At 49.7% G+C, this 139,271-nt stretch overlaps 6 protein-coding genes, 2 long non-coding RNA genes and 1 other non-coding gene across 21 annotated transcripts in view; 4 read left to right on the top strand and 5 right to left on the bottom strand.

The window, feature by feature from the left end:
* Positions 1–17,653, bottom strand: part of Knstrn (kinetochore localized astrin (SPAG5) binding protein) — a 17,835-nt gene extending 182 nt beyond the window's left edge. Inside the window, exons 1-9 of the mRNA XM_052183246.1 lie at positions 17,445–17,653; positions 17,245–17,336; positions 13,760–13,886; positions 12,509–12,556; positions 9,318–9,423; positions 9,029–9,122; positions 5,272–5,327; positions 2,668–2,742; positions 1–491 (exon numbers count right to left, since the gene is read on the bottom strand). The exon at positions 1–491 is cut by the window's left edge and continues 182 nt beyond it. Of these exons, the coding sequence (XP_052039206.1) occupies positions 360–491; positions 2,668–2,742; positions 5,272–5,327; positions 9,029–9,122; positions 9,318–9,423; positions 12,509–12,556; positions 13,760–13,886; positions 17,245–17,336; positions 17,445–17,653 (939 nt within the window). The 3' untranslated portion in view covers positions 1–359. The remainder of the gene's footprint in view (positions 492–2,667; positions 2,743–5,271; positions 5,328–9,028; positions 9,123–9,317; positions 9,424–12,508; positions 12,557–13,759; positions 13,887–17,244; positions 17,337–17,444) is intronic.
* A 26,099-nt stretch (positions 17,654–43,752) lies between these two features.
* Disp2 (dispatched RND transporter family member 2) lies at positions 43,753–58,668 on the bottom strand. 3 transcript variants are annotated; one of them, XM_052183242.1, is made up of 8 exons: positions 58,477–58,668; positions 52,584–52,913; positions 52,184–52,213; positions 51,920–52,043; positions 51,533–51,648; positions 51,239–51,366; positions 50,801–50,898; positions 43,753–49,332 (listed from the first exon to the last, which is right to left on the bottom strand). In XM_052183242.1, exons 2-8 carry the CDS (start codon positions 52,895–52,897, stop codon positions 46,105–46,107), a joined length of 4,038 nt encoding a protein of 1,345 aa, XP_052039202.1. In that variant the 5' UTR covers positions 52,898–52,913; positions 58,477–58,668; the 3' UTR covers positions 43,753–46,104. The 3 variants fall into 3 exon arrangements, with proteins under 3 accessions (XP_052039202.1, XP_052039203.1, XP_052039204.1); XM_052183243.1 differs by having other exon boundaries at positions 58,492–58,668; XM_052183244.1 differs by lacking the exon at positions 58,477–58,668 and adding an exon at positions 58,400–58,451.
* Positions 58,669–60,205: 1,537 nt separating this feature from the next.
* On the bottom strand, positions 60,206–62,448 carry LOC127684552 (uncharacterized). Its single transcript, XR_007977751.1, has 2 exons — positions 62,368–62,448; positions 60,206–60,546 (listed from the first exon to the last, which is right to left on the bottom strand). It is a non-coding gene; the product is annotated as an uncharacterized LOC127684552 (long non-coding RNA).
* A 1,032-nt stretch (positions 62,449–63,480) lies between these two features.
* LOC127684551 (uncharacterized) lies at positions 63,481–74,014 on the bottom strand. The gene is made up of 4 exons (XR_007977750.1): positions 73,671–74,014; positions 65,914–66,022; positions 65,148–65,242; positions 63,481–63,530 (listed from the first exon to the last, which is right to left on the bottom strand). It is a non-coding gene; the product is annotated as an uncharacterized LOC127684551 (long non-coding RNA).
* A 1,352-nt stretch (positions 74,015–75,366) lies between these two features.
* Ccdc9b (coiled-coil domain containing 9B) lies at positions 75,367–86,820 on the top strand. Of its 6 annotated transcripts, none has more exons than XR_007977919.1 (12): positions 75,367–75,710; positions 76,432–76,545; positions 76,849–76,956; positions 77,556–77,711; positions 77,790–77,888; positions 78,546–78,733; positions 78,985–79,034; positions 79,604–79,657; positions 79,744–79,834; positions 80,374–80,413; positions 80,497–82,097; positions 85,625–86,820. XR_007977919.1 is itself a non-coding variant. In XM_052183239.1 (12 exons), exons 1-12 carry the CDS (start codon positions 75,699–75,701, stop codon positions 85,666–85,668), a joined length of 1,374 nt encoding a protein of 457 aa, XP_052039199.1. In that variant the 5' UTR covers positions 75,368–75,698; the 3' UTR covers positions 85,669–86,820. The 6 variants fall into 6 exon arrangements, 3 of the variants coding, with proteins under 3 accessions (XP_052039198.1, XP_052039199.1, XP_052039200.1); XR_007977921.1 differs by having other exon boundaries at positions 80,497–82,281; XR_007977920.1 differs by lacking the exon at positions 85,625–86,820 and adding an exon at positions 82,759–84,502 and having other exon boundaries at positions 80,497–82,615.
* Positions 86,821–89,244: 2,424 nt separating this feature from the next.
* Positions 89,245–92,305, bottom strand: Inafm2 (InaF motif containing 2). Its single transcript, XM_052183241.1, has one exon. It carries the CDS (start codon positions 91,916–91,918, stop codon positions 91,460–91,462), a length of 459 nt encoding a protein of 152 aa, XP_052039201.1. The 5' UTR covers positions 91,919–92,305; the 3' UTR covers positions 89,245–91,459.
* Positions 92,306–98,116: 5,811 nt separating this feature from the next.
* On the top strand, positions 98,117–98,261 carry LOC127686604 (small nucleolar RNA SNORA81). Its single transcript, XR_007978202.1, has one exon. It is a non-coding gene; the product is annotated as a small nucleolar RNA SNORA81 (small nucleolar RNA).
* A 10,976-nt stretch (positions 98,262–109,237) lies between these two features.
* On the top strand, positions 109,238–130,442 carry Plcb2 (phospholipase C beta 2). 6 transcript variants are annotated; one of them, XM_052183232.1, is made up of 32 exons: positions 109,244–109,630; positions 112,852–112,929; positions 113,481–113,549; positions 114,153–114,293; positions 114,425–114,504; positions 114,614–114,667; positions 114,770–114,845; positions 118,195–118,295; positions 118,448–118,614; positions 118,754–118,900; positions 119,062–119,219; positions 119,433–119,515; positions 119,806–119,877; positions 120,563–120,699; positions 120,768–120,883; positions 120,996–121,092; positions 122,412–122,496; positions 122,606–122,730; positions 123,491–123,645; positions 124,194–124,358; positions 124,838–124,937; positions 125,653–125,757; positions 125,896–125,990; positions 126,116–126,191; positions 126,406–126,450; positions 126,584–126,794; positions 126,879–127,041; positions 127,129–127,205; positions 127,305–127,400; positions 127,861–127,918; positions 128,489–128,575; positions 128,909–130,442. In XM_052183232.1, exons 1-32 carry the CDS (start codon positions 109,547–109,549, stop codon positions 129,110–129,112), a joined length of 3,507 nt encoding a protein of 1,168 aa, XP_052039192.1. In that variant the 5' UTR covers positions 109,244–109,546; the 3' UTR covers positions 129,113–130,442. The 6 variants fall into 6 exon arrangements, with proteins under 6 accessions (XP_052039196.1, XP_052039195.1, XP_052039194.1 ...); XM_052183231.1 differs by having other exon boundaries at positions 119,793–119,877; positions 120,537–120,699; XM_052183233.1 differs by lacking the exons at positions 109,244–109,630; positions 112,852–112,929 and adding an exon at positions 113,828–113,978 and having other exon boundaries at positions 119,793–119,877; positions 120,537–120,699.
* Positions 130,443–134,727: 4,285 nt separating this feature from the next.
* On the top strand, positions 134,728–135,900 carry Ankrd63 (ankyrin repeat domain 63). The gene has a single exon (XM_052181456.1). The coding sequence runs from the start codon at positions 134,728–134,730 to the stop codon at positions 135,898–135,900; it is 1,173 nt and encodes a 390-aa protein (XP_052037416.1).
* The last annotated feature ends 3,371 nt before the right edge of the window (positions 135,901–139,271 follow it).

Here is a 139,271-nt window from a genome sequence, read left to right as displayed (position 1 = left end):
CCAGTGACGTCTCCCACACAGTGCTCGAGCTGTCGTGGTGTGAGCTTTCTTTCCCACGTTTCCAAGTAAGCGTCTCTAGAGTCTTCAACGTGGCTGGTTTGGCATCCTAGCTCTAATTAGGGGCTGCTGCTTTCTCTGTTGCACAGGATGTGGAGTCAAACTCCCAGGTTCCTCCTTTGTGGGAGAGCAGAGCCATCTGAAGGTGGGGATCTGCTTAAGGGAGGAGCCCCAGCATCAACCACCTTAACCGATCAACTGCTGCAGAAGGGCTTTACCTAAGGGATAGTGAGTCCTTGAAGATATCCTAAGTGGCCTCTGCCGAGTTTATCCAGGAAGAAGCCCTGGCCGCCAGCCGTGCGTTACATTTCTAAGAGCTGCTCCATTTCCTCCAGGACTATTGTGAGGTCACTGGCTTTGTCCTCACATAAGGCTTGCTGTTCCAGGAACTGGATCCTTTCTTCTTCTTTCAACTTCAACTTCACCTTCAAGGCCTGAAAGGGAAATCATTCCAAAGGAAAACCTGTAACAAAACTCTTACAAGAAAGACATCCCCAGGACCTGTGCTACATAGAGGATGGCGAGCCCAATACTAGACAACATCTTATTTCCCGCCTTGCAATTTATCTGTGCTGGTTCAGCGAACTTTCCCACTCTGTATTTAAACTGGAACAATGAAATGTTCTCTCAACTCTGAGCACATCACGGTGTGGCCCTATAGGGGTGCGGAGACTTGGCTCCCCTGGGCCTTGTGACAGTTTTATCCCCAGGAACCTTTCTAGGTCCTCAGGGACACACACACACACACACACACACACACTAATTTGTGGAGGAAAAGCATCTAAAAAAAGAAACTGATTCAGTATAAAGTCTGGAATTTAGTTAATGATGACACGTCAGTGAGGAGTGTGAGGCATCACCCCTAGGGGGACCTGAATTTTCTATATTAGCTATGCAGCTTTTCTATAAATCTAAAATTATTTAAAATAGTTTATTAAAAACAAACAAGTGTACTGGGCCAGGTGCTATGGGCCGCCTTCTGGGGCACACTGGAACTTACCCTCCTAACCCCAAGCCCTACCAGGTGCTCTTGCTCCTGCCGGGAGCTCAGGCCCTGTCCCCACTGGACCTCAGCCCTAGGCAGGCCCTCGCCCTCGATCCTTTTCATCCACCTACGTGCCACGGTTCCATCGATCTGGATGTCGATCGTGGTGGACTATGGTGGGCTGCTTGCAGGGAGCCCAGACTGGGGTGTACTCTCTGTCTTGGACTCCTCCAGAAGGGAAGGAGGGAGCTGACTCTTGACCTAGGTCTGATCTAGGAGTGTGTTATTTATTACATCCCTAGAGAGTTGATCCTTGCTGCTCTCTGACTGCTGACCTGAGTCAGCCCTACCCACACAGGGAGCCCTGGTCATTTGATGTCCCCTCTCCCCATCTTTGCCCCCAACACAGGACTGTAGGGGCCATCCCTTTCCCCTCAGCCTCTTCCTCCCCAAGGAGCAAAGCCATAACAGGGTGAGGGCCACACTTCATGGTGGCTCTCCAGAAGCCCAGGCCTTAGAGGCAGAACTGACTTGGGGGTTTGTCTTCCCAGAGCTGCAACCACGATAGGGAGCGGGCTGGCTCTCAGCTCTGTGGTTCTTGGAGGTAGGGGAAGTCAAAACAACAAACATAACAAACAAAAGAACAAACAAACCAAATAGGAGCCAGGCAGGGGGGCAGGTGAAATTGTGCAAAGGGTAACACCTGCTGATAACCTGAGCCCCTTGCACTGGGGCACGTATGCACTGTGCGCCCACATACATTCACACTAAAGTGTAATGTAAAGGCAGGGGGACTGGAGCTGTCTTTGCAGTTGACTACTTCTTGTTCCTTCAGACAACTAAAGTTCAGCTCTTAGTACCCATGTCAGGCGCCTCACCAATGTCTCTAACTCTAGCTCCAGGGGATCTCAAGCCTTCTTATGTCTCCCATGAGGTACCTGCACATATGTGACACACATTGACACAGACACATAAGTAAACATAAATGTTCAAAGATAAGTAAATAAAAAGCCAGCCAAGCATGGTGACTCATGCCTATAATTCCTGTGAAGAGACTGAGGTAGGAGGATCATCCTGGGCTACATAGCAAGATCCTACTGGGGGACAGGGAAAAAGAAAAGAGGGAGGAAGGAAGGAAGGATAAACCAGAGAGATGGCTCAGCAGTTAAGTGGCTGTTTTATTTTTTAAGATTTATGTATATATGTATGTATGTATGTATGTATGTATGTATGTATGTATATATTTGAGTATACTGTCACTGTCTTCAGACACAGCAGAAGATTACATCGGATCCCATTACAGATGGTTGTGAGCCACCATGTGGTTTCTGGGATTTGAACTCAGGACCTTCGGAAGAGCAGTCAGTGCTCTTAACCCCTGAGCCGTCTCTCCAGCCCGTAAGTGGCTGTTCTTGCAAAGCTGACCCAGGTTGTTTGCGGTACCTAACATGGCAGCTCACAAATGCCTGTAGCTCAGTTCTAACCTCATGGGCACTGTCTCTCGCATTCTGTACGTATATACAGTTAGGCAAAATATACTCTAAAAAGGAAAAATAGAAGAACTATTCCCCCGGATCCATAAACCGTGGTGAAAGGCAGTGCTGCCTCGGGTGCGCCGCCCTTACCTGCAGCTCTTCCATCTGCTTCTTTGCAGTTTCATTGAAAACCTTCAGCTCGTCTTTCAAAGTTTCTAGCAGCAGCTAAGAGTAAAGAACACACATGGAGGTGAGCTGGTGTTGCGGCAAAAGCCTTAGTCCCAACACTTGGGAGGCAAAGCTAGATGGCGATCTCTGAGTTCAGAGCCAGCCTGGCCTACATAGTGTGCTCCAGGGTGGTGGAGACTAGGTAGTGAGACCCTATTTCAAAAGTAAGGGAGGGGGTGTGTATGCATGCATGCACGCACACATGTGCACGTACCAACATACACACACAGGGAGATACAGACAGATAGATACAGACACACACAGAAAGAAAGACAGAGACACATAGGTTAGATAGATAGAGACAGACAGACAGACACACATACACACATGAATTAGATGGTGGCTATTATCCTTTCTGTTCAATGACATATCCTGAGCACTGACTGAACCCAGGTCACTGGAGAGCCAGATTCTGAATGGGCACTGCTCTTAGGAACTGTTCTTCTTTGCCACAGACTCCTTTACCTAGAGCAGTAATATTCCCTGCATCTAATCCAATATCCCGGCAATCTCAACAGTCCACTCCCAAGAAGCTTGCTTTCTTACTACAGGCTCTTTCCTTGAGGTATTAACTTTATCAAATTTACCGTGTGCTCTGTACTGCACAGACCTCAGGAGCCAAGTCACAGCAAGTTCAGGAGGGAGCCACAGGTAGCCTCTTGGCTCGCACTGTGACAACTCATCTTCCTCAGGGAGAGATGAGACATTTGGAGCCATTATGCCCCAAATAATCTACCTTTCTTTAGGGAAGGAACCAAAAGGAAATTATGAATTCAAACAGGCTTGCCTTTACGGAGTTCTCAGCAATGGAATAGAGAAGAAATTTGGTGAAACGCAGAATAGGGAAATCAGACAGTCTCATTATACAAGTTCTGCCCATCAAAAGTTTTTGTGTGTTCGGTTGCACACGTGTATATGTGGTGTGTTTGAAGTGCTGGCATCAACCTTAGATGACAGCATGCTAGGTAAGCACTGTATTCCTGAGTCATGTCCCCAGATTTCTCTCACCCCCCCTCCTATGTGTTTATACCTGTGGCATATGCACATATACATGCAGTTACAAATTCTTGTGGAGTTCAGAGACTGACATCAGATACCTTCTTTGCTTTCTACCTTTAAAAAATTATTATTAATATTGCATATGTATGCATGGCATAGCATATATGTAGAGTCCATGGAACAATTCTGGAGTGGGTTCTTTTCATCCACCTTTCCCTTCCAGGGATCAAATTCAGATGGCAATGCTTGTATAGCAAGGACCTTAATCCACTGACCAGTCATCTTAAGCCATATAACCACCTTTCCCTTCCACCCTAAAACACTAAAAAAAACCCATTTCATATGCATGTGAACATATATATGTGTGCATGCATTATGAGATGTGTGTGGAGGCCAGAGGGCAACTTGAAGAAATGTTTTTTTTCCTTCCATCACCTGGGTTCTGGGATCAAACTTGGTTGTGGGGCTTGCAACAAGGACTTTTACCTATTGAGCCATCTCAACAGCTCTCTACTATTTAAAAAGAATTTATTTATTTACTTATAGGTAAGCGGGGAATTTATACCACCATGTGGAGGTCAGAGGACAGAGTGAAGGACCCAGTTCAGGGGCTGAACTCAGGTCATCAGGCTTGGCAGCAAGACCCTTTGCCTGCTCCCCGCCTCGCCTGTCTATCTCCACTTTAGTTTTGCGACAGGGTCCCTAAGTTAAGCAGCTGGCTAGGCTGGCTGGACAGCGAGCTCCAGAGATCCACCTGGTCCCTCTCCTCTACCGCCCAGCTTTCACCTGAGGGTCTGAACTGAGGTCTTTGTGCTGTGTGGCCTGCACTGTGCTGACTGAGGCCTCCCCTCAGCCCCATTCTGTGTTTGTGTGTGTCAGCTCACATTCTGTGTTTGTGTGTGTCAGCTCACATTCACTCATATCTACCTGTGAGGATAAAAACCACCTCCCAAGTAAAATGTGCTGAAAGTACACAGAGCATTTCTCTCTTCTATTATCATCATCCAAAGGAAGCATCTTAGCATCTCTGCAAAGCACAGAGCAGAGGTCTTGGCTCCTGTTTGGGTGATGGGCTAGCCTGATTCCATCTTAAGATTAAAAGCCATCTTGTTATACAAGGTCAAAATAAGTTCATTCTTGCTTTTTGTAAAACTTGGCTGTGACCAGGTCTTGACCCATTTTCTGGAATTTGACATGTTCCATACCCTATACCCTAACCTCCATCCCCCTCCCCCCTATTAGATGTTGGGTCAAATAATTTCTGAAATGATCAGCAAAGTTCCTATGTAACCAAAATTCTTATCCTTGAAAACCCACTAGTCTTACAGTTTTAGGGGGGCTATATAAATCCCACCATCTATGTTCAATGATATTTTCTTGAACCCTGCTGAAGGGAGACGGCCCTGTGAGAAAATAAAGCTTGCATAATTTGACCAAAGAATCTGAATGATGGTCATTACTCTTACTTAGTAGGTTTAACACTGAGCCCTGGCTGAGGGCTCTACCCATCTACACCCTCGCTCTCACCATGGAGTCCGAGTGATCTGTGGTGGGTTCCTGCTTTGATGCCAGGGTCTCTCGGCCTAAAATAGATGGACACAACAAAGTGAGCCTCATGTGAGAAGACACCTTAACCCAGAGGAGAAATGGCCCTCCATGGACAAGTACAGGTCTATTCCTGAGGAAAGCCTCTTCAGCGCCTGTTCCTGGAAGCTCTCCCTGAACATGTCTTTCATGGCAGCCTGAATAGCTGTGTTTTCTTCAGAGTTGTCTGTAGGGCCGTTTCTGATGCTAAGGTCCTGTTCCCTAGTTGGTTCTTGATCTGTTAGTAAAGAAAGCATGGGCCAATTGCTGGACGGAAGAAATAGGTGGGACTTATGGGTCCCTGGAAAGAAAAAAAGGAGACGCAAAGGGAGGGGAGGGTTCACCATGTTTTGGAGAGAGCAGAACCAAGCAGCCATGTGAGGTCTCAGGAAGAGTGGGGGCCTGAGGCCAGCCGCTCCTATAGGTAGGTGGGTGGGTGATCAGGGATATTTAGCAGTGACTACATGTATCTTGCCAATTAAAAGTTTAGAGCAGGTGGGAGGTGCAGAGATAAGAATATTGTTAAGGGCACACTTGCTTTTCCAGGTGGGAGATACTAGCATCCAGCAATTGTGTCAAAGGCAAGTTGAAAAGGAGCAACTGTGTACCTGTGCCTTTTATCCACGGATTCAAGAGGAGCTTGGGGGAGGGGGGCTGCCCTTCCTGGAGCTTAGGTGGGGTAACAAAAAAGCTACATGCAACACCTGTCTCTCCAGGTTTGAAAATGGCCAGAGTCTGTTGAGGGTTGGTCTTGTGCATTGCATGTTCAGATGCTGATTTTTGTGTTAAGCCCTGAATTTTCTCAGTACTATAAGTACTATATACTATATATAGCAAATGCTACAGCTAGCTTTCTTAAAAGTGATCGCTATCCCAACTTTTTAGAGGGCCCCCAGAAGGAAAACAATGCACCAAATCAGCAGGAAGCAGTGTTAAGAGTGATGCCCCCATTCCCAAGGGGTAGGGTGGATGGTTTCTGGTTGCTCAAGGATGATGGATGGGTGCCTGTCATCATTTGAGGGGTGGTTCCAAGTTGTTAAAGTCTTGATCATGGAGGAAACAAACTGAGGGAGGTTAGATTTGGGGATTCTTTTTTCTTTCCTCTATCCTTCTTTTTCTCCTATCTAGTGTTGGAGGAAAAGTGGGGGAGAAGGGATAAAAAGAAAAGGGGTAATAGGAATAGTAGGAATGAAGGCTAGATTGCTGAATCTACCCTTAGACCACAGAGCTGCTACTCGCCAAAAATCTTACATTGGCATAGATCTTTGTATACTGATACAAATTTAAGGTTATATTAGGTTATATTTGTTGAGGTTTGATCTGTTGCTGGGTACTGTAATACTAAATTCTGTATCCCAAGGTCTAGCTGCCTCAAGATGAGTGAATCCTCACATATGCCAGCTTCTGTGGTGCAAACCTTGCTCCTTAATTTAAAACTACTGGTTGAGTAAAGATGCCTGTAGTTGGGCAGAAGAGAGGTAGGCAGGGCTTTGGTTCCCAGGCCTGGGGTCTAAGGCTCCATGAAAGAGAGTAGAGAAGGAAGAAGGTGCCACGGGGTAGGTAGATCATGCGCTCATGGGGGTCAGCCGGTCAGCCAGTTAGAGCGGCCCAGGCAGAACATGCAAGTGATATTTTAGGCTTATTGACAGAGCACAGAGGGTTGATATCTAATGCTTTAAGGCTTATTATATGACCTGTCTTTCACTTGGGAACTAAATGATTAAAGGTGGGGTTGAAACCCTCAAACAACAACTGCTGCATCATACACTGGTATAGATCTTTGTATAATGGTACAGATCAGGATTATATTTGTTACAACATACTATGTGTATGTATTTCAACTCCTGTTTAAGGTATTGTACTTATGCAATGTTAAGAAAGAAATGTTGCAAAATATTTGATCTGTGGACCCCAAGATTGTGTTGTTTACCAGAAACACCTGTTTGTAGTTGTGGTGTGGCTTCAGAACACACTTTAATGTCCTTGTGGGACGCAGTGTTGTCATTGGAGTGGATTTTGAAGTTTCAAAAGCCCATGGCGAAGCACAGTCAGTCAGTCAGTCAGTCTGTCTGTCTCTCTTCTCTTTCCCCCTACCTCTCCCACTCCTTCTTCCCTCCCCACCTCCCTCCAGATCAGGATGTACCTCTCAGCTACTGTTCTGGTGCCTGCCTGTCACCATGCTTCTAACCATGATGCAGTCTTAGCGTCTGAAACTGTAAGTAAGCCCCCACAATTAAATCCTTCCTTTTATGAGATGCCTCAGTCACAGCAATACAACAGTGACTAAGATAATATCAGTGCACCTTACCGTGGGCTAGGAGTGGTATTCCCCCTGCCTTTCAACTCCAGCTCATAGGAGGCTGAAGCAGTAAGATCCAAAGTTCAAGGTCAGCCTGGGATACCTAATAAAAACTTGTCTCAAACCCTACCTTCCCCACAAAACAAAACAAAACAAAACTATATATATATAGGCAAAACATTCTCACAGAATAAAGTCTTTTAAAAAAAGAGAAACAAAAACCTCTCCCAACCACCAACCCTAAAATTGTATCTGTAGATGTAATAAACCTTAGCATGTGGCAGGCCCTGGGTTCCATTTCCAGTAGAGTCAGTATTCCTAATTCAAAGAGGTCAAAGCCCCATTCTTGGGCAGTCTCTGGCTCTCTTCAGTCCAGCTTGAGGTTGTGGACAAATTCTTTTCTTGGGGGTACAGTATTAGGGATAGGACCTAAGATCTCAAGACCATATCCTGAACATATGTTCTTCCATTGAGCTATACCTACCCAGGTATCCCATTGTAGGCACTGGGATAAAGCCAACTCAGGAACTGTTGAGACAGAACTGTCCCTCTTGTCACCTGAGCAAGTCGCCTTGTAAGCTACCTTCTACTTTCCTAGAAAGAAACACAATGTCTGGCCTCTTTGCAAGCTCATAGCTGCTGGCACTGAATAAATAGACAGTGTTTAGCTAAGAACAAAGTGTCTTCCTACAGTTATGTCATACTCTAATAGTCAGGTGGAAATGGGTATTTCCTTATGTCTTGGATAGTGTTCCCTAGTGTCACAGAACTTATGGAAGGTCTCTATATATTAAGGGAATTTATTGTAATGACTTAACACTCTATAGTCCAACTAACCCAACAATGGGCGGCTGTGAATGGGAAGCCCAAGAATCTAGTAGTTACTCAGTCTCATGAGGCTAGTTGTTTAAGTTGGTCTTCTGTAGAAGTAGGTTCCAACAGATATGCTGGCAAGCAGTCAAGGAGTGAAACTTCCTTCTTCCAGTGTCCTTATATAGGCCACCAGCAGAAGGTGTGGCCGAGATTAAGGTGTGTACCACCAAGCCTGTATCTAAAGCTCATACAGGGCTGACCTTGAACTCAAGAGACCTGCTTGCCTCAGTTTCCTGGGATTAAAAGCATGTACTACCTTGCCCATGCCTAAGACTTTCGTTGCCACTATGCCTCAAGATCTCCATGTCAAGATCCAGGTCAGAAACCTGTCTTCTAGTCTCAAGATCTGGATCACAGGAGAGCCCTCAATTTCTGGATTATAGTTCATTCCAGATGTAATCAAGAATAGCATCACAAGTCAGAACATTAAGAAACACAGAAAAATCTTTAGGGCTTGGCCAAACAGCTCCTTCCCTCACATGGCAAAGGTGCCGTGCTGCCAACAGAGCCCCGTGTGCGGTCTCTCACCTGGGTTGAGTCCTTTGCTCTCCAAAATTGCTAAGCAGTTATCCTGAAACTTCTCCAGTAGCTCCACTTTCTGCGTCAGGTCCTTCAGCTCCCCCTATGGAGTGGCAAACTGACAAATCAGGAGACATCCTACAAGAGGTAGGTCTTCCCTGCCTGTCCTCTTGGTGAAGCACAGCAGGAGCTGGCTTCTCTTCTGTCTGCAGGGGTCCCTTTGCTCCCACCCAGCAGGAGTTCGCCCGCATCACCAGAGGCAGCGGAGGGGTCAGAACCAACCGGGCGGGCATCTGACCTGAGTCTCTGTCAGCTTCTGGTGTAACTGCTTGTTGACGGCCTCCAGCAGCTCGTTTTTATCCTTTAGTTCCTCCTCCGGCTTTTGCTTATTAAATGGTTTGTAGCTAAATAATAATAATAATAAAGGTTGTAGTAAAATGAATAGGTGCCAGGCTTAGGCGAACATGCTAGTGAACTGTTCAAATGGGTTCCATCCTGACTTCCTGACAATGGTCTGTAACCTGAAGCTCTGTTTCCTCATTTCTAGAATTAAGACAATACCTACATTTTATACTATTACTACAAATAAAAAATCCATGGACAATGCTTAACCTGTCTGCTGACACATGGCAAACATGTTAATCATCAGCTGTAATTCTTAACATTTAAGCATCACTTTGAATGCCCTGACTTTTCAAAAACACCTGTGTACGCATGCATGGTGCTTCTGTACAGGTGCATGCAGATGTTCATCATTGCTCTCCATTTCATTCCCGAGACAAGATGTCTTCCTGAATCTGAAGCTCCCCTTGATCACCAGCCAGCCAGTTCCTATCTACCTGGAGGTGGTGGCGCAGGCCTGTAATCCCAGCACTCTGGGAGGCAGAGGCAGGCAGATTTCTGAGTTCAAGGCCAGCCTGGTCTACAGAGTGAGCTCCAGGACAGCCAGGGTTATACAGAGAAACCCTCTCTCGGAAAAAAAAAAACAAATCCAAAAAACCAAAAAAACCCAAAAGTATACTTAAATACTTTAGCCTCCTTTCTAGCCCACCACCCAACAGAGGTAGTGGAAAGGAAAGGTTAATAAGGCAAAGCAAATGGACCTGTTTAGAAATAGTTCTTTGGGTGACTCCAATCTTGATTGTCAGGATATCAGCAGTTCAGTTTATATGAATCAGCAGCAGTAGCTCAATTCACTTGCAAACACCATTAACAAACCAGCAGTGGCAGTTTGAGGCAGAAAAAAAACCCTCGCAAGGCTCTGAGAATTAGCCCATGAGTCCCCAGAAGCAGCAAGAGCCCTCTGGAACAGCACCAGTTCTTTGGCACATTTCTCTCTATGATCAGCAAAGAGTGGCAAGGCGAACCAATACCACACAGCACCAGCCACTGTCTGTTGGGCTATATTTATACCCTTCCCAAACATCATGTGTTCTCTCAAGTATCTGTTCTAGCAAAACATCACATGCCCTTTTTCAAGCAGCTTCCAGAAAAACACCAGGTGTCTGTTCTCAGCAAAGCATCCTCTGTGTGTCTGTTTTCAGTGAAAACAGCCTCTCATAAGGTAGTTTCCAGAAAAACATTACATGATATGACCAAGTCTCCAAAGAAACCAGAAATTTCCACTTCAGACAGCACAGGACTGAAGAGGTCATGCAAAGTTGTTGAGGCTGTGTACCACGAAGAGAGCCTATGAGAGGCTTCAGCCTGGCTGCAGCAGAAGACTCCAGTACCATGGAATGACCACCAAGAACTGCGGTTGAGTGGAGTCAACCAGAGCCTAAAGTGCTACAGAGGTCAGAGCTGGAGAAGTGACCTAAGCCATTTGGGGGAGCCCAGATCATGTGTGGATTCCAGACAATGGAATAAGAAGGTGTAGAGGTGAAGTTGCCTTGGATACCCCAAGATGTTAGCTTACTAAGGATAGCTGCTAACAGGGAGTGGACCCAGGCCAAGAAAAAGAAGTTTGTTGCAGTCAACAAGGATGAAAGGATTTGGAGATATGAAGACCACTTTTACATCAGACATGGAGATGCAGAGTTTGAAGTTTACCCAGCTGGTTTCGGGTCTTGCTTTCAGTATTTCCTCACTGTGATGTTTTGGAATGGTAATGTATATCCTGTGATGATGGAGGTATGTGATCTGCTTTTTAATTTTGATTTTATATGGGATTACAGTTAAGTGGATGAACCTCAGAAAAGACTTTTTAACATTGTTGAGACTGCTATAGACTAGGGAGACATTTGAAGTTGGACTAAATGTATTTTGCATTATGATATGCCTAGGGATGACCCCATAGACTCATATGTTTGAACAAGCCTATAGGGGCCAGGGAGTTGGAGGTGGTTTTTAAATATGGCCCAGGGAATGGCATTTATTAGGAGGGGTGTTCTTACTGGAGAAGTGTGTCACTGTAGGAGTGGGCTTTGAGACCCTCCTAGCTGCCTGGAAGCCAGTCTTCTCCTGTTTGCCTTCAGCCCCTGCACCATGCCTGCCTAGACACTGCCAGGCTCCCACCTTGATGATAATAGACTCAGCCTCTGATCCTGTAAGCCAGTTCCAATTAAATGATGTCCCTATAAGAGTTGCCTTTGTCATGGTGTCTCTTCACAGCCACAAAACCTTAAGACACTGTCCATCATTGAAGGAAGTCAGGACAGGAACTTACATGAGGCAGGAACTGGTAGGCAGAAATGGATGAAGAGGCCATGGAGGGGTGCTGCTTACTGACTTGCTACACATAGCTTGCTCTGCTGGCTTTCTTCTAGAACTCAGGACTACCAGTCCTGGGGTAGCCTCATCCACAAGGGGCTAGGCCCTCCCTCATTAATCTTTAATTAAGAAAATGCCTTACAGGCTTGTCTGCAGCCCAATCTTACGGAGGCATTTTCTGAGTTGAGGGTCCCTCTTCTTCAGTGACTCTCGCTTGTAATGATATAAGACTAGCCAGCACACCCTACAACCCTAGTTGGCCTAAAATGTATCCTAGAATGGCCCTGAACTTGTGAGAATCCTGCTCAGCCTCCTATGTACTTCTATTACAGGCACAATCCAACACATCCACAAAGAAGCTTTTTCCAGTTATGGGGGCTGCCGGGGTGGCTCAGTGGGTAAGAGCATGCACTGCTTTTCTAGAGGGCTCAAGTCCAGTCCCTAGCACTCACATCAGGCAGCTCATAACTGCCTGATTCCAGCTTCAGTGGAGGTCTGATTCTCTCCAGGCATTTGCACTGACATGCACACATATACAGGTAAAATTTTCAAAAATCTTGTCTTAAAAAAACCTTTACTTTTTTAGTAGACTAAAAAGTCTACTGCTCAAGATGATGGTACCACTGATCCATCCCCTGATGGTGGACTGTCTTAACCCCGAAAGTCCACTCAGGTATATGGCATGGTACCCAGACTAAGATACACCACACGAGCCCAGTGTGCCGGTCATCTACAGCCACAACTGCAAGCCCCCACCCTCAGTCTCCCCATACTCACCTGCTTTTCAGGGTCCTCCTGCCAGCTGTCTCTGCAACTTTCACCTGCCTGTGGAAGCAGAATCAAACTCAGAGAACCACAGTATGTGGTGCTACAAATAAGGTGCAAATAAGGGCTTGGCTTCTTTGCTGTTTTGAGACAGGGTTTGAAATCCCAATCCTCCTGCCTCAGCCTCCTCAGTTCCAGGAGAGCAGGTGCATGCTATCACACCTAGCTTAAGATAGTTGAGTTTCCGAGGAAAGAACCGAAGAGTCCATCCCGGAAACCAGCACAGGCTGAGAGCTGAGCATGTGTACTGGTTTCACCTGCAACAACCTGGCAGACCTGAGCTCGCTTCTGATGCAATGGCTATCTCATGTCAACCACATTCGCCTGGAAGAGGGTCACTGCCTAGAGTCATAGGTACATGCTAGATCCTGGGGCTGGACCCCGCTCAGGCCATGCATAAGGCTTACAGTCAGCCTCAGCTGTCAGGCTAAGACTGTTTGGCCATATTATTTTACGTGGATGGGTGTTTTTCCTACATGCATCAGATCTGTGCCTGGAACTAACAGAGGTCAGAGGAGGACATTGTCTCTTGGAGCTAGGTGAGAGATGGATTAGAGTTACCATGCTGGTGCTAGGTGTTGTGGTAAATCTCTAACCCCAAAAGCCTGGTTAAAGAAATCACAACTCAATTCATTAGACTACAAGCTACACACACGCCTAGATTGGGCAGATCTACCTACGCTACTCTATTCCCATCTCTGAGATTCCACATAACTTGAGGTTTCTCCAAGTCAGGTGCTTCTCTCCATTCTCCTTCCTCCTCCTCTGTTGATCCTCTCCCTCCTCCCTCCCCTTCTTGCCCCAAACTTTTTAGCTCCTCCTCCTTCCCTCCCTCTCACCGGCTCTAGCCTTTATTTGAAAAGTTAAGGTGGGGAGAAGGTTCACAAGACACCTGTATATCTGATTACCTCCTTGTCTGCAGCCCCTCCCAGGAGTTAAATTAACATCAAGATACAAGAGCAGGGCTATCCACAACAGCTAGGAACAGAACCAGTGTCCTCTCAAAAGTCAGAGCTGCTAAACCGTCTCTTCAATCTCTATTGAAACATTTCTGGTGCTCAGTAATTTCTAGAAAAATCAGTATCTCTGCCTGTCCCTCCACCTCTCTGCTGGAGAGTCAACCCAGCCCTTGACCACACAGGGCAAGCACTTGGGCTCTCTCTCGTAAGGCGTTACAACCAGATATCAGCGACCTGCTCTCACCCATTTTCTCGTCTTGGTTTGGCGGCTTTTGTAACATCAGGCTCCGAACCTCCTGGATGAAGATGTCTAAGTGAGTCGGCTTCTTTGGATTTAACGGGTAATTTAGAAGTAGCTCGAGTTTGTGTATCTGGAAGGGAGCACAGGAGTGAAGACACAGCATGACCCACCAGCTTCCTTGTCGAGCGAGAGCCCCACTCGGAGCTACTGTATATAATACCAAATAAGAGCCCTTATTTTCATACTGTCCGATCTTTTTTTTGTTTTGTTTTGTTTCTGGTTTTGGTTTTTTCGAGACAGGGTTTCTCTGTATAGCCCTGGCTATCCTGGCATTCACTCTGTAGACCAGGCTGGCCTCGAACTCAGAAATTGGCCTGCCTCTGCCTCCCAGAGTGCTGGGATCACAGGCGTGCACCACCACTGCCCGGCTCATACTGTCCAATCTTAATATAGGAATAGAGTCCTATTCCAAGTCCCTACACTGATTTGCTTCGAAAATGTAGAGGCTGTTCTTGACTCTGCCTCCAAACGCTGGGTTTGTAGGTGTATTGTTTTATAAAACAAAATCCCCAATGTTTGATTTACCTATAAGGACTCAGGAGCCAGTCACTGTGATAAAAGGCTGTTAGCTCAGAGAGGCAGAGAGAGCACCCAACTGATCTTCCTACTCCACTGATGTCTTAGACAGAAAAGCTCCTTCTCCACACTGTCTTAAATACCGTTCGCCTCACAGGCCCTCCCTTCTCTTTCCTGGCTCTTAAGTTCATTCCCTGTCAGCTGGTTGGTGCTCTGCCTCTTGCCCTGTTACTGACTTCACTTAACTCTTGTTCACAGAAAGCTCTTGGGTTAAATGTGTGTGCTAAGACTGAACCACACTGCAAGAAACAGCTTTTTCCAGTTCACAATCTCTGGGTTCACAATGTGATCAAATATCTCGCAACAAGGTGTGCACCAACACACAAAATCCACTGCTTTGTGTGCCTGATGACACACCAAACTTTGGGGCAGGCTACAGCTACGTGACTATGGAGGCAGAAGGAAAACCCAGGTGGAGCCGCTCTCAGGGATCCACATCCGTTCTCCCCAGACAATTATCTAGCTGCATTCTCTTAAGTGTTCCCTACTCTCACCAAAATGTCTTCCCAACCACTCTGACATCTTCATGTCCTGGCGGCTTGGGAAATATCAGGTATATGACCAAAGCTCAGGAATCAACTGCAAGTGGAATGAAAGGAGTATGTCAGCTACGGTCTGTTTTACTGCCCTGTAGATATAAACTCTTTCCTCTCCTCTTCCCTACGCCAGGCTCTTGACCTCCCAGTTCTTGCTCTTCACTGACCCCTTGTTACGAGATTCCTACTTGGCCCTCCTGCTGATCTCCTTGCTGGGCCAGACCAGGTAACCCATCCCCACACACATGATCTCCATTTACAGGTCACAGCGCCTGTCAGGCCCCAACCCCTAAGCTGCTCTATTTCTTTCCAGCTGAGAAGTTTTTAGATTATACGAACTCCACTTTCCTCACTGTGAAATGGCTCCTTTAAGCTGGATGTAGGTTACAAGGCATAATAATTAAGTTGAAGAAATGAGGTATAAAGTGCTGAATCATATTGTAGAGCACTTTGCATTTAATAAAAACTTTATCCAAATAACTTGCTGCACATTAATTTGGAGTAAATATAGTTCCTCAATGTAACACATTTTGTTTATAGGTACAATTTTCAGGACATTAAAACTGTAGTTTCAATATTCCTAACACTATGCAATTATTAAATGGGTTTTTTCCAGGTATCTGTCAGAAGAAAGAAGTATCTTTGTGGTATTATCTTGTCAGCTCAAGTAGTAGTAAACTAAATATAATATTATATCTAGTCCACGTAATACGAGCTCATAAAAATTGAAAAATAACTCATTAATTGCAATTAGCTCCAACAATCTGGATCTGCTGAACCCTGAGGACTATACTGTAGAGAAAATCAGTAGAACTTAAGATGGTCTCCTAAAAAGAGAGACACTAAGGAGAATTAGATGGCTGGTGTAAGGGAAGAGAAGAAAGATGGTCGAAGTTGTTATTCACACACACACACCCTCCCCGCCAGGGTCTTACTGTATAACCCTGGCCTTGAGCTCACTACATGGAGCACACATGTATCCTCTTTCCCAGGTATCTAGAGCGCGGGGATGACAGGTGTGTACCACACTCACCTTCATTTCCTAGCTTTGTTTTTTCTTTGTAGGTGGAGACCACCTAAAAACCTTACATGTGATCATGAAGCTGGGACAGGGATTGCAAGCAGCGAGATGAAAGCTTGGGTTTGGTTAGGAAGTCTGGTCACTGCCAGCTCTCCAGGGCACTGTGAGGAAGGGGTTCTCCAATCCCTGTTCTCCAATCTGCTGCGTAGAATTATCTGGAATGGTAAAAGGCTGCTCCTAAATCCCTCCTAACAGCTGCTCAACACCAGGACCATCTTCTATGCTATAATCGCACATTAGGCAGTACAGCCTCTACAGACCTCACCTGATGACATTCAACCACAAGAAAATCAGCACAGACCAAGAGGGAAAAACAACTACCAACTGTTTTCAGTTACACGTCTCTCTTCTGTCAAGGTTCTCAGTAACTTTGTCTGGGACGGGCTCATCTCTCTCGTTCCACTCAACATATATTGATGGTTTGTGCGAGAGCCACTGCACACGTGTTAATGTGAAAAAGGAATCCTGGTGCTTTCTCCCCACTATGCCACTTCTCAAATGATTTTCTTCTCTGACAACCCACACCTGCAAGGCAACCAATCTTAACCTGGAAATAAAAAGGATAACTGCATAAAAAGCGATTTCTAGGGTTAGAGCGATGGCTCAGAGGTTAAAAGGGAAAATTACTCTTTCAGAGGACTGGAGTTTTCTTCCCAGCACCAATATCATGTGGCTCACAACTGCCTGTAACTCCAGCTCTAGGAGATCAAGACCCCTGACCCTCCTTGGACACCTATGCTTATATGCACAAGCGCCCCCAGCACCACACACAGGATTTTAAAAAAATGGTTCTAGAGAGGCAAGTGTGGTGGCAGTGAGCCTGTAATTTCAGCATTCTGGTGCTGAGGTGGGGCAGTTGTTGAAAGCTAATGTTACAAAGGGCTACAGAGTGAAACCTACCTTTAAAAAATGGAGGGGGCGGGGAAGAAAAGAAAAAAGTGAGCAGGATTTGTGTGTGTCCCAGCCCAGTCTGGGCTGCCACTACACCACACACACACACACACACACACAGACACACAGAGCTATTCCTAAAAAACAACCAACAATTTGGATCTAACTGGTAAACGCAGAAGGGGGCTGGGTCAGGAGTAGGAACAGGGATTCTTAGACAGCCCCAGTTGGGGGTGAGGTGCAGAAGGATGTTAGAGCTAACCGAACGCCGCCCCGACAAACAGATTTCGACCCTCTTACTCCTAGCATTGTCCACACCGGCTGGTGGCGGTGTGGACACCCACCTGCGGGCAAGCCGCAGCTTGGCATCGAGTGGAGCTGTGCCTCGCACATCGTCTTAGCGCTGGCCATCGTAGCCGGGTGGCTTGGCTGGACCCTAGAAGTGCAAGGCGGATATTAGCAGCGCCGGAGCCCCGCCACGCCACGCCAGCCCGCCAGCCCGCCCGCCCGCACACATCCCAGCTTCGGGCCCGCAGAAGCTAACCCCGGTGCCGGCTGCTCCCATCCGCCGTTCTCTCCGCTCCCTTTCAAATGCTGCTCCGCAGCAACTGCCCAGTCCTCGGTAGAGTCTGCCGCCGCGCTTTCAAAAGGAAACTTCCGGGAGCTGGGCGGGAAGGGGCGCGGCTCCGAGTCTGTAGGCGGCCCTGTTGTACGGAAGACTGCCTCCTGTGCCTCGGCCTCGGGAGCTGCCATGCTGTACGGAAGGTTTGAGCAGCGTTGCTCCAGCTGGTCAAGGCCGGGCCAGGGACTTACATGGGTGGCTTGAATGGAGCTATTGAACCACGCTGTCACATTCCAGCCTGAAGGCAGAAACGTGAACTCACCTAGCATCAAGTCACAATCCTCTTTATTTGGTCTGTGATTGTTAAGGATCCTGCCAGGAATACAAGTGACCTGAATAGAAACTACCAGATACTAGGTGAAGAGTAGGAGATCTTTACATGAAGGACACCAGTGGGCTGAAATAGCTAATGTGCTAAAAACAACAACAACAAAAACAAAGACAAAAAAACCAAGAAAACCAAATTCAGATTTAATTACAAATTAAAGTTACTCATATAAAATGGGGGCAGATCTTCAATTGTCACATTAAAAACAAATACCAAAGGAGTAGCAGCCTGGTGCTGGACACTTAAGAGAGTGGATGGGGAAAGGTAGCAAATATCAGGACTGACTCTAGCTCTGCCCTCTTGGACTTTATAATCTAGAAAAGAAACTAAACAGATAAATGCAAATACACATTGACCATCCATGGGAAGACAAGGGGGAAAAAGATGCTACAAGAGAGAAAAGAAAAGAACCAATACAAATGGGAAAGACTGAGGTCCTGGGGGTCCGCAGCTTCAATTCGTGCACTCAGGAGGCTGCCACTGGGGAATTACCCTGTCTTTGAGGTCAGCTTAGGCTACTTGTGAATCCCAGGCCAGTCGAGTTACAGAACAGCAAAACCTTGCTTAAATAAACAAGATTTAGGTGTGTTTGATTCAGGAAAGATAAGGGGTTGTTAATCTCAGGAACAATAAGAAGTGCAAAGGTCTAAGGAAGAAATAGATCTCTCTCTCTCTCTCTCTCTCTCTCTCTCTCTCTCTCTCTCTCTCTCATGGTGACAATTCTGGCATTTTGATTTCTTTTAAAAACACAGAAATATTATGAGAATATGTTTTTGTTCCAATCCCAGGTGTGGATGTGGGGCTGCTTCAGACTGTCTGCAGCCCCTGACTGTGATTTGCCTTGTGCTTTAGCAGGGTGCAATTGTGGTGTGTTTGGAATTCTGGGAACTCTTCAGAGGGCAAATAAATGCTGGCCCTGAGAAGTGGTGGGGGCTGTTGGTTGTTTGCTGTTGGTTATGGTTGGTCACACTTTGTTAAGTAGTCATGTGCAAAGAAGAAAGAACAAGAAGAAATTAAACACCTTGAAGGCGAAGATCAAACTTGCCCCGAGGAATTCGAAGCTCCTAAGCAGGAAGTGGTGTAAAGATGTCACCCCCTTTCTTCTCTATTCTTTATTATGTCTAGGGTTAGGGGGCTGAAATGGTGGAGAGGGTGAGAGAACCCACACAGTAACCAAACAGATCTCTCTCTCCCCCTTCCTCTCTCCCTCTTTCTCTCCTTCTCTCTCTCACTCTCTTTCTCTCTCTCTCTCCCCCTCCCTCCCTTTCCCTCTCTCTCTCTTTCTTTCCTTCTCTCTCCCTCTCTCTCCCTCTGTCCCCTTCTCCCTCTTTCCCTCTACCTTTCCCTCTCTCTCCCCTCTCTTCCTTTCTCTCTCCCTCTCCCCTTTTTCCCTCTCTCTCCCCACTCTCGCTCCCCTCTCCCTCTCTCCCTCTCCCTCTCTTCCTCTCCCCTCTCTTTCTCCCTCTCTCTTTCCCTCTCTCTCTCCCTTTCTCCCTCTCCCTTTCTCTCTCCCTCTCCCTTTCTCTCTCCCTCTCTCCCCCTCTCTCTTCTCTCCCTTTTCCTCTCTTTCCCTCTCTCCCCTCTCTTTCTCCCCCTCTCCCCCTCTCTCTCCCTCTCTCTTCTTCTCTCCCTCTCCCCCCTCTCTCCTATCCTCTCCCCCCTCTCTCCCCTCTCCTTTTTCTCTCTTCTTTCTTGACAGGCTCTCACTATGTAGTGAAGATGGTTAGAGGCCATAAAACAGGGAATAGAGGATCTGGAACTTAAACAACAGCACCAAAACAGGTAGTTCTAGATAAAAGAAAGCCACAGGGTTCTCAAAAATTAGAACGGCAGCCCATAGAGACACTAGAGAAAAAGGCTTCAACTATAAACCAACCTGGTCAGACTAGATATCATATTTATATTGTCAAGGATCAATTACTAAGTAAAAATCTGTATGCTGAAATAAAAATCCAGATTTTACTTATTGATGCTACCTGAAACAATGTCAAATAATATATATGTTTTATTTTGTAAAGTTGGGGAAATTGTATATATATGTATATATATATATATATGCATTAATGCATCATACTACTGGTGCATATTCAGAATTCCAATGGGATTCTGCCTTGAATTCTGAGAAAGATGATTCTGAAATTATACATTTATTTGAGATAATAGCTATGTTGGAGATTCCTTTGCAGATTAAAGCTAATGATGCCCAGATGTATGCATCCATTAGAATACAACAATTTTATAGAGGCATAATGTCTTTTCCAGATATAGTTTACAGTCCTACAGATCAAACCAGCATGGAGAGATCTAACAAAGATTTAAGGCAGGTGCTCATAGAATAAAAGGAAGTAAAAAAAAAAAATCTCCTAGGGATAGATTAAATGATATTCTGTTGACTTTAAATATTTTAAAAATCAAGAAAACCAGTAACATAGCTGTTAAAAACACTGAATTTTATAAAGGATAGATGGATTAGATGGGCCTATAGAAATCCTAATTACAGAATGGAAAATAGGAAGTATGTTGCATTTGGGAGATTTTACATATGTTCACACAGAAAAAGAGAAACTATGGATTCCCTCTAAGTGTATAAAAGTCAAATATGACAGAGGAAGACCCTCTGAATATCTTTGACTACAGACAGGAAAAATGAAATAAAAAAGACCAAGACAGGTACTGTATATGCTGATCCATCTATATGGGAACAGCTCTGAAACTGGTTAAGACATGACTACTGACTACAGAGTCTTCAGGACTTAGCTTGTCATTCTTTCAAATGGAATAGATGAAAAGATATATTAAAGTTTGGTTACTGTGCTGACTGGTTTTGTATGTCAACTTGACACAGGCTGGAGTTATCACAGAGAAAGGAGCTTCAGTTGGGGAAGTGCCTCCATGAGATCCAGCTGTGGGGCATTTTCTCAAGTAGTGATTAAGGGGGGAGGGCCCCTTGGAGGTGGCACCACCTCTGTGCTGGTATTCTTGGGTTCTATAAGAGAGCAGGCTGAGCAAGCCAGGGGAAGCAAGCCAGTAAGGAACATCACTCCAAGGCCTCTGCATCAACTCCTGCTTTCTGACCTGCTTGAGTTCCTGTCCTGACTTCCTTTGGTGATGAACAGCATGAAAGTTTAAGCTGAATAAACCCTTTCCTCCCCAACTTGCTTCTTGGTCATGATGTTTATGCAGGAATAGAAACCCTGACAAAGACAGTTACAATCCAAACAATCTCTAAAGGAAGATGTCCATTTGCTGAAACAAAGATCAAACAGAGAAAAATAATCTTCATTAACTGATCTGTGCACCTTGTGCACACCATACATATGGGGTTTTTTTGTTTTTTGTTTTTTGTTGTTGTTGTTTTTTTGTGTGTGTGTTTTTGGTTTTTCGAGACAGGGTTTCTCTGTGTCGAGAGAAACAGCTCTGGCTGTCCTGGAACTCACTCTGTAGACGAGACTGGCCTCAAACTCAGAAATCTGCCTGCCTCTGCCTTCCAAGAACTGGGATTAAAGGTGTGCGCTGCTGCTGCCACCATACATATGTTAATGCAGACCTGTACATTATTTGTGAGAGCTATTTTCACAGAAAATTATTGCACTAACAAGATCTATCCTGGGTACTGCTGAGACACCTGATCTGAACTCAACCTGCCTCAGTGCTGTTTCCTCAAAAGACTTGCTTCTAGGACAGCTTCAAGGGAGGCTGCTGACCCCAGATGACTTCAGTGTATCCAGCCTCACAGACTGATACAGTCAGACACAGTCAGGACTTCACTTAAGTCTGAATTTGATTAGCATACAGAGACTGGGTAATTACAGCTACAGCTCGAGACAGCTAGCTTTCTTAAGGCCAGGATCAAAATTTTGGGGGAGTCCCTTAAAATGAATATTATACCCCAAATCAGCAGGTAGCGATTTTAAGAGAACAACTTCCCATTCCCTTAAGGCAAGATTGAAGTGGAAACTTAAGGGTTCTTTGGAAAGTCGGTTGGATGGTGTTTTGCTGGGGCAAACACGTGAAGGAAGGTTTCATTAAAGTGGACACAGGTGAAAGGCTAAGGCAGACTCGTGAAGGAACATTTCGCTGAAGCAGACACAGGAGAGAAGATGTTCTGCTCAAGCAAGTATGTGAAAGGACACGTGATGACAGATTCTTTGCTAAGAACCAGCAAAGGTCCACCTTACGTTGTGTAGCTGAGCTGCATTTGTCGAGACGGTATAGAGAGAAACTCACCAAAAAACTTTTGGTGATGTGCTGCAGTTCGTTGCTGCTTCCAAGGACTTGGGCTGATTGTCAGAGTGATGTCAGCTGAGACAGGTGCACGTGTGGAGGCAAGACATGCAGAGGACATGTGATGTCTGGAGGATATAAATAGGACTCAACCATCAGTGGTGGACGGGAACTAGGCTTGCAAGCTTGTGGGTCTCCTGGCTTCGCATCTTCACTGATCTTCACTTTGCTGAGAGAGCTGAGAGCTTCTGGTGTCCCTCCAGGGTGGGGTTGGTGGGTTCCTGCTGACAGGAGCCTGGCTGTCTCAGCTAGGTAGTGCCACCACTGCTGATTCCTGTTTGCTATCCCAACTCTACCGAACTAGGCTGCTGGTGTATCTGCAAAGTGTTGACGAGTGGATGGAGCTGCCACTGCTAACCTGTGAACTAAACTGCCAACTTTCTGAAAACAGACGGGAGTTGCTCCAAAGACTCTTTCTAAACAGGATATGCTTCTGTATTTCTTATTTCCCACTATCTCTGGTGAGCAGTGGGATAAAAGGAAGGTTAAAGCATTTAAGAACCATCAATGAAAATAGGATTTATAAAAATCAAAGTTCCAGCTTTACACCACGGCATCGTCTCCTCTCTCCATGCTCTTCTCTGCACTAAGCCCAGGAACCTTAAACCCCGCCTATGTGCCTTTGCCCAGCTCTCAGCTGTCTGCATCTTTATTTGCCAATCAGTGATAACTTGGGGGACAGAGTCACAGAGCATCACCTGGTCCATGTGTGGTCTCTGGCAGCAACAAGCATAAAAGCAGCAGACCAAGTAAAACTTATCCGCAACTAGCTTAGGAATAAATGAGACTCAGATTATGGTTATTTTATTTGACAATTACTGGGGAGTAACCCCTAATCTACTCTTCTAACTGCCAGCCCGGCTATCTCCCCAGCTGTGTACCCCAGATGGCCACATGCTCATTTCATCCCCTTTCAGGGTGCCTTCCTCCTCTCATCTTCCTTTTCCTCCTCCTCATCTCTCCTCTTCTCCACCCTCAACCAGCTAACTCCTAACCCACCTATGTCTAACCCCTCTAGAAACTGGCTATAGCCAATTTTATTTAACCAATAGTTTAAATTCAAGGAACAAGGTTTACATGACAAATGCCTGTAAGTATGAGAATTTGCTCATAGGCCTAGACCTTTTGGTAGGGAATTTAGCATCACAATGCACAGCAACAGACCAAGTGTCAACAGAATCAATGCCAGGGCCTCTTTTCACTTCACACTTGGGGTCATATTTATATTATTTCTAAACATCATTTGTCCTGTCATGTCTGCTTCAGCAAGATATCCTTTCATATGTGTCTGCTTCAGCAAAACATAATATGACATAACTGAGTCTCCAAAGAAACCAGAAATTTCAGCTTCCAGAAAAAAAAAAAAAATCACATGACACAACTGAGTTGTTAAGAAACTAGAAATTTCCACTTCAGAAAATGGCATTTAAAGATGTCTTATCAGTTTAAGCTTCTTTTTGGACAATGAGGCAGGTCTGCTCCTGGGAGTATTCTCATTTCTACTTCAAAGATGATAATGATCATCAGAAAACCTCCTTACTGAGTTTGCTTCAAAGGGAGCAAGCTGCCACTGGGCAAAAGATGACCTTGCTTTAACTACAGACTGTATGGAAGAGCCAGGGGGTTCCTCCTGTCATGTCTCATCCATAGCGCTCTGGAAGGTGTCCAAAGCCTTTTCTCTTTTCCTGTCAACACACATATAGAGCCTCTCTCACAAAATAATGGAATAATGGTCTAATCACTGAAAATCATTAAAGGTATAGCTTGACCACGCTCCCAGAGGAATTTTAATATCATAAATACCACCAAACTTATAATCATCTTCACTTTGATAATTAAAATATCTCAAAGCAATTCAAACAAACTAAACAAATATTTATTGACACAGTACTCCTCCACTATCTCCTGTTTTTTGTTTTGTTTACATGATTAAATTTCAATAGTGAGATCAAGGACTAAGTTTCTACTGTCTGAGATAAGTTAGGCTCTGTACCCCTTGCAGGGACCTTCAGTGTTTGAACATGCAGATTCCCCATTTTGGGAGCGGAATTAAGACAAAGCATTAGGACCAATTCCTAACAGAGAGAATGAGTAGAAGACAAAATAACTAAAACACAAGCCATCTTTGGATCTAAACAGTTCGTGTGAGAATCATGTATTTTTTTTTTCCTACCAGAGCCAATTCTCTGTCATCGTCGGCTGATAATTTTCTTGAACTCTTTAAGCCTTTATAAGATTTGAGATAAATTGCGTAGCTCTTGAGTAGTTGATCTAATTTTAAGCCTTAGTCAATTAAGATCTTCCCACAAGCTTTGAAAAACACTAAGAGTTCATAATTGGTCTTTCCTGATTTATATTTTCTATGGTTGAATCTTTTGTAGAACCCTCTTATATCCTAGATAATTAGTAGAATCTTTGTAGTTTTTGAGGAGCAATTTGTAATCCCTAGCAAGGCAAAATTCTCTTTACTTCATCAAACACTTTTCATGAGGTATTTGTATCTTAATCAGCCACCAAAATATGATTCCTACGATGGGAAATTATGGATTGAGGAAAGTGCTTATGAATTATATTTAATGGTTGTGCAAAATATTGACATAAGGTAGGAATGTTTGATATGCCTTGTGGCAAGATCCTCCCATTGTACCTTTTAATAGGTTTGTAGTTATTATAGATAGGTGTTAAGCAAGCAAACCTTTCCCTGTCATGCTCATGCAAAGGGACTGTGAAAGAGCAATCTTTTAAATCAATCACTATAATTGGCCATGCCATTAGGAAACAAGGAAGGCAATTGGCTTCCAGGCTGTAAAGAGCCCATTGGTTGAATGATTTTATTGATTGCTCTCAGATCTGTTAACATCCTCTATTTTCCAGATTTCTTTTTAATAGGAGAGTTCCAAGGCTTGTGGACTTTTATATATGTTGAGCCTCCAGCTGCTAGCTAGCTTTTCTAGTGTCAATAACTTCCCATGTGTCATAGGCCGTTGCTCTACCCAAATAGGTTTGTCAGTTTGCAACTTAAGTGTTAGGGCAGCTGATGATCTATCAGTTGTGGCTTCTCAATATAAAGCTGAAGAGTCTGTTGTATCCTGCTTATAGATAGCCTTGTCAGTCTGTAACTGCTTCAATAACATTTTACAAATTTAAAATTTCCAATTAGGAACTTTCCCCTTTTCACAGCCTGTTTCTTCTTTCTTTTTTTAAAAAGATTTATTTCTTTATTTTATGTATATGAGTACACTGTAGCTCATCTTCAGACACACCAGAAGAGGGCATTGGATCCCATTACAGACCGTTGTGAGCCACCATGTGGTTGCTGAAATTGAATTCAGAGCCTCTGGAAGAGCAGTCAGTGCTCTTAACCACTGAGCCATCTTTCTAGTTTACAGTTTTTTTCTAAAGTTGGAGGAATGTCAATCTGTGCCTCTCATTGTTGGAATAGATTACTTCTCCATAGATTTATGGCTATATTAACTACATATGGCCTTAATTTTCCTAATTGACCTTCTGGTCCTATGCATTTGATCCATTTTAGATTTTTTTTTTTAAACCTGAGGCAATGTCCCAGTTTCTAGGAGCTGTATTAATACCCTTTGAAGTGGCCAAGTTTGATTCCAGGAATCTTGTGAAATTATTGTTATATTTGCTCCTTTATTCACTAAGCCCTTAATCTCAATTCCATGTAACCGTAATTTTAACTTTGGTCTCTTATCATTTAAAGTAGTTTGCCGAATTTTTTGTTAGTTTTGTTTTTGGTTTTTTTTTTTTTTTTTTTTTTTTTTTTTGGTATCTTTAGAATATCTTAGTTTATCCACAGGAGCTGCTCTATTTCTATTAAATGTTTTTTTTTTGTTTGTTCGTTTTTTTTTACATTTTGAGCAGCTCTGTTTGTCCTATCAGGCTTTGATTTTTCTAGTTGTTTTTTTGGGGCCTTGAGCAAGGCACCTGCTTCTGTTTTCCAATGTTAAGGAATTGCTTCAAATATCTTTGGATGACCTACATTCATGAGCCATATTACTGTTCCTTCCACATCTTCTACATTTTACAGGAAGGTTTCTTCCTGAGTTATTATTATAGAATTCATCCTTATGATCTGTTGTCTACAGTCCTTTAGGGAATGACCTGATCTTTTGCAGCCACAGCAATGAGCATTTTGTATTTTTATATCTTCTGTAATTATTTGTCCAACTGCAACTGAATTGTGAGCATTAGATTCTATATCCACAGTGGTTTTAATCTATTTATAAAGGCTTCTCTGATCTTTAAAGTTCTAATGGCTTTTTGCATTCAGCATTAGCATTTTCAAAAGCTAGAGATTCAATTAAATTTTCTCTAGTAGTTTGATCTGATATTGCTTTATTTAGAGCTGAAGTCAATCTTTGTAAAAAGTCAGTGGAAGATTCATTGAACCCTGGGTTTTCTTTGTAAATAATTCAGATCATCCCTGTTGTTCAACCTCATCTCAAGCATTTAAAGCTATGATATGACATTGTTCTAGAATGGTGTAGCCGCCAGCGGCTACATGTGAACCAGGTTACCTGTTGAAAGAATCTTGGGGAACAGGGACACAGACAAGGGATTTGAGTCAAGCCTAGGATTCTGGTCAAGACTGCTTTTAATAAATTGAAGACAGGTTTTATAGACATTTGGGGGATCGGCCAACCCCCCAGAAGTCGGTAGCTTCAAAGGCGGTGCTGTGAATTCTCTGGCTCCAAGTCTCAGCGGGTCGTCTGCCTACTGCCTGGGAGCTCAGGTGAACGCCGGCCTGGGGGCGGTGTCGATAGCCGAGGTGTGGAGTCCCTTTGTTTGTAGAACAAAGGCCGGAGGTAGCCATCGGAAGAGTTGGGTGCCCGCTAGCCAACTAGTTGCAGGGGGGGAAGGGTACAATTCCCCCTTAATTATTAAATTTAAAACCACTCAGTGGAAATGATTAAGTTCATCCAATGGATGACGGGCATTCATCAGTGAGTGAAAGCATTGGCCACAGCCCCCTTAAGTGTTACCGACATCTTTTTTCAGGGGGGGGGCTAGACCGCCTTTTTCAGGACGGTCTTACGATGTCAAACCCCCATGCAGCTGGGCGTGCTTTTCAGGGAAACTCGGAGCCAGGAATTTTTTCCCTTTCCCTTGCAGTGCCTCGCCTCGCACCTCAACTGATGCCCATGTTTGTTGTGACAACAAACACGCATGATTCCGAGTATCAAGCAGCCTCATCTCCGAGGACTTCCACTGGCAGAGTAAATTCTCTGCGGCTAAGCGTTGGCTAGCTGAGAAGGCAACCCATCCTCCACCTAGGGCCATTGCTGAAGGAATTTCGTCTTCTGAGTGTTATCTGCTTCAAATATAAAAGGAGATTAAGAGAACCTGTCTGGTTAGTCTTGGGAGGTCAAACCGGTTTTTGGTTTAATTGAAATTCAGTGGCCTCAGGGAAGAGCCCTGGCCGGCAACTTAGTTTGCATGAACACAAAGGAACTATGCCTCCCCAAGCAACTGGGAGGTGGCTTGAAAAACAGCCTTTGAATTAATTATACTTACCTACAGTTTGGGGGTGGAATCCACTCAGGCAAAAGGCCTGGCTTGCAACTTAATTTGCAAGAAGACAAAGGAACTATATCTCCCCAAATGAGTGGGGCGGCTTGGAAAACAGCCTTCTGACCTAAATATACTTACCAACCGTTTTTGGGGTCGAATCCACTTGTCTTACCAATCTCTCTGGCAACCACTGATCAACCCACACTGGAATGTCGCTAAGCCATTGAATTTTATCGGCGTGGGGTGCAGGCGAGATAGTGGCCATTACTGAAAATGCCCCAGACTTCTAGAGTTAGGGTTTGCCTGGGGGTTTTTAAACCTACTAGTGCCTTGTCCTTCATATCCAAGCCCCCGAGTAGGTTCGGATTCCTCCGACACTGTCTTTTGCTTAGAGGCAATTTCATTAGGATTACACAGAATTAAATTCATCTGAGATAACAGGTCTCTGCCCCAGAGCGTGGTAGGCAACTTCTGCATCACGAAAGGCCGAATTTGTCCTGAATTTCCATCTGCATCTTTCCAAGTTAGAAGTCTAGCGCTCTGTTTCGGATTATTTGCATAACCGATTCCTTGCAGATGCGTTAGGGTCTCTGTCAAAGGCCAATTAGACGGCCAGTCCTGTCCCTTAATAATTGTAACATCAGCTCCCGTATCTATTAATCCTTCAAAACTCTTTCCTTCAATAGTCAATTTAAGGTTAGGTCTTTTATTAGTAATAGACTGAACCCAGAACACTCCGGAGGAGCCAAAGCCCTCCTCCCCTCTCTTATCTTTAATGAATTTGGAAGGCAGTGCATGTAAGGGCACCAAGACTAACTGGGCAATTCTTTGATTAGCTGGAATACTTATGACACCACGAGAGGAAGCAGCCATAATTTTAATTTCTCCCTCATAATCACTGTCTATGACTCCTGGATAAATCTGTAGTCCCTTCACAGTAGAACTGCTTCGTCCTAACAACAATCCCCAAGTACCTTCAGGTAATGGCCCAAAAACTCCCGTGGGCAAAACCTGAACTCCCATCTCTGGAGTTAGTACGGCATGGCAGATGCAACAGAGGTCCAGCCCTGCACTTCCTGGTGTAGCTCTGGTGAGGTCAAGGATGGATTTCCTTGGCTCGGCAGTAGCTGTGCCCCACAGACAGTCTGATGCATCGGGGCCTGGGGCTGGCCCCTCCCCCCGTTTCCCGACACGGGTCTACCTTGGAAGTTATTTTTTGACTTGTCTCTCTTAACCCATTGATTTCCTTTTCTACACTTATGGCACGTTCCTGGTGGACCACCTGATTGCCCGTTTATACTGGGCTTATTATCAGGACAATCACTCTTAAAATGACCCAGACTACCACATTTAAAACATCTCCTATTTCCTCGTCTTTGTGACAGAATCCCTTGAATAGTTGTTCCCTGCAGCGCTGCAGCTATAGCTAAACCCTGATTATAGGAAGGACCGATCTCAGAACAAAGGCGAATGTAACCGGCTAGGTCTGTCTTTCCTCTCTGGGGTCTAATGGCCTCTCGGCAGGCCGCATTAGCATTCTCATAGGCTAGTTGCGTAACCAGCGGATTCTCTGCCTGAGAGTTTCCAAAAATTCTATTAGCCGTTTTCAGCAATCTGTCTACGAAATCCTGAAAGAGTTCGTCGGGAGCCTGTTTCACAGCTGTTAGATTTCCACTAATATCTCCCTTAGCTGGTAACAGAGTCCAAGCACGGCGGGCGGCCACCGCAATCTGCGCATACACTGCGATGGGAAACCCAATCTGGTTATTATTTCCTTCAAATAGGCCTTCCCCCAACAACATCTCCGCATTCCATTCTGGATGGCCTGCTTGAGTGTTAGTGGCAGCGGTTCTTTTGCAAGCCTCACGCCATTCAGAACTCCAGAGCAAGAAATCTCCCCCCGACAACGTAGCTTTACACAGCGTTTTCCAATCCTGTGGAGTTAGATTCGACTCAATCACAGTATCCAACAACGCCTGTGTAAAGGGAGCTGTCGGGCCGTACTGGGCTACGGCTAGCTTTAACTCTTTTATCACCTTAAATTCCAAGGTCTGATATTGTCTGACCACATTGTCCTGGTCTTCTATCTCAAGGACTGGAAAAGCTAAGATTTCTGACGTATCCTGCCCCTCTCCGCGGGCCTGGTTTATAACTCTTTCTAATGGCGACTGGCGGGTCTCCGAGTTATTGTTCTCTCTAGTATTAGAGACCCTTTTTAGCTCCTGTAACTCATTAGTCAATTTCTGCAATTTAATTTCAAACTCTAACTTTTGTAATTGCATATCCTTCTGGATTTCGGCCTCTGCCATCAAGGTCACAGGCGGCGCGGATGGCGCTACAGGGGGCCAAGTTTCTCCATGAACTTCAATTGCTCCTTTCTCGGGATGAGCTATTTTTTTCCTAACCACAGACTCATCAGAACTGTCTCTTTGTTTACGAGACTCAGGTTGTGGAGAATTTTCTATAACAGGGATCCTCTCCACATGGCCTTTTACCTGAAAATCCTCACTTTCATGAATAACACCTAATTCTTCCAAACTCCCTTCATCTATGATGTCCTTAATCAGAGTCCAAAGGCAGAGGGTGATATTGTCTGCCTTGGCTGCCTTTAGCGAATTACCAATTCTCAGCCAAGTTCTCTCATTTAACGTTCGTTTTTCTCGGAACCAAGGACAACAGGAATATATCTGGTCCAAGAAATCTTCTAATCTTTCCTCTTCAAACCCAATCCCTTTTGCCTGAAGCAACTCTTGAATGTTGCGTGCGCAGATCTCGCGCGAACTTTCCTGTCCCATTTTTTCCTATCCTTTTAACCCAAGCAACTCCTGTGTCGGGTGCACACAATATGCTTGAAAAACTGTATCTCTTCCTTGCACTCACAACGATAGACATGAATTCACTAGCGCTAGTTTTAACTTCTATGTTGCTTACCGTGCAGATACCATTAATTTTCACCTTTTTTCTGCGAAGCTTCGCTGGATAGGGCCACCTCAGGAATTCTCTCGTGCCAGGTGCCCCACGTTGGGCGCCAGTATGTAGCCGCCAGCGGCTACATGTGAACCAGGTTACCTGTTGAAAGAATCTTGGGGAACAGGGACACAGACAAGGGATTTGAGTCAAGCCTAGGATTCTGGTCAAGACTGCTTTTAATAAATTGAAGACAGGTTTTATAGACATTTGGGGGATCGGCCAACCCCCCAGAAGTCGGTAGCTTCAAAGGCGGTGCTGTGAATTCTCTGGCTCCAAGTCTCAGCGGGTCGTCTGCCTACTGCCTGGGAGCTCAGGTGAACGCCGGCCTGGGGGCGGTGTCGATAGCCGAGGTGTGGAGTCCCTTTGTTTGTAGAACAAAGGCCGGAGGTAGCCATCGGAAGAGTTGGGTGCCCGCTAGCCAACTAGTTGCAGGGGGGGAAGGGTACAGAATGGCATCTCCAAGGACAATCTGTATTCTCAATTCAGAATTCAGACCTTCACCTAGTAATTGATCCTTGACAATATCAATGATCTTGTCATATTTCATTGCTCCATAACTGAAGTCTTATCTCTCCACCATGTTAGCCATTGTAGATGAGGGCCAGGCTTTAAGTTGGCTGTTGTCAAAATTCTCCAATCTTTTGGAATTACATGATTTTGAGTGGCCCATTTATTAAATATTTATTTTACATATGGCAAATGTAAGCTGTAGGTCATTATTGCTTCCTTAAATCCCTTTAAGTCCTGAGCTTCTATAGGCTGCCACCTGAATTCTTGATAACATTGTGGATTTCTCTCATCCCCCTCTAATTACCTTAGCATGGCTGGTTTTAAGTTTTTAACAGATATAGACTGTCTTTGTGCAGTCTTGTCACAATATGGTGCTGGAGGCTTTGGATTGGGTTCATCTAAAATTTCTTCATGGTTCAAAGGATTGTCTAAATTTTGTTCTTCTATTTTTTGTAATGTTGCAAAGATTTTTCGGTCCTTTCCTTATCTAAGTCTGCTTTCTTCTGATCTCTCTTTAAAAGAATATATAAACTTGAAATCATCATTGAAAAAAATAATTATTTGTGTCATTGGGTTTTTCCCCATTTTTAACACAGAAAGTATTTTTAGTTTTACTTTACTCTTTTTTTTAAAGGATTTCCCATGTATCCTAGCAAGTCTGGTGTCTTTTTATCCTTTTTCAGCTGTCTCCACATGTTTGTGGTGGCAACCGTCATGTCTCTCTACAGTTCAGCTAGCACTTTGTGCAGACTGCTGGCTCTGCTTCCCTCCAGTTGGTCACTTTCTCCAGTGGACTCTGGGTCCGACAACCCTAGGCTGGTCTGATGCAGGGAAGGTGGTGGCTCAGGGCTGCAGTGTGCTTGCTGTTCGTCTGTTCTGGCTCCAGGCCTCAGCTCACCCGAGCTTCATTGCTCCCTAGGAGCCTCTAAGCAGCTACTCCTCTTGGCCAGGTAGCACAGGCTGCCCCAACTCTGGACAGCTGCAGGCTTTTCCAACAGGCATAGGGTGTAAGCTGGTTTCCTGTGGCCTCAGCTCTTGAGCTGATAGAGCCAGCTAAGCATTGCTCAGTCCCTCTGGTGTGCCTGGGAAGTGCACCAAGGCTCTGGATTGCTGTCTCTTAAAAGCACCACCTTCTCCCTGGCTTGTAAACTGCTCTGGGAAGTGTTTGCTCTCCACCTTTCCACTCCGGGCTTTTTCTTAGGCTCTAAGCTTGGATTTTATGAGCCCTTATGTTGGATACCATTTGTAACCATCTGGGCTTTTCTATGCTCAACCCAGCTCGGGAACAAGGACACAGAGGCTTATTTATTTATAAATGAATGCCTACGCCTTCCTAGGCTTGCTCTCCAATCCAAGTAGTTCTTAACTTATTTAACCCATTTATATTAACCTATGTTCTACCACAGAGCTGCTTATCTCTCCTCACTTTCATATGTCTGACTTCCTCTGAGTCAGGGGTGGGGAATCCTAGAGTTCCTATCTCTCCTGGAACTCCCACCTTCCCTGACTTTGATATAGGCCATCAACTTTTTATTTTATCCAATCATAGGGTGTCTTCATACAGTGCTTATAAGCATTATTCCGACATCTTTTATTTTGTGTATGATTGTTTTGCCTGTGTCAGAGGCCAGATGAGAGCTCCCTAGGGACTGGGGTTACAGACACAGATGTCAGCCACTAGGTAGATTCTGAGAATTTAAATCCTGGTCCTGTGCAAGAGCAGCAAGTGCTGGGCCAGCTCTTCAGCCTGTTGTTAGCATTCTTTAAACAAGATAACAGCAATAAAACTGGGGATGTGACTCAGCAGGGTGCTTGCCAAGTATACAGGCCAAGCATACAGGAATACACAACCCCAGGCTTGATCCCCAGAACTGCGGAAAGCCAGGTGTGGTGCCTATACCTGTAATCCCAGCTCTCCGGAGATAAGGGAGAGACAGAGTTCAGGGTCAGTCTCAGTTTTAAGTGACCGGCTTATGGTGGGTACTTAGGGGTAACTGGACTCTTGGGAGTTATTGGTATACAAATGCATTAAAGTTATCATACTTGGTGAGATTGTCAAAAAGACAAAAAAAAAAAAAAAAAAAAAAAAAAGAGAGAGCCTTGAAGCTAACAGCAAGGACTCTGACATTTAGAAGTTGTGATGATAAAGGTCACTGTCCAGAAACCTGATGAGGAGGTGCAAGACCCAGGAACCAAGGAGGAAGTGGTAAATATTTATGGAGAGAATGGTCAACATTGGAAAATGGTGGAAAGAAAAGGGCTTTCAAGGTCAAGGTCTTTAGGGTGAAGAGGTCAAAGCCAGACTGCAAAACCCTGTCAAAGAGGGCGGGGATTTGAGCAGTGGTACTGGACTGGCCCAGTAGGTGTGAGCCCCTAAATTCAATCCTACTACTGTGATAAAATTAGTAAGATAAAAGAGTAAATTAAGCCAGGCGGCAGTGGTAAACATGTGTAATCCCCCCCACACACACACACACTCAAGGCACTCAAGAGGGAGAGGCAGGCAGATCTCTATGGGTTTGAGGCCAACCTGGTCTATCTACAGATCCAGAACTGTTACTCAGAGAAACCCTGTCATGAAAGAAAAAAGAAAAATCAACCTAACCAACTAACAACAACAACAACAACAACAACAGATTAAGCTAGATGAGACTAAAAAAGAACCCATTTAACTTAGTAAACACAAGTCATGGAGAGCCTAGCAAGAGAAAGTGTGGTTGGTAGAGACGCTGGGGCGAAAGCCACAGCAGAGGCTGGCAGTGAAGGAGGAAGAAGCGAGAGTCAGGAAATGGGGAATAGAAACTGAGGATGAGCTGAGATAGCAGTGTGCATGTGGTGATGGGAACACAGCAGTTCAGACAGGAGCAGCTCTGACGGGGAGGCGGATGATCAAGGAGCAAGGGGAAGGGAGGTGGGTCTAGAGCAACATCTGCACACTGCTTTCTTCAAAGTAACAGTGCTGCTGCTATCCTTTTGCTTGCCTTTGAGGCAGGGCTTCATGTAGCCTATGCTGGCCTTGGACATATGATCCTCCTGCCTCTACCACCCATGTACTGGTATTACAAACACGTGACACTATATCTATCCCAAAACAAGTTTTAAAAATGATAAACTAGCAACCTGTGGTGACTCGTACCTGTAATTCTATCCCAGAGGATGACTTCACAGTCAAGGTCAGTCTTGGCTGCATAAAGAACTCTATCTAGCCCAGTGTCTTAGGATTTCTATTGTCGTGATAAAACACCATGATAAAACACCACAACTCAAAACAACTTGGGTGTGAAAGTGTTTATTTCAATTATCCTTCCATATTACATCATCATTGAAGGCAGTCAGGGCAGGAACTTGAGGTCTGGTAGGAACCAGGAGACAAAGCCGCAGAGGCCACGGAAGAACGCTGTTCCCACAGTGGACCGTCCCCCAGCAGTCACTAAGAACATGCTCTACAGACTTGTCTCCAGCCTATCTTATGGAGGCATTTTCTCAGTGAGGCGCCTTCCTCTCAGATGACTCTCGCTGTGTGAAGCTGATGTAAAAGCTAGCCAGCACAGCCAGACTGGACTACAGGATGAGTTCTTGTCTAATTGTAAAGGCCAGTGAGTGGCTCAGTGGACAAAGACTTGCTGCAAGCCTGCTGACCTGATGCGTATTACAGAGAATCATTGCCATGGCCCCTTCTTCAACACAGGTTATTACACATGTGTTCCCAACAAACCGTAAATAAACAAAGAAAGAGTTATCTTTAAATGTACCCTTTTGCTTGTTTTTAGTTGATGACTAGTTTTTTTGCTTGTTAGCTGGTCAGTTGAAGACAAGGACTCACTACTCTGCAGCCCTGGCTGGTCTGGAACTTACTATGTGGACTGGGCTGGCTCCCGCCTCTGCCTCCCAAGAGCTAGAACTAAGGGGGTATCTGATCATTCTGGTCTCTTGTCTTTGGGTTTTTGTGATTGTTTGTTTGGTTTGGTCTTTTCCTATGATTTTAGATAACTATCAGGGTCACAGTTTCAGGGTGGTATATATTTTGCCTGATTTTATGCATTCGGATATTTTTCTTGGTGTTCTGTTTGCATAATTTCTTTTATCATAACCTCATGGATGGGGGATTGAAAATCTTTGAACTGTGTTCTCAGACCCTAGTGTTATGTCTACACACACACACACACACTGCAATTGATTTCATCCACTGACTTTTTTCTTCTCTCAGACGTTTTAGTTTCACAACCATGAGTTCAAGGCGGATACTTTTATACATCTCTGTAATGGTGAATTAGTTAAACTGCTCTGGCTCCTGGCAGGCTGCACTCAAGCACCCACCAAGAGCTCTCTGGATATGAGAGTGAAACGCACACATATGGCAGCTAAACTTGATGTACCTGGACAGCTCAACGGCATATGTTCTCCCTCCAACTTTCCTGCGTCAACTTGCTAAATCAACATTTCATCTCTGCCACCTCAGACCCTCCCCTGAGGAGTGGCTACTAGGGCCATTCCCCCTCCCCCACCCCCGAACTGTTTTCCCCCAACAGCTCTTACATCTGATCCTTCTCCTCCCAAGTCATGGTGATTCTCCCTCTCCTGGCCTGCTCAATCTAAAAGTCCCGCCTCCATCTTTCTGACCAGCCATTGGCTGTATAGCAATTATTTATTTTCAGTCAAAGCCACCTGGGGGCAGGGATCCTCAGGTCTCGAAGCATAGCTTTTGGGAGCCAAAATAAGACAAACCATTAAAACTCATCCCCAACACACTCCAAACCTCTACTTACAACATATGGAAGAGAGCTGTAGTAACCATTTGTCTTTGTCTAATTATCACTTACGTGTCAATTTGGGCTTCATTTCAATTGATTTTTTCCCCTCATAATGGGTCATTTTTGTCTTGCTGGTAATTGTTTTTCTAGAAACTCCTGACACTGTGAATGTTGTGTTTTGTTAGGCTGATTATTTTTGGATTTGTATAAATATTCTTGTGCTTTTCTGGGATGTATTTAGTTGCTTAATGAGAATTTACTCTTTCCTAGTCTGTTTTAAGATTTGATAGGATAGGAGCTGAGGGTGCAGCTCAGTGATAGATTGTTTACTTAAAAATGTGTGATGTTGAGGGCTGGAGACACAGCTCAGCTGATGAGAAAGCATTTGAGTCTTCTAGAGGACCCAAGCTCCTACCACCCATATGGGGAGGCTTACAACTGCCTCTAACTCCAGCTCTAAGAGACCTGACATGCTCTTCTGGACCAGGGACACGCATATAGATATGCACATATGTACACACATACACACAGACACACCCAGAGACACACACACAGACCAAACACAGACACACACAGACACACACACAGACACACACAGACACACATACAGACACACACAGACACACACAGACCACACACAGAAACACACACAGACACACACACACACACAGACACACACAGACCACACACAGACACACACACAGACCACACACAGACACACACACACAGACCACACACACACACACAGACATACACACACAGACACACACACACAGACACACACACAGACCAAACACAGACACACACACACACACAGACACACACACACAGACACACACACACAGACACACACACAGACCAAACACAGACACACACACACACAAAACAGACACATACACACACAGACACACACATAGACCAAACACAGACCACACACAGACACACACACAGACACACACGCACAGATACATACACACACACACACACACAATTTAAAGGATAATAACAAAACAAAAAAATAACGTGTGAAATCTTGTATTCAGCTCCAAACACAAAACAGGAAGAAAGGGACAAGTCAGCTGGGGAGGCCTTTAATTCCAACTCTGGGAAGGCAAGGGCAAATGGATCTCTTATGAGTTTGAGGCCAGCCTGTTCTGCATAATAAGTTCCAGGCTAGCCAAGGCTATATAATGAGACTTTCATGAAAGACGGGGATAGATAGATAGATAGATAGATAGATAGATAGATAGATAGATAAGTAGGTGGGTAGATAGATGAATAGACAGACAGACAGACAGACAGACTGTAATGGGGTTAGGTAGACCTGAGCAGTGTTTAAGCTAGGTCTAAGGACCCTTCTCCAGAGCTGAGGGAGTGTTCCATCTGGCTGGTGGAAACAGGCACCGCCCTCCCCCAGGTCTTCATTATAGTTGGTGATCTCTCCTTGGATTCAAGCAGTTTCTTCACTCTTAGATGAGGGTCTGTGGCTGACTGGCTGGGTGAACAATCCAGAAGATGAGGGATGACATTTTTTCAGAAGCCCTAAAATTCTCTCTTTGAGTATTTTCCAATACTGTGTCCTGAGCACTGTTTCCCAGACTCTGAACTCACACACACACACACACACACACACACACACACACACACACACACACACCCGGCTCAGAAGTCCTTGCCCAGGTTCTCCCAAACTATGCTCCACACTGCAAACTCTCCTCAGTAAGCTGGGAACAGCCCTGGGCCTGGCCTTATTAGTTTCTTGCCTGTAAGTGGTCAGTAGTCTTTGCTGTCTGATGTCCAGGGTCATGAAATCCACTATTTCCTGGCTTTTGCTATTTGGTTGGTTGTTTCAGACAGGGTGGTAAATTTGGTTCCTGATCTCCTTCAATTTTGCTGGAAAGGAAATTTTTGTCAAATTTTATTTGTTTGTGTTTATTGTTGAGACAGAGTTTCACTACTCTCCACTAATCCTGGCCGACCTACACTGCTCTTTACACTAGGCTGGCCTTGAATCCATAGAGAGTCTCCTGTCAGCCTGCCTTCCTCAGTCTCCCTAGTTCTGAGATTTAAGGGTAGAAAACACCACACTTGGCTCTGTTTTATTTTAATTTTGTAATATTTTTTATGTTCATGAGATTTGCCAGCATGTATGTGTGTGCACCGTGTGTATCCCTGGTCTCCACAGAGGCCAGAAGAAGGCATTAGATCCCCTGTAACCGTAGCTGCAGATGACTGCGAGACGCCATGCTGGAAACTCAGGTTCTCTGGACGAGCAGCAGGTGCTCTGAAGTGCTGAGCATCTCTCTAAACTCATTGATTTGTTTCCTTAAGGCACCGAGGATCAAACTCAGGGCCTGGCACGTGCTAGATGCATCAGGATTTTAAATATGCTTTTGTTTAACTATGGAACAGATTGAGATCATTCTGTTTGGGGGCAAATGATCTCCGTATGTCTTCTTTACAGGCTGAGGAGAGCACCTGAGGCCTTGCATACACAGACGCGTTATCACTAACTTATGTCTCTTGTTGTTTTGAGACAAGTCTTGCTAGGTATCTTAGGCTGGTATTGAACTTGTCCTCCTGTCTTGGATCACAGGAATGAACTACCATGCCTGACCCACGGTTCCTTTTCTCATCTAGTAGCCAAATCAAACTAACTTTCTAAAGAAAGATTTTATTTTCCTATTGAGATAAATGCACACCCTCCATTAAACTTACTTGTTTTTATTATTTTAATTGTGTGACTATATGTGTGACTAGGTGGATATTTGATATGTGAATGCAGGTACCTGCGGAGGCCAGAGGCACCAGTTTCCCAATTCCCCTCAGACTGGAGTTACAGGTTATTGTCAGCATTCAATTTCCCAGACTTCAGGTCCTCTGGAAGAGTAGTATGACACTCTTAACTGATAAAGCCATCTCTTCAGCCTTTCAACTTTGCTTTTAAAATGGAATTATTTTGAAAGTATGTTGGGGATTTGAACCCAGGTATACACACTTGTTAGCCAAGCACTTTTCTACTGGAAACCGTCAAGTTGACACAGGACTCATTCTATATGCCAAGCTAGTCCCGCACTGAGGCAGTCTTCCTGCTCTGATCCCTAGTGTTGGGACTATAGATGCTCTTCACCATCCCCAGCAAAACTGAATTTTTCCCACGAGAGGGGCCATTATAGATGTGCAGACACACTTGCTTTATGGTGTCTGTGTAAAGGTCAGAGGGCAGTTTTGTGAGTCTGTTCTCTTTCCATCTGTATGTAGGTTCTAGGGATGCAACTCTGGGTGTCAGTCTTCTGCTGAGCCATCTTACCTAGCCAAAGCTGAAGTGAGTTTGTTGTTGTTGTTGTTGTTTTCTTAAATTAAAAACAAAAATCTCTCTAGCCTCACATGTGTTCATATGTGGATATATTCATGTGAATATGGGTGCTAATGATGGTTTGGAAGAAAATGGACCCTATAGGCCCTCAGGAAATAGCCTTGTCTGAGTGGGTATGGCCTTGTGGGAGGAAGTGTGTCATTGGAGGTGGCCTTTGAGGTTTCAGAAGCTTAATCCAGGCCCAGTGGCTCACTTGCCCTTCCTGCTGCCTGTCCATTCAGATGCCAAACTGGACTTACAGACAATTGTAATTCCTGTCATGTTAATGACCTAAACCTCTGAACTGAAAGACAGCCCCAATTAAACATTTCTCTTCATTACTGTGGTCAATGGGCACACACCTTTAATTATTGTACATGTACATGTATGTGCATGTATATGTACATATTTATAAAATTGTATAATATATATTCATGTGTTTGGCTATTTTGCCCACACCTATGTCTGTGCACTGCTTTTGTGCTTGGAGTCCAGAGAGGGTGTCATATCTCTTGGAAGTGGAATTACAGATGGTTGTGAACCTTGATACTGGTGCTGGAACTGACTGTGTCCTCTGGATGACCAGCAACTGTTCTTAACTTCTGAGACATCTCTCCAGCTCCAGCAGGGTGTGCTGTTAAGCACATCTCTCTGGCCTCCCTGAAATTGTGATTTTAGTTTATGTGTATGTGTATGTGTGTGTGTATGTGTATGTGTGTGTATGTGTATGTGTGTGTATGTGTGTATGTGTGTGTGTATATATATGTGTGTATGTGTGTGTATGTGTGTGTATGTGTGTGTATGTGTGTGTATGTATGTGTATGTGTGTATGTGTATGTGTGTATATGTGTGTGTATGTGTGTGTATGTGTGTGTGTATGTGTGTGTGTATATGTATGTGTGTATGTGTGTATGTGTGTGTGTATGTGTGTGTGTATGTGTGTGTATGTGTGTGTATGTATGTGTATGTGTGTGTATGTGTATGTGTATATGTATGTGTGTATGTGTGTGTGTATGTGTGTGTATGTATGTGTATGTGTATGTGTGTATATGTGTGTGTATGTGTGTATGTGCGTGTATATGTGTGTGTGTGTGTGTGTGTATGCGTGTGTGTATGTGTAGGTGGAGGAAGGAACCGTGTGTGAGTAGGATCCCTTAGAGGTCACAAGAGGTGTCAGATCCCCTAGAACCCAACTTACAGACAATTGTGAGCTGCCAGGCAGGTGCTGGGAACTGCACCCGGGTTCTCTGGTAGCTGGTGCTCCTAACCATTTGCACCATCTCATCAGTCCCTGAATTCTTAAGCAGAATTGCAGTAACAGCCACAGTTGGGTTCTCACAGAAGCTCTTTGTCACATTGTCCCTTCATAGTCTTGCTCCCAGCGCTCATTCGCATGCAGCTCTTCTGCTGCTATGGCACCAGGTGGCTGTCCAGAGCCTCCTGAGTGACAGGGACGAGGGACGGCTGAGCTAGCCCTGAGGAGCAAGCCAGGAGCAGCGCCCTCCATGGCCTCTGCATCTGCTCCTGCCTCCGAGTCCCTGCCCTGCTTGAGTTCCTGTCCTCACTTATTTGTGATGATAAACTTTTATCTGAAACTGTAAGCGGATTAAACCCTTTCCTCCCCAAATTGCATGAGGTCATGGTGTTTCATCAGAGCAATAGTAACCCTGACTAAGACAAAAGACAAAAGATGATACTAAAAGTTAATTTCCCGAAAACTCGGTGTTCCTGCCTTCCCAGGAAGTTTTCACACACACACACACACACACCCTCGAAGAAGAGCATCAGCTCTTGTGTGAAAGGCTGACAGGAAAAGTCCAAGAGGACGTTGGTGATGATACCTTCACCATCGTAGATAAGATGGGAGAAATCCAGGGAAGTCAGGGACTTCATGGCCTGTCTGGGATGGACAGGTTTTTTATTTTTAGATTTACTTTTATTATTTTTACTTATATATATATTTGTGTGTCTGTGTGTGAGTCTGAATGTAGGGCAGAGGCACCAGATTCCCTTAGAGCTAGAATTACAGACTGTTGTGAGCTGCCTAACATTCTGGGAACCAACCTTAGGACCTCTTCAAGAGCAGTATACACTCTTAACCACTAAGCCATTTCTCGAGAGATGCTTTCCTCAGACAGGTTTTCTCTAGGTAGGTTTTCCTGGCTGGCCTTGAACTCTTGGTTCTTGAGTCTCAGATGTATGATGCATTCCCCAATACAATTCCAGTCCTGGGATTATAGGCATCAACCACCAAGCCTTTAGGGCCCAATTTTCCTTGGGAAGAATGGGTTCTTCTGTTCTCTGAAACACGGGTGGGAGGAGCAGGTTGAGTGGAGAGCACCAGATGTTGGAAGAAGATGGGAGAAATACTTAACAGTCATCTCAAATGATGGAAACTAGTAGTTAGAGAGAACTTCTAGCTAGGCAAGGCTGAGGATGCTGGTAAAGATGACAAATTCAAATCTGTACTCAAAAACTTTATCAGTCTGCTCTAGTGTATGACTTTGTTTGTTGTTTTAGAACAACATTTTAGAAATGTAGCCCAGGCCGACCATATTAGCCAAAGATCACATTGATAATCTCTGCTTCCACTCTCCCCATGCTAAGTAAGCACTCCTCCAGCTGAATAAATCCTTAGGCTCTATTGCTTTATTTTAGACACGGTTCATGTAGTCCAGGCTAGCCCTAAACTTGCCATGTAGCTGAGGCTGCTCTTGAAAATTCCTGTCTGCCTGCTTGTACCTTCCAAGTGTTGGGATCACCTTGCTCAGCACCTAAACAGGTGTTAGTGCACTGTGGCTTTAAGTGCTCTGTAGAGAGAAATTATTTCGTGAATTTTGCAGAACACACATGATGATTTCTTTGACTGCTTTTTACAAGCCTCAACAGGATGCTCTTAAACCTCACAAGTCCAGGGCCATACACTTAATTCAATTGCCCCAAATATAAGGTAAGGAAGCAGACATGCTGAAAAGCAAAAACTTGTAATGCTTTAGATTTTCATTCCAGCATCAGGGAATGTGGGTTGCCTACTGTTAGTCTGATCTACTCTAAACATGAAGTCATATTCATGTTCTCTCTCTCTCTCTCTCTCTCTCTCTCTCTCTCTGTCTCTCTGTCTCTGTCTCTGTCTGTCTCTCTGTCTGTCTCTCTGTCTGTCTCTCTGTCTCTGTCTCTCTCTGTCTGTCTCTCTGTCTCTGTCTCTGTCTCTCTCTCTTTCTCTCTCTCTCTCTCTCTCTCTCTCTCTCTCTCTCTCTCTCTCTCTCGGGCATTTGCACATGCGGGCAAACTCTCCACCACTCCACCACTCCACCACTGACCTATGCCTTCAGCCCCAAGGTGACATTCCAGGTTATCACTGGGTTTTTCCCGTCCCCTAGGCTGGGGTCCTGGAGAACAGATGTGGCTGACTTGTCAGCTGCTCTTCCTCAGCTATCTTCCTGTAGAGCTGTGCAGCAATGACATACAAGAATGGGACCTAGAAATCCTTTACAAAAAGATTCATAGGTGCACCTGAACCCCTGATGCCGACACATGCACTGCTCCCACACTCTTAAGATTGTGACAGAGGGGGAGAGGAGGGCGCTTGTAGATTCTTTGAGGCAGCATGTCATGTAGCTGGCTTCAAAACAGCTCTAAGAGGACGGCCTTGAACTCTTGACCCTCTTTTCTCCCTTTCCCAAGTTCTGGGATCATGGGCATGCACGACCACACCCAGTTGAAGGAGCAACTTTTCAGTGTCAATGAGCTGTAGTCTCCCACAACACACAGCAGAAAAGCCAAGGTCAACTGCTGAGAAGTTACTGTACTCTCCTCTTGAGTTAAGGCAAAGTTTTGTGGAGAGGGGTGCTAGAGATGGACCATCGTTTCTCCTGTACACTAACCATGTGATATACCACTAAGTTGTACCCAGCCTGAGGCAGAACTGCTTGTGCTAAGGAACTTAAGTCACTTTATCCTCTCTGTGACCCATCTTCCCAGCCCAGAAGCACATGGTACAGGGTGCGTAATAAGCCCAGGATTCTCTTGAACAGACTCAAGCTGGAAAAGTGGAATGCTATTTGGGTACAACCTGAGAAATGTCCCCCTACTCCCCACTCATTCATTAGGTTTAAATTAGATACTAGTAACTGCTTAGGTTTCTAAATATCAGAGTTAGCCCTCCCCCCTCTCTCTCCCCCCCCTCCTTTGTAGATATGGTCTTTCTGTGTTGTCCAAGCTGTCCTGGGGCTTCTGAGCTCAAGTGATCCTCCAGCTCTTGCCTCCCACGTAGCTGAGACCACAGGTGCACGCACGGAGCCCAACATGATCAGGAGCCATTTATCTCAAATTAGTTATCTTGTAAGGAGTTGGCTTACATAGCCCACTCTCTGTGGCCTTACCAACCACACAGACCCAGAATATTCTGTGTATGTGTGTGTGTGTGTATGTGCATGTAAACCACACCCAACCTGAACACATTAAAAAAAGAAAAAAAAAAGAAACGAAAGAAACAAAAACTCACCAAACACACATATTATTTTTCTTGTCATTATTACAACAACATGGTGTAAGGACTGACATAGCATTTATATCATATTAGGCTTTATAAGTACTCTAGAGACGATTTAAAGTATATAGGAGAATATGCATCGTTATATGCAAATACTACACCATTCTACACAAGGGACTTGAGCATCCTCAGCTTCTGATATGCTGGAGGGTGAGGGGTGTGCTGGAACCAGTTGTCCATGGATTCTGAGGGGAAACTGTCCTCTGTCTTTTCCACATTCTTATGTTCTCATCTGAGCTTCTGTTCCGCTTGTCCTGGGCTACTTGGGGTGGGAGGTAGGTCTCAATAGCACAAGAAGGCAACAGAATAAAACAGAAGTGTCCTCTGGCTTGCTTCGAGCCTTGCCTTAGATTGTTTGGCACTGAAAAATTCCTTTCTGATACTCATATATAAAATGGCCTAGATTGGTGATCTTTATGCCATGATCTATGGATCTTCCTGGAACCTGGAGACCCCTGGAGATCTGCACTAGAAAGGGAAGCTAAGCAGGCGGCCCCACAAGGCTCACTCCCCTCAGAGCAGGAGTTTGAAACACAGGAGTTCTTTGAATGGACAGTCCATAGGGGACCTTCAGAGCTGGGTCACCATGGCCCCTCCTGTCAGATATGCTTGATCTCCTGAAGCCCAGAGCAAACCATCCTTCTCTAAGAGGTCTTCCTGCTCACCTCATGCTGGGTACCTGATCTCAGCAGTAACACTGACCCACTAGTGCCTGCCTCCCAGCGAAGGCCTGCTCTGCCTTTCACGCCTCTCTTCTTTACAACACAGGTGTTCAGTAAACTTGCTGATGGTGCCTAGTGTCATGGCTGTGTCACATTAGGAGGTAAAACCTCAGGAGAGAGTGATGCTTTGGGTGGAGAAAGCCAATGGCCCTGAAGCAGTCAGGCAGTCAGTCAGGAGGAGACAGAGCCATCCACAGTGGCAGAATGAGTCAGGAGAGCAGTCTGCCACTAACCAGTGACACCACCAATCAACCTTACTGGTCTTGAGTCTCCCTAGAGCCCTAGAGAGGCCTGGTCTTTAGAAATTGGGACCTGACCTAGAGAAAATTCAAGATCAAGGACAACCCCACAAGAGCAACTTTGTGCTCCTGTCTTAACTAGATTCTGTTCACATTCTTCTGCCCCTTCATACCTCTTCTGGCAAAGCCTGTCTGTACTCCTCAGCCGTGGAAGAGGCAGCTGGGTGCTTGTGATCTGGTGGGCCCCATCGCTAGTAGGTGTCTCAGAGAGTTTCAGAGCAGGGAAGCTCAAAGGAAATGAGGAACTCTCGGGTCTACTCAGACTGTAACTCTTTCGGGAGGTGGAGGCCCAAAGGGGAGGAAGGGCTCACAGAGAGATGCTCAAGATAGGAGAGTAGGGAAGAGCCAGAAGCAAAGGATCAAGACAGCCAGGGGCCAAGGCCCTGAAGCAGACGCTCAGGAGGACACAGGGAGCTATAGTGGCAGCATGAGTCAGGAGAGGACCCTGCTGCTACCCAGGACATGACTTTGGGTAACAATCAGCCGTCCTTTGTCAGTGTCTTGACCAACTGCAGGCCACTCTGGAGTAAATTTGCAAAGGTCCAAGAAGACTGGCAGGTGTGGCAATGGTAAGGGGTAGCTATTGTTCACTAACAGGGGAACATTCTGGAGTCAGCTTCCTGTGGGGAAAATCTTGGAATTTAGGGACACTCCAAAGCTGACCTTCGTGTCTCCTGCTTCTCTCTTGGCATCCACCTCTGTCCTGCTTTTGGAGAGCATCTGGTCACACTGGTGTGAGCAGAACAGGGCAGTGCAGGACAGAGGCCCAGGTTCACTTCCAGCCCAGAGAAGCTCCCCAGGAAGTGAAGAGTCCTGATTAAGAGCGGATGAGAAGGGATGAGATTCGGTAGGCTGTGGAGGTTCTAGTCAGTGAGGTACTCCAACAGGATCCCAAAGATGGAGTACCTTAGCGGCACTGGACTTCTTGTCACCTGGGAGACAGCTGATCAGCCTCCCCGATACCTGGAACTGCACACCTGGCCTCCTTCTTTTCCAGAGGAGGGGTCCTTGTTGGCACTGTGAGGGCAGATGAGTCCTCAGTTGGTCACAGGGAGAGCCTGGTATTACCTTGCAAGGCCCTCCCACTGAATCCTCCAGATGTAGGGGTAAGTAGCAAAGAGATCAAGGCTGGAACATCTGGCAGGGCTTAGAAGCCATAGTTGGAAGGTGAGACATCATGTCAATATGGAGAAATACCTTCAGGCTCAAGGCTAGGCTGGCATCTGCCTTATCTTCACCAACAGGGTCTGGACCCTGGTCTGGCCTTCCTTGGCCTCTCTCAGCTGCTGTAGCCAGAGGTGTAGGTGCTAGGCCTACGGAGCCAAACATCTGGAAGATCTGGCTGACTGTTTGGAAGCATCACAGGGCTGATATCACCTGGCCCTCCGCGGCCCTTCCAGGATAAGCTGCTGTGGTGAGAATTGGGCATGGTTGGGTCATAGATGGTCTCCTTCAGTGCCAGCCAGAGTGTGTCACGCTTCCCATTCAGCTGACCCCGCTCAAGTATGGGGTGTCCAGTGCCATTCATGACTTCTGGGGAGGTGCCCACAGAATCTGGCACACGGACACTGGGCTCAGAGGCACAGGTGTCATCTGAGACGCTGAGTCCCTCCAGGGTGCTGGCTGAGGAGCACAGGCCATCCGGGAGCTCTTCGACTTTGGGCTTAGGGCAGTGGACAGGGCCTTCTGGCAGGGCCTGCAAGGGCTCAATTTTCTGTCCCTGGGAATCTTGCCTGATCCAGGATTGGGGGTTGGGACCAGCCTGCTTATATGGAGAGGAGGTCTGCAGGGCTGGACACTGGCTGAAGACTGTCTGGTGGTCCAGGAGCAGATCCCTAGGGGAGACAGGGACTTGGGCGTGCTGGAGGCAGCAGCTGCCGTCGTGGATCTGCAGGTCTTCAGAGAGTATGGAAGGCCGATGGGAAAGCTTGCTGGTGGCCGTGCTGGTGTCGAAGCTGGGACTCCGGCGCCGTGCCAGGGGCTGCAACTCATAGTGTTCAGAGAATCCTGGTGGCCCTGTTCGCCCCTTCTCATCAGAATCTTCAGCCCCGGCGTCCCACGGCAGATGGGCACAGGGCCACAGGATCTGCCCACAGTTCTTCTCTGGCCCGAAGAAGCAGCACAGGGACTGGAAGAAGAAGCTGGCAAAGCCACAGCCGAGGAACTTGACCATCATGACGATGATGCCCAGCTTTCGATAGAGCAGTATGGTGGAAGGCAACATGATTACACCAGAGGCAAACAACACTCCGGTTGTCATTGCTGTGGCCCGGCTGATCTGACGTAAGGAGAAGGCCACACGGCTCAGGCGGTCCGGGTGTGGGCACAGGTGATAGGAGATACAGTAGTTAATGGTTAAGTCTACAGAGAGGCCCACGGAGGCAGAGAGAAAGAGGGTCTCGGCAGTGTTGAGTTGCCACTCAAGAAGAACCAGCAAGCCCACAGTGAGCAGCACAGTGCCAGCCACAGCTGCCACAGAGAACAGGCTGAGGGGGACATTCCAGGTGCTCAGCAGCAGTGTGGCAAAGGCTAGCGCCAGTGCCAGACCCAGCACTACAGCAGGCTCCGTGCTTAGACTATGCTGCAAGCTGTAGAGCTCCAAGGTGCTGGTGAACCAACCCTGGTTGAGGCCAGGAGGTGCCTTGCTCATCTCGGTTGACAGCCAGCGGCTGATTTCGGTGTAGAAGTGGTGGACCGGGCCGTACTCTGTACTGTACGGTAAGTTGGTCTGGAATTTTAGCACTAGAGCTGCCAGGTTGCCGTGAGCATCGAAGCGGAGTCCCAGGTCACGTGTGCCATCAGGACTTTGCTCCAGAGCCATCATCTTGAGGCAGTGCAGGTAAAGCTGCGGAGCCCAGGGAAATTCTGATTGGCCACAGCATAGATCGGCACCCAGGCGGCCACAGCTGGGGCTCTCCATCCACTGCTGCAGGGTTTCCACTAAACACAGCGTAGGCCAACCCTCTGGCTGGTCTCCAAAGAAGCTCTGATTCTGGGCTCCGTGGCAGAGCTCCAGGAGCCACTCCTGGGCCTCGGGGCTGCTAGGTGAGAAGTCAGGATCGCTGACCACAGAGCTGTTGGTGCGAGGGTCCAGGGGATCGCTAGTGTCCACTGGCAGGATTCCCCACACCAGAACCACTGGCAAGTTGCCACCCTCGTTTGGAGGCAGATCCTCGAACAGGAACTGCTGGCGGTACTCTGCATCAAAGCGCTCAAAGGGATGGCTGGACCGGAAGAACTGGCCGCCAAGTGGCAATAGAATGGGCAGTCGCAGGCGAGGGCTGACGCCGCCGATGTAGGCGCCCCCTGCCGCCAACGCCGCGAACCAGCAGATCCAGATGTATCGAAACTTAATGACACCGCAGGGCAGCAGGCGCTGGAAGAGCAGGCGCGAGAGGATGGAAATAATCTTTCGAAAAATGCGGATCCGTCTGTGCAACGCCAGCAACAGCCTCAGGGGGTCGCTGCCACCCCTCTGGCCCTGCGCTTGGGCCACGCAGCCGTGAGCCAAGTAGCGCTCGTGGAGCACCACGGTGGCGGGAAGCCAGAGCAGTGTGAGCCCCATGTGCACTAGTACAGCGGTGCCCATGAAAAGAGCAAAGCAACGCACTGCGGGCAGGCGGCTCAGGTAGCTGCCGTAGAACGCCGCGCTGGTGGTGAGGCCTGAGACCAGGAGCAGGTAGCCAAAGTGGTGCATGGTACGGCCCACACGCTGTGGTAAGCCCCCGGAGGGCACCTGGCCTCTGTTGAGGCGCCACATATCGAAGAAGATGAGCGTGTAATTGACACAGATGCCACTAAGCAGAAGGAAAGACGCTAGATTGACAAAGGGGAAGTAGGCCATGCGGAATACCACATGGTAAAGAAAGAAGGCCACCATTAGGGAGCCCAGTACCCCTAGAAGTGACAAGAAGGTGATGAAGAGTGAGCGCAGGTAGAGGGACATGCCAAAGAAGACGACAACCAGGCCTAGCAAGGGGTACATGGTATCTTCAGCTAGGTAGTACTTCAGCAGTCTGGGCTTGAGGCCCAAGTCCATGCCACTGATAGATGTATAGTTGTCAGAGACTTTAATTGGGTCACCTAGGCCGTCCAGGTAGATGTCTAGAAGAGAGGAGGTCTTTATAATAGGCAGGAAGAGCAGGGCGAACTTGAGGGAGGGCACCTGGTAATCCGCAGTCTGGGGACTCAGAAAGTCTCTGTCTAGCAGGTAGTGCAGGAATTCATAGACGACGCGGCTTCCCGTACACTTGGTGGGAACTTGGGCACAAAATGGGGGTTTGTCCTGCCCAGATCCCACGCAAGCGGGCACCAGGACACCACGATGGTAGTAGGTGGCACAGAACCGTAGCAGGGCCAGCGTTCGGTCTGTATCAGCTTGGGTAGTGTCTTGGCAGGAGGAGCGGTTAGCAAGCACAGCCAGAGAGTTGCCGAGGGACCAGCTGGGGCAGCACTCATTGGCTGCAGATCGCTGGCACAGGGCCCCAAAGCTGATGTGAGAGCGGATCTGTAGGGCACACAGGAGTGGGGTGAAGCTCAGAGGGAAGTCCAGGGGCCCCGGTTACCTCAACCCTGTCCTGGGCCCGCTCACCTCTTGTCATGCTGAAGGGCAGAGAGCAAGTATCTAGACAGCCCAAAAAATATTTTGTCTCAAAGCTGTCTTTGCCGCTGGCCTAGCTTCTAGTAACTCTATTTTGGCTTTATCAAAGGCAAGCCTGGAGAAGTTTCCCCAGACCTTTCCCAGAGGTTTCCAGAAGGGCTCCTGTAGCCCCTCCCTGCCAGCTCTGCAATTTCCTAAGTCAGAAATGGGAGTGGATGTGACAAGTCATATATGGAACAAGGCCAAGAGACCAGGGACCTGGAAGCAAGCTGTAGGAGACATTCCCGGGTCAGGGTCGCTGAGAACTCCCAGCCCTTCCTTCCCTGGTTGCTTAAAGGGTCTTAAGGCTGGAACTTCCTCTTCCCACTGTGCGTGTGTGCGGGCGTGTGCCTCCTTTCCTTTTCAAACCTGCTGTTCCCATCACAGCAGCTGGCGTAGTACAAATCCCCCACCTGGGAGTCAGATGTCCTGCTCTGACACTAACCACATGCATGTCTTTAGGACCTAGTTCACAGTGCTGTTGCTGCTGCTCTACCTTTATCAAGTCATTCCTAGTGCCAGCATTATGCCAGATTCTTCCAAATTCTATCTCATTTCACTGTCACTATCCTATAAAGGACATACTTTAATTGTCCGTATTTCATATATACAGGGCTGAGGATGTAGCCCAGTAATAGAGTATGTACTCAGTAATATAGGTATTTAAATTTGGTCTCCAGCACTAAGAAAACAAACCAAAAAAAAACACAACAAACCAATCAACTAACCAACCAAACAAACAAAAAACCACCAACACATATGAGGCAGTGAGAGGGTAAGAAGTCACATACCAGAGGAACCCTAGAGCTGGCCTTGAACTCAGGCATTTGAGGGCAGAACACATTCTTAACCAGTGTCCTCTGATGCTCTAGACATTGTGGTGTGACACAAGGGACTTGGGGTATAGAGCTAAAGAGTGGTTTGCATACTATTTTTAGCAGCAAACACGTTCACAGATGCCATTGTATACGGTTCTCTGTTAGCTTAACTGAACTGGCCCTGCTTGGGCTGACAAGGCTGAAGCTGTGAAGTCTAGAGTCTCAGCTGCCCAGGGCCAGCGGCTCTTCAACACACATTTGAGATCTCTTTTCAAACCCTTTGAAACTCCCTATGCTCTGCTTGAGTTCCCTTTGCAACCTGAGGTTGGAGCTTCTACCGTCAGCCTATCTTTCTTTGCCCCCGCCCAATCAGGAGCCTCCAGTAGAACTGGAATAGTTTTCTAAGCAGGAAGAGCTCTCTCCATATCACCATGGCGGTCCTGGCAGTATTCCCCGGGGACTGGGTTCTCCGTGTCCCCAGTTCCCACCCACACCCTGGCGTGTCCCAGCCAGCTCACCTGCTCCTGTTCTATGCGACACATGGAGTGGATGGCTTGCAGGTTCCACAGGCTTCCCCCAGAGGTGGACACAAACACCAGCTTTGCATAGCTCTTCTCTGCAACACAAGCCCCACACAGCTCAGCCTTTGACCCCAGAACCTGGGCCCTCTAAAAAGAAGATTCTCACCCGGCCACCTAAGCCTTGACTCCCAGCAGCCTGAAGCCGATACCAGATCCTAGTCTTGCCTGCATTCATTCAGTTTGACTGCACCTGGCTGGAGCACATGAGACTCATTTCATCACTCCATCTTCCTTGGCTTGGACGTGGCTGGTGGCCATTTTCTTTTCCTATTTGCCCATTATTTTCTCTGGACCTGCTCATACTACTGGGTTAGGGTAGGGAAATCCCCCCCACCCCCTCCCCCCCAAGTCAGGACTGGCCATGATGCAACTTACGAGGGGTGCCACAAAAGAAGTTTTCCTCTTCCTTGACTTCCACAGGCCCCACCATCCTCTTGGTCCTGACCACACTTTCTTCAGCCCTGCCCCAAGCTGCAGGGCTCAGGGTGCTGAGGAGGCTTGAGCTGAGGTAGAGAGAAGAGTTTTCCCAAGGTACTGTTCAGGATGGTGGACTCTTAGGAAATGGAGCACCAGCCGCCTCTCACATGTCTTTGGAGAGGTCGCCTAGTGTCCCTTCCTGGAGTTCTTCCTCCCTTTGCTACGCTCAGTGGGAAGATGGGCACATGTTACCTGTTCATCTCAGGGTCTGGGGAAAGAGAAAGCAGATTCTTGGGGCCAGTGAGGGCCTGCATGGCTTTCCAAACCTCTAGCCTTCGGCCGATCTCTGTATCCCGAGGCTCAAAACCCTGCAGGAAGACGAGCAGAGAACAAGTGTGCAGAAGGGATGGGGGCTAGGGAAGAGTATCCCCCCTCTGGGCCCTCCCAGCCACACCCCTTTGCTTCCCTCCTGCTGAATTGTAGATATAAGATCTCTGTACCATCCCTATAGCTCTTTGGTGATCCAGAATTCACCATCACCATCTTACCCCGCCCTCAAGACAGGCTAACTCTGTCTGCCCCAGACTGAGCTCTAATGTTCAGAGTAGGGCTCTCTCTCTCCCTCCCGTGGCTTCTCACCAGTAAAGGCTCAGAAAAGTCAAGTGGTGGGCTTCCCAACAGCCCAGCTAGTGTACAGAGGAAGATGAAGGCCAGACACCCCAGGAGCACAGCCACTGGCCACTCCGCAATCATATGAGAATAGCTGGAAAAGAGGGAGAAAGCACGCATGAGCTGATGTTGGTATGGTGGTAAGGCTGGTGAGCTGGGGTGGTAAAGAAGAGAATTCATGGAGGGGGTACCAGCCCAGCCACTCCTGGGAGCACAGAGGAGCACTGGCCCTACCTCTTCGGCATCCGCAAAGTGCGTTCCTGCCTGTGGAAGAGAAGAAGAGACATTTACCATAGTCTTCTGGTGTGTGTATGTGTGTGTGTGTGCGTGTGCGTGTGTGTGTGTGTGTCTGTCTGTCTGTCTGTCTGGTTGGGGGTTGAGGGGAAAGATTGAGTACATATTGGGTTGGGAAGGAAGCGGATACAAGGCAGAGGACAAGGCACAGAGGAAGTTGGTACATTTTTTAGAGCTCCCCACCCTCCAAGTTCCAGTTATTGTTTTTGTTGTTTGTGTGTTTGCTTCCTACTCCATCCAAGCTGCTTCCTCCATCAGAGGCAGGAGACACCCAGAAAGGAACTGGAGGCGTCAGTGTCTGCTGGACCTTCTTGAATGTCTTTTCCAGACCCCTCCTTACCTGACGCTGACCACATGGCGCTGCACAGAAGGTGGCTTCCAGACCCCATCATGCTGAGAGGGGTCTATGGAAGTGCTGAGGTTGGAGATATGGGCACATAAAGATGCTTGGTCCCCTAATCCTAGTAACGAACTTCCTTCTTGATAGTCTTGAGGCGCTCGAGGAAAGGCAAAATGGCCAGCTGTCAACGGACTGCTTGGGTCTATACCCTGGAGCGTGGAAACTGTTGGCGGTGGTACCGGAGCACCGGTTGGGTCTTCAAGCGGACAGGTGTGGAGGGAGCAGCTTCTCTCTGGGCTTGCCTCGGGAGCCATGGCTTTGGTCTAGGACCTGGGAGAAGGCAGGCAGGAAAGATGGGGGGAGTGGGTTATCTGTGTCCCAGAATCGTTCAGTAAGCGAGACAAGGAGCCTACGGTCGGTGTTTTTTTTCTTTTCTTTTTTAGTTCTGTGGACAGATGAGCGGGGTGAGAGCTCAGTCATGTATAGCAAGGCCCACACTCTCACCCAAGCAGCAACCTTAAAATATAACTAGCAAGCCGGGCGTGGTGGCGCACGCCTGTAATCCCAGCACTCTGGGAGGCAGAGGCAGGCGGATTTCTGAGTTCGAGGCCAGCCTGGTCTACAGAGTGAGCTCCAAGACAGCCAGGAATACACAGAGAAACCCTGTCTCAAAAAAAACAAAACAAAACAAAACAACAACAACAACAAAAAAAAAACGAAAAAATATAACTAGCAAACCTGCCATATGTCAGACACTGTTGATATTAGACGTGTTTCTACCTACATTGTAACTGTGCACTTCCTATACAGTTGCCTGTTTATATCCCCCTCACCCACTGTGTAGCTTTGGCTTTCCTGAAACTCATTATGTAGACCATGTTGTCCTTGAACTCCCCAGTGCATGGATTACAGGCGTGCACCACTCTGCTCGACTCGTCTACACTCTTGACAGACGTCCTTTGAGTATCTGCCAAGAGTCATCACTACTCTTTCTAACCCTGTCACCGGCACCCTCTCTGTTCCATCACCCTGCTGGGTTTTCCTCATGTATTTGCTGCAACTAGTTATCAGATTAGAGACATGTCCCACCTCTCAGGTGTGCTGGGGAGGCTGGGATGGCAGAACTGACGCATAGAAAGGTTCATTTCCATATCTGCAGTTCCTTGAATAGCTCACAGACACAGAAGGTGGCTGGAGGATGCCCACTAAATGAACCCAGTGTTAGACTGGCTGGTAAGAGTAGCATTATAATAAATAAGACCCAGTACATGGCCCTGGGAATTCATGGTACTTGAGAAATGTAAACAACCCAACGTGTTGGCTTCTATGAGAAAGCACAGGTTTGCTTTGTCGGGGTGTGCACAGTTCACAGAGGGAGCTGGAATCCAAGGAATGTGGCAGGAAGGAGCCAATGATGGTCCCCAAATTAGTCATCAAGACAAAAACCATGTGCGTGTCTAGTTCTACTCTTTAGCTCCATGGGAAGGGAGGGCCTTACTTCTGTGGCAGGATTGCCAGTCTTAAGACAGAAAGGAGAAAGCTACAGAGCAGACTGCCTGGGATCATGGAAGTTCTCGGAGAAGTTCAGGGCTGAATGCTTTGGTGAAGTCTTCTTTCCTTTATCTTGCTTGGCTTACCCAGCCTGGCAGAGTTTGCCTGACTCCCATGGGAGATCTGGTTCTATGCCACTCTGACATCCAGGCCTACCTGGTGCCCTGCCAGATGTACCATGAGCCAGAGCCCTGGTAGCAGTGGCAGATGGACATTGTCTGTGGTGGCTGAAGGGCTAAGTTCTTCCCAGAAACCATGATGAGAAAGTGGAACTAATGGGTGAACTCTGCCTAGTTCCCTCCCTGTCAGAAGGGTGCTGTGTCAACAGTTTAAGAGAGAACAAGCCTCTTGTGGAAGGTAAAAGGGGCGATGGAGGTAGGCCCAGGCGCTATTATCTTCTGACTCTGGGTCCTCAGAAAACACAATGACTGGAGCGTTTTCTTCTGAGCTCGGGGTTTTGATACAGCACATGTGATGCTCTGGTTGCTTTCCTACTTTCTCCCAAGTTCAGAACCACAGGGAGCGTGTTCTCTTAAGTATATTTTTCACAGATAATGTGACTCTTTTAGGTACTCAGGTAATATCCACATTTCATAATGTCTGCATTTGAAATCTGATGTCACGATTGAGATTACTGGTATTTATTTGTACTAACTTAACATTTAGAAATCTATTGACTTGACCAAGGACATTCTAAAGCAAGACCTCAGATGACTCCATAAAGCTAATGAAGCAGCCAGGTGCTAAACCCTTGGAGGCCAATTCCTTTGAGCCAAAGAGACACTGGATAAATATCCTGAGTCATGTGTATGCGTGAGATCATTTGTTAATTTATTTACTTATTGAGACAGGAGCCCACTGTGTGACCAAAGCTGGCCTTGAATTTGTAGCTCCCCTGCCTTAGCCTCCAAGTGCTCAGTGTACAGGTAACTACCACCATGCCTGGTGTTGAGATTTACTAGAGTTTTTAAACTATTTTACTTATCCATTTATTTGTTTGTATATCCTATGTGCTCAATACAGTGCTTGATCTATGTTGAGCCCTGAGGCTTAAATATGGCCAGTGTCAGCAGCTGTTTCTTGAGAACAAAGCTGGCTTTCTGTGTCTTACCCTCTTAAGGAAGGCTTTCTACCTACCAGACTGATGTATTAATAAGAGAGGGGGAAAAGACTTGCTTCCCCCTGCAGGGCTTTCTCTTCCCTTTGAGGAACACAACACACATTTCAAATCAGTTAATCTAGAGGCAGTGTGCTGGTCTCTGCATTTTGTGTCTGGAGGTCTTTAACTTCACCATGGCCTGCTCCTGTCACGTGACACCCCTCCCCCATCCTTGCTCCGATGCCTGCTCCTGTGCATCCTGGTTTAGATTATACCAGTGTTCATAACTTTGCCCCTCTGCACAATGCCAGCCATTATATCATTATTTCGGGAGAGCCTGGAAGTCTCCAGCCTGGTTGCTGTAGAGCTTGGCCTTTATTTCAATCGCCCCTGTTTGTTTGTTTGTCTGCTTGCTTGCTTGCTTGTTTACTTTTTAGCACTGGTCTTGACCTGGGTTGGGGCCCAATATGACGAGCATCAACTCTGCTCTCCCTCTTAGAGGAGTGCCTGCCTCCTAGAGCTTAAGACAGTTGGGTAGCCAGGGTGGAGGTGAGGGGCCTGTTCCAGCAGCCTATGACCTTAGAGCACTGAGCACAGGACTTATCCTAGGAACCGGGCCCCAATTTTGCATATCAGTGTCATTTGTAAGAGAGGTCAGACACAGCGCATACTGCTGGAAAATGGAGTACTCTCTTTCCCAGACTCCTGTTGAAGGGGATCCAGTCTCCATCATGGGTTTGCTTCCACTTGGGTCTCCATGGCTCCAGCTCCCTCCCTCTGACCATTTCAGTTCCTCTACAGGGATCAAGGATCAACTGGTCCTAAGTTTACCCTTCTCCACTCTGCAGGCTGTTATACCAATGTAGAAAATCTGAAATTCTCTAGCCTGACTGTGGCGTGGTTGAACCTTTGTCTCCGTCTTCCCAAAGACCTGAGCCAGGTCTCTAATTAGGATGAGTAACTTCCTGGGCTTCGAGCCCGCACCCGCCCAGTCAGGGGTGGGGGATGGGGGACAGAAAGTGCTGAACCCGGCCCCTGGCACAGAGCCCCATCTCGGAAGCTCCAGAAGGGGCAAATCTGAATGAAATAATCTTTCCCTGAACTCAGAGACTAGTCATCTGGATGTCGCTGTGATCCCACAGAGTGACCAGGACAGATGAAGGGAGCTGTACACATCATTAAGAAAATAAATGGTAATTTTTTAAAATACAAAAAATGAACTATTCAAACATCTCTGCAGTCAGTGAATTTATAAAATACTGTAGAACTGAAAGCTGTGCCTGTGCTTCAGATTCTTGGAGGCCAGCCTAGGCAAACAAGATCTTTCTCTCTCTCTCTCTCTCTCTCTCTCTCTCTCTCTCTGCTTCTGATACATAGCCCAGGCTTGAGTCATTTGGGTTAATTTGCTACAACACTTGATTTTTTTAAAAGATAGATACTCTCTGTGTAGGTTAGGTGGTTAGGTAAAGATACAGAGGCAGGGCCTAGACAAAGGGTCTTGGAAGGCCAAGAAAAGGGAGAAAGCAAGCTCTATCTAGTTTAGAGTAGCTATGAGCTTGTAATCTTCTTGTTCCAACCACCTAAGGGCTAGCATTACAGTTGCTTGCTTTCTTGAGGGTGGAAATGAGGATGTAATAGAAAATGTTCTTTGTATACATAAAACTCAGGTGTGTGTGTGTGTGTGTGTGTGTGTGTGATATGAGTTTGCAGTGTAGTGTGTCTGTGTGATAAGTTTGTAGTGTAGTGTGTCTGTGCATGTGTGTGTATAGGGTATATAATCTGTAAAAAAAAAATTATGGTATAACTATCGCCAGAGTGGTGCTTAATTCAACAAGAGTGTATTTGTGTTTCTTCTCTTGAGTTGAACAAAATCGTTATGTCTGTGTAGTATCCACAGTCTCTGGGGAGCTTCAGAGATCAGCAGAGGCTCCAGAGGACTGCGGGAAGAGAACACGTAGTTCTCACGCCTGGGAGGAATGAGGCGAGCAGACAGAGCTGATCCTTGGCAGGCTATGCCAGACAACCAACGATGCTGTAGCCCCTTGTGCAGACGCTCCCGGTCCTGGGCTCAGCCCTGATTTGTCACTGTTCCCTCCCTCTTCTCCCCCCTCTTTCTGCAGTGTTTGGGGATGGAGCCTAAGGCTTTGCCAATGCTAGAAAAAATGCTTTATCACTGAGCTGCCCCCCCCCCAGCCCCAGCCTCACCTTCTTTTAGTCAGGTTGTGATTCCAAGCAGAGTCCCTGGACTCTGCTCTGGTCTGGAGAATATACCCATACTGCAATTTGCCCTCTTGAATAAGATTTTATATCTTTCAGGTTAATAATTTAATAAAAGAGGGAGAAAACATTTGCTTCCACCTGTGGGGCTTTCTCCTGCTTCTGAGAAACAGAATGTCCATTTGAAATCAGATAATCTGGAGATAATGTGTCTGCATCTGCCTTTTGCCTCTTAAAAATGCCTTTTATTTCAGTCCAGGCAGGAGAGAAATGTGGTGTCATGTCTGAAGAGAGATTCTGGGGGCGGTAGAGTCAGGCAGGACACAGAAATGGCGCCATATTGCTACCTGGCCAGACTGTTCCAAAACATGTCTGATGAAGTCAGAAAAATGAAGGGCACCCAGATCTGGGAATGGGCGCTTATCGGGAAGGTGTTTTATTCTCTTCCCCCCGCCCCCAGCTCCTTCAGGGGTCATGACTTCAGTCCAGTTTTTGCCATACACAGGGACTAAAAGCCGTATGAGCACAAGCTGGAGGCCATGCAGGGAAAACAAACAACGATTATGCTGGGCAGCCGAGCAGCCGATGGCAGTGGGCAGACAAGCAACCGATGGTGGTGGACAAAGACAGTCAGCCCCTGATGTAGATCCCAAATGTCGCCTTCCCTCCCTAGGACACCTGCTTTGACCAGCCTTTTATCCCCCCTTGTCCCCCCCTCCCCGTTGTACATGGACACCCCTTTGCTCACTGACGTGCAGACCGACATAGCTGCGGTTCTGAGGACACAGAGGAAGGCCTCGGGGTGTTGGGGAAGCCCTAGAGGCTAAGGAAATGGACATCTGCGGCCTTAGGGAAAAGGAGAGAACAGTGGGTGGGGCAGGTCCCCCAGGAGGTGAAAGCAGCGAGAGTCGATGAATTGACCAGGCAAAATGAAGGAGTACAAACGTACTCGCCTCGGGAGAAGGCTTTCAGAAGAGCTGGGGAATGGATGAGGTGATGATATGTGGCGGCGGCTATTTAGGATACCTGATGAAGGCTTACTGAGAAGATCTTCCAGCAGGATCTACGGAGCGTTCTTCCTACTTGTTCCGGCAGCTGCCTTCTGGGGCTAATGTATTCCCCTCAGGCCGCTGCTTGCTGTTCAGAAACTGGCAAAAAGAAGATCGCTGCAGCAGCTGGAGCTGCTACCACCGTCCATGCCCGTGGGCGGCGCCGCTGTCCGGGCTCCGGTGCTGAAGCAGCAGCAGCGGTGGGATCCTGCGCATGCGTCAGCTCCAGCGGCCAGTCGCTGGGCGGGGCCGAAGAGGAATCCGCCAATGGACGGAGGGCAGGAAGGAGGGCGGGGAGACTGGGACACAGGCTGCTGCAGCGCCGCAGCATAGGGGGCTGGGGGGGTTCGTTGTCATGAAGGTTGTAGGCTGCAGTACAGGCCTCTCTATCCTGGCTAGGTCTCATCATTGTCCTTAGTAATGTGGCCAAACCGTCCCTCTTGGACGCCTTGTACTTTTTACAAGAAACCAGAAAGAACATCCCGGGTAAAATCCTCACAACTTGAACCGCAGGCTTCCACACTTCATGGCGCAGGGAAGCAGAGAGCCTGGGTCTCATGAATATCCCTATTTCTCTAGACTTCTCACAGTGTCCTATCCTCCCGAAGGGGAGCTGGGTGTCTGCTCGAGTTGGGTCATTCTTCCCATTTTGGACCTGGCTTTGAGTCTGCGGCCTCTTTCTCCATTTAAGCCTCTTCTTTAAATGCTCAACAAGGGACAGGGGGAGTGAGAGGAGAGATGCCCAGCCCCTTCCACGCAGTTGCCATCACTCCCTACTTCAGCCTATCAGAGAGACCTGATAGCCACCCACTTCGAAGCAGTTGCCAGGCCCGACCAGGAACTAGCTGCGAAGGAACTGAGGTGTTGGTCGGAAGGGCAGGCCTGACTAGAGAACTGTAGCTGAATTATAGTGAATACCAGAAGAAGGAGAAGCCTCAGTGCAGAGGAATGGAAGAGTCCTTGATAAATTGGGATAGGCAAAAAAAGAAATTTCAGAGCAAGCAGGCTGTTCTGGGCCTGGCTGCGTTGTGCATGGAGGTGAAAAGCTGGAAAAAACAGGCTAAGGAGAGTCAGACTAAAGAGGGTTTGGTTTGAAGATATCCCTTAATTGTGTCCAAGTGCTGGTCTAGGCAAGGCACAGTTTCAAGGGCATGGACTGAGTGGATCTAGCAGTTTATAAGGGCTTTGAATGACTTATAGTTGGCTGGAGGGATAAAGGCAACCTTAAATCGGTGCCAGGTGGCTAGGGTGTGGCTAGGCCTAGGAGATAGTTGATACCATCTCTGATCTACAGTTTGTGGCAGAGAAAGGGTGGGGTATGAAAAGAGCTGGTTCTTTCTAATAGCTTTAAGGAAAACTGCCTGGAGACAGCGGAGCTGTGGCTGGCTAGGGAGGTTTTGAAACTGTGAAGGTAGGAAATACAGATTTCACCTCCATGCTTCACCTGGAGCAGGATTTAGGACACTGCAACAAAAGAAGGTTGGGAGTTCAGCGGGCCTTTGGGAAAGGGTGAGGATGTATTCAGACAATAGGGAGCAGTCGAAGCCCCATCAGATCGCTGTTCTTAAGCAGCACGATATGCTGTGAGTACCACGTAGTCAAGCTTCTGAGAATGCCAAGATGGATATCTGGTTTTCATAGTAAGGAAATTTAGATTGAACTGGGCTCTGAGGACCACTTGGATATGAAGAAAGACAGTCTCCAGCAAGAACAAATATGGCCTCCAGGAGGCTATTTATTGCAAGAGAAAATTCTACTTTAGATCCGGTGCCAGGTCAGCTGGGGATTCCATGCAGACTCCTCATCTTGTGTCTTCATTTCTTCTGATTTCTCAGTGGTGTGGACCAGGATGACCAGGGGCTGGGCCATGTCCTGGAGGGTGATTTCCCCCAGGACAGTGTCCTGGGCCATGGGCAGGGGGTGGGCCACCAGGTCCTGGAGGGGCTGGACCATGGCCAGGGGCTGGGCCGCCAGGTCCTGGAGGGTGTTTTCCCCCAGGACAGTGCCCTGGACCATGGCCATGGTCAGGCCCATCATGAGGATGACCCTGTGGAAAGTCAAAAGAGAGATGCCAGGGTGCAAAGCCAGTGCCAAGGGCTGCAGTCAGTTTCTCTTTACCTCCCCTCCCCAAGGGACTCAGGGTTCCTGGGCATCTGCAAGGGGGTGTAGTGGGAGGTTGGGTGACATGGGTAGCCAGGAACTGCCCTGCTTCTTTCACAGCGAAGTCCTTTAGGTACTGGGCAAGGAAAAGGGCAAGAGTCTAAATGCTTCAGGTTTATTCCTTTTGCAGAGCCGTGACCTCTTTTGCTGGATCCTGAGTTATTTAGTTGTAAGAAGCAAGATTATCTTATAGGTCCCTTCCCCAGCCTGGGGGCCCTAGTCAAATGGCTACAAATTCTGTCTTGCTAGAAATGATAGCTCACTACACTTGGGAGCAAAGGTGAAGCTGGGAGGGGGGGGGCTTGAGAAAAATTCCCTGAATGGTGGGGAGAAAGCCAGGCTCCAAGGAGAAGAGCGGGTCAAAGGTAAGAGGGTGGACAGCAAGAATGTGTTGTGAATAGACAGAAGTGTGTTGAATGTATATACAATAGCTATGGTCGTGGAATGTGGTGGGACATGCCCTTAACCCTTTAAGGGGGCAGAGGTTGGTGGATCTCTGTGGATTTGAGACTAGCCTTATTGTAATAGTGAGTTTCAGGCCAGCCAGGGCCATAGAAGGAAACCCTGTATTTAAATGTTTTGTCCGGGTATGGTGCTTTTAATTCTAGCAACATGAGGCAGAGACAGGCAGATCTCCGTGAGTTCAAGGGTAGTTCTGATCTACATAGTGAGCTTCAGGCCATGCCTGGTGAAGTCTTGTCTCAAAAATAAAAGTAAATAAATAAAATTTTAAAGCTGTGTCTGGGTATGGAGTTCAATGGTAAAGAATTTGCCCACAAACCATAAACCCAGTACTGTAAAAACAAAACAAAACCACAACAAAATAGCTGTGGCTGGATATATGCCCATGTGCACATGTGTACACACAGGGTGTCTAGGCGTGAGCCTGTAATGCCCCTGAGCAGCTGCCAGAACTAATCAGGAAGAAGTGAAAGATCCACTTCTCAGATCTAAGAGGCCTGGGAGAGTATTGTTTAACCTTCCTTGGCTGGAGACCAGAAGTGTTTGTCTCTTGCTATAGGCCTAGGAAAATCATAGGGCACTGGGATCTGGAGCCCAATGGCGTAGAAATGAGGTCATGGCCCTCTGTTCCAGGAGTGGGGTGACTCCCTACTCTGCCTTGGCCATCCAAGGGGTTGATGGAGCAGAATACCTACAGGAGAGACAGTCTCCATAACTGGGGGCTAACCTCTTACAACAGTCCCTGCCTCAACTAGGCTCAGTCACTCTAGGAAACAGCCACTTCCCACCCTTCTATGGCAGGGTCACAGATCCAGGAAGTCTGTTGGCTGCTGGTTGGGGGCGGGGGTGAGCAGGCAGCCTTCCCTTCCTTCTCTAGCAGAAGCCTGTCCTAGGAGGCCTGCAGTGTGACTGGCTTGAGAGCCAGCCAGCCAGCCAGCCAGGGAAGCACAGAACAGGCTGGGAACCAGCAGGAGAGAGGATGGGCTGCTGGGCCAGGGGAGGGGAGTAAGGAAAGGAGAGAGACAGATGGGAAAACAGAGGAGAGAGTGCCAAGGAGAAGGTTGCAGTTGGCAGGGGGTGGGCGGACACAGCAGCCCTCCGCCCTTCCCAGGCTGCTGCCTGAGTCTTCCTGGCTTCATTTGGCAAAATCTTGGTCCAAGAACAAGGTGAGAGGCCTGGAAGAAGCAGCCAGGGTGGAAGAGGGAGGTGCAAGAGGAAGAGGGGGAAGGCTAGGGAATGTTCCTACCTTGCCACCTGTTAGAGAGAAAGGGAGAAAAGAAACAGTCACTTCAGTCCTTTGGTTTTGAAGGGGACAACCTGCCCCTGCCTCCTCTCTGGTGCTAGTGTTCACTCCTACCAGTGTTCACTTCCGCCCCCACCACGCTTCCTCAGACTTGGCCACTTGCCTGACAGTCATTCCTTCATTCATCCACTAACAGCAGATTCATATTGAAAGTCAATACAAAGCTTGCTTGTGCATCCCTGTGGGCTCAAGAGCTGGCTGAGTCCCCTGGGTGGCACAGGGCCAGATAGGAGGTTAAGGTTTTGTCCACACTGCCAGTGGTCTGCCCTCCTAACCTTGGTCAAATTTCAGGGCACTAAGGAGGCATGCTATTGTGGTAAACCCCAATTCTTCCTCTCTGTCTCCGTCTGGGTCCCAGCCAGCCTCCCCCACTGATGCCTGAACATCAGCTTATAGCCCCTCAGAGCGCTGTGCTGGCTTCTCCTTATATCCTGGTTACAACCTCTGGTCTCTGCTCTGGGCCTTTGCTCTTGCTGCCTGCGGCTTGGAGATCTCTCTAACTTTACTCTGCATTACTGTCCAGCAGGAATTCCACATCCCTGGGATGTCAAGATACCTACTGTGGACATGACAGCTCATTCTGCAAAAGCCATCTGTGTGGTACTGGGTGTCCTGGCTTGGGTGGGAGTTCTAGCTCTTTCATGCCTTTCGAGGGGAAGCAACAGCATGGCCACCATGAGCTCCAGGCCTGACAAGGCTCTTACAGTCTCATCTCCAGAACAATGCCTAACTTCCCCGGGGCTTCATGGGTACCGTGGGAGAGGGACCTGCCTGTTTTTCTCCTGAGGTTGAAGAGCTGTCGAGATGAAGGATGTGTAGACTTGTTTCTTAAATACAAAGTGTTCTTTGGAACACAAAGGTTTGTTTGCACTTGAAACTACACGCACACACCTGCACACACCTACACACACCTACACACACACACACACACACACACACACATATGCAAGCACACTTGGCATTCAACAAATATGGCTGACTGATTGCCTCTGTCCTCCCCCGTCTCCCTTCTCTTCTCTTCCCTCTCTGCCTCCTAGTCACCCAGTCATGCTGCTTACCTGGATGCATCTTCACAGGGTAATAGCAGGAAGCGACACACGGAACACCTGTAGATAACAGATAAAGTTTTATTTGCAGTGATCTAATCCCCAATCTAATCTCTTTCCTTTCTAGCTCTGTACACATATAGTCCCTTCAAAAGAAAAAAGGGGTGTCTTCCAAGTGCCCTGGCCACGATTACCCCCCCCCACCCCTGTCAGTCTGTTTAAACACCTGGTATAGAAGTGGGATAGGGAGGCTTGGATCCTTAGTGCATGCAGAGTAGGGAGGGGCAGAACAGATGAGTGGATATAATGGGCTTCTGGGGCAGGGGACCTTAAGAACTTTGTTCTTGCAGGACAAAAGAATGGATAGCCTTCCCGGGTCCTCACTACTTATTCGCCTCTCATAGAGGCTGGAAGAGGGTGAGGGAGTTTAAGGTCTGAGTGAATTTGTCATCCACTGACAAACTGTCATCACGTGGAGGAGCTGTTGAGTGGTCTGTTGAGGCTGTTGAGGCTACAGCCTCATCTTTTGCAGTCTGGCATGCAAGGCACAATTGACAGCCCCAGAAATGACAACCCTAAAACACAGTACACCCGAAGACTAAAGGTATCAAGACCTCTGAACTCATGTAGTAACTGAGCAAATGATGTATACACACACACACACACACACACACACACACACACTCACACACACACACACACACACACACACACACGCGCGCGCGCGCATACAAAGGCACAGACAGAGTTGCAGATCAAATCTGGAGCCTTGTATTTAGAAAGCAGGCTTTCTACCACTGAGCCTTTCCCCAGCCCTAGAAAACCATTCACTTTTATTGGCTTCTGCATGCATATTCAGCCAAAATCAGTCCCAAACTATGTCCATAGTCTTTCTGGCTCTCTACTTTTTTTTTCAATTTTAAAAATTTAAAAACTGTCTATGTATGCGTGCTTTGCCTCAACTTACGTTGGGCACCATGTTCATGCAGTGCACGCAGAGGCCAAAGTAGGAACCAGATACCCAAGAACTGGAGTTACATGTGGCTTAGACACCTTGTGGGTGCTGAGAGTTGGACCCAGGTTCTCTAGAAGAGCAGCCAGCGCTCCTACTGCTGAGCCAGCTCTCCAGCCTCTCCGGCCCCCTACTCTTTCCCCTTGACTAATGATGAGCTTGGAAGACTCTCCCAAGGCTGGACTTCAGTGTGTGAAGGGACATTAACAGAAACCTTTGGGCCAAGCAAGACCTGAGTTAAAAGCAAGGGAAAAGACAGTCCTTGGAGTGTTGTTTCCGTTCAGGCCTAGCTAACTGGGAAACAGGAATTGTCAGTTCTAAAAGGGACTTTGCAAGCCCATAACTCTCAAGTGACCTCTCTACCTGATGTGCCAGTTCTGACTCCTACAGAGCGGAGGTACAGGGGCTAGTCTGGAAGCTGGGGAGGACAGGTAGGCAGATATGCATACGAATGCACAACTACCTGGCACAGACACAGGCAATCCGTTAGAAACCAATCAACATGTGCAGACATGTGCTGTTCTTACAGAGATCCAGAGACACAGGAACCAGTTCAATGAACAGACACATACCCGGAAAGGCTAGGAGCACACAGGCACCCGTCCACTCACACTGAACCAACCCTCTCCCTTCACCACCCTCAGCAAGCAGGGCCAGGTCCTTACCTGAGAGTGTAGAGTAGGGACAGGAAGGCTGAGACTGCCTCCCCTCCAGGGAGTATTTGTACAGGACAGGGTGGGGCTGGATCACGCCATATGCTCTTGGGAGAGTCCAAGGGTTGAGGGTGCAGGGAATGAAGAGGGATGGATTAATCTCTAACTGGGCAAAGAGCACTAGAAATTAGGGGTGGGGTAGGGCAATGAGGAGGGTAGGGGCCATCTCAGAGCCAGGTGCAAGGTGAGTGCTTCACACAGGGCTAGCACACTGACTTCCACAAACTAGACACGGCCGTCATGCCCTCAGCACGTGGAAGAGGGAGAGTGACCCTCGGTATACTCCTGCCTTGGAATCTATGGCCTAGAGTTCTTGAATTGTTGCCCAATCCAGTGAGCTTGTCTGGAAACAGAAATCACACACAGAAAAGGGGACCATGGCGATGAGGTCTGGATAAGGCAGAAAGGACGGGAATTACTGGAACCCAGGTGCCAAGTTGTTCTGCCTTTTTTTGCCAAGCCCTTTATAGGCTGCTGGTCCTGCTGCCCCAGCACTTGCTCCATGCCACAGGCACACCAGGAGCTTTCTACCTTCTGAGAGCCTTTCTTCCAGGGCCTCGAATCCCCACTGGTCTCTGCATACCTCAGATTCAGGCTCACGGTCGTTCCTTCAGTTACTTGGCCATTGACTGCTCTTCAGGCATTAGTAAGTGTCCAGTAAATTTGATGGATGATTTTTTTTTCATTTTTAAAAGGTTTATGTGTGTAGGTGTCTTACCTGTATATATGCCTGTGCACTCCATACATGCAGAGCCTGTGAACGCCAACCAGAAGTTACAGACAGTTGTGACCTGTCACGTAGAAGCTGGGAATTGAACCCAGGTCCTCTAGAAAAGAAGACAGTGCTCTTAACTGTGAAGCCATCTCTCTAGCCCCTTGGTGAATGAATTTTGATAAAAATGCTAAGTTAGTTGTTGTTGGGTAATAACTGGCTTCTCTCTGTTTTTTTGTAGTTTATATTTGTGTGGCTTTTTTCCTTCCATGTTTATGTTTTTATTTTCTGAGAGATGACTGTGCTTTTTCCTGATATTACAATGCTGCTCAAAACAAGATCCTTACCAGGTAGGCTACAGAATAAGAACCTGTCAAAATAAAAATAAGACTGAGATTGGCAATGGCTCAGGGGGTGAAGGCATTTACCTCTGTCCAACCTGACAATCTGGGCTTGACCACCTGAGCCTACACAGTGGAAGCAGAGAAATGACTCCCAAAAGCCATACTCTGACCTCCATACTCAGTCCATGGCATGCCCATGTATACACACACACACATACACACACCTGTGTGTGCATGCATACACACACAGACACAGACACACGGATAAAGACACAGAGACACACAGATACAGACACACACAGACACACACAGATAGACACACAGACACACATGCACAGATAGAGACACAGACACACACACATAGACATACACAGAAATACACACAGACACACACAGATAGAGACACACACAGAGACACATACACAGAGATAGAGACACAGAGACTCAGACACACACAGACGCTGAAGCACAGAGACACGTAGAGACACACACAAACACAGATACATATAAACACAAACACACACGGAGTGGGGGGGGAGAAAGAGAGATGTATGTGTGCATGTGTATACATGTAAAAAAATAGATGTTAAACAAATGACAGGGCTGGGGTGTAAGCAGCTGAGCGATTGTGACTAATATGCCCCGGTCCCTAGGTCTCATACCTAGAATTTATGAGTGTCCTAGTTTGTATATGCTTGGGAGTGGCACTATTAGAAGGTGTGGCTCTGTTTGAGTAGGTGTGTCACTATGGGTATGGGCTATAGGACCCTTGCCCTAGCTTCCTGGAAATCAGTCTTCCACTAGCAGCCTTCAGATGAGGATGTAGAACTCTCAGCTCTGCCTGCACCATGCCTGCCTGGGTGCTGCCCTGTTCCCCCCTTGATGATAGTGGGCTGAACCTCTGAACCTTTAAGCCAGTCCCAATGTTGTCCTTATAAGAGTTGCCTTGGTCATGGTGTCTGTTCAGAGCAGTAAAACCCTAAGGCAATGAGGAGAAAAAAGGTAAATCATGCTTAAGAAGAATTGAACTGGCTGTCAGCTTTGTGCTAACTGCTCCTGGTAGTTTGGGGAATAGTCTCTATCTTGCCTCACAATGTGAGACAATAAACCAAATGTGGTGCATACATCCAATATTATGAAGGAATAAACAACTGATACAAACCACACTGTGGCAGAGGTCAGAATAATTCTGTGGGGAAGGAAGCCGCACACAGAATGCACACTGTATGTTTTTGTCTGGAATTAAAAAGTCTAGAAAACTGGCAAGGACAGCAGACCCGAACCGAGGGCAGTGGAGAAGGGGGAGGGGATAAGCAATGGGTGGATGCCTTGGCTGGTGTCTCGGCTGTGATCATGGCTTCATGAAGTGTACACATACCAAACCAACTCACACAGTCCAAATATGTGTGGTTTACAGCATGTCAATTTGACCTCAGTTAGAATTGTAAAATAAAAAGCAGCATGGCCACTGTCAGAAAACAAGAAGAAAGCTTTGAGGAACAGGGTGGGTCTTCCTTATCTCAGTGCTGGGGAGGAAGGCACCACCAATCAGGGTCTTCTACAGTATCAGTGAGCTCAGATCGGCCATAGGTGGTGGTGTACATACATACACACATACATACATGCATACATGCATACATGCATACATACGTCATTATGGGTATTTTGCCTGCTTTTGTGTCTGTGCACCATGTGCATGCCTGGTATCATTGGAGCCGGAAGAGGGCATTGTGTTCCCTGGAGCTGAAGTTACAGCTTGTTATCAGCTACCATACGGTGCTGAGGCTTGAACCCTGGTCCTTTGGAAGAGCAGCCATTCGGATGGCTCTTAGCTGCTGAGCTATCTCTCCAGGCCTACAATCTGGGAGGTACTACCTCACTTCTCTTTTATTTTCATTTTTATTTTTTTGATTTTTTGGATTTGGTTTTTTCGAGACAGGGTTTCTCTGTGTAGCCCTGGCTGTCCTGGAACTCACTCTGTAGACCAGGCTGGCCTCGAACTCAGAAATCCGCCTGCCTCTGCCTTCCAGGGTGCTGGGATTCCAGGTGTGCGTCACCACCAACCGGCCTCTTTTATTTTTTTTTAAATTTTGTCTAGATGTATTTATCTTGCTTTCTGTTTATGTTTTGCCTGCATGCATATAGGTATCTCACACACATGCCTTTGGACCCTCTGGAACTGGGGTTACTCTTGGTTGTGAGTCACTGTGTGGGTGCTGGGGTGGAACCTAGGTTCTCTGCAGTAACTCAGGCTCCTAGTCACTAAATTGTCTCTCCAAACCCATCCTCACTTCTTTTAGAGGCGGGGCTTCAGGTTTTGAGACAGGGTCTCTACTCTCCAGGCTGGCCTCAACCTTAGAGTGGCAGATAACCCTTGAACCTCCTAAGCACTGGGATTGCACGTGTGCAGCACCACACCCAATGAGTTTTGAGTTTGTTTTGTGCATGTGTGCATGAGTGCATACGTATGTATGTGTGAGTATTTTGAGGCTTAGTCTTGCATAGCTGAAGCTGACACTGGATTTCTGATCCCCTGCCCCCATCTCTGGAGTGTTGGAATTACAGGCATTCAATGCCACAGTGGTTTTAACTTCCCTTCTTTGACAGATTTAAAAAGAAACACAATTCAGAGGTATTAGGAGATTGTCGGTATGCAGTCGTCCTAATCAGGGACTGCCAGAATGCAAAGACTGGGCTTTTCTTCAGTTGAATCATCTTCCTTTCAGGAAGTGCTTTTAAAGCACTTCTTTAAAGGGGGCGAGGGTGACCAGAGAGATGGCTCAGCAGTTAAGAGCACTGGTTGCTCTCAGCAATGGCCTGGTAGCTCACAACCATCTATAGTGAGATCTTATTCCCTCTTCTGGCATGCAGGTGTACATGCAGATAGAGCACTCATATACACCAAATACATACATACATACATACATACATACATACATACATACATACATACATCTTTAAAAAAATAAAAATGGGGCTGGAGAGATGGCTCAGAGGTTAAGAGCACTTACTGTTCTTCCCGAGGTCCCGAGTTCAATTCCCAGCAACCACATTGTGGCTCACAACCATCTGTAAGGGGATCCGATGCCCTCTGCTGGTGTGTCTGAAGACAGCAACAGTGCAATCACATACATAAAATAAATAAATACATCTTTTTAAAAAACAAACAAACCAACCCCTCGAGCCTGCTTTGGAAACTCCTTTAGAAGTCTGCACAGAGGACTCTGGTTCATAAGTAGGCAGGGAGCTAACGACTGTGCTGCTTACACCCATTGCCATCCTGAGGAGACTGAGCCAGGGCAGAGGCAGCAGCCAGGCTGCCCCAGAGGACAGCCGCAGAGTGTGGTGCCTGCAGAGCTCCCACATTGCAGTCTGAGCAGATGGCATTTCCTATGCCCGCCACCACCTGTGTTACCAGTCCTCCTCTTTCAGAAATCTTCCTGTTATCTTCAAGGGATACTGACACGACACCTACCTCACTGCCAGCCTTGGGCAGGAGACTGAGAAAAGAGCTCTGTGTCCTCACAGACCCTCCCAGGAGGGAGGCAGGAGCAATGCTCTGGGCTCCAGATCGGAAGCCTCAGTTCCTTCTTTCTCTGGAGCCAAGCTCTGAGCCCCTGGCCTAGGGCAGGCAAGGCCAAAGTAGAGGTGCTAAGGGCTTTTGAAGAAGGCCTGAACTTTGTCTTGATGGGATAGACAGAGAAGATAAGACATTATCTTCTTATGGGTAGTCTGACAGAGACCCTCAGGGACAAGGAGGCTGCCAGAGCAGTGAGGGGCACACTGGGGCCAGTCCACAGCAGAGGTTAGACTGTGGCCACATCTTAAGATGTTTAAGGCCAGGTGAGCTTCAGCCAAATGTGCATCCCCTCACCATCAGCCTTGTGCCTCACAGGGGACAAATGGTCCCAAAATGCTTGGTTTAATGACAGAGGGGACCTTCCTGCCAGCGATCCCTGGGATGTTTTTGTGGAGGGCATTTTTGTGGTGAGAAGCAGGGATTAGAACCAGGATCATCAGGAGAAGGAAGGGATGGATGAAAGGGGGTCTCCTAGGGCAGTGGGGGACAACACACGGGCTCTTTGGGTTGATGAGGGCACGCAATAGTCTCCCAGCACAGGATACTACCTGACAAAGGTAGCCCACCCTGAACATGGGTTGGAGAAAGTGCTGTATGGCTATAAGTGCCAGGGAGAAGGGAGAAGGCCTCACCCACAGAGACATTTAAGCAGGCCACTGACCTTGATCTCCCCAGAGATGCCGATAGCACCAGCCCAGGCTCACGCACACATTTTAGAACTCGAGATCATATGATATCACAGGCATGAGACTCAGCAGCCGTAAGCTGTGGCTGCAGTGTGCGGCTGTAGTGAGTGCAGGCATCGCGGGCCTGTTTGACTCTCTCGCCCATCACCCCTGGCTTCCCAGTGGGCTTCTGGCTGCTGGACACATCATCACCTTTGGCTTTTGCCTGATTGTACCTGGCTAGCTCCCACCCACACTTCAGCCTGCTCGTGGGCTCCTGTCCTTGTCACCCTTCAAAACTGTGCCTGGCCCTTCTACTTTGACTAGTGTGGCCTCACCCACACCCCAGCCTGAGGTGGTAAGCTTCGTGGTTGTCAGAGCCTGTGTGGTTTCTGTCCCTGGGCCTCTGCCCGATTCGAGGCCTACATGAGGAATGACCAGGGAGACACAGGCTAACTCTTTGTGCTTCCTGCTTCCATGAGGACTCCTGGCTTGAGACTTGAAGACTGTCTTGGCTCTGTGTCCATGGTTTTTAGTCCCCTGAAAATTTCCTCTGGCCTCTCTTTCCCCAGATCCCCCAGAGCCTTGCCAAGCTAGGCACTGCTCTCTGGTGTCTGGACACTGCCTTGGAATGTCTGTCCAGGTTTCCTCAACTGGCCCATCTGTGACTTTCTGGCTTCTACTTCCTTGCCTGTCACAGGGCCTCATCATCCCTGCCTTGGAATCTTCAATGAAGCTCCTTTGTCCCTGCTGAGGCTGCTGCCCTCTAGTGACCTCCCTAGCCGGGCTCCTACTTTTCTAACCTGACATCCTCTTGCTTACAAAGGCGACCATCCACACTTAATCCCAGCACTCAAGAGACAGAGGCAGGTGAATCTCTGAGTTCCAGCACAGCCTGGTCTACAGAGTGATCAGGGCTACACAGAGAAACCTGGTTTCAACACACACACACACACACACACACACACACACACACACACACACACACGCACACGCACACGCACACGCACACACACAGATACACACACACACACACACACATGGGTGCGAAGGTGGTGGTGTTACCATTGTTTCTCTGACTCTTCCCATGTGGGCCTTGCTTATGTGGCTAGGTGAAGCCCGCAGTTGATGTTCTGCCAATGGTATGTGATGGTGTAATGGGCAGGTCCTGATGGACATTCAGCCTCAAGCAAGGGTGGCAGTCGGGAGGGGATGGAATGCAGGGATCTGGGAGGACTCTGTGAGTCTCTGTCTCCACCGTGAGGAACAGAGGCCCAACCCAAGGAGCCTCGGGGGAAGGGGGTCAGTCCCACACCAGGGTTCACCTCCCACTGGAGGTGCAGAACATACAAGTTGGGTGTGACTTCAGAATGGGCCTGGCAGCCTGGGAGGTGGGGATGGAGTGAGGTCCCAGGCTGCAGCCTCCAGTCTGAGGACAGGCAGGTCACCTGCTCCCTCCAGAAGCCACCCTACTGTGGCATGCATGCTTTTGGCAAGGCAGGGCCTGGACTTGGAGCCTGCTCAGGACTGCTCCCTCCGGCTCGACTTGGTGTACTTTGAGGCCTCCATCTCAGGCCTAGGAATCAGGACGTCTCATGAGACAGAACTGTCCACAGTCAGGAGCCGGTGGTGTTGGGGCCAAGCAGGAAAGAATGAGCTTTGAGTGCCTTCTCCTTCCGTCTGGACGGTGTGCTCCCCAGTAGCTGGGCCTTCGCCAACCTAACCTTGTCTATCTTCTTGAGCATTTCCCCACCAGTGACCTCTAAGGACTCAGCCCCACAAAGAGCTGTTCCTGAGCGCTGGGGTGGGAGCTGAGAGCGACCTGCTGGGATCTGCAGGCAGATAAAGGACAGGATCTGTTTCCAGAAGCACCCAGTGCTGGGGTGGAGAGAATGGTCTGGGGCCTGGGAAGGGAGCAGACACAGCCTGGAGCACACATGTGCATGTGCGTGTGCGTGTGCGTGTGTGTGTGTGTGTGGTGCAGGAGCCTGGCTTTGATATGTTGGGTGGAGACAGGAAAAGAGGTGCAGAAAAGATGCTGAAGGGACACCTCGGGACATCCCTGTACAAATGACCCCTACACACTAGGTGAGTGTGACGTGCTCAGACCCCAGAGCTGAGGGAGGCAGGTAGCCTTAGGCACTCCTTCAACTGAGGAGGTGACTTACCATGAAGTTACCTGAGGCAAGAGAAAAACTGCTTGAACCTTACTCTGGCTACACACTACTCCAAATATGGATGTTGCTAGGTATTTGAATGTTATCATCATATGACTCACGGACGGATAGCCACCTGGTTTTATAGAGCAAAGAGATAAGGGCCATGGCCTGTAAGGAGGAAGGAGACTCCACCAACCAGCCTCCCACAGCAGCGGGGTGGGATGGGGTGGGGTGGGGGTGGGGTGGAGGGGGGAGGGGAGCAGTGGGGACATCCACACTGACAGAAATGGGGAAGAGGGTCTGAGCAGTGCTACCTCCATGAACTTCTTAAGCCTTTCCTCCTGGGCAGATCTCCCTGTGTCTTCCTAGAGAGAAGCTTGGATTTCCAGCTATCCTGTTCTTGAAGTTGACTCCAAATGTATTTTTCCAGATGCTACCAATAAAATACATCTGATGTAGACCCTAAAGGTGTGGTGGCCCCCTGAGTTGGCAGGTGACCTGGGAAGGTGTGTGGGGGGGGGGGGAGCCACCTCGTAAGAGCGGTGATTCAAGCCCAGGCTAGGTCATCCAGCCCAGCCCTAGCAGGAGAAAGAGCGCACGAGCGCAGAGAGAAGTCTCAATCTAACTGGTTTTGGCGGAGCAGCTGTAATAAGAGGCCTTGGGACAGCAAGGACACCGCCCTGGCTTTTTGTATTGTCTGCAACCCAAACAGGTGAGGCAGCCTGAGGAAGAGACAACACCTGTCTGGGCTCAACGATGAAACCAAAGCTTTTACCTCCGTGTAGTCTGACTGTTCTGATGGAATTGGAAGGTGAGATTGAGCTAGTCTTGGGAGAGGATAGTGGGAAAGAGGGGTGAAAGAAACCCCACCCCCATTCCAATTGATAGCCAAGCTTTTGGAATGCTTCTGCCCCCTAGTGGTGACTCGAAGTAAAAGACCCCTGGTTTGGGGATATTGGACTGGAAATTCTCGTGCCCCACCTCCACCCCTCCCCCGGGAGCCTTCGCTTCTCACCTGCCTTCTTCAGCTCCTGTGCATCTGAGTGGTCGGAAAGGCAGAAAGGTGGTCACAGCCTGTGTACAGGTACCCACAGTGACACAGTGTGGTGCTGGCTCATTCCATATTCATCATAGGCAGTGAGGCTCTATGGCATGGGGGCCCTGGGCCAGGCCCTGGGCGTGAAGCTCAGAGTAGTGGCCTGCAGCTGGGCCTCAGTCTTGACTGTTGGGTTGCTCAGGGTACAGAGTCCTTCAGCCTGATGGCTGGGAAATTCTTTCTACATTCAGGATATCTTCCCGCTGCCCTTCCGCCCGTGCCTCCTGACCCCTCTGTTCTGACCGTGACTGGGAGCGGAAGCTGAAAACAAAAACCTTGCCTCACCTCTGTAGTCTGTCTGCATCTCTCCCTGCTAAACCTGATCAAGGACTAAAATTACGGAGGGGGACCGCACTGGGTCTCTCTCCGTCTAGGACTGGGATCTGTGGACCGCTTAGCTGAGCGAAGCATAGCAGGGGCAGGCGGATAGAGTGGGAAGCTTGGGACTTCTGGAGATTTGCGGGACAGGGCTGGCCTCAGCCGTATTTGTGAGGCAGGGTGCACAGAAAGTGGAGGAAGCGTGTGTGTGTGTGTGTGTGTGTGTGTACGCACGCGCGCGTGTGCATGTGTGTATGTCTCTGTGTGTGCACGCGCACGTGTACGTGTGTGCATGCGTGTGTGTGCGCGTGCGCATGCGCGTGTGTGTGCACGCGTGTGTGCATGTGTGTATGTCTCTGTGTGTGTAGGTGCGTGTGTACTTGTGTGCATGTGTGTGTGTGTGTGTGTGTGTGTAGACAAAAGCGGAGAGGGAGACGGAGAGAGATCTAGGAGCTAGGGTGCGTCACTGTCGCTGGGAAAGCAGACAAGAGTCTGACTCAGTGGGAACATCCGGCAGGAAGGGAGGCGGGTACATAGTGGCATTTGCGAGCAGGATGGGAACTCTGGAGCTGCAGAGATGGGGTGTGGGGCCCGGGGCAAAAGCCTGGGCAGCTTTCGGGGCCGAGGACAGTGGGTAGAGACCGGGTGGGGGTACCTGATGGTGTGGGAAGACAGCTGAGGCCTGGTCAGCCAGGGACACAGGCAATGCCAGAGGTTGTGACACTCATGTCAGGGCCTGGAGGTCAGGACCACGGAAGAACTGAAGCTAGCCTAGCCACCCCTGCGAGAGCCACAGCCTCCGCTGTGTGAAGACCTCTGGGGAAAGGATCTGTGTCCCTTCTTGGGATAAAAGAGTCTGCAAAGGCTGTCCTGGGAGTGCGAGGCATGAAAGGGCTCTGGGAGATGATCCCAGGGGAAGAAGCTGTTAGCTTCCGCTGGGTTAAGGACCCCAGAGAAAGGGGCCCCCTTCAGCATTGTAGGGGTCTGAGACCCAGAGAGTTAGGCCTCCGGGAGTGGCCGTACTCGGAGTACAGAGAAAATCACATTCCACCTCAGGACTAAATGGTGGGGCGTGGCATTTTAGGTCTGTGGTAGTGTGCGATGGCCTTAACCCCGCTGCTGACTGGACATCCAGCGGGAACGCAGAGAAGCGCTCGAGGGAGGGCCGTCCCTGTCAGCGGGTGGAATCTGCATCTCATGCCTTTCCTATTAGTGGGAAGGATGAAGACCCACCTATCCCATTTGCAGGCAAACACAGACGGGGCTGGGCGGGCGCGGGAGCGTGTCTTACGGGGGCTCAGGACCACAGGTGAAAGTGGGCCCTGCGTGCCTAGATCTCCAGTGGGGGGACACTGAGGCAGGGCAGGGAGAGGTGTTAGCTGAGACCAGCCGGCTGCTGGTGCCCTGGTCCTCGCCCTCTCAGAGTGGAAGGGTGGGGGTGGCGGCTAGGCGGTCCTGGCTGCGAGCCCGGAGCACTCTTTTGTAATCACAACATGATCTCTTGTGCTGAGCAGCGACGCTGGAAGCCGGCGGGGAGAGGCCGACAGGCCCGGCTCTGGCGGCTCCAGCTTCCCTCCAGCTCTGGCTCCCAGGAGCTGTTTTGGAATTCTCTCAGCGCCTGGTATTTCCATGCATTTGGCTGTGAGTGGTACCTCCTCTTTGGCAGGGGGCTTCTAGAGGATGGAGGGGGAGAGCAAAAGCTACTAGCAGCCACATTCTGGGGACAGCTGGTGGCAGCTGGGCCTGGGAGGAAGAGGCCCATGAGGAGGCAGGTGGTGGGCTGGGCACAGCACAGAGCAAAACACAGACCCCTACAGCCAGACAGAGAAGACCCTCTGATCCTGAGGCAGAGGGTGGGGCTGCTATAGACCTGCCCCATCAGCCAGCAGCTCAGACCTGGAGGGCTGGCTGGGTCTGTGGGAGCTGCTCTCTCCTTCAGACTGGACACAGGTTTAGGGAGTGGGGTCCAATGCTTGGGAGGCCAGAAGCAAGCTAAAGCCTGTCTGTGTGTGCTGGTCTAGATTTGGGAGGCAAAGAGTCCCCCCTCGACCTCCTGAATCTCCTGGCAGCTTCCCAGTCACGGCAGGTTCGGCTGCCAGAGCCATTTTTAACTCCCATTCCAGGCTGTGCTCACAGCAGAACCCCCTGGGGAGCCAGGGGGAGGGGCAGCCTGCTGCTGGGAGCAGAGGCCCTGGGTATGGAGCCCTGGCCTGCCCCTCAGGAGGCAGCTTGGCAGACAGGCCTCACTGGGATGGGGTTTGGTCATCTGTAGACCATCTCCCTAAGGAACCTCCTTCACCCTGTGTGCTGTAGCTAGAGGCCATAAACCTGCTCCTTGTGTTGGGTTCCATGCCTTCTACAGGGGCCCCACCAAGCTGAATCCACAATGCGCAGGCACGAGGAAAAAGATGCTGAGCTGGACCGGAGGATCGTTGCCCTGCGCAAGAAGAACCAGGCCTTACTACGAAGGTACCAGGTGAGTGTGTTGTATCGGCTGAGGGGACTCCTTTAGCTTGTGCCCCTAGCTACCTTCAAAAGGCTGTTTACACAGCGAGTTCTCTCTGAGGGTTCTAGACTATGTGTCCAGGCTCTGGCCCGGGGTTTGGGTGGATAGTCTCTCACAGAGACACAGTCAGAGTCTGGGGCACTGGTGATGTGGTGCCTCTGCCCCCCCCCCCCCCCGGTGTCCCATTGGTGTTTCTCTGTGTAGGCCTGTCAGCGCCTGTGTGTCTGTGAGCCTGGGGGTCCACGGCCTTGCTGACCTCAGGCCCTCCCACAGGAGATCGAGGAAGATCGTCGGCAGGCAGAGCAGGGGGGCATGGCTGTGACTACTCAAGGACTCCTCCAACCTGACAGCCTCACGGTCACCATCAGCCAGGTTCCTGGTGTAAGTCTCACCTTGGCGGCAGGCAGGGTTGAGGCCTGGTTCATGCCTAGGCGGTTCTAACTATCCCATTTTCTCCTAATTGCCTCTCTGGGCCCCTCCCAGCAGCAAGCCTCCTAAGCTGCTGCCATCTTCTCCGAAGGCCCACAGACGAAAGGCCGCCAGACAGACACCTTTGTCCAGACTTTCCCAGTCCTACAGCTCCGCACATGCGCCCTATGTGCAGAGCACGGCCTTCTCCTTACTCCAGACCCTGAGGCTGGAACCCTGCAGGAAGCAGAGGATGGAGAGGCCTGGGCTGAAAGCAAAAGAAACAGAGATAAGGCCATACTGTCTGCATACTCTGAATTTTTTTGACTTAAAGATGACAAGTCCTTGTGGCATCTTGGGCCCCTCTGCTGGCTCTGAGCTCTGAATAACTAACACCACTGGCATGTGGACTCCTGAAGGGCCAAGCTTTGCAGTGGGCATTCCAGAGAGTCCTAGGGCTGGAATCCAAACCTAGGGAACCCTCCCCCAGCACCCGGCACCTGGCACCCGGCATCCAGGTTCTGCTCAGGATTACCCATGTGGCCTGAGGACACAGGTGTCTCGCTCTGCAGGAGAAGAGGGTGGTCAGCAGAAACTGGGCCAGGGCGCCCCTTTCACCGGGAGTGGCTGCCACACTGACAGCTGATGAAGCTACTGCAGACTCACCGGGTACTTTCAGCATGGGGGACCGGGTGGAACTTGCCATCACCATGGAGAACAAAGCCAAGGTGAGAGTCGAGGCTTCCAGACCGCAGGTCTCCTCCCTCCCTGGGCTCAGCCATGATGCCTATCTATCCCATCTCCAGGCCAAACGGATAGTAAGTGAGAAACCCACGACCCGAGCAAGGAGCCCAAGGGCGAAGGGGACTTCCGGAGGAGGCCGGGGCCGGACTTCTCCCTTGCAGGTGACTTCCAGCTCGGATTCAGCAGGGAAGGTGCATCCTCAAGAAGGGATAGGGACACAATCCCCATTTGGAGTAGGCAAAGAAACTAAGTCAGGTATGTCCCTTGCCTGGGCAAACCTGACCTAGGCACCACCTGTGAGAATTCTTACCTTCTTCCCATTCTCTGGCCAATATCCACTTTGGGTGTACCTTGCAGGGAGATATAATTAAGCCAGACATATTATCCAGCCATTATATCACCCATGCCTCGCCCGCCCTGTAAGGTGTCAGAGGGATGTGTAGGTGACTGGCTATGTGCCAACTGTGACCTCTAGGTGGCAGCAGCCCCTTGTAATTGTTCTTGATTTTGCTCACTGCCTATGGGTGCCCCTCCTATCTAGGGCCGGTCTAGCCACACCCAACAACTCTAAGAAAGAAGACGCCTCCTTTCACAGATAAGGGCCTAATACTCAGAGAGGTTAAATTACCAGTCTCAAACTGGCAGTGAACCAGAGGATGCGTGTGAACAGTCCGTAGCAAGCACAGCACGCTGGAGATGAGAGGCCTAATTACGTCCTGGGAAGTAGAGACCTTGAGAGGGGAAGGGGCTCAGCTGACTCTGGAGCCCCACTCAGATCGGCTCCCTACTTCTCCCCCATAATTGTCTTCCTCTTGCAGGGTGTTCTAGAGCCCCGGAGTCCAGGCCCACTTCCCCAACAGCCCTTGGGGCTGCCCCCCGAGGCCAGCTGGGACTACACGCAGTGGAAACAAGAGAGAGAGCAGATTGACCTGGCCCGCCTTGCCCGGCACAGAAACCCACAGGGTGACTGGAGCCGCCCGTGGGACCTGGACAAAGCCAAGCCCATGTGGGTGGCATGGCTGAGGAGCTTGCTGTGATTGTGGGACTGGGGTAGGGCTAACTATGGGCACCTCTTGGAAGGAAAAGACTTGACTTCTAGTCAGACCCTGGTTCCAGCATTCTGTGTGTTCCCTCTTTCTTGGGATCACAGCGCTGTGCTGCCCTGAGCTCTGGGGTCAGGGGAGACAGTGATGGAACCTGATGCAGCCTCTGCCCACATTGCCTCTGGTGACTCAATGCCCTCCTCTGTCTACACAGGCCACACAACTGCAACAAGCCAAGGGACAAGGACCTGGGCAGCAGAAAGGGTGAGCCGACACCCACCTCATGTTCTTGTGCCTTGTTTGTTTTTTGAGTCTTAGGCCAGGCTGGCCCAGAACTCATGATACTCCTGTCTCATCTAGGATCCCACTGTCTTCTCTATTCATCAAAGATGAAAAGGAACATGGAAAAAGTCTGTCCTTCCCTCCCCTCCCACACTACTTGACCTCTCTTGTGTTTTCTGAGCTACAGCTCAGGATAGATTCAGTGGGAGCTGAACTAGGTCTTTCCAGATGTTGTTCCTTGTGGGGTAAAAGTCCTGTCAATCCCCTCTAGCTTGCTGTGAGAAGAGTCCTGTGAACTTCTGGTGATTTCCTTCTTCTTACACAGAGCCTAGGGACCACCTCATTGGCCCAGTCATTTAGTTGGGCAGTGTAGACACAGTCCAGGACCCCAGGCTGGGGGAGGATTTTCTGGGAAGTTAGCTTGGGCTTTGGGAAGGTAGAACTCCTAAGGGAATGGATGACCATTGGAAACTTCCTGGTGCCAGAGAGCTCCGGTTTCTGTTTTCGATCCTTTGACACCTCCCATCTCCATCTGCTTTGCTTCCCTTTAGGTCCTAGGACCCACCTGAAGCCTCAGCACCCGCCATCATCCCTGGATGGAAGAGGTGAGTTGGGGGAGGAGAAGGAACAGAATCGCTTCAGCTGGTGAAGGCAGTTGTTCCAGCCCTCCATCTTCTGTAATGTCTTGCAGGTCGAAGTGGACAGTCTGGAAGACCCTCCATGACATCCACCATAGGCAGCAAAGCGCAGGGGAAGGAGAGGCTAACTGGCAGGGCCCGAAGGTAACAGGGGACAGGGGACAGGAGACAAAAATCAAGGCAGGTATGTAGGTGTCCTAATTTCCTGGACTGGCCCAGGTCCCTCAGCTCCATCCCCAGGGCCCCTGATTCCTGGTTGCTTATTGCCTGCTACAGGTTAATGAGATACCAAGAAAGGCCACCAGCAGAGGTGGTAGTGGTTAGAGCCTGGTGCCCAGAGGCTGTGGTAATTACAACAGCACACTTCCCCCGGGATGTGAGGAGTGCCTTTCCCAGGCAGAGCGCGCAGGAACACGCCTGGAGTCCCCAAGGATCTCAAGGTGCAGCATGGTCATAAACAGCAGCTGGGGACCTGGGATGGATGCTCAGAGGAAATGGCTAGGTCTGAGAAGTGATGCAGGCTGGGTAGGAAGCATCCGGAAGCCTCCCTGGCTCTACTGTGGAACCACTGGGCTTTAGCGTCTCCCTGGGGCTGTGTATCCCAGGCCACTAGCTATGAAGGGGGTTACTTGAAGCAAGGTAGAGCCTGGAACAGGACCTGCTACTTGCTTGTGTTTCCACAGGTATGACATGAAAGAAGATGAGAAGCCGCAGAGCCAGGAGGTGGGTACTTAGGGACAGGAGAGGACAGGCTGGGGACAGGAGCCCCAAATGCACTAGCCAGCTGGGCTATTCTTTTGCTTCAGGGAAGCCAGAGCACCACGAAGACTCCCAGTGTAGAGGAAGAGTGCGTGCAGAAGCGGAATGAAAGGGAGCCAGACAGACAAGAGACCATGCCTGCAACCAGCCCAATTCCAGCCTCCTCAGAGGGGCTAAAAGGAGAGTCGGGAGCCTCTACAGCCAGTTTGGCCCCAGACTCTCTACAGCATTCTGACTTGACTCCCCTTGACCTCTCTGTGGGCGGAGCTAGTAGCCCCAAGCCTGGAACAAGCACATGTACACACAGTCCGAAGGCTGGCGCTCAGGAAAGCCCAGTGTCATGGCCAAACGGTTCTGAGCAGCAGACCCTAGGCTGCAACAACCACCAGCCTGGGCTGGAAGTCCACAGCTGCACTGAGTCACAGAGAGAAGCACAGACCCCAGAGCCCAAAGACGACAGGGCTGGTAAGGCTGGGGCCCAGCAGAACTTGACACCAAGAAGCAGGCCCCCCAGAGGAATTGGCCCAAGGGCAAGAGGCACAAGTAAAAGAAGCAGGGCAGGAGGTCCTGGCCCTGCAGGAAGATGCTGAGTGAAGCTCAGGGGAGTTGGGGAGCTAGGCTGTGGAGGGGTGAACCCAGTCAGGAGTCTTCTGTGTGGTGGGAGTTACAGCTGCTGGTGGGAAGTCTGGTAACTTTCTGGTTGAGCACTGTGGCAAAATTCCAATTGTGAGGGCCTCTTATGCATAGCTCTCTACCCTAGTGAGTTTTTACATGTAGGCAAGGCTCTCAGTGTATTTGCCAGCCTAGGATCTCTTGTTCAAGGCTGGTATTCTTGGCCTAGGCTTACTGTTACCTACCATAGGCCTTTCCCACCAAGCAAGATTTGGTAGGACCCCAATACATGGGTCTCCTGGCTCCTTGTAGTTCAGCATTGCCAGGCCTCCCTCCCTCCCCAGTCACAAGTCTTCAGGCTCCTCAGCTCCAGGCAATCTCAAAGCTAGAATGGCCAGTCTAGCCCCTTTCTGCTAACCATGCCATTCAGCCAAGTGACTCAGTCCTGGTCTTCCAAGATGACCAAACCAGGATTTCAACAGTTGCAGTTGCTTGAGGCCTAGAGAAAGTGGTTTGGGGCTCATGGCTGACAGGAACACACTTGGGAGTGGAAAAGTAAAACCGAAGGCTTCTGGGGGGTAGGGGGAGCATCTAGAGGGCCTCTTTGAACTGGGCTAGGAGTCCCCTTTTGTCGTGGAAGAATGAGAGAGCTCACTAGCAGGTGCTGAGCCTTTCTCTTCCATATCCAGATCAGACATCATGGGTACCCTGAATAGACTTTGCAGCCCAGGGCCGTTTCCTGCCCTCACTCCCTTCTCCACTTCCCCTCACCAAGGCCATGCAAAAGCAGCACAGTCAGAGGAAAGCAACCCCAGCTAAGTGAGACATCAGGATGTCTTTCCAACTCCAACCAGGCCCCTCCCATGAGGCCCACGTCTGGTGAATTATCCAGACTCTGCACAAGCTGTGGCTTCCTTTCAATACAACAAACATTTCCTGATCATCCTCTCCCAGTAATCCAGCCAGTGGGCGAGGGTGACTCTGCCAGCAGGAGGGAGGGAAGAAACGCAGTCATCGGACAGCTCAAGGCTGAATGGTAAGAGCTGTTCCCATCTGTGGAAGCCTGGCGGCCCTGGGTCTGATGAGTGCCTGGGTAGGCGCCTGAAGAGACCCACCTGCTGCCTCTGCTTCCCGCTTCTGATGTGGCATGTGCCCTCTGCTCCCAAGCCCTTATCTTGGTGGCACCATGCAGACCCCCTTGCTTCCCTCTTCTCTCGAGGGTAAGTGGGTCTTCCACAACCCTCCGAAGCTCTAGGAAAGTCCAGTAATCTCATCTTTACACGCGAGGCCTCCAACTTGGGTTCCGGCCTTGTTCTTGCTTCCACCTCTCTTTCCTCGGCCCAGGGTGACTCTTCAGCAGGTCAGGCTGTTTAGAGAGCTCTTCTCATGCTTTTTTGGTGAGGTGTGGTGCAGGCTGAACTCCGTGGGCCTGGGGAAGGTCTGAACGTTCGCATTTCCAAGATGGCCCAGGTGAGGGAGTCATGGTTGCTCCTTTTCGGCCTGAAGAACCCTCAGAGAAGTCAGGTTCTGGACTCGAGTGTGTGAAGGGTTCAGGTTAGAGCAGACTCTAGATCTGGGAAGGTCTGAACGTTTGCATTTCCAAGATGGCCCAGGTGAGGGAGTCATGGTTGCTCCTTTTCGGCCTGAAGAACCCTCAGAGAAGTCAGATTCTGGACTCGAGTGTGTGAAGGGTTCAGGTTAGAGCAGACTCTAGATCTAAAGCAAGTTAGCAGCTCTGCAAGAGCTAGGGGAGTGCCACCCTGCCGAGGGAAAGAGGCTTCCTGGCTTCAGAGAGGCCTGCAGAAGATTCTTCGGGCAGTGCATAGTGGAGTCAACTCTGTAGTGCAGCGAAAGGAAGTTGATCGAGATGTGACAGGATGAAGGCCGGGGGAAGAGTCAGTGTGGTGGCTCAGAGGAAGTCTAGAAAGGGAAGAAAATATTTCTGGGCCAGACATGCCTGGGCCAGAGTGAAGAATCCAAATTCACGTTTTCATTTTGCCTTCCAGTCTCAAGTATATCTTGACTTTGGAGTATGACACAGGGGCCCTGGAGCTCATGACTCCAAATGATGGGACTGGAATAGAGTAGGTTCAGGCAGAGAGAGCTCTTGAATCCAGATATTGGAAAGAAATGGCTGTGATCAAGAATCTGAATTCTTGGCTGGGGGCGTAGGTTGGTAGAGTCCATTCTCAGGGTGCATGAACTCATAGGTTGAATCTCTAGGACCTTCCTTCCCCCTTCCCGCCCCACCCCCCACCCCAAGACAGGCAGGCAGGCAGGCAGGCAGGCAGACAGACAGACAGAGGAGCTGGGAAGAGGAAAAAGGAAGAGAGGAGAAAAGGAGTAAGTAGGGAAGAGGGACGGAGAGAGAAAAGAGAAAATTCAGTTTGCCGCTCACTTGATGCTGCCACCTATGCGACGGCACGTTTGACCACAGGTTGAGGATGTAAAAATATGGCAGGGTTCTGGTTCAGTCTTTACAAATGAACCTAAGCAGGAGAAGGAGCTGGTAAGGAGGACTGAGAGGACATGGGGCCTCTCTTCATGGGCAACAGCCTTTAGGGTACTGAGGGAGGCTGTCCTGGGGGGACAGAGGCCAACGCAGGACATCTTCATCAGAGAAGCCTGCAGTGCCTGACACAGCAGCAAGCTTTTCCTGAGAAAGAGGAGCTCTTCTCCGGGATAAGACCGCAGAGTCAACTATAGAGCAGAAGACACTCATGTTAGCCATCCCTCTTGAGGCCTCAAAGGGTCAGCCATGACTCTTCCTGGTTGCTTTGTTGAAAGGTCTGACTCAGAGTTTTCCCTTAAGAAACCCGCTTCCCTCCAACAAGCAGACAAGACTACTCTTTAAAAGCAAGGGTCCTGCCGGGTGGTGGCGGCGCACGCCTGTAATCCCAGCACTCTGGGAGGCAGAGACAAGTGTATTTCTGAGTTCGAGGCCAGCCTGGTCTACAGAGTGAGTTCCAGCACAGCCAGGGCTATACAGAGAAACCCTGTCTCGAAGAAACCAAATCCAAAAAACCCAAAAAAACAAAACAAAAAAGTAAGGGTCCTTCATTAAACACAGACAACTCTGGGAAACCAGATGCAGGGCAGGAAGGAGCCAAGCCGAGAGGGTACCAGGAGTGAACGCCTGGAAATGAGGGGAGCAGGGAAATGGAGAGCATTCTGTCAGGCAGGTGAGAGCTTAGATCCCAGGCACCCAAGCTCACCTTGGAGTCTGAGAGAATACATACGAACCCTGCACCTCCCTTATCCAGTGTTAACCTCTAAACGCTTCAGTCTCCTCACCTGCAGAGGGAGGCTTGCTGTACTGACCTCAAAGGGTTGCCGAGAACGCTAGACTGTGCAAGGCAAGCCTACACTCAGTAGACGCTCGGGGACAGTAGCCTGGTGCTCCTAAACTATGCTGAATAAACAAAGTGGGTGTTGATATGAGGTCTTTATCTGCTTGGTTTCTTTCTTTTAACTTTTCTTTTTATTGGGGATCAGTACTCTCTCAGAGGAAGGAGGGTGGCTCAAGCTATTCAGACGACCCTTCAGGGAAGATAGCTTCTGCGATGATGTCCCTGGACGTGTGGTGTCTAATGAGGTGCCCTTGCTTCTATATGGAGTATGGTCTCTCTTCTCTGACTCCGCCATGGCCCTCTGAACTCCACAGCTGCCTTTAGCTAGGGGTTCTCTTTCCTTTTGTTTAAAACAGAAACGGTCTCACAAATTCACAGCCTAGTTTTCGTTTCATTACTGTCCCCCAGAAGCCATCCCCACCCCAGGGAGCTTCCTCTGTGTCTCCCGGAATTAAGTTCTGCCAGACGAGCAGATGACTGATTTTCTTATGGCCGACCTCGCTACTTAAAACGAGGTACAAGTTTGAGAGGTCTGACCGCTAGTTAACTCCAGACCCGATTCTGCTGTCAGGGACAAGAATTACAGGAAGAGATGGCACTGGTCCTTAAAAACACCAAGAAATGACAAAAACTGCCCATATGACTGTCTTTTTGAGAGTGGGGGCCAGTGGGGGTTACCAAGAGGATAGAGATAAACAAAGGACAGCCATTTCACAATGTCCAGTGTCATTTATCAGTGGCCACAAAGCCCACCAGCATCTCCTTCCTAGTTGGAGGCCTTTCCTGGGCTACTGAGTCAGGACAGATCAGGTGACTGTGGCTGCCTCACAGAGGCAGAATTCAGGGCTGGGGAAGAGAGCCAGCAGAAAGTCCAGGCTGTGGCTGCTTTCTCTCAAGTCTGCTGCGCCTACGTCAGGGCACTCATTAAGCATCCACTTGACGCCAGGGAGGTGAAATAACACAGACCTGGCACCAGAAAGGACAAATGTGGCACCCGCTGCTCCTTTTAAGGCCTGGCTGGAGAAACAGCAGGCCCCAGGGCAGGAGGTGAGGCAAACACACCAGCACCTTTGAGGCAGAGGGAGGAGGCTCTCAAGCCAGCCTCCATCTTAACAAGCTCTCCAGGGTGAACTGTCAAAAATAATGGACAGTGCAGGCTTTTTCCTTTTCCTTACAAACTCGGGAGTCATAGTGTTTCCTCTCCTGTGCACAGGGCAGCTGGCTCCACTGAAGCAAGAAGGCCAAAAGTCACAGTGACAACCAGCGAGCAACAGAGAGAGATTCCCCAGACTACAAGAACAGCGATAACCAGCCAGCGACACAGAGAGATTCCCCAGACTACAGAAATCAAGGGGAAAGGTGGGGCCAGTGGCTCTCCAGCTTCAGAGTGCATCAGAGAATAACCTGTTTTGGTTTTCTGAGACAGGGTCTCTCTGTGTAGCACTGGCCGGGCTGGAGCTCATTCTGTAGAACAGGCTGACTGCAAACTTGAGAGATCTGCCTGCCTCTGTCTGGATTAAAGGTGCACCGCTGGAAAGCTGGTTTTAACCAGAAGGCCTGCCTCCACTTGCAGAGACAGCTGCCCAGCTGGTTTGGGATGTGGCCCAGGGTCCCAGCTCTCCCAATTTCCCAGGTGATGCTGATGCTGTTGACTGGGAGTTAGAGTCCTGTTTACTGGCTTTCCCTTCGAGTTTCTTTCCATGCATCATTTCCCCCTAAAGGGTTGCCTAGTCCCTTGAGAATATATTACCTCATGTGTATGCAGTCCCTTTATTCCCAAGGTCTTAAAGCCCTTTCACATCCATCACCGCCATTCACGCCCATGACATGCCATTTGGTCAGCAGAACAGAGGCCGAGCCTTTACCAATGCTACCTCTAAGTTGTCAGGTTTTCTTACCTCCCTGCTCAGGGTCCCTTCTGAGAACATCCTGCCTCCACACCGAGGTCCTGATCATGCATGGGCTGACTACGGCTCAGAGATAGGCTCCTGTGACCTTTTAAAATATGTAGTTTATTTTGTATGTGTATGGTGTATTGCCCGTGTGTGTGTGTGTGCACCGCGTTTATGACTGGCGCCTGTGGAGGCCATAGGAGAGAGGGGACTCCTTGGTTGTTAGCCACCATGTGGGTGCTGGGTATCGAACTTGGGTCTTGTGGAAGAGCAGCAAGTGCTCTGAACCATCTCGGCAGCCCTGCTTCTCTGACTTGACACTGCCCAGTCCTACGTGGCCTCTAGGATACAAGTAGGGAAAGCTCACAATGGCTATGAGCTCTTAGGGAGCAGAAGAAGAGATATTTAAAAAGAAACCATCTCTGATTAACACAATTGCTTTTTGTTTGTTTTTTGACAAGTTTGTTTTGAGAGTTTTTAAGTCCACTTGGCTCAATAAATACCAAATTAATGGCAATGGTTTGTGGAAAATATTCCTGAGGATATTAAACGGAATCTTGCTGCTACTATAACTGACGGATGAAATAAGGGAAATGGGGGTGTTTAGGCATGACAGCTATGGGTACAAAGTGTGTGGCGATTCCCTGGTCCCCTTCTTGCAGCTTAACCAAGGCTTCAGAACTGACTAGGACCACAAGAACTGGCTCAGTAAAGGAACTTGTGACTGACCAGGTGACTCACGTGTGAGAGGGAGCACTGTGGGGCCGGGTTTGTTGTCACTGTGGACATCTTAATAGAGGCAGGGTGTGTGGCAAAGACAGGCTTTGTTTGTTTATTTTTTGATGAGCCACTGGAAGGAACAAAAAATCGTAACAGGCTCTTTGCAGCAGAAAACCACAGGCTATGTTTGTGAGGGAAACAGATGTGACCAAAAGACTGTCAACAGTGCAGCTATTTCTGTAGCTCTACATTAGTGCTGGGGCAGACAGGACAATGAATGGGTGGAAAAGCCTGTGGTGCCCCCACATGGGTGACAGCCATAGACTTCTGCTTCCCAGATAAAACTGGAGAGCCAAACCCAGGCCTGTCGACACAGAAGGGAGAAACCGTTCAGCCGGGTCAGTTTGGCGAGCGTTTCAATGAGATTATGGGCTGTGTTCCATGCAGGTTCTCTGAGTGGGCTGTGACAGGGACACTTGATGACATGCCAATTACTTCCAGCATGTTGGCCACCCAGGTGATCACCGGACTCTGAGGGCCCAGCGCTTTGTGCCAGGAACTGAGTTGGCATTGGTCATGAGAAATGAGCAAAGCTATTGCTCCCCTTTTCTCCCTGAGGGAGGCCGATTAAACAGTACAGCTGTGGCCCTTTTGGTACTGAATTGCAATTCCAGAAATACCTCCATTTTCTGCAGACAGGAAAGGGAGGGCAGTCATTACCCTTTTAAATGGCTGCAGTGGCCCTACAGCCACCAACCTTTCAGCCTCCTCAGAGCAGCATGTAGGAACAAGTCCATGTTCTGCCTTCAGCATGTCAAACCAGGATATAAATACTCGACTACGGAACACACCAGCGTAGAATTCCCCAGTGAAAACTGAAAAACAAGGTAGACGCAGAAGCTCCTCAACCCGTGGCACCACACCATGCGGAAATAGACAGCTGTCAGTGGGAGCTAAAGCTTCTCAGACCCCTGTACCTGATCATCCATGGAGGAGAGAGGAAGACACAAGCTCAGCCGAAGGGCTTCCTGACCCTGCACCTTCAAAACGTCATTCTTTTTTCCCTCTGAATTCAGGCAGCTAGAGAGGGAACAGTAGTGACCCTCAGTATAAGCGAACACCTTGGGGTCACCCCAGTGCAGGGCAGCGAGAGGGAGAGCTAAGTAAGCCACCCTGTTCAGACCTTCCAGGCTTAAAGCCATGCACAGTTTTGCTCCTTCCCAGCATTTGCAAAGAGAGCTGTTCTGACGCCGGTTCCTATCCCACCGGCCCCTGCTCTAATCAGCCGGCAGGCCGGATACCTACTGCTGTCTTTGGCCAGTGTGGTAAGCTGTGTGCAGCTGTAGAAGCCACATGTCCCCATTTGCAGAAAGGAGGGGCTGTGTCCAAAAGCCAACAAACTCACTCTCAGCTCTGCTGTACCAAGCCCCCTCACAGAAGGCCTTTGTGTAAGCTGAAGAGGGGAATAAAGGAAGGCGGGACTTTTTCCTTGCCTCCCTGCAGACTACAAGGTGAAGTAAAAGCACAGTGGCCACCCCCTAACTGCTCTGCAGAAGTGCAGGCCACAGGGGGCTCCGCCAACACTGGCTTCTCTCAGAATTTGTACTGGGCTCCATTGTCTGGTAATGAGCTGAGCTCAATTTTGTACCATGTATTTTTACAGCATATCGAACCCCTTATATTTATGCTTTTCACCCACAGATCTTTTTTGTTTGCTTTAAGGGTAGAAAAAAACTCCCTTACCTTTGAAGCAACCTACACCTCTCAGCAGCTTGGCTGGGGTGATAGGCTCTGATCAGGCAGTGCAGCCCATGGCTTTGGCTTTTCCAGTGTCAGTACTTCCTGAGTTAGCAAAAGGCCAACAGTTTAAGGTGAGACTGTGATGCCAGCAGACAACTGTGTCTTCACCTCAGACTGCTAAATGTTTGTGACTAAAACTTAATATTCACACGTACTAGTCCTTTAGCTAAGTATCCGCTTAAGGGATACTTAAGAGTAGAACATGTTTTGGCAAAAGCTGGCATCATTTTCTGAGCAGTGGCACCTCCTTGGCTAAGATGGATCCTGTCACCCCTCTCTAATCTGTTCAGTAGCAGGCACTGAGAACAGCAAGGCAATTGCCTTCTCCTCCCGAACCTATTGGTCATGCCATCCTCACACCTGAGACCACCTCTACGCCTCGTCCCCAAGTCAGCAAGAGAAACCATCAGCTCACACAGGCTTAGGCAGAGTTCTTAGAATGTATTTTTGTTCACCTGAAAAATAAAACTTTTAAAAAATATACAGGACTTTTAAAGTACAGGTATATCTTGAATGGCTGGATTATAAATAATGTCTCTGGTCATGTTCACAGCTAGGGCTGGAGAAAATGTCCCAATTCCAGTGAAGGCTTATAGTCAGGAGACAGCTGGACCACAACTGTGGTCTTGCTGAACTCTTTGATCCAAAGTGGATTTAAACAGTCCATAAAGCGGGGTCAGGAGGGAAGAGGAACGGACTCCAGACACTCTCCCACGAGTCCAGAGAATTCTTGGAATAAGAGATCAATTTACAAATTATTAAAATATAGGACTAAAAATTCACACCATAAATATAAATGACAGGCTATTATTGAAGATACAAAGTGGCATTTTATGTTTCTTCCCCCCAGTCTCTCATCAAAAATTTAAAAAGTCCCCATGGGCCTCCTAATGACTTCAGTCCTCATCAGCTGTGAAGTCTCCACGCGCAGACACCTTGGTGTCGGCAGCCCGCTGGGAGGCTGCCCGCTTAGTCGCTCTTTTCTTGCCCAGGACAGGACATGGCTTAAATCAAGACTACTGTCCTGTAAACCTGAATCAGAGCTAACAACAAGGTAGGCCAGAAAAGTGGATAGACAGTTTCAGGACTAAGGTGTGCAAGGTTCCTGTTTGGTTTCTTTTTTAAATAGCTTATTTCCCAAAAAGGAAACACTAAGGGGTTTGACCTCTGTCACTACCCACACTCGACCGCCTAAAAGCAAGTGGCAGGAGGAAATGAGATCCAAACTAAGAAGAGTAATTCCTGCTGCCCCGGAGGGTGTGTGTGTGTGTGTGTGTGTGTGTCACCACCTCTAGAAAACCGTTGGCTGTGTTTAAGTGGAAGCTTAGGAGGAATGAGGAGGACAAGCTGCCAATCCCATCCTCCCAGAGCTGGTCCCTTCACTAAGCACACTCCTGAGCTTCAATTCTACCTTCTGCTCTTTCTTAACCTAAAAAGCAACTCAGAACCACATCAAAGCTCTGGTTTTGCAACTGATTTGGTCCTAAGCTGCTGGTGATAGGCTCAGAAAATAGGAAATGCAAAAATGAGTAAGACAAGATCTAGAAGGGCAAGAAATTAAATAAGACAAGCTCTGGAACCGATAAGATAGTTGAGGAGCCGGAAAAGGAATGAGAGAAAACACTTGCCAATCACTGTACTTAAAAAGGCTTGCTCTTCCTAAAGGAATTCTGTGAGGGAAGGGACTGATCTAAACACAGCAGCCTGACTTACTCTCTCCGTCGCCCTGGCACTGGTGTGGATCCAGAGACTCAGGCTACAACAGGAAGCCACTTTGGTGGGAGCACGAGGATGGGAACAGGAGGGGGTTCAGCACATTGCCCACCCTCCCTAAACGGTTTCTATTGCTAAGGTTTCTCCACTGTCATGTGGGGGGGGGTCTAAGAATGATTATAGTCTTGTGTAAGGTCGTCGGAAACGTATCTTTCTGAAACAGGAAGGGAACAGGTGAAAGAGTGGGTGATGGAAAAGAAAAAAAAAAGCCGTATTTGTGCCCTTCTGGCTAAGTGCAGTTTGAAGGCCAGCAAATAGCCCTTGCTGGCCCGCACCACTCAGTAGCTACCCAGGCTGTGGGGAGATACATAGAGTTCTATGTGATTATAGCGTCTAGTGCATATGTCAACAACTATATACAGGGATCTATAAATTAAACTATGTCTGGCCACTGCAACTAGGTTGACGTACCTGAGCTCCGCTACTTTTGGTGCTCTCTTCTTTGGGAGAGCCTCAGCTTATTAAAAAAGAGCCCCTACACAACTCCCTACCTTCCCCTGAGTCTTGGGGAGGGGGCGCCCGAGTCACCCCCTGCGTTTAGGAAACACCAGAGCTAGCAGAGCAGAAGGGCTGGGTGCTAGGCTCTTCCCACCCTCCCCCCAGTTCCCCTTATGGCTCAGGGCCCTGGCGCAGCACTGTGCTGGGAAGATCAAACCCCGAGTCCCCGGCGAATCGTGGTCCCTTGGCTGAAGATCCGGTTGTGCATTACCGGCTCCCGGGGCAAGCTGCCGATCGCTGAGGTGTGTGGGGGCGTATGCTCGCGTAGGGGTCACTCCGGCGGGCTCCGGAGCCGGTCCTGCTGCAAAGTCCTGCTTGGGGGCTTGGGGGACGATGATTCCCGACCGTCCCCAACGCGGAGAGATTCAACGACTCCCGGGCTCTTCGGCCGCTTCCTCTTCGTCCTCGTCCGGCCCCCGCGGCCGCTCGAGCGGCCCAGCCAGGGGGCTGTCTGCAGCGGGCTCCGGGGGCGCCGGCCTCGCCGCCTGCAGCGGGGGTGCATCGCGTGGCGCCTCGCGGCGGGACGACCTGGTGGTGTTGGGCCCCGCCGCCGCCCCCGAAGTCCCAGACGGGCCGGTGGTGTTGGAGCCGCTGGAGGGCGGGCCGACGGCTCCCCCTGAGGTCCCGGCGCCCACCGGCTGCCAGATGAGACTGTAGTAGACGGCCAGGACGATGGCGGCCAGCGACACGGAGAGCACGTAGGCGAACACCGTGGCTAGCCGGACCCACTTCTTGTTGGTCTTGGCCGCCATCTTCGCCTTCTTGTCCCCGGTGTAGGTGGCCGGCTTGCCCCGCTCGGCCGGGGCCGCGTCGCGCTCCTTCATGGGGGGGGCCCCGGCCTTTGCCCCGGTGCTCCACGGCCCCGGCTGGAGGGGGCCTGGCGGCCTGCGAGGACTGGGCAGGGGGCGTCTCGGCGCCCTGGCTTCCCGGCGGCCCCGCGCACCGCCGCTGCTCCTCACGCCGCCCGCCCGCAGCCCGCCACCGCGTCGCTGCCGCCGCCGGGGCCTGGGCCCGTCACCGCCGCCAGCGCCGCCGCCGCCGCCGGCCCGCCAGCTGCTTCCCGGCCGCCGCCACAGCCACAGCCGCCCGACTCCGCGTCCCCATCCGCTGCCGCCGCCTGCCCGGCCGCCGGCCGCCTGGTCTCCAGTGGCCGCGCGGACCGCGCGCTCCAGCTCTAGCCCGGCTCCCCCGCGGGGCGCGCCGGTGCAGGGGGCGGGGGCCGCGCGCTGCCGGGGGGCTGCCCCTTAAAAGGGCGATGTAGGGGCCCGGAAGTGCCGCTCTGGGAGACGGCTGCGGCGGGGCGTCGTGGGCCCCGTGGGGGAAGCCCAGTTAAGAGAGAGTTAAGGGAGGCTGGGCCTTAAAGGGGCGACAGGCGCTTCTTTAAAGGGGGAAAGGCAGTTTGCGGGAGGGAGTGCGGGACCGGGCGGTGGCAGGGAGGGGCAGGCTCGGCAGAAAGCTTGTCAAGTCTGGCGTCTCCTCACGTGGCCCCAGGCTAGGGGGTGGTAGGGGGTGGTGGGTGGTAGGGGGTGGTAGGTGGTAGGAGGTGGTAGAACGTGGTAGGTGGGAGAACTAACCAGGCCCACCTACACCAAGCTTGTGCTCTCGCGTAGGGAGGGGATAGTGTCCCAGACCCCTTCAACCCTAAGAGCCTGGTTCGGGTCTGGAAACCTGGCGACCGCTAACCAAAATCGCGGTCTGTCGCGCTTCTTCTGTTGAGCTGGATTCTAAGACCACTCGAATTTTGCCTGATTGGGTCCTTTTAGGACCCTCTACTCAGACCACCGTGAGCCTCAGAGACAGAAGCAAGGGTTGATTGAGTTTCTTTCCTAGACTCGCCTGCCACCTTAATCTCAAATCCCACAACAGGTCTCAGTTCCTACTTTCTGGTCTTCTGACTCTCCGGACTGGCCTTGAATTTTACCCAAGGGGTTGCACTGGTGGAGGACATCTCCCAGCATTTTCATGTTTTAGACCTCTTTAGCCCCAGGATTTCGAGAACTGTCTTTTCCCATTGAGGCTTGCTCCTACCAGGCTTCAGACTTTGTTTGCTCTTAGGGCCCTTTGGATGCCGGCATCCCCCCTGCACGCAGGGACTCTAACCTCTTTGCTTCTTTCCTCCTTATCCCCTCCTTGTAATTCACTGCGATTGATTTCTGGGTCCCTCCTGCTTGAATCTTCCTGTTACAACACGGTCTTTGTGAGCAGCCTAGATGTCTCAGTGAATTAGAGAACTGACTGTATGAACCTGTGTGGGAGGAAGGACTGTGGTCCTGATGTAGCTGGGGTGGGGTGTGGCCTCTGCGAGGGCCTGGCTGGCTTCTAACCCCGTGGGCAGGACCCCCTCTGCCCTTTCCACTTCTCCCTTTCCAGAGGAGCCTTTGCCTTTGCCTTTGCCTTTCCCTATCCAGCCCTTCCCCAAATTTTCCATCCCTGGGCACAGAAGCAGCTACCAGAATGCAGTATACTAGTGGGCTGCTGGAACCACAAGTTTCCAATCCGGTCCTGGTTGGATGCTCAGGTGGGGCTGGGCCTCTAGCAATGGCCCACCCAATGCTATTTCAAGGAAAACCGTGCCTTTTTAATTTCTAAGAAATTACAAGGACATTGGAGTTTAGTGTTTATTGGCTTCTGGGGATTGAGAGGCGGTGTGTGTGTGTGTATATGAGACAGGGACACACACACACAAACACACACACACGGGGGTGGGGGGGTACTGTTCCCAAGGTATCCAGAGCAGGTCATGAAGGTGGCCTGTAGCATTAAAGTCCAAGAATTGCCATCAAATGTTGTTTTCTCTTCTCATTTGTTCTCTGACCTTCCTGGCAGGGTTGATCATAGCACCGTCCCAAGGTGAATTATGATGCGAGATCTCACATAAGATCTTGAATCTTTGTTAAAGCCCCTTGACTCCCTTTCTGGAATGCACTCTGCATTGCCTCTTCATATTTCTGCTGCAAATTACACTTCCTTTTCTTGCTTGCTTTCCAGCAGAGTCGGAAACAACTGTCACTCCTCTTTTATTCTAAACAATGATGCACTTGAAGCCCTTATTCAATTCCTCTCCCTATTCTTCCCCAAATGAAACAGTGCCAGATCCTTTAACCTGTCGTCAATAAGCACTATTTATTATCTAGATTTACATAGTGTCTTTTACCCCTGGAACTCAAAATGCTTTCAGATATAATTGAGCCTGATCTCCCTGGTGCCTGAGCCATTAAGAAACCATTAACTCTTCCGGTTGCCGGCAACTAAATGGCCCCCTAGTGGCCTGAAAGTGAATATGCTTTTCTAAGTGCCTCTCCCCCACCAAGGTTAGGCCAGAACTCAAGAATCAAGGCAAGTTTGGGGACAGAATGGACCCAAAAGGCCATCTTTGGTGAATATCCTCAACCACCCTAGGCCCTCTTGTACAACATTCCTGTGGCGCGCTGTGCCGCATCAGCTAAATGACTGTCTCTGCTGACGAGCCTCATTGTCTGCTCCCTGAAAAAGCCCTTTCCGTCTCTGGAAAAGTTCGAAGCAATCAAAGCAGCCACACAGTCTTGGTATGTGCCAGGCACCATGCCTAGAGTCATAACTATTTCCAATATATCAGGTAGTTAATATCTATCTCCGTTTTGTAGAAGAAACTGCTTCAAAAGGGTTAAGGTGCTTACCCCAGGTCACTTGACTAAATTCAGTTAGCACCCAAGTCTTACTGACCTCAGGACTTAGGTGCTTGATTCTTCCTTTACTCCACTTGGGAGCACAGCCAGACCTTGTCTCTGCAGTCTCAGCCATGTGTCCATGGGATGGAGCTGCTCTACCAGGAGTATTGGCTATGGATGGCGCCCTGCTGCTACTGTCCCTGAGAACTGTCCCCAGGCAGGAAAGGAAGTTGCCTCTTTCTCCCCAACTACCAGGCCATTAAGTAGAATGAAACTGCAATGAAACCCACCAAGGGATCTGCAGGTTCCTTCTGGGCAAGAGGGAGGGCTCCTCATACCCTGAAGGAGCTGCACAAGTGGACACCACACACTGGCAGGAGCTGGGGACAGATGTATAGTATAGGCTAGGGCGGTGCGGGAAGACTGACTGTAACACTGAGTTAGGGAGTCTGTTGCTATGGAAGCACTGGCCTGGGAAGCAGAATGTGTACCCTGACAGAGACCTCAGGAGACTGGAGAACCTCCAGAGTGGGATGCCAGAGCTGCCACGGAGGAGAGTGAGAGTCGGGGTGCTGCTGTGGGTATTACTCCATGTGTGGCCAGGAGCCTATTTAAGCCGGGCCAGAGGCTCAGACAATACTTAGGCATCAAAGCAACCAGGAATGGCTGGTGGGAAGGCTTCTCAGTGTGAGCTGTCCTCTGGAGGCCAGCAGGAGGCCAGTCTATAACTGGCTCTGTGAGATAACAGAAGGCAGTTGTTGAGGGAGCTAACACGATGAGCATCCAGTGGGGGTGGATCCTGTCCAGTAGATCTGTGGATCAGGCCGATGCTCTAGTAGCCCTGGGGCAAGCTAGCTGGGCGGCTCACAGTGGTGCACTGTGCCGCTCACAGTGGTGCACCTGCCTCAATTGTGCCAGGGGCTCTCAAGCACTTTATCTCAGGTTTCCAGAGCTAGCCTTGGTAGCACATGCACGGAGTCCTAGCTACATGAGAGGCTGAGGTAGGGAAACCACTTCAGGCTGGGGGTTCAAGACCAATCTTGGCAACATGAGACAGACATTAAAAAATTGAGGTCAACAAAAAAGTTTTGTTGGGCTAGAGAGATGACTCAGCAGTTGAGAGCATTGAACTGGCTGTTCTTCCAGGGGACGGGAATTCAACTCCCAGTACCCACGTGGCACCTCACAACTGTCTAATTCTAAGATCGAATACCCTCACACACACACACACACACACACAGGCAAAACGCTAATGCACAAAAATAAACCCTTTTGTTTGTGTGGGTTACACTTATTGATAAATTCCTACATTAGAAATAAATTCCTACATATGAGTCAGGGATTTATAAACTGTTAATCTGTTAGGACATTACAATTCCATTGCACGTGAATAAAGGACATGTTTTTATGAAAATCAGTATATTTCTTTTTTTAAAAAAAAACAGTCTTTTAAAAGTAACTTGGTTACTTTTAAAGTAAGTTAGACTTACTAAGTTGTCAAGGTGGGTTAAGGTAGCCCTGGCTTTCCTGGAATTTGCTGGGCAGATGAGGCCAGCTTTCAACTCACGGGGCTCTGCCTGTCTCTGCCTCCCCTGTGTTGTGATTAAAGGCGTGTGCCACTATGCCTGGCCAGTTTCGCATTTTTACAACTCCCTTGAATGTCGCTTTATAGAAGACAGCTGGAGGCTTACTTTTGCTGGCACTGTGTTCCTTCGGTCAAAATATATAAAGAAACTCTGGCATCGTGTAGATGTGTGGTTGGAAAATAGATGAGTATTTTAGTAGTCTTTTGGATCGCTGTGGCTATTTTTTGTACTACACCAAATCTCAACAAGTGCTAAGTGCAAGTTGCAATGCAGACAATAAGTTATTACTAGCCGGGTCCGGGTGGCAGCGGTACAGGCCTTTAATCTTGGCACTGAGGAGGCAGAGGCAGGTGGGTTTCAGAGTTCACGACCAGTTAGGTCTTTAGAGTGAGTTCCAGGACAGCCAGAGCTACAAAGAAAAACTCTGACTCAAAAAAAGAAAGAAAGAAAGAAAAAAAGAAAAAAAGAAAGAAAGAAAGAAAGAAAGAAAGAAGCAAACACCAAGCTAAACCCACCAAACAAACAAATAAACAAAACCCCATACCCCGTCATTACTTTATCAATGGACTTTTGGCACTTACTTGATTAAAGTCACTGCCTACCTTGCTCGTGGGAAGGTACTTTTATCTTTGTATGATTTTGTAACATCCTGTTTTAATTATTAGGAAAAATATTGATTTGCTGGCATGAATATTTCCAAATATCAATACATTTAATGATGCAGTATAATAACCATATTTGGTAATACCAGAAACCGTTTCAGCCCTTGGAAATCAGTCAAGCTCATAACAGTGCATGCAGGTCATTCCAGATCCCATTTTTACCTGAAAGGTCAAGCTTTTATCATTGACAACAGATGTCAGTTCTCCTCAAAGTGACAGAGACACTTGGTTCGCATTTGACAAAACACCTGCCAAGTCGTCAAGTCTGCGTGACATCAGTTTTATGACAGTTATTCCTCAAGTGAGACTAATGCTCCACAGCCACGGTGTCCAGTTAGGTCATAACCCAGTCACTCAAGTGGTTTCCCCAAAAGGACAATTACACTTCTGTGTGCAGTAGAGCACTCTACAGTTAGTCACTGAAAATATTAGAAGGAGCGGTGCCTAAGTGTCGTGGTTTTGTATAGTGTAACACCGGTTACTGCTTGTGAGTATGTTCTTAAGTGGACCTGGGTTTTGCTCCCTTTTCTTCCTTTTCCTCTCTTAAGCTCATACTTCATGTGCCGCCGCTTCCTCCCCACTCTTACGTTTGTACCATTGGTGCAAGCATCAGAACTGTTAAAAGGCAGAATACACATCTTAGTATTGTGAAAACAATTTTGACTTTGTGACGTCTCTAAAAAGGTCTGAGAACTTAATGCAAGAGTGGAAACTTTGAAACTTCCAGAGGAAAACACTTCAAGATGTAGGACTAGGCAAAGACCTACTGAATTGGTTTCCAGGAGCTCCGATAACCAGTCAGAACTGACATCTCGGGTTCATTCCATCAATGAAAGGGCTTCTTCATAGCAAAAGAAATAAATGCCAGCATGAAGGGACAGTGTGTGTGTGTGTGTGTGTGTGTGTGTGTGTGTGTGTGTGTGTGTAGGGGTTACCAGTTATTCATCTGACAGGGGACTGACTAATATCCAGAATTTATAAAGAATTCAGGAGCTGGAGTTACAGCTCAATGTTTTCCCAGGATCCAGTTTCAGTTCCTAGTACCCGCACGGCCCCTCATCTGTCCCAGGGCATCTGAGGGCACCAGGCATGCCTGTGATGCAAAGACACAGATATAGACAAAACACTCATACATATTAAACAAGATTTTAAGAAGAGTTTAACAGAGTACACACAAGAAGAAAAGTAACTCACTGCCCTGGATTCAAAGACTGGGGTGGGCCTCTTTCTTAATGTCCAGTGTCCTGGGTCAAAAGATTCAGTGCAATAAGTTTTTAGGCCAGCAATTCTCAACTTGGAGATCATGACCTTCTTGGGGGTGGCACAGCATATAGATACTACATTATGGTGCAACAATTATGAAGTAGTAACAAATTTTTGGGGGGGAACTGTCTTAGAGGGCTGTAGCATTAGAGCCGAGAGCCACTGCTTTAGTTTTGTTAAATAAAAATCATGGCGATTTTGGTTGACTTTAGAAGAAACAAAAAAGAATTTAAAAGGTTAAATACCAAGGTAACAGATAATCCAACCAACAAACGGGTAAATGAATCAAACACACAGCTCTCAAAAGAAAAAAAGCATGAATAGTCAATAAATACATGAAAAGGAGTGGGGGGGGGGGCTGGGGAGATGGCTCAGTGGCTAAGGATGCTTGCTGCTCTGGCAGAAGACCTAGTCCCCAATGCCCACATGGAGTTAATTGTAACTTCAGTTCCAGGGGATCTGGCACCTTCTTCTAGCCTCTGTGGATATCAGGCACATACACAGTACACACACACACACACACACACACACACACACACACACACACATATATATATATATGCTCAGCCAATACATAAAATAAAAATAAATCTTTAAAGGTAAATAAATGATTTAAAAATCATTGAAATATAAAAAAGAAAACCCACAGGAAAAGGTAGTTATCCTTATCCATAAGGCAAAAGCAAGCCCAAAAAGATTCCCACTTACCCTAGTTATGACAACCATCAAGAAAGGAAGTAATAATGAGGTAAGCTCCACAGCTTTTGTCCCAGAACTCATGAGGCAGAGGCAGGTGGATCACTGTGAGTATCAGGACAGCTAGGCCTACACAGTGAGATCCTGTCTTAAAACACCAAAATAAGATGAGGAGGGAGAAGGGGAGGAGAAGGGAAGGAGAGGAAGCTATGGGCCTAAGGAGATCATAACCCAAACCTAAGAACAAATGTATTAGGGTTCTCTAAGGGACAGAACGGGTAGAATGGATTGTCTAACAGGACAAGGTCCTGGGAGTCCAGCAAGGGCTGCCTCACATTGTCGAGGCTGAGAATTTGGTAGTTGTTCAGTCTACAGGCTAGAATCCTTGCAGTCCTGATCGGGCTCTGAAGATCTAAAGGAGTCCTGGAGAGCTGCTGGAATTCAGTCTGTGTTGGAATCCTGGAGATGTTGGTTCTAAACTCGGTGAAGGAATGGCAGAGCAGCAGGATAGATGGATTTGCCAGCAAGAGGGAGTGAGGGCAAGCAGGCAAAAAACAAAGCTTCCTTCTCCATGATCTTTTACATGGGCTGCCACCAGAGGGTGTGGCCTAGACTTAGAGTGAGTCTTCCTGCTCCAAAGGATCTGATTTAGAACTTCCCTGCCCACAGTGCCCAACAGTTTTGTTTTGGTTAATAGCAGATGTAGTCAAGTCAACAACCAAAATTATCCATTCCAGGAATCTAGATTTAAAAAGAAAGAAAGAAAGAAATGAAAGAAGAAGAGGAGGAGGGGGACCAATAGGAGAGGAGAGGAGGGGAGGGGAGGGGAGGGGAGGGGAGGAAAGGACAGGGGAGGGGAGGGGCAATGGAGGGGAGGGAAGGGGAGGGAAGGGGAAGAGAGGAGAAGAGAGGAGGGGAGGGAAGGGGAAGGGAATGCAGGGGAGGGGAGGGGAGGGGAGGAGAGGAGATGGGAGGGGAGAGGAGGGGAGGAGAGGGGAGGAGGGGGGAGGGGAGGAGAGGAAGAGGAGGGGGAGGGAAGGGGAAGGGAGGGGAGGGGAAGAGCAAGAGAGGATAATGAAGGCTAAACATGATCAAAGTATATTACATATGTGGGTGCAGATGTCATGCAAAACCCATCAAGATATGCCAATAGGGCTATAGTGGTGCCTCAGCAGCTAAGCTGGTGCCGTTTGATGCCCTGAGAGGATCCCCGGTAGGAGAGGAGAGGACACTCATGCATGCACGGGCACAAGATAAGCTCTAAAATGCTTATAAAACAGAGTAAGAAAGGCCAAGAGACCAAGGGGAGCTGCTCCAATAAAAAGCTAGGAATGTTGTCCAGGTTCTAAACCTAATTCTACTGTTCTCATCTGTTACATTCAAACTACTGTGGTAGTTTGAATAAGAATGGCTCCCATAGGCTTATAGATTTGAATACTTGGTCACCAGGGAGTGACCCTACTTGAGAAGGATTAGAAGTGTGGTGGCTTTATTGGAATAGTTTGGAGGAAGGTTTGGGGATGGGCTTTGGGGCTTTAAAAACCCAAGCCAGCCCCAGTGTCTCTCTCTTCCTGATGCCTGTGGATCCAATGTAGAACTCTCAGCTACTTCTCCAGTGCCATGTCTGCCTGCCTGCCACTATAAAACACTATAAAAGTAACTTTTATTTTCCTGAAGTAATTGTCATCTCCAAGGCTTACTGCTTCCATCTGCTAACCTGGGCCTAGTCCTGGAAGCTTCTAGCCTCCATATAATCTAATCTAGGCCTCGAATGTTTTCAGCCACTGAGACTTTATTGCCAAATAAACTCACCCTTTCTAGCTCTTTCTGAACTTTGGCTGGCTGGTTCAACTTAGCTGTTCTGGCTCCTCTCCTCCCTGACTGGTTTAATCTGCTCTCTCTCTCTCTCTCTCTCTCTCTCTCTCTCTCTCTCTCTCTCTCTCTCTCTCTCTCCCTCCCCCTCCCCCCCCCCCCTCCCCCCTCCCCCTCCCCCTCCCTCTCCTGAATTGCCCTGCTTGTCCTCATTCTAACTTTGGCAATCTGTTCTACTCTTGTGGCTCCTTCTCATTCTCTGGCTTGCTCTGTCTTTACCTGTCTCTGTAAGACTCTCCTGGTAAAACCCCCACCTCTCTCCCTCCTCTTTTCTCTGCACCACTCTCTTAAGTAGCTTCCCTTTCCTCTCTCTTCTCATGAGAGTTGGGCAGATCCTATTCTGTCAAATCTTCCTTTGATTTGTCAGTTTGTCTGCCACTCAATCAGACATCACTTTCAAACATGGGTGCTTTCTTCTACAAACTAACTTCACCTTCATTGTTGGGGATTAAATGTGTATACTAAGGGTGCGGCTTATTCCAGCCAAAGGAATTAAAGGCGTGTGCTAAGGGTGGGCCATGTCCTAACTAGAAATAAGCTGCTTCTTCTTCTTCTTCTTCTTCTTCTTCTTCTTCTTCTTCTTCTTCTTCTTCTTCTTCTTCTTCTCCTCCTCCTCCTCCTCCTCCTTCTTCTATAAATAATACAATCTCGGAGTTGACAGTGTGATCAAATATTGGGTACATGCCACCATGTTCCCATCAGGATAACAATGGACTAAACCACTGAAAGTGTAAGCCAGCCCAAATTAAATGTCTCCCTTTGGAAGAGTTGTTGTGGTCTTGGTCTTCATAGCAATAGAGCAGTGACTGACACACCGGCTTAGAGGTCACATTTCCAAGAGGTTTTCCTCTAAAAGCATTGGTGTTTCACTTGACTCAAACTGGCATGTTTTCTGGATATGGGGTCGACTTTCCATCTGAAAGACCACTCTCTGGGATGCTTAGAAAGCACTGACGTGCTTACAAGGGGTCTCACTCTGTAGCAAAAGTAGGTGCATGATCACAGAGTCTTCTGGCCTCCTGCCCAACTCACCCCTCTGAGGCTACAGATTGAATAGAGCTGAGATGAGACCGGACAAGCCTCTCTGGAATGCAGTCAATGTGCTAAGAAGATGGGCCTCCGGGGCTCGGAGGATGTGTGCACCCTAATTAATATCTATTCTGTGCTACCATGGCCCAACCTATGGAATATAAAATCTCAGGAAACCATAAGAATGACCCCATTTGTCAATCATTTTCTATGTTCCTACAGTTCTAAGTAGGGGAACTCCAGGGTCCAGAACTTGGCTCCAGAGCGGCGAAGTGTTCCCCCAAAGGAACAGAATAACACCCCTATAAAATGTGCTGCTTTCTATCCAGAATCCTTGTGCCAATAAACCAGTAAGCAAGACCAGGAGTCACTTACTGGCAGGTGTAACTGATCCTCGTTCTTTGGAAGATACGGACTGTCATTGTGTGGTGTTGTTGTTTGGTTTGGTTTGGTTTTTAGAGACAGAGTTTCTCATTGTAGCTCTGGCTGCCCTGAACTTGCTTTGTAGATCAGGCTGGCCTCCAACTCACAGAGATCAAAGGCATGTGCACCACAGCCAGCAGACTGCCATTATGTAACAGAGTAAGGAAGCTAGCTATATTTGGCATCCAGAGGGTCCACTGTGGTGCCTCTTGTACTCCCTTGCCTGATTTTGATGGAAAACAGGGATATTTAGAATCATGGTTGGAAAGACAACTCATTTAGACCAGCAGCAGTCACACTGAAGGTAAAGAAACATGAAAACCGGCAATAGACAACAGAGATGGGAAATAAATATCTGTTGTAACACTAAGATTGACTGTGGGGCTGGGACCCTTAGCTCGTCTATTTCAATGTTGCAAGTTTCCCAGAGGAAAATGCCAGTGTTGAAAGAGTTAGTCCTGGTAGCATGGACTTACTCTGAGAAGGGAGACACTGCAGGTGGACCCTTGATCTTGTCTTTAGGACCAAGTTCCCAGGAGTGTTGGCTGCTAGGGGATCCTGACTGTTCCCTCCAGAGACTTCCTTCAGCTGCCAAACAGAGCTGCCTTGCCCAGCTTTAAGACCCATCTCAAAGGTACAGACCTCTTTATTTAGTAAAGGCTAGCTTCGCAGGGACATCCTAGCCCCACAGTCAATGGGTACCAGAGTTCACCCCTCCCCCTGCCCCGTCGTAGTTACTGTTCTATTGCTGTGAAGAGACACATGACCAAGGCAACTCTTATGAAGGAAATCATTTAACTGGGGACTTGCTTACAGTTTCAGAGGTTTAGTCCATTATCGTCGTGGTGGGAACATGACAACACACGTGGTGTCAGAGCAGTAGCTGAGAGTTTTACATCATAATCCATAGGTGAGCAGGGAGAGAAAGAGAAGGGGGCATACATGGACTTTTGAAACCTCAAAGCCCAACCCCAAGGATGTCCTTCCTCCAACAAGGATACACCTACTCCAACAAGGACATACCTCCAGATTCTTCCAAACAGTTCAGCAACTGAGGGCCAAGATGCAAATATATAGACTCAGGAGAACAATCTCATTCAAACCACCACTCTCTATGGAGGCATTCTGGGTTGTGGCCGTATCGTTGATAATTTCTTTTTCTGTTTTGTCCTGACTTCTTCCCGCTTTAGAAGTGTTTTCTCTGAAGGGACATCCCATACACTCCCAGCCCCAAGGTCATCTCTGCTTCTGGCATCTGGGACCCGGAGGATAAGAGCCACCCTTATGCAGGTAGAGCTTCGAGACACCCGAGCTTTCTCTCCTGGTGCAGCAACATGTTGCATGCTTCCTACATCCTGACTGATATCTACCGAATGCTCTTCAGTTCACACATTTCCTGCAATAAAGCAACTTAAATAGAAACACGCAATTATCTCAAAGGTGGCCTAATGATACAGAGAAGAAGAATGGGGCAGAGTCTTCCTTGGTTCTAGGGCACTGCTGCTCCTGGTACCAAGGAGTGACATTCTGCAGATGTCTGAACTCCCTAACTGCCTTGTCCTCTCCTCACTCTCATTCTGGGCCCTGATTCCAAGGGTCTGGGTGCAGCAGGGACCTGCGGTGTTGTCCGGCCGTTCTGGTGGAATTGCAAGACGGAGAGCCGTTAGGTTCACAGGCAGCTTCAATCCAGCAGCTCAAGAGTTTCCGCCTTTATTGGCAGCTCTGTCTTTTGACTCAGATGGAGCTGGCTGTCAGCAAAATCCCTGTTTTATTCACACATGCTTCTGCTAAGCCGACACTTCCCCCATCCTGTCCCTGTACAGCCGGTGTCTTGGAGCCAAGCCTGGATCCCTCAATGAAGCCCTTTCATCTTACCTTGTGGGTTTGGGCTGTTGCTCCAGCAGAGTAGGTTGTTTTTGGTTCCAGTTCTCCCCAAATATTCAGTCACAGAACCAAGAGGCTGTGGTTTTGTTTGGGCCCTAATTAAAAAAATAATAATAAGGGGCTGGAGAGATGGCTCAGCGGGTAAGAGCACTGACTGCTCTTCCAGAGGACCTGAGTTCAATTCCTAGCACCCACATGGTAGCTCACAACCATCTGTAATGGGATCCAATGCCCTCTTCTGGTGTGTCTGAAGACGGTGTACTCATATACATGCAATAAATAAATAATTTAAAAATAATAATAATAAAGTCTGGGGTTGGACCAAATTAGGAATAAAGAAAAGCAATCGATCTCACCTATACATTTTATTTGTGTGATGCACTGTGCTTCAGAGACAGACATCAACTAATTTATTCTCATCATCCATCTGAAAACTGACCCCTTTTTACAGATGTATAAAAAAGGTAGAAGAGCTAAACACTACATGCGGAGTCAAGTGTCATGTTTGTCTGTCATCCGTACTCTCATCTCTAAGCTGACCATCTCTCGGAGACACAGGTTGGCCTTCCCGATGGGAGTGGGATTTTTAGAACTAGAGGAATTGGGACCTGATTTAATAATCAGGCTTATTAGATCACTGAGCTGTCCTTTTGCTGGGATCCCACAGCAAACTTTTGGGACTTGGGACCTATCGTCTAGGTTTCTGGAGCGTGGACCAGGTAAGTTTGATCCAAAATGACACTTCAAAAGGAGGCCCACAGCCAGGAGTAGTGGCACACACCTTTATCCTAGCACAGAGGAGCCAGAGGCAGGTGGATCTCTGTGAATTCAGGGCCAACCTCTACATATCAAGTTCCAGGATAGCCAGGACTACAACAGGGTCACACAGAGTACCCTGTCTCAAAACCAAAAATAAAATCCATATCTGAGGCTGCTCTTTCTGATCTTTTCCACAGTGACATTCCAGATATTCTCCTGTAGTCCAGAGGGCAGGGAGGGAAGCCAAACAACATCTTTTTTAAAGATTTATTTATTATTATATGTAAATACACTGTTGCTGTCTTCAGACACCCCAGAAGAGGGCATCAGATCTCATTACGGATGGTTGTGAGCCACCATATAGTTGCTGGGATTTGAACTCAGCACCTTCGGGAGAGCAGTCAGTGCTCTTAACCGCTGAGTCCTCTCTCCAGCCCGCCAAACAACATCTTACTCCTAGAATTCTGGAGAATGTTTATTTATTCATGTATTTGTTTTTGAGGCAGAATCTTATTATGTAGCCAGGGCTGCCTTCAAACTTGTGATCCTCCTACTTCAGTCTCTTGGGTGCTAGGGCCACACATGTGTGCCACTCTTCCTGGCTACAGAGAACTCTTTAAAATTTTAATTTAATTTAATTTTTTATTTTTAATTTTTGAGTCAGAGCCTCATTCTGTGGCCCAAACTGGCCACCACCTTGTGGCAGCCTCCCTGTCTCAGCTGTCTGAATTCTGGGATTATAGGCATGAACCATCCCAGTTTCAGAGGACTTTGAAGCTTCTTGGTTGCCTTGGTACCTTGGCACATGTTCCATCTTTATGTCTGCCCCCACTTGCACTCAGTCTCCAGCACTGCAGTGGGCAGCTAGTAGTGGAGTTTCAGCTGATGCACAGCTGGACGGCAGTTGCCCTGGGTCCTCGTTCTTGTATCTGTCTTATCGGCTGTGGGGGGGTTGAGCTGAGACACTCATGAGAGGCTGTGGTTTGTTAATAATTTGAGCCCCAGTGATGGTAACTGTGAGTTCTGGCACCTTGGAGACAGCAGATTTCAAGACCACAGTTGAAGCATCTCTAATTTGGTTTGTTCTGGGAAGGTGAATCCAAACACATGATTCTTACAAACGGCTGAAGTGTGTGTGTGTGTGTGTAGAGCAAGTCAGTGAAGACACATGTGGAGAAAACAGCATGTGTAAAATGATCTCTTGGTATACATGGGATGTTGGCTTTTGGGTCTCTGTATCCACCAGAATCCAAAGATACCCTTATATAAGATGGTATAGTGTTTGCATATTGCCTACCATACCTTCCACATTCTGTAAGCCATATCGAGATCCCTTATGCCTGATATGTAAATGCCATGAAAATACTTATTACCCTGTATTATATAGAAAGATACTGACAAGGAAAACATGTCTGCATATTCAATACAGATGCCATTTTTAGCATTAAAAAATAATCTGTGGTTGGTTGACTCCACAGATGAAGAACCCACGGGTTCAGAGGCTAACTCACTGAGGAGTAAGAAAGGAGTGGGCAGAGTGGCTGTAATCCCGGCACTGGAGAAGCTGTGCAGGAGGGGGTGTCCTAGGTCAGGCTGCGAGCACGGGAAGTTAGCACTGAAGCTTGGGAGGCAGCTGCTGAGCATAAGCTCTTTCCCCAAAGCTCCCATATGCCAAACCCAGCATCACAAATGGCATATCTACCAGCATCCTCCTAGAGTGGTTGCTTCTCCTGGGTCCAACCCTTTCCCCAGCAAGCTCAGGGACATCCCTATGAGGTAGGATTATTCCCACTATACAGGTGAGAAAGATGAGGTTTAAAAAGGTCAGTATCACCAGATAGACATACTTGAAGACTGGCTGGGTTCAGAGAGCAGTGTGTGGGAAGCATGCTTCAGAGGATGCAACAGTGACCCCTCTCAATCTCAGGAGCAAGGTAGCTGTTGCTCCCCACCCCCACCCCCATACAGCGTGCTTCCCTGTTCCTGAATCCCACTGCATAAAGGAGGAAAATTATCTACCTGGCCAGTAATTCTGCCACCTGAAGATATGAGTTTAGCTTCCACCGCTGATCTTCTCTGGTGGGCAGATTGGAAATGCAGTCACCCTATGAGTCCAGTGCCACAAGTGAGCAGGGGAAGCTGGGACTGAAACTGGGACCTACCCCCACCACGCACCCTCCCCCTTCCCTCCTGCAGAGACAGCTGCTGAGTATAATGATCTCCCTCCCTGTCTGCAACCCACAGCTCCCACCTGTCAAACTCGGCATCACATATGACACACATTTACCAGCGACTTCCTGGAGTGGCTGGTCCCTGAGTCAGCCTCCTTCCCCAGCAGACTCAGCTTTCCAGTGAGCCCAGCAGGGGGCATCCTTGCCCTTCCACTGTCCACCCTGGGGGTTAGATTGGCCTACTGCCAGGGAAGCCTTCCAATCAGCAATGGCCAAGAGTTAGCCCAAGGCCAACTTCCCACAGGTATTCCTGAGACTTCCCTCCCTTCAGCCACCGTTACTCTACTATTATTTACATTATGGTTTTTGTTTTTTTTTTCTTTGTCAACTTAATGTTTTTAAAACGTGTACCCCAGCGTTGTGGCAATCTTCCAGCTTGTTCCCCCAAAGAACTGTGACTACAGACATGTGCCACCATGCGGGGCAACTTACATGGATTTTTAAAAGAGGAAACCCCTCTTCAGTAAAGGTCTCTCAAATAGCTTGCCACTCCTTTGGCTGGCATCCAGATTTAGCAAGGGAGTATCATGGATGTTACAGTCCGCAGTCCCAAGCCTGCCCAGGGGATGCTGTCAATGGGCAGGGATATAAAGCTTTTCTTCTGTGGGTTTAGGGCCAGAGATGGAAGGAGGAACAGAGGCATCCCCCTCTCCCTTCTAGGCTTTCTTGTAGGCCTACGGGTGAGGGCAAGACAGGAAGAAGGACATGGGGACCAGATCCGTTGCAGGTGACAGGTGTAGGGCTCTGGGAAGGGGCAGGGATTTCCCTTGCAAAATTCATTCAAACAGAGAGAGAACCTGATCCCATGGAGACAGTCAGATATGTAGAGGCTCCCAGGAGGCTCCCGAGGAGGAGCGACACTGAAGGGGGCGGGGTTGGAACACCTGTCACCTGTAGGAGTTTGGGAGCTGTTTTCCAAGTGGTTCATTCAGATCTTGCTCTGGCTATCCCCCTCTGGTCTTAGAATGACTTTTCTGGGGACAATTTCTAAGCTAGCTTCCTCTCAGAAGTTCACTACTTTTATTGGGGAGTGGGCCGGCAGGCTCTCTTGATCCCATCCCTCTGCCTTCAGGAGCCACAGCCCCACAGTTTTACCTTTCTCACTAATGCTAACTAACCTATCCACCTAACCTGCTCTCTCTTGCCAGCCCCCTTTCTCATGCATTGGTTCCTAGCTGCAGATGTAGTTCCAGGGTGTGGGGAGGGTAGTTCACAGTGGTCAGGGGTGGCACAGAGAGAGATCCCTGATGGGCCCTACTGCAGAAAGCCAGGGCCTCAGAGGGGAAGGAAATCATGGGTTAAGCTTCCCCAGCGGGGTTAAGCCATTCGATAAGAGTGCATTAGGTAAGAGGAAGTGACTGGGGCCTGACTTGAGCTGGAGCTGAACCTCTGGGATAGATATGGACGTTGTAAGGCCCACAACATCCCGAACCAGGCTAGAGCGGGCTACACCCTCAATAGGGGCTAGAGCAGGGTTGCTTCTGCCTCTCAGAACCTTTCTCCTCCAGGATGTTTGTGTGAGGCAACATAGTCCGTGAAGGAACATTCCAGTGGAGGCTGGCGGCAAAGGGCCTCTCCAGTCTGTGTGTGGCAGCAGCTGGGCAGTGGAGTTTTTAGGACTTTACTGAAAGGGTCAAAGACCCAGAGAAGTGTCATGGGTGGGAGGCGTATTGACTCACCTGGTTCTCATTTTCATGGGGAGGAAGCATAGAGAAAGAGGAGCTGGGTGTTCGTGTAACTTTGCTTATTCAAAACACTCAGTGCCAGCTGGGACCTGGCCCATCCCTGACTCCCACCTCCAGAGTGATCCCACCCTCCGAGGAGAGAACCCCTGCTCTGTAGAAGACCCTTTTCCTTAGAGAACTATTTGTGTTCTCGCCTCAGCCCAAGGCTCAGTAATGGCATCTCCCACCGTCCTCCATGATATATCTCTTAGTTCCAGCCGCTGTGGTAAATCTGAGCAAAGACTGTATTTGTAACAGGGGTCCTGGCCCTAACATTTCTAGACCTCATAGCCCGCCCCTCAGTTCACAGCAGCCCAGAGAAGGAAGCCCGGAGCAGGAAGTGCTGAGGCAGTGGGTGGGGAGGGACTCCCAGGAGGGGAGCCCAGCATCCCCCACCCCCTTGGGCAGAAACAGCTATTGCAGCCCCCACTTCAGGTGGAGGAGGAGGCTGATTTACAAGGCAGATCGGCTGGGCTCCCGCCTGAAGCTCTGAGTCCTGCAGCCAGCTACTGCCACCCTGTAGGCTATAAGAGCACCCGACTGACTTCCGGACCAGTACTGGGCGGGAGCCACGTGAGCTTCCCCTGGCTTCCCCTCCTGTTCACCCTCCTTCCTTCTCTCCTCCTGTCCACTGGAGAGGTTTGCCTATCCTCTCCAAAGAGAGACACTTGACATCATGTCTGTGCTCAACCCTGTCCTGCTGCCCCCTAACGTGAAGGCGTATCTGAGCCAAGGGGAGCGCTTCATCAAGTGGGACGATGTGAGTAGAGCTGAGGCTCCGGAAGGCGGCAGGGGGCGGGGGCGGCGGCGGGGGGGGGGCTGCCCGGGAGCTTCGCAGAACTGGAGGGTTGGTTTATGTCTTCCCAGCACCCAGGCGCCTATGTGGCTTGACCACACAGCTGTCACAACAGTCTAAATAAACAAGTCTGGGGTGACAGTGGGTGCTCCTGGCTGCTGTAGGGGAAGCCTCTGTGTTTGGCAATGAGGGGTGGGGGGGGGGAAGTGAGGGGGGGTCAGCATCAGAAAAGGTAATCTCTTTGGACCTGATTTGCCCTTTTCAAATTCCCGAAGATGATAAAGGTTTGTTTCTAGTAACTTCAGTGTTGGTAGGGGAATGCACGCTTCTCCCCACCCCCCTCAGCTGAGATCAGTAAAAGAGGTCAGCCAGGTCCCCTTCCCGCACAGACACCCCAAGTTTGCTCTGGCAGGAGACCCATAACCAGCTGTACCACCCCAGGACACAGAACAAGATGTGTCCTGTCCTAGGGAAGTCATGTTCTCTCTCAAACTATGACCGACCACGGGAAGAGGCACTAAAGGGCCGGTGGACCCAGTTGAAAACTGGAGGTTCAAGAACTGGGGTCTGAGAAGGAACTGACTGACTTCTGCTTCCCCATAGTGACTCAGCGCAGCTCAGCCGACCTATTACCTGCCAACCTGTCTGCCTGGGAGGGAAGACCATTTGCACCCCAGCCCAGAGTCTGCTCCTTCCTGAGTGGTCTCTGGTCCTTTTGGGCCCTGAAACTACAGCCACTAACCATAGAGTCTTTTGGTTTAAGAAGAATAAAATGGGGACTGTCCTCCAGGGAGGGATAGACCTCCTTAAAAGAGCTCTAGACTGGTGTCAGGAAGGCCTGATGTTTCCAACAGTGCATGAAGTTTAGGAGGCCACCTACGATTGATTATTCAGCTCCCTGGATTGGCTTGTCTAGTTTCTCTATACAATGAGGAGAGTCTGAGGCTACACCCTTAGGGGCTATGCTAGGTTAAGGCTTCTGGTTGTCAAAACTGTGGGGATGGGGCCCTGTCACGAAATGTTTTCTTTTTCTCCAGAAGTGTTTTGGTTGGTGTGGCATGGTGGTGGCACAGTGGTGACATGGTAGTGATGTGGCATGTCTTAGAGCCTATGGAAGGAGGAAAATGACTCACAATGAAAAGTGAAGTGACTCAGTTCCTCTGGGAAGTGTGTATAACCTGAGGGGGGTCTGTGGGTCATTAGGGGTAAAGCTATGTAACTCTTTCTCCAACTTGTGTGTCAGGTTGACCAATTCCCTTCCCCAGCCTAGGGTGCTGTGTGGTCCCTGGACCCTGACTTGCATGAGCAAGAATGTACCAAGCCTGGTCACAGGACACATGACCTATGAACCAGGTTCTGCTCTTTGGTTGCTTTGGGCAGAGTTAGCAGATATCGGGGATATATTGTGCTATTTTGATAAACTTAGTGTAAAGGATATAACCAAACCTGACTCTGTTTAGTCTCTGACAGCCCCTTCAGAACACACTTAGAGGGGAAAATTTCCTAGCTATAGAAAGAAACTCAGCAAGCTCTCAGACAGGATCATCACCCTTGGGCAGTAGTCCAGCGGTCCCCACAACACTCAGGCCTGTTCCAAAAACAAATTAGAAGTGAGGCTCTAACTTTGCTTGGGATCACAGTTTGTCCTTCTCCCTCTAGGAAGCAGTAGGGGCCCCTGCAGGCTCCCTGGAAAGGGGGGGGGTCCTCAGCTCTCTCTCTTCCAGGGCCTTCTACATGGGGCACAAGGAAGGATGAGAGTTCTTCCTTGAACACATGCTGTCGACAGCTGGCTTGGAGTTTCTAAGCATGTCAGAACAAAAAGCTTATTCTTTCTCTGGTGATCTTTTTGATGATTTGGGGAGACCCTCCTCCACATATTGGGGCTTGCTTGCTTGAAATCTCCCAATACCTTTATTCAGGGGATCACTGACGATTAAGGGTTCAGCTCTCTGTTGCTGGTTTCCCTCCCTGCAGTTGTGGGCCCCTTTTACCCATTCCTCCATTTTTGGCCCACCAAATACTTACATTTTGCTGTCCAAGCAGCTGCAGTCAGAGGCAGTCTGCCCTGCCCGGCACCTTCTGGGTTTCCCAGGCTAGAGACCAGCTCCTGTCTACTCTATCCCACACTCAACAGTCTTAAGGTCAGGGAGCCAGCACTGACCCTCCCCTGGGAAAATGGATTCAGAGCTCACTACACAGATTTTTTTTCCAAAATCGGCTTTCTTACAAAATCTTTCCCCCACACTCTAACCACCTATAATGTGGGAACCTTTCTTGTTCCATTTCCTTGGTAGATCCCATATTTGGTCTGGTGTGTCAGCAGCAATAGTCCTGCATTGTTGGAAATTTCAGTTGTAATATCTGGATTATATATGCAAAGGCTATAAAAGGTAGCCTATGCACTGTGTGAGTGGAAAAGGGATTCAGGCCGGTTTGCTCATTCATTTATGTACTCCTGCCTCTGCCTCCTTCAGCAAATCCTACCGGCGTGCGCCACCACAACCGGCTCATTTATGTACTCAATCAGCAAACTCCAGGGTTAACCACGAAGCACCAAGTTCAAGGTTTAGCTGGCTCACAGCCCTTGGGATCCTTGAGTTCATAGGCATTCCCCAGATGTGTTTCTCCATCTGTGAACCAGTTCCTGTCCATGCACCCCACTTATTAATAACAGCACACTTCAGAAAATCCTTCTCTGAAGGGATAAAGTGTGGACTGGTCTTTTGAGACAGTTCAGGCTGAGGAGGTTTGAGTACTTCACTTTATGAAGGAACTCGGTGTTTCTTTGGGTCATTTGGATGGGAGGGACAGCCAGTGCTCATGGTTGGATGGAAGGAGTCTGAGGATCCTGGGTTGGACAGGGCCTTGGCTGTGCAGACCAGAGCTTGGGGCCAAGCTCTCCAAGATGGCAGCAAGGAATCTTGGAGAGCTATTCTGTCCTCTTGTGGAACCATGACCCCTAGAACAAGGAGAGGTAGAGGCATTGCCTGGGGTCCAGGAGGAGTACCTCTTCTCCAGTAATCCCACCTCCTCCCTCAAGGCCTCCCCACAGGTCAGTTCAGAGAACAAAGGGAAATGCCTTTTTAAATTTTAGGAAGGGGATGGACTTTATCTGAATCCTTGGCCTGGGTCAGGAAAGTTGGCCTGTGATCTTAGATCAGATAGCTGACCCTTTATTCCCCCAGGAAACCTCAATAGCCTCTCCTGTTATCCTCCGTGTGGATCCCAAGGGCTATTACTTATACTGGACACACCAAAGTAAGGTAAACCATATCAACATGGCCCTCAGCTCCAATGGAGCCAATGAACTCCGCTAGATCCCTGGTGGTATAGGAGGGAGACATGGCTGCAGGAGATGCAGAGAGTGTAGGTCCTGGGGCTCTCCCATGGGAAGGGAGGGAAGGTGCAGTCACCTCATTTCATGACTGCCCAGGGCACACCTAGTCCTAAGTCAGGATCCCTTGGAGAGATAGCTCCTGGTCATTTCAGAGCTCAGGGCTCAGAGGACAGGCGAGAGAAACAGAAGAAGGCATGGGGCTTGGGCATGGGGGACTCCAGGATAAAAGACAGGCTGCAGGTTGCAGCTCTTATGCCAGGGGAGGAGTGAAGAGTCCTTCTCCCTAAAGAGAGAGAAGCTGGTGAGCACAAAGTGAAGGGATGTGGGTCCAGGAAGCCTGGAGCAGTCTTGGCCTCTAGAGAAGGCAGCAGCTAGGATGTGAAGGGTTGTGGAAAACCCTCCCCTCTGCACCATTATTCTCCACTTGACCCGCCTCTTGTCCCCACCCTTCCTGCTTCCACCGGGAACTGCTACCAGGAGATGGAGCTTCTGGATGTCACGAGCATCCGAGACACTCGCTTTGGGAAATTTGCTAAGATACCTAAGGTAAGTGGCCCGGAAGCAGCCACGAGTTGCAGAGGGCAAGGAGCACGTCTCTCCTGGGGGTGGGGAGCCTATCTGTGCGACCAGCTGGATGGGTCCTGGGCTGCTAGGCAGCAAGGATGTCAGCACAGGCCAAGGAAGGTGGTGTGGCAGCGGCTACTCAACCTGCCTGGATTCTGAGGCTGGGAATACCTGCCCCTAAGAATGCCAGACTGTCTAGAAAGCGTCTTCTACCCCTTGCTCCCACTTCTTGGTGATTCTTTGCCTACATTTGCCTAAAGCTTGTGAGAAGATTGAAGGCACTGACAGTTGGAAGCAGGATTCTCTGAGTTAGGAGCTAAGAGTCTATCTTCAATCAAAATTCCCAGGATCCCAGGTCCCACTGCCTCAGCCACGCTCTTCCCGTGGGCCTCTCCTTCCTTCCCGTGGCAGGTGCTGGAGCCAGGGACAGGGGGATGCTGAGGCCTGTGGTCCTGTGGTTCTTAGGTTCTGTGGCCATTCTGCCTCAGTGGCCTGCATGTCAAGTGGCTGGTGAGGAGATCAGGAAAAGACACTGGGCAAGACGGAGCGCATACCTCTGACTTACTGTGCCACTGTTTCCTACAGAGCCAGAAACTCCGGGAGGTCTTCAATATGGACTTTCCAGACAACCACTTCCTGCTGAAAACACTCACAGTGGTGTCTGGGCCTGACATGGTGGACCTCACCTTCCACAACTTCGTCTCCTACAAGGAGAACGTAGGCAAGGTGCTTTGGCAACACCTGGTAGAGTGACGACCCTTGGGAGAGTCTGACCTTCCTGAGAGACCTAGGCCTGGGCAAGGGGCGCAGGTGCACGTGTGGCCAGGAGCTTGACTTCCGGGCTCTGTGATCTATAGGATTGGGCTGAAGATGTACTGGCTCTGGCCAAACACCCAATGACAGCCAATGCTCCCCGAAGCACATTCCTAGACAAGATGTAAGTGCCTGTTTCCCACCCCCCAGCCTCCTCTACACCCCTCCCCGCCTGAGCTCAAGGGGTTGGCTTCCCAGACCCCAGATTGATGGGCTCCTCTCCACCTCTCCAGCCTGGTGAAGCTGAAAATGCAGCTCAACCCTGAAGGGAAGATTCCTGTGAAGAAGTGAGTCTCCTGAGCTTGCCCCTAACTGCTGCCCAGTTCCCCAAGCCTTCCCTCCCTAGGCATGACCCCTCTGCTGCCCGGTACCTTTCTCGCCTCCCTCAGTTTTTTCCAGATATTTCCTGCAGATCGCAAGCGCGTAGAAGCTGCCCTCAGTGCCTGTCACCTTGCAAAAGGCAAGGTGAGTAGTTCTCCACCCACAGTCAACTCTGCCAGCTCTCATGGCCTCCAGAGCAAAGATGGCCGGGGAGGGTGAGGAATGGGGAGGGCAGAAGTGGGATCCTGCCACCCTGCCAATAGTTCCCAAAGCCAATTAAGCAGAACCTCTGGCTACACTAGGTGTAAAGGTGGGACCAGGGCGAGGGAGGGCAGTGCAGGAGGCCGTGTTGTGGAGGACAGCAGCAGACAGGGTGAGCCTTCCTCTCCTAGCCTCGGGCATAGGAGATCATTGTGGGGGATTCATTGTGGGGGATCAAGATAGCGGCGTCAAGAACAGGAGGCAGGCTACAGGGTCTGACACCAGGAAAGGACTGGTTCCGCAGGGTGTTGGGGAGAGGGGCAGAGCCAAGACTGGGAACTGCCAGGGCACAGACTTCAGCTCCATTCGGAAACACATTCCACTTCTTTTTAATTAAGCAATTAATTTTTAATTACAAATCAGAAGCAAGGTCACCCCATGAGATGTCTTCTGTGATGTACCAAAATAAGAGCTCTCTAGGTAGATACGGCCCAGAGCCAAGGTCCAAGCCTGGTTTGGGGGTGGTGTTGGATCTCAAATCCTTTTCCACCTTGGCCAGTGCCCTTGTGTAATTACAAGCCTCACCCCATGAAGCATTTCTCCTGGTAAGAATTTAGGACACTAGAAATGAGTAAAATTGAGTCTCTAAGCAGCCAGTCTTATAAACCACACAAGGAATGCTCCCCCATAGGCCCAGCTTCTGTAGCCATGGTGACCCCAGACACAGCCAGGTACACTGGATCCAAGCATGAGGCAGGGAGACGGTGGACTGGGCTCCTGAGGTGGTCCTTACATTTCATACGGTCTGCCTGCTCCTAGTAACGCCCGCCCACTTTCTCTCCTGAGCTCATCCCTAGCTGTGTCTGTCCTCCTTAGTCAGCCACTTCCCTGTGTCCCAGTAAAAGCCACTGACCAGCTTCGGAGGCAGAGCTGGGCTGGGGGAGGTCTAGCCGTGTTCTCCTGTTCAGACCCTTAGCCCCCAACTCGAGTTGACCTTCCAGTGTGATCCTGAATGGCACTGAACATTTTGTTCCCTGGAGGAACAAAATGAAGAGAATATATATGTATACTGTCCGTGTAATTTCTGTTTCTATTTCTATAGAATCACATACTCTAGACTCATGCAATCCATGGTCTTTATTCACTCAACATGGAATTTTCCAGAGTCATCCATGTGGTAGTATCACCACTTAATATGTGTGTGGTGTATGTATGTATATATATATATATCCATATGTATATACATATATGAAGTATATATCAGTTACCATATTACATATAATATATAATATGTATATTACATATATAGCAGTTTTCATATTCCATGTTGATAGATATTTGGTTTCTCTTCACTTTTTGACTATTATGAATAATGCTTGTACAAGCATTTTGTCCTGATTTTGCTATCAGTCTTGGCTATATATATATATCCAGGTGAAATTGTTCATATGACTATATGGTAACTCTTAACCCTTTTTGAGGAACTGACACACTGTTCTCTCAAGTAGCTGCCTCGTTTTACTCTCCTGCTGGCATGCACAAGGGCTCCCGTATTCCTACGGCACCAGCACTGGCTGTCATTTCTTTATGCTGTCCTAGTGGGAATGAAATGGTATCTCGTCTTGATTTTTAATTTGTATTTGCCTAATAACTAATGATGGTGAATTCTTTTCATGTACCTATTGATCATTTCTGTATCTCCTTCACAGAAACATCATTTCCAATATATATATTGGAAGATAATATATTATCTTTCATTTCTTTTTTGTATGCATGTATTTATAGTGTGCAGATGTGCTTATAGTGTGTGCATGTGTTCGCGTGCATGAGTTTGTACATGTGTGGAGGCTGGAGGTTGATGGTAGAGGTCTTCCTCAAGTACTCTCCATTCTATTTTTGAAAGATTTATTTATTTATTTTTTAAATATTTATTTATTTATTATATGTAAGTACACTGTAGCTGTCCTCAGATGCCAGAAGAGGGAGTCAGATCTCTTTATGGATGGTTGTGAGCCACCATGTGGATGCTGGGATTTGAACTCATGACCTTTGGAAGAGCAGTCAGTGCTCTTACCCGCTGAGCCATCTCTCCAGCCCCGATTTATTTATTTTTTAATGATGTGCTTGTGTGTCTGTGTGTGGATATGTGCATGTGAGTTCAGGTGTCCTTGGAGGCTAGAGGCATCAGATCCCCGAGAGCTGGAATTGCAGGCACTTGTGAGCTGTCTGTTGTGGGTGCTGGGAATCGAACTCAGATCTTCTGCAAGATCAATGTTGGCTTGCCTTGCCCCGCTGAGCTATCTTCAGCTTCCGTCTCAGCATTTGAAGGGCTTCACTGGCCCTGGAGCTCATGTGTGTGAGGATGGCTGACAATGAGCTTCAGGGATCTTCTTGTCTCTGTGCATTGCCAACGCTGGGGCTACAGACACATGCCGCTGAGACCAGCATTTATGTGGGTGCTGCGGATCTGAACTCGGTCCTTAAGCTTGCGCAGTAGGGACTTGAACAACCAAGCCATCTCCCCAACCTTTGGGCTATCTTTTTGTTGTTGAATTAACATTTAATGGATAATTGATTTGTAAATATTTTATCTTATTTTGTGGATTGTCTATCCTCTCTCCCTTCCTCTTTTCCTCCCTTCCTTCTTAGCTCAGGTTAGCCTTCAGCTTCTTCATGGTCTCCTTATAAACATACAGTTGTTGTTGTTGGTGGTGGTGGTGGTGGTTGGTTAGTTGTTTTTTTTTTTTTTTTTAGAGAGAATTCTTTTTTTTTTTAAGATTTATTTATTATTATATTTAAGTACACTGTAGCTGTCTTCAGATATTTCAGAAGAGGGCGTCAGATTTTGTTACAGATGGTTGTGAGCCACCATGTGGTTGCTGGGATTTGAACTCAGGACCTTCAGAAGAGCAGTCAGTGCTCTTAACCGCTGAGCCATCTCTCCAGTCCCTGGTTGGTTCTTTTTCAAGACAAGATTTCTCTGTGCGATCTTGGCTATCCTGGAACTCCCTTTGTAGACCAGGCTGGCCTCGAACTCACAGAGATCCACCTGCCTCCTCTGAAGTGCAAGGACTGAAGGTGTGCACCACAACTACCCAGCAAGCATGCATATTTTAAATTTTGATCAAATCTGATTCCATTTCTTTGTGTGTGTGCCCACTGTGTCTGCTGCCTGTCGGCCTTGAGTAACTCCTCTCTGATCAGGCCCCTTCCCCAGAGCCGGGTGGAGGCTGTGGTGAGTCTCAGCTTTGAGCAGGTGAGGAGAAGGATAACGAGGTGCTGGTTCTTCCAGAACGATGCTATCAATCCAGAGGACTTCCCCGACTCTGTGTACAAGAGCTTCCTCATGAGCCTGTGTCCTCGGCCAGAAATCGACGAGATCTTCACTTCTTAGTGAGTTTCTTGGGCTGGGCATGGAGTGCTGGGAAGTGCAGTGATTCCTTCCTGCCTCGCGCCCTTTTGGGAATCACAGGGTTGTACAAGAGAGGGCGGTCCAAGCCTCCGTCCAAAGGACATACACCTGTGCCCCTCTCTCTGGCCTGCAGCCATGCTAAAGCTAAACCCTACATGACCAAGGAGCACCTGACCAAATTCATCAATCAGAAGCAGCGAGACCCTCGACTCAACTCCTTGCTGTTCCCACCAGCCAGGCCTGAGCAGGTGCAGGTGCTCATTGAGAAGTATGAGCCCAGCGGCATCAACGTGCAGCGAGGTGAGGGCCAGGGGACCAACTTCCGACTTCTGGTAGTCCGGTCCAGCGGGGTGAGGGCCAAGGAACCGACTTCCGGTAGTCCCGTCCCACCCGGGGACTGAGCTGCAGTTATGACCGCTTGCTGTCCATCGTCCCGCAGGCCAGCTGTCACCAGAGGGCATGGTCTGGTTTCTCTGCGGACCAGAGAACAGCGTGCTAGCCCATGATACCCTGCTGACCCACCATGACATGACACAGCCACTGAATCACTACTTCATCAACTCCTCACACAACACCTACCTGACAGGTGGGTCCTGGAACCCTCATGTTGAGCTGCCCCCGGGCTCCAGATCCTCCACAGATGCTTCTCAACTACTGCTTGTCCTGCTGACAGGGCAGACTATGAGGGAGTGAGGGGCCTGGCCTGGCTGTGAGTGACATCCCTGCCCCTTCTCCCAATTGGTTCAGCTGGCCAGTTTTCAGGCCTTTCCTCCGCTGAGATGTACCGTCAGGTGCTGCTGTCTGGCTGCCGCTGTGTAGAGTTAGACTGTTGGAAGGGAAAGCCCCCCGATGAAGAGCCCATCATCACCCATGGCTTCACCATGACCACAGATATCTTGTTCAAGGTGGGTCTTGGGGTGTGGACGCTGATGACAGTGGCAATCAGAAAGAGCCTGAGGGGTTTTCTGAGTTTGGGAAGTGAAGGAAGCTGAAGGGGAGAAGCATCTGGAATACCTCAGGCTGTTGGGAGGCTGCCATGGCTATCTAGTTTGATGTGTACGTAGAGACTAAGTAGTGGGGAGAAGCTACCCTCTTCACAGAATTCCTTTCTCCTCTAGGAAGCAATCGAAGCCATTGCAGAAAGTGCCTTTAAGACCTCCCCGTATCCTGTCATCCTGTCATTTGAAAACCATGTGGACTCGTGCGTATCCTGGCCTATTTAGCCTCATTCTGTACCTCTGGCCCAGCCTCTTGCCTGAACCATGCCCCCCAATACACACACACACACACACACACACACACACACACATACCTCGCAACATACACATCCATTTAGTTTCCTTAGGACTTCAGCATCTCCTTCCTTAGCACCTCCCTGTCCCACTCCCTGGGTCCCTGATCTAGGTTATCAGGGCACAGAAGATGGGCAAGAGGTTGGGGTAACCAATACCTAGCTATACTTTGCTCCCTGCTAACAGACCCCGCCAACAGGCCAAGATGGCTGAGTACTGCAGGACCATGTTTGGAGAGACCTTGCTCACAGATCCCCTGGAAAATTTTCCTGTGAGTGCACAGTCTTGTGAGGCATCTGGACAGGTCAGCGGGGCAAAGATACTTGAGTTTATTTGATGGATTATGAGTCTAGGGTCCTGTCATATACCATGTGTCAGAGAGTATGCTAGAACTAGGGGTCTACCAATGCCAGAAACTTGGTTGAATGTTAGGCGTGGTGGCACTTACATTTGAGAGGTCGCTGCAGGAAGATCTCAAGTTACATGCCAACTTGGGCTGCATACTGAGACCCTATCTAAAACAAACAAACAAACAAACAACAAACCCAAATGCCACAAGTGCTGTCCCATTCTGACCCTCTTCATGAGGAGACAGACAAGTATCCAGGCCAATTACAGCCAGCAGTTGTTATGGGAGGCGGTGCTCAGAAGTTAAGAGGATCAAAGCAGGCTTTCTGGAGGGGTATGATGGGTAAGGTGAAATCTGGAAGATGACGGCGGAGATTCAGCGAGCATGTGCAAAGAGCAGTCTAGTCGGAAGGAATGGGTGAAAGAGACGTTCCTGACAGGGAACGGGTGATTTCAGTCAAATGGGAATTCAAGGGACAGTGGTTGGAAGTGAAGTAACAGACACAGGCCCACACCACAGGGACACACCACAGGGGACACACCACAGTGGAGGCAAGGTACCCACCTCTTCCCTGTCTACAGCTGAAGCCTGGCATCCCTCTGCCCAGCCCAGAGGATCTCCGGGGCAAGATCCTCATTAAGAATAAGAAGAACCAGTTTTCCCGGCTGGCATCCTCCAGCAAGAAGCCTGGTGTGGTGGCCGAGGGCAGCTGCCCGTCTAGTGTCCCAGTAGAAGAGGACACAGGTGAGAGAGTACCCGGAGTGGGGTGGGGTTTGGGGGAGAGTCAGGGCTGACAAAGCTGTGTGTGGCAGGGTGGACTGCTGAGGACCGGACTGAGGTAGAGGAGGAGGAGGTGGCAGAAGAGGAGGAAGAGGAGGAGTCAGGAAGCCTGGATGAAGAAGAAATTAAGAAGATGCAGTCAGATGAGGTGTGTGGGGACAGTTCCTCTGCTGCCTCCGCTGTGGTACCCTCTGGGTGGGCATGGGCTACCGTGTGGGCTCTTTATTATTCCTTTCTCCACTCTCTCCCTTGTCCTCTAGGGCACAGCAGGCCTGGAGGTGACAGCTTATGAGGAGATGTCTAGCCTTGTCAATTATATCCAGCCCACCAAGTTTATCTCCTTCGAGTTCTCTGCACGTATGTATGTTAGTATAGGGTGGTCAGGGAGAGAGGGCAGGCCAAGTTCAGCAACAGGCTGTCCTGGCTCAAGAGTGGCCTTGTGAGTTGAAAGAAAGGAAGGAAGGGACATGCTCCCTCTTGGACTAAGGGCCTTGTCTATAAATACCCGGCTTAGGAGTCAGGCAAAGGGCTTGTTTAAGTGGCAGTGGCTCCCAGCATTGGACTGAAGGACTTGGCAGCAAACGGAATGTTCTGGTGTGTGTCACTGACAGGCAGGTCGCTATGACAGGCCACCTCAGCCAGGCCTGTCTGGAGCTCTGCAGTTTCCTAAGGTTTTGCAGCTCCCAGGCCTGAACGCCACCAAGTGCTGCCCCAAGTCTAGGAGCCTCAGCCCTGGATGGAAAGTTCCTAGGAGAGCACACCTTTAATCCTCTGTGAGTTAGAGGCTATCCTGCTCTAATAGCAAGCTCCAGAACGGCCAGCACTCTATAGAGAGACCCTATCTAAAGGAGAGAGTTGGAGGGAAGAGAGCTCCCATGTGGGGGTGGAAGGCAGAGCAGTCTTCAGAGGCTCACGATCGGATCCTTCCTTTTGTGTGTGTTGCCATGACGCTTGCCCTGATCTTTTCAATATGCCCTTGAGTGCATTTCCCACCCTCTGTGTGTCTAACCAACATGAGCACCTTGATGGGCAGTTGTGCAGGAGGATCTCTGCAACACTGACTCCCCATGTCTGAATCCCAACCGAGGCACACCCGGGACATGTTACTGTACAGCTCCCCTCTGCACTTGCCAAATGCTTTCACATTTCACTCCCTGTAAACAACACTGCCTGGGTATCCTTAAGGTTTCACCAGCCAAGGTCCCCTGGCTGGGGGCCTGCAAGAAGGCCTGGGGTCCTGCCAATGGTCTTGGCCTGCACCTATACTCGGGTACAGCTATAATGAACAATATGTGAGCTTTGTGTGTCCCAGGGATATACACATGATCTCTTCCAACTATATGTCCCAGCTGTTCTCTTGCCAAGTGTGTGTACCACGTGTTCCTGATACCCTGGACCCAGTCTCGTATGCCCACCACACCCTACATGCCTATGTATGGCATATGACCCCCACTCTGTCCCACCGTGATGCAGGTTTCCTCCTGCATGTCCTCTGTGATGTCCCTTTACCCCAGCACATTTATCTGCACATGTTCTTCTCAAATCTGGCTGCTAGACCCTCAGACCTCAAGAGAATGGTTGGAAGCCCCTCTCTATGGAGGAAAGTGCCCCAAAAGGTAGGCAGGGCTGAGCGGGGCCAGCCTGATGTGGACTCCCTCCCTTTCTCCCTTGCACAGAGAAGAACAGAAGTTATGTCGTCTCTTCCTTCACGGAGCTCAAGGCCTCCGAGCTGCTCTCCAAGGCCTCCGTGCAGTTTGTGGAGTATCCTTGAGGCTTTGCAGACAAGGTCCCTGGTGGGATGGGGCTTGGGGGAGGGTCTGAGGTCCTGCTGGTGCAAGTGGCCTTGGCCAGCTCCTATACTCAGCAACAGCTATAATAAACGGCAGATGAGCCGCGTGTACCCCAAGGGCACACGCATGGACTCTTCCAACTACATGCCCCAGATGTTCTGGAATGCTGGATGTCAGATGGTTGCCCTCAATTTCCAGACAATGGGTAAGGGCACTTCCAAAATCAGAGAGCCCTCCCCTTGGCCCTGTACCCTAGACCCCTCCCCCAGAACCCTCCCCTGGGCCCTGCACTCCCAAACCTCCCCCCCAGAACCCTCCCCTGGGTCCTGCATTCCCAGACCTCCCCCCCAGAACCCTCCCCTGGGCCCTGCACTCCCAGACCCCTCCCCCAAACCCCTCCCCTTGGCCCTGCATTCGCAGACCCCTCCCCCAGAACCCTCCCCTGGGCCCTATACTCCCAGGCCCCTCCCCCAGGCCCCTCCCCTGGGCCCTGCCTATCCTATCTTTACCCCTCCCTGGATAAAGATCTTTGGTGCCTACTGGATGTGGTGTTCATGTACACTCTGGGAGCATACCTTGGTAGTGAGAGCACTTTGGGGAGGGGTTCATTCCCTCATGCCCGTTCAACTGTTCATATATGGGAGCACACATAAGACACAAAGGCCGGCATGGGTTCTGGCTGCTGTGTTTGGATGTCACATCTGTGCCAGCAACCCAAGATCCTCTGTGAATTTGCAGCCTGGTCATACCATTATTCCTTGCTAACTCTAGATTGAAGACCCTTTCTGAAAGGCTAGGTACCCCCAAGAGTCTGGGATGGGACATGAAAAACTCTCCCCGTCATCATCTACCCAAACTCCCCCATTCCCCAAACAAACAAACGAACAAAGGCTTGAAAGTATTGAAAAGAGACTGAGACTAGAGCCAGGTGGCACCATCCTCACCACGTCCTCTTGTCCCCCCAGACCTGCCCATGCAGCAGAACATGGCACTGTTTGAGTTCAACGGGCAGAGTGGCTACCTTCTAAAGCACGAGTTCATGCGCAGGCTGGACAAGCAGTTCAACCCCTTCTCAGTGGACCGCATTGATGTGGTGGTAGCCACCACCCTTTCCATTACGGCAAGGCCCAGGGCTGACAAGTGGCTGGGAGGGCTGGGCTCTTGAAAGGAAGGCCAAGAAGCCCACCCCTCTACCTCAACCCCCTTTCCTGCTATCTTGAAGACTTCAGCCTCAGCCAGTTCCTGCAGTAGCAAGTTGCCTTGGAAACTGCCTCCTCCTCAGCACTGGAGTCTGCCTCCTGGTCCCCATGGAAACCAAGGGGAAGGGCTGAGACTCCAGTGGGGGAGGGGAGAGAGAGTCTGGGCTGTGCTGGGCAGTTTGTTCGTTAACGAACCCAGGCGGTTAACGTTTGTTGCTCCTTTCTCATCTGAGGACAGGTGGTCTGCCTCTGTCTCTGCCCGGGAGTCCTGGAAACACTCAAGTCCTTAGTGAAGCTCACCTGTAAATCTCGAGTCACACCGCTGCTATTTGATGGCCAATGCTGAACGGGGAACTTCACAATACCTACAGTAGATACTTAGCCTTATGGGGACAGAAGCTTCACAGGCTTAGGCATCAACCTGGAGTGGGATATCTAATGCTGGCTTCCCCTGGGTTCTCACCCTTAGGTCATCTCTGGGCAGTTCCTGTCAGAGCGCAGTGTGCGCACCTATGTGGAAGTGGAACTGTTTGGCCTCCCAGGGGACCCCAAGAGGCGCTATCGTACCAAGCTGTCACCTACTGCTAACTCCATCAATCCTGTCTGGAAAGAGGAACCTTTCATCTTTGAGAAGGTGCTGGGGATGGGGCCGCCACTGGTGTCTGTCCCTAAGTTCTTGGCCTGTCCCCACATGCCTTTCAGAAGTCCCAAACTCAAGTTCACAAGGTTTGCTTTGGGCAGGGAGGGGGTGCTTGCACACATTAGGATTAGGGATAGAAACATTAACTCTAGCCCAGAAGCTAGGAGATGATGGGGTTCTTTGTGTCCTTGGACACTGGTTGACAAAGCTGCCAAGGGCTGTTTGCATGGGCTCAGTGTCCCGGGCTGTGCATCTGGTCAGTTTTCCCATGAGACCCTGACTCAAACTGGAAGGTGCCTGTAAGTATCGTGGGGCATTCTGCCTGTCCGTACTAAATCTAGCAATGCCTGCTAGGGCCTCATCCTAGCATTGAGTGAGACTTCTGGAGTCAAGGGGTTAATAGGAGGGGCTGCTTGCCTCCCCCCACACCCCTCTGTCCACTCTTCAGACTTTGCTGTCCTAAACCACTGTAGATCTTGATGCCTGAGCTAGCCTCCCTCAGGATAGCTGTGATGGAAGAAGGCGGCAAATTTCTTGGACACCGCATCATCCCCATCAATGCCTTACATTCTGGTAAGAAATCAGGGGTCTCAACTCCTTGCAGAGAGTCTGAGACCAAGATCAGCATCCTGGCTGGGGGTGGCAGTGGTGTTCAGGCAGGGTCTCTGAGGCCCCAGTATCCTCCCTCATGTTATGAGCTTATCTAAGAAACGGGACAGGAATAGACTTTCTCCAAGCACCTGACTGGTGGGAACTCTGCCCACCTAACAGAATGCCCATGATCTGGAGTCACTGTTACAGATTCCTGAGCAGCTGGCATCTCTGGGCACTTAGAATGTGTGAGAGGAGCTGGTGAGATGGCTCAGCGGGTAGAGACACTTGCCGCTAAGCCTAATGATCTGAGTTTGACCCTAGACACCACATGGTGAGAGAGAGAGAGAGAGAGAGAGAGAGAGAGAGAGAGAGAGAGAGAGAACCAGTCCCCACAAGCTGTCCTCTGACCTCTGCATGTGCATGCACGCACATGCAGAGTAAATAAATTAGAATGTAATAAAAAGGTGTGAAGAGCTTATAACAACACATTCTCATAATAAACACATGCAGCCATAGATGAGGCGTTAACCTAGTGTTCACCTAGCCTTCCCAAAGCCACAGGGGAGGGAAACACAGCATTAGACTTAGGGCCCTGGCCTTTGCCTCGAGAGCCAGAAGCCCTAAGTGCTTGTTGTGCTGTGGTACTGAGCAAGAGTGCGCTCTGGCCTACCATCCACCTCACCGCGTCCCACAGGATACCACCATCTGTGCCTGCGCAGTGAGAGCAACATGCCTCTTACCATGCCTGCTCTCTTCGTCTTCCTGGAGATGAAGGACTACGTTCCTGACACGTGGGCAGGTAGGAGACCTGTGTCTGGCCCCAAGCTGTCCACTCGCTCTTGATTCGTTAAGCCAGGATCTGAAATGGACCGGGAAAGGGTGGTAGGTGGATCCTTCCATGCCTTAAACTCCATCCACACCACCCTGTGCTTTTCAGATCTTACTGTGGCCCTCGCCAACCCCATCAAGTATTTCAATGCCCATCATAAGAAGTCTGTGAAGCTCAAAGAAGTGACAGGAAGTCTGCCTGAGGTCTGTGTTGTCTGGACCACTGGCAGAACCCTCCACGGACTGTGGAATGAGTGGGGAGGGGCAGAGTCCCCTACTCAGGGAAAATCGTGTTAGAGCCACCGTGCTAACAGGCCACCCTCATACAGAAGCTCTTCTCCTCTGGGATTCCTGTCGCTGGCCAGTCCAATGGGGTGCCAGTCTCAGCAGGCAATGGGTCAACAGGTAGGTAGTTCTGGGTCCACCTGCCTAGTGGATAGCTCTGCACCTCTCCCACCATACCCACAGTCCCCCCCCCAAAACTAACACTTTCATCGGGGAGGGAAGATCTGAATCTGAAGCCTCAACACTAAGAAAGGGGAAGCTGCAGAGGGTTTAAACTACAACCCTGCAAGAACCAGACTGAGGCACCTGACAGTCCAGCCCTGTGCCCTTACAGCACCTGAGACCAAGGCCAAGGAGGAAGCTGCGAAAGAAGTGACAGGTAAGGCCTGCTGAGCCTTGTGATCATGGGGCAGGGTCTGGAGGAAGAGCCTGGGACTTTGGGGGGTGGGCGGGGCGCTGCAGGACTGGGAGGATGCTCTGGGCCGCATGCCACCTCAGCCATGCCTCCGCAGAGCCACAGACCGCCAGCTTGGAAGAGCTGCGGGAGCTGAAGGGCGTGGTGAAGCTCCAGCGGAGACAGGAGAAGGAGCTTCGAGAGCTGGAGCGGCGTGGAGCCCGGCGCTGGGAGGAGCTGCTGCAGCGGGGCGCCGCACAGCTGGCGGAGCTCCAGGCCACAGCAGCAGGCTGCAAGCTCCGCCCGGGCAAGGGCTCCCGCAAAAAGAGGTAAGGGCATCCATCGGTGGTGCCCTGCCCTCCCCAACAGGAGTGGCGCCTGGTTCAGGGCCTGCTCCGTCGTGGCTTCCCCAGGACCCTGCCCGGCGAGGAGACTGTCTTGGCGCCTAGAGAGCTCCCCGAGGGAGCGGATCCGCGCGTGCAGGAGCTGAGGGACAGGCTGGAGCAGGAGCTGCAGCAGCAAGGCGAGGAGCAGTACCGCTCTGTCCTCAAGCGCAAGGAGCAGCACGTGACGGAGGTGTGGGACAGCTATCCCCATCCGGTCTGCACAGCCAAGGGCTTTTCGCTAAACTAAGCACGTCCTTCCGTCCTTCCTCCTTCGCAGCAAATCGCCAAGATGATGGAGCTGGCCCGAGAGAAACAGGCTGCTGAACTCAAGACCTTCAAGGAGACCTCAGAAACGTAAAGTCATGTCATAAAGTCGCCCCTCTTGCCTGCCTGCCCCTACCTACCGCCAAAGGCCACAGTCCACAGAATATCTCCTCCCCTGTCCGTCTGCAGTGACACCAAAGAGATGAAGAAAAGACTGGAGGCCAAGAGGCTGGAACGGATCCAGGCCATGACCAAAGTCACCACAGACAAGGTGGCCCAGGAGAGGTAAAGCCTGAAGGGGAGGCGCACCTGGGCAGACGGGACTCTGGCTGGAAGAGGTCAGCCCTACAAAGGCTCCTAACTGGATCCCCAGAGATCTGCCCCTGGCTCGGCCCTTCACGAATTAGTTCTATTGCTGTATATCTCAATCTCCCTTGAGCAAAACACTGATGCTAACACTGCTTAAGGACAGAGGAGCAAAGGAAGGAGAACCCTGCACAAAGAGAGGGAGATGGAGCCCAGGGCTAGCAGCTTGTCCCCTTAGATGTCTGTGCTGTGCCCACCCTAGCTTCCTTTATGTCGTGTTCTAACGAGGACGTGGATCCAGGGCTCCCAATATTTCTTCTTCATCTTCCATGTTGGTCTCTCTGATTCTCCCTGCTTCAGTGATGGAATTCTTATTTGTCGTGTCCTTAGAATAATTTATGGGCTCTGTCCCTTTATAAAATTCCAATTCTATCAACAGGCTCAAGAGAGAAATTAACAACGCCCACATCCAGGAGGTGGTTCAGGCTGTCAAGCAGGTATGCAGGGCTGTGTCCTTCCCAACCATTCTCTCCATAGATGTGAGTGTCCTTCCTTTGAGCCCTGGTAGCAGGCTGTCCAGAAGTGTCCATGCAGCTAGGAGTGGGAGGAAGGATCCCAAAGTTCTGGCCTGTGGGTGGAGCCTGCCAGCCTGAAGGGACTAGCCTAGGACACATGAGTTAGCAGGTCATGGAAGGATGTGATTGGATGAGGCCGGAGAGGAAGGCTTCCTGGGGTGCCTTGGAATGGAGAGAGGAAGGGAAACACTGCTGAGAGGGGGGCCTAAGGCTCCTTCCCTGGGCATTGCTGACTGCAGTAACAGGCCTCCCACCTCCTGTGGCCTGACCTTGGGCCAGGCATCATGACAGGTGCTTCCTGTGGACCAGACATATGATCCTTCACGATCCCAAGCCGAGTATGATTACCTCACTTTACACATTGCAAAAGCTGCCCAGAGGTTAAGGAATTTGCCCCAAGTCTCACTGCTGGTTAGCTGAGATTAGAGCTGGAGTCTAGCCTTAATGTTGCTTACTTATCCATCTGATCCTCTGTCTCTCACCTGTACCCAGATGACAGAGACCCTGGAGCATCACCAGGAGAAGCTGGAAGAGAGACAGACAGCCTGCCTGGAGCAGATTCAGGCTATGGAAAAGCAGGTGAGGAGATCTCTGTCCTGGTCCAAGTGGAGCTAAATGGGTGGAAAGGAACCTAACCTCAGGGACTCCACGCCAGAGGTCAGGTGTCACCAGTGAATCACAGGCAGGTTCTCATGGCATCCCAAGGCCCTTTCAAATGAGACATCTCTCTACACATTTCTTTGCTTGTTATTTCTCCTGGAAGTTTCTGATGAGCCTCACTCTCTTCATTTCCTACCCCAGTCTCTGGGAAGTCCCGAAATGAATGGACATCTTAATATTCTGTAGTCGGGGTGGGGGGGTGGGGGGAAGGGGGGCTCCTAAGCCTGGTAATGGTCCCTGCTGTCCCTACAGTTCCAAGAGAAGGCGCTGGCAGAGTATGAGGCCAAGATGAAGGGCCTGGAGGCTGAAGTAAAGGAGTCAGTGCGGGCCTATTTCAAGGTCTGCTCCCCCACTGAAGCAGAAAACAAGCCTGAGAGGCCCTGCGAGGCCTCGGAGGAGCCGTGTCCACAGGAACCACTTGTGAACAAGGCAGACACCCAGGAGAGCCGCCTCTGATGCCAGCGTCTCACCCCAACATTTAGCAAGGATGTCCACACCCTTCTCTGGAACATGGTCCCATTTCCCAGGAGAAAAGGACCTTAGTACTCTGGGGCTGTGGGAGCCTGGGGCTGCCCTGGCTGCTGCAGACCTCTTTCTCAGCCAGATAAAGGCAGGAATAGGAGATGATCAGGGCGAGAGTCCCCATGGAACCCAGTCTTTTCTAAGCTGGCTTCCTCTGTCTGTCCCACCTGTAGTGCCACGTAGTCATTGAAAGCAAAGAAATACGGACCAAGAGAGAGGAAATGGGGTCCTGGCCTCCCCTCTGCCTTTCCTAATGTACAAACAGGGGCCTCTCTGCCTGGAGCCCCGTTCCTTTTCCTGGACTCCTTGGCTCCCTGGAACCTTCACTCTTGTGGGTGTGGCTCCAGCAGAACCAAGGCCTCCTGCCTTGGTGCTCACCTTGATGCAGTACCTTACCCAGGCTCCTGGGCTAACATCTCAGGCCTGCTTTGAGTACAGAGCATTAGTAACTCCTTAAGGCAGAGCCTGGGACTGCCTCAAAGCTCCCTGGGAATGACTCCTTCCAGGGGCAGCAAAGGCCCCTGCCCTCACCTGCCTGTGGAGACAGATGGCAGCATGGGAAAGCTTTCTCAGCCGCCCCCCAACTGATCAAGTATTGGGGGCGTGGGGGCTGTGCCCATGGGCAAAGGGAGACTAGGTTCTCAGGTGTGTTCTCTCCAACTCCAAAACCGGTTCATGCTTCTTTCTAGGTCTGGGTCTGGCACTCCCTAGCAGGCGTTTTAGGTGGGCTCTTGAGTTCATCATCATTTTTTCCCCTGAATTTATATGGTTTATTTATTTATTTTCCTTCCTACCAAAGAACCCAGACCCAGAATCTCCCCCTTTAGCCTGGCCCCTGTTCTCCAGTTAGGAAAAGACAGAGGGAAGTGGAAGGCCTCTGAAGAGAAGCCGTTTGAATGGTGTGTGGAGGATGGGACCCTGGGGCTGCAGTAAGGGTGATGGCCCTTCTGGGGCCTGTCAAATAGCCCTGCTGCCAGCTTCCCTGTCTGCTGGCCCTGGTGCCAGAACCCTTAAAAGAGGGTGTTTCTTTCTCTTCTCTACACCCCCCTCAGATGCGCCCCCCTCAGATGTGTCTCCCCTGACCAGGGCTCGAACAGAAGATCCCAGTACAAAAGTGCACCCACCCTCTTAGTAACCCCAAACCTTTGAGCTACCTGGACCTTTTTTAGGAACGCCTAGAGTGGCCACACGCACAGGGACCTGCCCCTGCTGTGGTTGATTCCAATAAACTCTGTGGAGGCAAAGCCTGTGGGCCACACCTACAGCTCCGGCTCAAATCCCAAATGGGCTGGGAGGGCGGGGTGATGCTGGGAAGAGGTTGTTTTCCTATCAGGGTTACAACAGATGCCATTAACTGTGAACACCTGTGCCTTTGGAAAATGAACAGGGACACACCCTCCCCTCATCCCTCCCAGGGCCTGACCTCAGGGATCCCTGGTCACAGAGGAAAGCTAAGACCTGTTCATTCATTCATACAGCTAAAGCCTAGCTTTGTCAGCCAGCCTCCCTGTCATAGCCACACTGGATGCCATCAGGGTGGGACATCTACACCCCAGACAATGCCCTGACTGAAGCCCATTCCCAGAAATCCTATTTTGCCCTTCCCTCCTCCCTCCTGGGGATGCAGCTCAGTGGAGATGAGGATCCAGCCTGAGGGGAACTCACTGAACGGGCACGGAACAGGACACGGACACGGGCCCTGCTCAGAGCCAGCAAGGCCCACTTGGCAATCACCATAGTCAATACCCATGAGCCCACAGGAAAAGCCGCCTTCACCTCTCCTCTTGCCAGGCCAGGTTGCATCTGAGCAAACAGGAAGGGTTTCCATCCTGCCTCCTGAAGGGACCTCGGCATGGCTTCTCAGGCAGTCTGAATACCCACTTGCTTGCTTTCAATCTGATGCCTGAAAAGGGCTGGTTCTAGACCCTGGAGATAGGTTAATCTGCGGCCACGGGGGAAGTACAGAGGAAGAATTGATGCCCTCCCTTGGGCACTGGACAGGTTAAAGACACCTGGGTTCCATCCCCGTTATACCATAGGGCCAGGTTCCCTCTTCACTCAGTATTTCCATTTGATATGGAGAAGGGTCCTCGCCCCTCAGGAGTCCCCTGGCTGACTCAGGACCAGATCCTCTGCTGACTCACCCCACCCCCCTTGCGCACACCCCCTCCCTGCTCCCTGCAGCTCCAAGGCACGTGCCTCTAGGCTCAACCCTCAGGAGCTAGCAAGTACAATGTGACAGGGTGAGGGGGCTGGTGACACTTGAAGAGGAAAGGAGGGGGCGGGAGGGGCAGTTACAGACAGACAGACTTGCAAACTGAGGCAGCCCTGGGAGGAAGCCCCTTTGCCAGCCTGGGGCCTGCAGGAGAAGCTGGGCCGGTGGGAGGGGGTGTGTGTGAAGTGCCTGCCTGCCCCCTGCCTGCACAGCTCCAACTCCTGTCAGCTCCAGCTCCCTAAGCGACAGCTTCTAATTCAGGCTGTTGGAGCCTCTGTGCTCCACAGTGAAATCTCCGGGTTTTTTTTTTTTCTCCACCCAGCTTTTGCTGTTTCTTTTCTGTTCAGAACACGGAGAGCTAAGGGTAGAAAGTCAAAGCAAAAAGGCTCTGGGTTCTGATGCCTGGGAACCATTGCCCATCTGGGAGCTCAGCACAGACCAGAGGGAGGCTCTGAAGACTCGACCAATTTTTCCTCTATGTGGGCCCCCCTCCACCACCACACAAATACATTATTTCCCTCCAACAGAGGCACAGACAAAGCAGAGCTGGCTCAGAGCGGCTCTTGGGAGGAGGAGCTTGGCCAACACCCTTTTCTGGGGTTCTGGTGCTTTTCCTCTTGGAGGTACACAGCGTAACCCTCCTCTTGATCCCGAAGGCAGACTGAAGGGAAGAAAGCATTTTCTCTCATGATGCAAACGGAAAACTGAGTCCTAAAAGGACAAAGGCCTTTCTTCTGTGAAGGAAGGGAACATCCCTGCGCCCTTCCTGGGTGTGGAGAGTGTCACCTGGCTGTTGATGGAACTGACTTTGAGGTCCCTCTAAGTGATGTGGTACTTCTCCAACACTGGCTCCTGATCCTGTGGGGTGCAGGCTGAGTTTCTGTCTCTGCTTCCTCTTACAGATGGGAATGTGCAGGCATGGGTTGACACTGCCGGTATATGACACAGGCTGAGACCTAACTCTCCTGCCAAGAAATGCGTGGGGGGCTCACTTCACCGACTGTGCACTTAGTAATGTGCCTCACAGGACAAAAGGGAGTGTGAGACCCTGCTGTAGGGACTGGCCCGAATCACTCCTAGGCCATCCTGGGACCTAGGTGGTCCAGAAGGCTCCAGGGTCTCCCCCCTCCCCTGCAGCCCAGCAGGAGCACTCCTCACAGGATTCGCTGGAGTGTCCTGTAAAGCAGCCTGCTCTTCCCAGAGTGCTCCCCCTCAGTTCTTCCCTGAGCTTCCTTTCTCTCACAGCATAGGACTCCTGAACACACCCAGCGGCATGGTGTCTGTTGGGTGCCTTTGTCCCTGTAAGCCCTCTGTCTGAACCATCTTCCTTGTTTCTTAGCCTGTGTCTCCCATCCTTAAAGGACCTTTCTGCTGCTGCCTTCAGAAGACCTTAGCCTCCTCTTCTTCCCATCATTCGTCCTTCCTTCCATCGTCTGTCGAGTTTTGTATTTAGCAGATGTTTTCAGTCGTGGGTTTGTCTTCCTGATTGAGAAGACAAGTCTCCTTCATTCAGAATTCGGTTTGTGCATCTGCATTTCCCATTGCTGGAAACACAAAGATAGAGTCCCACGTAGCCTGGGCTGTCTTCAACCTCACTGTGTAGCTGAGGATGATCTTAGAACTTCTGATCCTCCTGCCTCCCATCTCTCAAGCGCCACGCGTGGTTTCATCCTGGGAATGAAACCTGCTTTTGTGTATATTAGACAAATACTCGGCCAGCTGCGAAGTCCCTAGCCCTTCACTTATTTTACAAATAAACTCGCTTCCAACTCTCCTCAAGCCCTGTAGACCTGGGAGCTTGTGGAGCACTCATTGCAAGACTCCACGGAGGCCTTCAGTATTCCCCTCCCTAGCGCCCGTGTCAAAAGGAAGAGGCTATCCAGTGGGTTTTCCACACACCTGATTGAAAAAACAAATGGATCTCAGGCTCCCTCCTTTCTTTAAGGGTCAGGCCTAGAGCTCTGTGGCCTAGAGAAGGTTTTGTGCTCAAGAGAACCCAGCCCTGTCTGGGAATTCTTGCTTGTGTCTTTTGTCTTTTCCTAGGTCCTAGCTCCACCTCATCCTTGAGGGGATAGGAAGTGGTTAGTGCCTGGGGAGTCCTAATGCCTGCGTGCTCTCAGCTCCTAAGGCACCTGCCCTCCCTGGGTCACAGTGGCCAGTGTCTAGTCAACTTGCTCCACAGCGACCAACCAACCGCGGAGCTGGCACGCGGGTGCGCTGTCAGGTTTGGAGACGTCTGAGATTGGAGAATGCACCCCCGCCCTGCTCTGAGCGAGCGTGTGCGGGAGGCACAATTGTGTGTGGCTGTGATTCGCTGCACTTTAGATGGCAGTTATCAGCCAGACTGAGCGCCCTCAGTCCGGAGCACAAATGCCTCAAATCCCAAATGACTCCTCCTGTCTCTTGCCCACCTCAAACTCATGCAACTGTCCAGTTCAGTCCTCGTGGGGTCCCAGGTCCTTTAACCTAAAACCGATTTTTAGCTCCCGCCAGTTTCCAAGCAGCCGAGGCTACCGATTCCGGCGGAGGCGGGGGGCGGGGAAAGAAGACTGAGACTTTAGGATTGGCCCCGCCGGGTGCATGTGGCCCCCGGCGAGCAGCCTCCGCCCCCGCCCCGCAACCGCCGCCGCATTCCCAGGGGAGCGCGGAGGAGGAGCCGCTCCCCAACTTCGTGGCCCACGAAGGGGTGGGGGGTCAGGGGCGGTCTCCCTTGCCCTGTCCGTCTCTGCCCTGAAGGTGCAGCCTGCTTCCAGAGCAGTCATTGCCATGGAGACCCCTGAAGCTATAAAGCCAGGTATCTAGGCGTCGGGTACCTCACGAGCCTCTGAGCCCCCCGAGTAAAAAAGCAAGCGTCCCGGCCCCCGCAAGAGAGGAGGAGGCGGGGAGAGGCTCCGGGAGCTGGAGGAGCGGCGCTCCCCGCCGAGGCAGGAGGCAGGCGCGCCAGGCGGGAGCCACCCGCTCAGCAGGGGAGCAGGGGCTGCCTGGGGTGCCGGTGAGTGGCGCTGCTCCAAGCCACGAGGGACCAAGGGGCGTCGGATACAGGGAAGAGGGCCCACGAGTTGAGGAGGCCGAGCTTGAGCGGGAGTCGGGAGCAGCCAGCAGCCCCGCACCTCCTGGCAGGGGGGCCAGGAAGGAAAAGCAAGACGCCCCGGGAGCGGCGAGGCAGCCGAGCGGTAGGGAGACCCGAGCGGGAACTGCGGGACACTCGGCGGCAGCCACCTACGCGCCGCGCGGGAAGAGCGGTACTGGTGTCCGGACCGGGGCCCTAACCCCGAGGGGTGGGGGAACAGGGGCGCCCCCGTGTGTCGGACTCCCGGGCGCGGCCGCCGGAGCCATGCTCAAGCCCAAGGACCTGTGTCCCCGAGCGGGTACGCGCACCTTCCTTGAGGCCATGCAGGCGGGCAAAGTGCACTTGGCCCGTTTCGTGCTGGACGCGCTGGACCGCAGCATCATCGACTGTCGCGCGGAGCAGGGCCGGACGCCGCTCATGGTGGCCGTGGGGCTGCCGGACCCCGCGATGCGCTCGCGCTTCGTGCGACTGCTGCTGGAGCAAGGTGCGGCCGTGAACCTGCGGGACGAGCGCGGCCGCACTGCACTCAGCCTGGCCTGCGAGCGAGGCCACTTAGACGCGGTGCAGCTGCTGGTGCAGTACAGCGGCGATCCGGAGGCGACGGACTCGGCGGGCAACAGCCCGGTGATGTGGGCGGCGGCGTGCGGGCACGGGGCGGTGCTGGAGTTCTTGGTGCGCTCTTTCCGCCGCCTGGGCTTACGCCTTGACCGCACCAACCGTGCGGGCCTCACCGCGCTGCAGCTGGCTGCCTCCCGCGGCCACGGGACCTGTGTGCAAGCCCTCACTGGGCCTTGGGGGCGGGCAGCCGCTGCGGCAGCGGCCCGGGGCTCCAACTCCGACAGTCCCCCTGGCCACCCTGCCCCGGAGCCCAGCCCAGAGCGTCGACGACCCAGCCCCCGTCGACTACCGCGCCCTCTTTTGGCACGGTTTGCGCGAGCTGCCGGCGGCCACGGGCACGGCCACGGGCACGGCCACGGCCACGGAGGTGAGCTTGCCTCCGCCAGCAAGGGTTCGGGCCGTCATAGGGCACAAGGCAACGAGAGACCAGAGTTGGGCCGGAGCATGAGCCTAGCTCTGGGTACCATGACGGAGGAGGAGACGGCACGCCTTAGGGCAGGAGCTCTGATGGCCCGACCAAACTCACCCCAGGCTTCGGGGAGTGGGCGGTGGCGGTCACATGAGGTGCTGGAGGGAGCGCCACTGGCCTTAAAGCAAGCCCCGGTCGGCCTTAGTCCTCATCCAGAGGGTGACCCCGGCTCTGGCCGTCTGGGTTTGCGCCGACGGTCCACAGCCCCAGACATCCCCAGCCTGGTCGGGGAGGCTTCAGGGCCCGAGAGTGGCCCGGAATTAGCGAACAACGCTCTGCCTTTCTCAGCGCCTGGGCCAAAGCCTTGGCAGGCGGGCACAGAGGCTGTGGTACTTCAGGCTCAGCGGTAAGGAACAAGAAGGTGAGCCCTGTAAAGTTCACCCTGTCTCTAGTTACTGAGATGTCTCCCTTTCCTCCAAGTCCTCCCTTTCTCTGCAATTTTCTGCCCACCCTTTGTCCTCACTGCTAAAGGGAGACCTCCCGTAGTCCTCTACCAGATGAAAGAGAGATCCATCTTTTTGTGTGCTCTTTGGTATTTCCCACACAAGTCTCCCACCTTCCTCCGCTTGACTTCCTTGCCCTGGAGACACAGGAGGTGTGAACGGCGGCTTCTGAAGGAGTCAGCTTTCTAGCCAGGAAGGTGGAGGCCAGGCCCAACCCGGCCTTAAGGTTCAGCTGCCTACGCTCCGTTCCTGCAGCATCCCCTGCCTGTTTTTAACTTTTCTCATCACCTGACAGCCAGGTAACAGCAGGCTTTGGAGAACAAGGGCCCAGGCGGCTGTGCCTGCTGATCCTGACCACAACAGTTAGACAAACTACCAAACTCTCCCTTCCCTGAAAGTGCTGGAGGGGGAGGGGGGGAGTGAGGTGGCCCCGTAAGTTTTTTGGACAAGAGGGCTGATTATGAAGGAATCCAGTGGTTAAGGTTTTCTGAGGTAGAAACTCTCCTTCAAGGCAACAAGAACATTTTGAGACTCAGTAGCCCCTTCTGAGAAATAAACCTTCTTTGACTCCGTCACAGTCAGACCATAGGATTCCACTTCATTGATATTATAGGTCACTGCTACCCCCAAGCCCCTCCAAACTCTTGGCTTCTGGGCCAGCTTGACCCCCAAAATGATTGCATTTGAATTTCATCTTTGAGGTTCAATGCTTCCCTCATCCTGGCCGAGCCTTACTTACATCTCCACTTAGTCTCAAAGGCCTGAAATGGAAAGGACATAGCACCCCACCTCCTCCTTCCTCCCAGCTCTCCCATTCCTCACGTGGGTTCTCCAGGAGAGTGGAACAGTTAGGAAGGATTTTGCTTAATTGTATTTCTCCCAACCCTCAAAAGAACTCGTGTTTTGAGCCTTTGTGTATGAAGCAGAAAGCAGCAGGTTTGATCCGAGGCTTAAGAACCTGACAACGTCTCTTTAAATAGCACCTCCGCGAGGGGGATAATTGACTGGAGTGTTTGCCACGTTAAACGGCGGCGGGCGGGCGCAGGAGTCGAGAGCCCACACGAACCACAGGTCCGGGTCTAAATTACATCAAACTCCCGAGAGAGCAGAGGAGGCTGCTAAACGTCTCCTGCCTCTTGCTGGGCTGTTAATGGAGGGCAGGGCAGATGATGGATGCTAGAGTAAGACCAAAGACCCACTGCGTGGGCTGCAGGCCCAGCCCAGCTTGCAGCTTTTATTACTGGGCAGATTAGTGAGTCAGAGGCAACTGTGGAGAAGTAGTTAGGCCCCCTCCCCGCGAAGTCTTTTGTCCTCTCTCTCTCTCCGCCCCTGCCCTCCAACACTGTACCGCCTCAGTGAGGGGGCGAAGAAAGGAGTTTGCATGCTCCGCGAACCCGTGTCAGTGCTAACTCCTGGTGGAAGATCTGTACCAGCAGGGTGGGGTAAAAACTCCAGCTCCAAGCAGTGAAAGTTTTCTGGACTTGATAGTACCTCGGGTCTCTGTTTGTGAACCCCGAAGAGTGAGCACTTGCCTGCGATAAACGTTGATCTTTGTAGAAGATCGTCTTTGTGGAAAGGTTTTTCATCAGTAACTCCGAGGGAACTGCCCACAGAGAATGCTGGAGCTCAGAAATTGGGTCTGCGGTTGAAGGGTAGGAAGTCGGAAACCAGTTTTTGCAGGGGCCAGAGAGCTCCGCAGTTCCTGTCCTCCCTCGCTAGCATCCGAGGCCACGCGCCAGCCCACTGTTGGGACCGTGATCATTGCTGCCCCCTGGTGGCATCTCTGCATTCTCCTCGCTGCGCCCTGGGAGCTCAGACTTGGCTTGACATCACTGACATGTAACTTCTCCCTCTGTGTGCTTTTTACCCATAAAGCGTGTTCCTCTCGTAAAACATTAAATCCGGATACTTGAAGTCACTTCACTTCAATGAAGTGGGGAACAGTGAACAAGGAAAGTCAGCACTGGGTGTAGTAAGAGGGGCTCAGAAGCCCACCAAGGACCCCTTTACCAAGAACCCCAAGTTATTTTGTAAGCTAAGGCTATTGTTGGAAGATCTCCCTCTATCTTTTTTGGGGTTTTTTGTTTGTTTGTTTGTTTTTTTGTTTTTTGGAGACAGGGTTTCTCTGTGTAGCCCTGGCTGCCCTGGAACTCACTCTGTAGACCAGGCTGGCCTCGAACTCAGAAATCTGCCTGCCTCTGCCTCCCAAGTGCTGGGATTAAAGGCCTGAGCCACCGCCACCCAGCTCGATCTCCCGATATCTTTAGGACAGCTGGAGCTGTCAACTCTTCTGAGACTTGACCTGACCATGTGTGTTGTCTTATGACAGTTGCTATTCATTCTGGGGTGATCTCTCTGCCACCCCACCCAGACACACACAGACACTCCCAGCCTCTGCCCCCCCCCACACACACACTCACACTTGCCTTTTATCACCCTGAGGGGCAGACGAACAGTATACCACAGTGTCTGAAAAGTCAGAGGAGGTCAGGGCTAGGACACTCCACTTTAATAAATAGTGCTTTTCCTCTGACCCTTCCTCGTTCACATGCCATTTGCAACTATGTTTACTTTTAGTGACGTTTTTAATGGTGTAAGGATACTAATAATTTTGGGCTTACAAGCACCGTGAAATTGGCTCACATGTTGTATTGGGGGGGTGCTTGTGTCGGGGGTACTGCTAACCATCCAGTGTCACTGTGGAAGTGTCACCTTGGTGAATCTCTGTTGGGTAAATGGCTGCTCCTGTCTGTGGGCTGTGGACTTGCTGGAAGAGATGAGTGGTTGAAAGCGATGTTCCTGATATACAGTAGATCTTTCCCATCTCAACTGAGTTGTGGGCCTGTCTGCCCTCAGCCTTAGCTAAGCTTTAGCAGGCTCTGTACAGAACTCCAGCACACTTCGCTTGGCTCTGGACTTATTGTTAGCTCTCGGAATACTAAGGCTGCGGTGTCCTCCCTTGTCCCCTCCCGCAGTAGAAAAGACTTCGCTGCATATTCTGCTTATCCTATTATTGTCGTCGTTGTGAAGAGTTGCCCCAGCCACTGGCGCTTAGCGCTGGCTGGCGTCGAAGGGTGCGAAGGGCATGGGCACATGCATTTGGAGTGATGTTCTGAAAAAGACTGGCGGGGGAGGGGCAGCTGATAAACCCAGTGTTGTTCCATTGGAGAACCGACCTCTCTTTGCCCTCCTGCTCACTGCTGCCTCTTGGCTTCCTTTGAAAAGATGGAAGCACACACTCCATCTTTGGAGGCACTTCCTACCTTCATCAGCCCTGG

This window comes from Apodemus sylvaticus, chromosome 5 (assembly GCF_947179515.1).
Source record: "Apodemus sylvaticus chromosome 5, mApoSyl1.1, whole genome shotgun sequence".
NCBI lineage: Eukaryota > Metazoa > Chordata > Mammalia > Rodentia > Muridae > Apodemus > Apodemus sylvaticus.
Note: the sequence above shows the minus strand (reverse complement) of the source record. Positions and strands in the feature narration are given on the sequence as shown.

Coding starts and splice junctions, on each gene's coding strand:
- Plcb2 (XM_052183231.1), top strand. CDS start 109,547: ATGTCTGTGCTCAACCCTGTCCTGCTGCCCCCTAACGTGAAGGCGTAT. Junction 118,296..118,447: donor GACGAGATCTTCACTTCTTA/GTGAGTTTCTTG, acceptor TCTGGCCTGCAG/CCATGCTAAAGCTAAACCCT. Junction 126,192..126,405: donor AGCAGGCAATGGGTCAACAG/GTAGGTAGTTCT, acceptor GTGCCCTTACAG/CACCTGAGACCAAGGCCAAG.
- Inafm2 (XM_052183241.1), bottom strand. CDS start 91,918: ATGAAGGAGCGCGACGCGGCCCCGGCCGAGCGGGGCAAGCCGGCCACC.
- Ccdc9b (XM_052183238.1), top strand. Junction 76,957..77,555: donor CCATCAGCCAGGTTCCTGGT/GTAAGTCTCACC, acceptor CTCGCTCTGCAG/GAGAAGAGGGTGGTCAGCAG. Junction 77,712..77,789: donor CCATGGAGAACAAAGCCAAG/GTGAGAGTCGAG, acceptor TCCCATCTCCAG/GCCAAACGGATAGTAAGTGA.
- Disp2 (XM_052183242.1), bottom strand. CDS start 52,897: ATGGCTCCCGAGGCAAGCCCAGAGAGAAGCTGCTCCCTCCACACCTGT. Junction 52,214..52,583: donor CGCCATGTGGTCAGCGTCAG/GTAAGGAGGGGT, acceptor TCTCTTCCACAG/GCAGGAACGCACTTTGCGGA. Junction 49,333..50,800: donor GTCGCATAGAACAGGAGCAG/GTGAGCTGGCTG, acceptor TGTGCCCTACAG/ATCCGCTCTCACATCAGCTT.
- Ankrd63 (XM_052181456.1), top strand. CDS start 134,728: ATGCTCAAGCCCAAGGACCTGTGTCCCCGAGCGGGTACGCGCACCTTC.